Consider the following 121,861-nt stretch of genomic DNA (forward strand, 5'->3'; position numbering starts at 1 on the left):
AGGGGATCTACAGTTTAACGTAGAATCTGAACCACCTGTTGGTCCTGGCGACCCACCACATCGTTGAGAAGTGAAGGCTAGAACAAAAGTAGACTGAAAATTTCCTTGGTTCAGCCGGGTTTTGGTCCTTCACAGTCAACACTGGATCATCAGACTCGACTTGCCATCAATGAGTCTCTTCACCTGGATGTGGCATTTTCAAACAACATTGTGGACTCTCTTCCTCGTTGTTTCGCGTAATGAGTCTACTATCAAAGCTAGAGCGGTTTTACATGATATTAAAGTGATGTCTCCTAGGTGCGACTAATGATTTGTTCGGAATGCTTTTGCATACGTATTACCTTAGCAGCAAGTGTTGCCTGGGTATGTATTCCAGTCATCTATTAGTCCTTCTCCTTCTTCCCCCACTCTGTGTCCATCTCCATCTCCTCCTTTCTTTGTCTATCCCCTCCTACCCCATTCTCCTGTCCATATCCTCCTACCCCCCCCCCCCCCTCTGGCTATTCATCGCCTCCTCCCACCCTATCTGTATCCATCTACTCTTCCTCCCTCTCCGTCTGCCCACCTCCTCCTCTCGTCTCTCTCTATAGGCAACTCCCACATCCTGAAATGACGCTTACATCCACAATATATCTTTCCACTCCGTAGCTAATATGTGTACCAAATTGGACTGAAATCGTTCCAAGGGTTAAGGTGAGCTTTTTTTAAAAAAAATGGCTCTGAGCACTATGGGACTTAAAATCTCAGGTCATCAGTCCCCTAGAACTTAGAACTACTTAAACCTAACTAACCTAAGGACATCACACACATTCATGCCCGAGGCAGGATTCGAACCTGCGACCGTAGCGGTCGCGCGGCTCCAGACTGTAGCGCCTAGAACCGCTCGGTAACTCCGGCCGGTGTGAGCTTTTTACCCCAGGCTTAGTCCGCGTGTGCACATGTCAGATATAGTTCAGATGGCTTTAAAATATTTCACGCGTATTTGTGCACAAATTTCACCTGTACCTCCAGCGAATCGCGCCCTGCAGTTTCATTTTCACTAACCTCAGTATATCTCCAGAACTATACATATATATTTTGTCGGTACATTCAGCGGCATATATAAATACTGTATGCGAAATTTGTTGCGAACAGAGTTGGTAGTAAAGAAGTAATAAATTCAAACGGCATGCATGGTATGGCAGTTTTCACGAGTTTCAGTGTTTATGACGTCATATCTCCTGAACTATGTTTTGTATAGTGATATAATTTTGCTGGTGTATTCAGCGGTGTATGTGAATGCTGTCTACAAAAGTGTTGTGAATAGAGCTAGTAACAGTATATTAAAACGTCGTTCTTCATGCGGCAGTTTTACTGCGTGAACAGCAAAAATGTAGTAAGCGATCACTTTTTCCTTTCATCACTATGTTGGGGGTTATCACTGAGAAGAACTTTGGCAAACGTTTGAAACTTTGCGTAATGTTCCTTGGAAGTCTCTAAGTACTCTCAGTCTCAAATGTTGGACAAGTAAAGTACGGTTATTTGTGCGTCGTGGGCTTCACTGTTTTCTCTTCCGTATCCTCCACAATCAACCGCACTATTAGGTATATGGTTCCTATCTCACAGCGATTCTTTTGAGACGATGAATAATATGTTTAGGAGATGTGGAAAATACGTACAAACATGCAATGAAGCGCCAAAGAAATTCGTATAGGTATGCGAATTCAAATACAGAGGTACGTAAACAGGCAGAATACGGAGCTGCGGTCGTCAACGGCTGTATAAGACAACAAGTGTCAGGAGCAGTTGTTAGATCGGTTACTGCTGCTACAATGATAGGTTATCAAGATTTAAGTGAGTTTGAACCTGGTGTTACAGTCGGCGCACGAGCGATGGGACACAGCATCTCCGAGGTAGCGACGAAGTGGGGATTTTCCCGTACGACCACTTCACGAGTGTACCGTGAATGTTAGGAATCCGGCAAAACATCAAACCTCAGACATCGCTGCGGCCGGCCGAAGTGGCCGTGCGGTTCTGGGCGCTGCAGTCCGGAACCGCGAGACCGCTACGGTCGCAGGTTCGAATCCTGCCTCGGGCATGGATGTGTGTGATGTCCTTAGGTTAGTTAGGTTTAACTAGTTCTAAGTTCTAGGGGACTAATGACCTAAGCAGTTGAGTCCCATAGTACTCAGAGCCATTTGAACATCGCTGCGGCTGGAAAAAGATCCTGCAAGACCGGGACCAAAGATTACTGAAGAAAATCGTTCAACGTGACAAAAGTGCAAGCCTTCCACAAATTGCTGCAGATTTCAGTGGTGGGCCATCAACAAGTGTCAACGTGCGAACCATTCAACGAAACATCATCGATATGGGCTTTCGGAGCCGAAGGCCCACTTGTGTACCCATGATGACTGCACGACACAAAGCTTTACACATCGCCTGGGCCCGTCAACCCAGACGTTGGACTGTTGATGACCGGAAACATGTTGTGTCGTCGAACGAGTCTCGTTTCAAATTGCACCGAGCGGATGAACGTTTAAGGGTATGGAGACAACCTCATGAATCAATGGACCCTGCACGTCATCAGCGGACTGTTCAAGCTGGTGGAGACACTGAAATGGTGTGGAGCGTGTGCAGTTGGAGTGATGTTGGACCCCTGATACGTCTAGACACGACTCTGACAGGTGACACGTACGTAAGCATCCTGCCTGATCGCCTGCATCCATTCATGTGCATTTTGCATTCCGACGGACTTGGGCAGTTCTAGCAGGACAATGCGACACCAGACACGTCCAGAATTGCTACAGAGTGGCTTTAGGAACACTCTTATTGGTTTAAACACTTCTGCTGTCCACCAAACTCCCCAGACATGAACGTTACTGAGCACATCTGGGATGCCTTGCAACGTGCTGTTCAGGAGAGATCTTTGCCCCCTCGTACTCTTACGGATATATGTACAGCACTTTTCAGACATTAGTCGAGTCCATGCCACGTCGTGCTGCGGTACTTCTCCGTGCTGGCGGGGGCCCTATTCGATATTAGGGGTACGAATTTCTTTAGTTCATCAGTGTATGTGCTTCCACAGCATAGAGTATATTTATTACTTTGTGACAAAGAGAATGCGGTCTATACCATTTTAAGTTGATTAATTGACTCCTCATAATTAATAATCCTTGTGGCATAACACGTGCTTCGACATATGGCATAGGACAGCACATGTCATAGTATTTGTTCTCCGCTCTTTCCAAAACTGTACATACCTGATCCCCGCCTTGGCATAATTTAACACTGCCACTGGAAATATTTTGAAAATATTTACTTTCTGGGCTTGAAAATGTAATAATACTTCCAGATAACGCACTTTTACAATAATCCACAGACACATATAAACTTCAGTAGACTTCTTTCTCTGGATGACACGCTGTGGCCTAGTGGTTCTAGGTGCTTGAGTCCTAAGATATTGTTGTCGTGCTTCGCAGCGCACGGATTAACTAGTGGCAGTTTTGAAGCCAGTGTAGGAGCCCGCCTGCTGTGGTGCGTACGTGTGTTGGGCGAGAGGTCGTCGCCGAGCTGCCGTACTGCTGTGTCCGCCAGCAGCGACACAGGATTTGGTATTGAGTTGATATTTTTATAATTTGCAGCGCGCTTGTTAATTTAAAGAAAAGGGTTTGTGTATGTGCGTAGTAGCAGACGTTAATTTTGATAATGATAGGAGTTGAATTCTTAAGGGAAACCATTGTTAGATTAAGTATTGATTTTTGTCATTGATTTCTTTTGTATTTGTCAGGGAATTGTTTCACTATGTATTTAATTGAGAAGTATTTCAGTCTGTCTCAAGAGTTTGATTAATTTGTAATATTGCTTTAATGCCACTGGAGGCAGATTTACATACGAAACGATTATTCAAAGAGCTTCTAGAGTTTTGTTAATTGAATGAGAAAGAATCGCTTTCAGAATATAGTTTTCTAAAAAATCGAGTTTATATTTGACCAAACCCTTTCTCTTTAATTATATGTTGTTGTAGTAAGCAGAAGCAGCCGCAGCAACAGCAGGAGCCGCCATACAGAACATGCATTGCACTCAGCATGAATAATAGGTTTTTTTATGTTTTTGTTAAATAATGGAACGCAGCAGATCAAGCAGTGGCAGCAGAAAGACCAAGTAAGTTATTTGTTGCGCACAGGACCAATTTAAAAAAAATAAATAAAGGTTAGGCGATCTCTGTAATAGTAAAGTTAACAAGAGTACAAGCACGAGATTGTCAGTAGAAAACAAGAGATAAGAAGAAAGAGCTCGCGACTTTCAGTGGATGTGTGTGATGTCTTTAGGCTAGTTAGGTTTAAGTAATTCTACGTCAAGGGGACAGTTGACCTCAGATGTTACGTCCCATAGTGCTTAGAGCCATCTGAACCATTTTCTAAAACGCACAGTGTCACTGTCCGTCCGCGGCCTTTAGCCATATGACTCCATCTGTTTCCTCGTCAGCTCCTATGATAATACTGTAGATAACAGGAGACAGTGCACTAGTCAGAAGCTCCGATTTTCGCTCCAGTCTACCGGATCCAATAACTAACAGTGGCTCTGTGGAATGACCGAACCCCTCTTGTTGGCCTCGACAGAGCGACTTTTACTCGTTCGCTCTTAACGATAGTAGCGGAGATAGCCTGACGGGGCGCACTAGTCGCAACTCTGACATATTCGCCGGGTAACCAGATCCTTTGATCAACTCTAGCTTGTCCAGTGCGCATCAGCCAATAAGTAATAAACTACGAGGTAGTTAAAAACCAGCGTTACATCAGCGATCGATGAAAATTTTAACGTTAATCCGTATAAATGACGAATGTGCTTCAGTGGATGATGATCAACTTTCGTTTAGTCTTATACCGCAAACATAAAGCAGACTGAAAAGAACTGACACGCTTGGCATAGCAGTAAAAATAATTCGTCGCGGGGATTTATCTCCACGTCTTGGATGCAGGAAGCAGGATGCGGGCAAGTGTCAGGCAGGAACTGTGGCCTGCGTTTTCGCTTCTGTCAGCGTCTGTCAGTATGCAGGAACGACATGACGACCACAGCACGCACTAGGCCGCCACTGCTGCTGCTGCTGCTTCTCTCAGCTCTCGCCGCCACGCGGGGTACGTTAATTAACAAACTACCTAACATAGTGTCGTGAGATCACAGTTGCTGTCTGGAAATACGCTGACGGAAAAAAAATCTCGACACCAAGAAGGAGTTTTGCGACACGAATGAAAGTTGATAGGCGTGTTTCTACATCTGGAAAAAGGCGTCTATTAAAATTTCGAGCAAGTCGTATAAGAATGGCACTAGTAGAGCCACTATGAGGATGCAAGCCACGTTTGCTTTTTTACACGCTCTTAAGCTATTTGCTGTTGGACGTGGTGAGTTGATGTTAGTCAAGAATGCCTTTAAGGCGACAAAGATGCCATTATCAACACTTCACTGAGTTTGAAAGAGATCGTGTAATAGGACTACGAGAAGCTGGATGTTCCTTCTGTGATATTGCAGAAAGACTTGGCGGGAAAGTAGCTACTGTACATGATGGCTGGCAGCGATGATCAGGGGAACGTACAGTCACAAGACGACAGCCACGTGGCACTACCGAGAGGGAAGCCCACCGTGTTCTGTGTGTAGCTCTGTGGCGTCGTACTGCGTCTGCAGCAGCAATTTAAGCAGCAGTTAGCACCAAAGTGACGCAATGAACTGATACAGATCGATTACTCCAAGGACAGTAGCGTGCATCTCACTGACGCCAAACCACCGCCACTTAGGAGGGCAGGGTGGAGATCTGGTGTGTTTTCTGATGAAGGTTTGTTTTGCCTCTGTGTCAATGATGGCCTTGTGTTGGTTAGCAGGATGCCACTTGAGGGCTTTCAAACACCCTGTCTGCCCCTGTCTGCGTGTTAGGCAGACTGGACCGCCACCTGAAGTTAAGGTCTGAGGTGCGATTTCGTATGGCAGCAGAAACGCTCTCGTAATTGACCCACGCATCATGACCTCATATTTGTACGTCACTCTGGTGATTCCATCCGTTGTGTTGTCATTCATGAACAGATTTCAAGAACTGTTTTCCTACAGGACAACACTCACCCAAATACCGCTGTTGTAAACCAAACGTGCTCTACAGGGTGTTAACATGTTGCCTTGGCCTGCTCGATCACCAGATCCGTCACCAATCGAGCACGTGTGGGAAATCATCAGATGTATCAATCAGTATCGTTCACAACCAGCATTAACTGCCCCTGTATTGACCGACCAAGTGCACCATAAATGGAACTCCATGCTTCAAACTGACATCCGAGGCCTGTAAGATACAAAGTATACACGTTTTCATGCTTTCATTCAACATTCTGGCGGTTACATCAGTTATTAATGCACTAGCATTTCACATTTTCAGTGGCTTACCTCACGCTTGCATGAAACTGTGATATTGCAATGTTAGTTAGGGAAATATATTCTCGAGATTTCATTACTCTACATTAATTATTTTTAGGTGTTGCGATTTTTTGGTCGTCTGTGTAATTTAACACTTTTGCGCCATTATTCTTCGAGTCGCTCGTAATCTTTTCAGCTCTACATGCCAGGGCTTAATTTCGGCCGGAACGGCGTTCTGGCACCGATCAATCCTTTCCTTTTTTTTTTTTTTTTGAGCTTGTAGGAACAAGTCGGTAACGGAGATTTAAAGCAGTACACGTGTATTAAATTCAAACGTAACTATAATTTGCCCCTATGCCGGCACTGCGAACGTGACCGTGGGTGACCAACGGGATGCAACGGGCAGGGACGTGATAAAAAGTAATGTGTAACTAATGTAGCTAATTAAATATTTCAGTCAGAGAGTTAAAGTCTCCAGAAAAGTCTTGGTGAGCTTTTCTAAAACCTAGGAGTACACGTGTACACCCGAAAATTCCGCTTCACACAACAGCTACAGTGCAACTCTTTGAATGTAGCGGCTGGCAGCAGTTGAAAATATGACGTCATAGTCACGAAGACTGCCGACTTGTGGGGATATTTATCGAGCAGAACAAGGAAGCAAAGTGACCGTACTCCGCGATACGGGGAAAGACGGTAGCGACTGTTCTTTATATTAAGTTTTGTGTTTTTATTATTTGGATTATAAGAAATTATGTTATAAAAACCTGAATTTCAGAACAAAATTTTGTAAAAAATTATTTCTCATTGTAAATTTTATCACAAGTTTTCAAAACTCGAAACTTATGATTTTTATGGCTGCGTTGCGAATGGGTGGGGGTGGGGGGTGGGGGGGTGGGGATAGTTGATGAGGTTCGTTCCGACTATTAAAATTTCGTAAAAGCAATAATGGAAGCCTCATTAACATGTAGCTTCCTTTGTCGTCTACTCTTTCCTGCATTTCTCATTATTTATCTGTCCTCTTAACTTGAATATTCTTCGGCAGCACTATGTGAAAAGTGATCCCTGTTTTCTCTCCTACGGTTTTGCAGCAGAGCTAAGGTTTCAGGGCACCTCTTCCTCATATCAATACCAGTACCTAATAAAAGTAGATATCTTTTCGCGTAAAAAGTTTCTTCGCCTGCGACAGTCTGCTTTTGACATCTTTCTTCTATCCTTCAATTTTTTTTTCTTTATTGTGATTTCATTCCCCTGCCCCATATGGGCAGGGGAGGGCTGGCAGCAGCACAATCCGCCGCTCTTCAGCCGAGTGACATGACAACTAAAACAAGAATAAAATAATATATACATAAGGAGGTAAAAAAGGGGAACATAAAACAGAGTAAGGGTAGAAAATGGAGGTAAAAATACACTGACATGTAGACGTTCATGGGGGACAGTTAAAAAAGTCACCAGAAAGTTAAAAAACACAGTTGGCGATTCTTAAAACACAGAGAAGACACTGGATGCGCATGCACAGGTTAAAAGTTGGCCACAGTATTAAAAACACTCCGAAACAACACACTTAAAACCCACTTGGAGCACACACGACGAAGAATAAAACTACCAGGTGAGACCTGCCGAGGGAAAGGTCAGAGAGGATGGAAAAGGAGGGGAGAGCATGGGGCAGCTGGGGAAGCGGCGGGATGAAGAGAGGAGGGGCAACCGTGGGTTCACGAAGAGGCAGAAGACACATGGGGCGGGAGAGGAAAAGGGAAGACAGGGCAGGAGGGAGCGCAGAGACACTGAAAGAAGACACAAGAGATGGAGGGGGAGTAGGAGGGGAAATCCGCTCAGAAGGAGGGAGGGGGATCTATCCTTCAATCATCCTCACTTCCTATATAGGGGAATACCATGACTTCTTCCCTCAGTGTGTCATTCCTAACGTTGAAGTTAAACAAGCCAAGTTATCCTTGCTACTAGTTTCCATTGTCTTTGTCTTCGCTTTTTTACCCTCAACACATATTCTGTGCATAGTGTTTTAATGTTTGCTATTTGTTCTTGCCAACAAGTCTTAGTTACTTTCTGCCAGGTCTACACTATCTCATCTAAAATATACGGATACCTATGTAAAGCAGAATTGACCACTAGATGCCACTAGTGGCAGACTCGCCAGTGTAAAAGGAGGCGGGGAGCGCTGTGTTGTCAATAGCAGCAGAATGAGTCGTTCAGAAGGACACAGTTAAAAAACGTGGACTACTCCCTGGATGTCACATGACTAACAATCCATGCGAGACATGATCTGAATAAACAAGACCGCTGCGACTGTTACAATTCTTTATTGGAGAACAAAATAGAAACAGAAAATGTAGCGTGTCCATTGGAGACATTTCAACCCTTCTAAAGACGCCCAAATCGACTGTTGGTGTTGTGACCGTGAAATGGAAACGTGAAAGAACAAACGCAGCTAAGCCAAGGCCGACCTTAAATACTGACGGACGGGAACCGTTGAACAATCAGGAGGGTGGTTGTAAGAAATCACATGAAATCAGTGGAAGCAATCACTCCTAAGTTGCAAAGTGCTTTCAGCAGTCCAGCTAGCACAGTGCTTGTGCACAGGGAGCTAAACAGGAAGGGGTACAATGATCGAGCAGTTCCTCATAGGCAACACATTTCTGTGCCCAATGGTAAGTGACGCTCGAGATGGTGTAAAGAAAGACACCACTGGACAATGGATAACTGGAAACGAATGATCTGCAGTGATCCATCACGGTATTTCCTGAGGGAATCCGATGGAAGGGTTCGGGTTTGATGACTGGTTGGAGGGCGTTGCTTGCCGTTCTGCTTGCAAGTACCAAAAATATCTGGAACTGAGCTGCGGAACACAGGCGTGTTTACGGGCTTAGTTCCAATTTTTTTTCTTTATTGAGTTTCGATTCCCCCACCCCAAGGGGGCAGGCTCGCAGCAGATTAGTATGCCGCTCTTCAGCCTACAGAATTTGTTTTAAAAAAATGGCTCTGAGCACTATGGGACATAACACATATGGTCATCAGTCCCCTAGAACTTAGAACTACTTAAACCTAACTAACCTAAGGACAGCACACAACACCCAGTCATCACGAGGCAGAGAAGAATTTGTTTTAAAAAGAGGAAGATAATAAATAATAAAACAGGCGATAAAATCGGAGACTTAAATGGTAACATGGTGGAAAAAATCTTGGAACTTAAAACATAGAAACAAAGGGATAATGACGCTAATAAAATACATATGAAGCAGACAGGTAAAATAATAGACAATCAAAAAAACACGGCGACAGTCTGGTTTCTGATCACGACATAAAATTCACACCCAGCGACAGCATGATTTCTGTTCGCAATACTTTGGAAAGACGAACAACACTGAACATTCACTTGAACTGCACTGAAAAGTTTGCAAATATGGACATACCACAGCCGAGAGCAGGTGGGGGGGAACCTGGACAGATGATGGGAAAATAAAAAGGGGGTAAGGAGAGGAAAAACGAAGGGGGGGAAGGGGGGGGGGGGAAAGGAGCCGATGGAGGTCGAGGACCTATAAGAGGGGGGGGGGGGTGCTGGGCAGACGCGACAGGGAGCTAGTAGGTCCAATCAGCAGTTACGGTATAAATTACGACAGAATGCACATCATACAGACGTTTATGTACAAACACAGTTGTTACGTTATTTATTTATGAATTTTGCACACACAAGACTCCGCCAAGATACTTAACGGCCGGCCTACATGCAACTATCAGTCTGCGCAGATATCTGCGCGTGAAACAAATCTCTGCAAATGTGTGTCCACACGCCACAGTTTCAGTCTACTGTTGGTTAGATTGGATTAGATTAGATTAATACTAGTTCCATGGATCATGAATACGATATTTCGTAATGATGTGGAACGAGTCGAATTTTCCAATACATGACATAATTAGGTTAATTTAACAGCATACTTAAGTTAACATAACAACTTTATTTTTTTGTGTTTTTTTGTTTTCCTTTATTTTTTATTAATTTTTTTTCTTAATTTATATCTAAAAATTCCTCTATGGAGTAGAAGGAGCTGTCATTCAGAAATTCTTTTAATTTCTTCTTAAATACTTGTTGGTTATCTGTCAGACTTTTGATACTATTTGGTAAGTGACCAAAGACTTCAGTGCCAGTGTAATTCACTCCTTCCTGTGCCAAAGTTAGATTTAATCTTGAATAGTGAAGATCATCCTTTCTCCTAGTATTGTAGTTATGCACACTGTTATTACTTTTGAATTGGGTTTGGTTGTTAATAACAAATTTCATAAGAGAGTATATATACTGAGAAGCTACTGTGAATATCCCTAGATCCTTAAATAAATGTCTGCAGGATGATCTTGGGTGGACTCCAGCTATTATTCTGATTACACGCTTTTGTACAATATATACTTTATTCCTCAGTGATGAATTACCCCAAAATATGATGCCATATGAAAGCAATGAGTGAAAATAGGCGTAGTAAGCTAATTTACTAAGATGTTTATCACCAAAATTTGCAATGACCCTTATTGCATAAGTAGCTGAACTCAAACGTTTCAGCAGATCATCAATGTGTTTCTTCCAATTTAATCTCTCATCAATGGACACACCTAAAAATTTGGAATATTCTACCTTAGCTATATGCTTCTGATTAAGGTCTATATTTATTAATGGCATCATACCATTCACTGTACGGAACTGTATGTACTGTGTCTTATCAAAATTCAGTGAGAGTCCATTTACAAGGAACCACTTAGTAATTTTCTGAAAGACAGTATTGACAATTTCATCAGTTAATTCTTGATTGTCAGGTGTGATTACTATACTTGTATCATCAGCAAAGAGAACTAACTTTGCCTCTTCATGAATATAGAATGGCAAGTCATTAATATATAATAAGAACAACAAAGGACCCAAGACTGACCCTTGTGGAACCCCATTCTTGATAGTTCCCCAGTTTGAGGAATGTGCTGATCTTTGCATGTTACGAGAACTACATATTTCAACTCTCTGCACTCTTCCAGTTAGGTACGAATTAAACCATTTGTGCACTGTCCCACTCATGCCACAATACTTGAGCTTGTCTAGCAGAATTTCATGATTTACACAATCAAAGGCCTTTGAGAGATCACAAAAAATTCCAATGGGTGGTGTTCGGTTATTCAGATCAATCAAAATTTGACTGGTGAAAGCATATATGGCATTTTCTGTTGAAAAACTTTTCTGGAAGCCAAACTGACATTTTGTTAGTACTTCATTTTTACAGATATATGAAGCTACTCCTGAATACATTACTTTCTCAAAAATTTTGGATAAAGCTGTTAGAAGGGAGATTGGACAGTAATTGTTGACATCAGATCTATCCCCCTTTTTATGCAAAGGTATAACAATAGCATATTTCAGTCTATCAGGGAAAATGCCCTGTTCCAGAGAGCTATTACACAGGTGGCTGAGGATTTTACTTATCTGTTGAGAACAAGCTTTTAGTATTTTGCTGGAAATGCCATCAATTCTATGTGAGTTTTTGCTTTTAAGCAAGTTTATTATTTTCCTAATTTCAGAGGGAGAAGTGGGTGAGATTTCAATTGTATCAAATTGCATAGGTATGGCCTCTTCCATTAACAGCCTAGCATCTTCTAATGAACACCTGGATCCTACTATATCCACAACATTTAGAAAATGATTATTAAAAATATTTTCAACTTCTGACTTTTTGTTCGTAAAGTTTTCATTCAATTTGATGGTAATACTGTCTTCCTCTGCTCTTGGTTGACCTGTTTCTCTTTTAATAATATTCCAAATTGTTTTAATTTTATTGTCAGAGTTGCTGATTTCAGACATGATACACATACTCCTGGATTTTTTAATAACTTTTCTTAATATAACACAGTAGTTTTTATGATTTTTGATAGTTTCTGGATCACTACTCTTTCTTGCTGTCAGATACATTTCCCTTTTCCGGTTACAAGATATTTTTATACCCTTAGTAAGCCATGGTTTGTTACAAGGTTTCTTATGAGTATATTTAACTATTTTCTTGGGGAAGCAGTTTTCAAATGCATTTACAAAAATGTCATGAAATAAATTATATTTTAAATTGGCATCAGGTTCACGGTACACCTCATCCCAGTCTAACTGCTGTAGGCTTTCCCTGAAATTTGCAACTGTTAAATCGTTGACTGAACGTACTACTTTGGAGGACTGTTTAGTATTGCTGAATGGAGCTATGTCATATATTGTAACTAGCTGTGCACCATGATCAGAAAGACCATTCTCAACAGGCTGAGCATTTATCTGGTTAAACTTATCTTGGTCTATAAAGAAGTTATCTATCAGTGAGCTGCTATCCTTTACCACCTGAGTAGGAAAATCAATAACGGGTGTCAAATTGAAAGAACCAAGTAATACTTCAAGGTCATTTTTCCTATTACCCTCTTTCAGAGAATCTACATTGAAGTCCCCACAAATAATAATTTGCTTCCCCCTGTCTGACAGATAGCACAACAAGGAGTCCAATTTTTTCAGAAATAGATGAAAATTTCCTGATGGGGACCTATATACAGTTACAATTATAAATGTGCCTTTATTTAATTTAACCTCACAGGCACATGCTTCTATATGTTTCTCTACACAAAACTTTTTTGTTTCTATACTTTTTGCACAATGATAACTTTTGACATATATGGCAACTCCTCCTTTCTCCATATTTTCTCTCATTACATGTGCAGAGAGCTTATATCCACTTACATTTACCTTATCCATATCAGTAACAACGTGATGCTCAGACAGGCATAGTATATCTATTTCATTCTCAGCTTCTAAATCTTCTAAACAAACCAGAAGCTCATCTACTTTATTCTTTAAACTCCCAATATTTTGATGAAATATACTTACATTATTTTTAATTATACTTTTATGAGAACCTTTCCTTATTCTAACATTTGCAGTACTCTCCTGTCTGAGTTTCTCATTGTGCTTAGGGCTAGTTCCTATACCAGTGGTCACATGGTGTTCAGAGAGGCAGATTATGTCAACTGGGTTGGGTGACTTTAATTCATCAATGCAATTACCTAGGACTGAGATACAACTTGGTGGAGATAAAATTTCTGGTGATTGGTGAAAATTTATAATTGATAGCTGTGATTGGTGATCCAGTGTGCTAGAATTGTGCTGTTTAATTGGTCCGCTATCTTTCGGTCTGGGAAAGAACTTCCAGCGGCAAGCGGCTACAATCTCTCAAAGGACATTGTTGTTGAAGGATCACTTGGTGTTGAGCATTTTCACAAAATAGTAACAGAAAAAGTGAAACTTTATATATGTTTGGAAAATAGAATCGCCAAGGCCACAACTACAATGCGCTTATTTGCTTAAAAAGTGCAAAACATCCACTCTCATGCCCACAGGCTCCCATAGGTGGCCGGGGTCGGGAGGGGGGAGGGGGCGATTAGGAGGGAGTACATGCGCCCCCCTGTGCGTTGGTATCTCTATATATTGAGTGGGATAACCATCAATTCTCTGGGATGTAATAAGTTTTATGTCTTATCTACAAAATTTAGTATTTATCGGTTGAAATGTCTCGAAAATGAGCAACACATTTCTAGCAATTTTAGAGCCTTGCCCTCGTCTACCCCCTGCCCCCCCCCCCCCCCTCCCCCCACCTCCGTCACGCGGAAAAATTTCTCCGGACGCCTATGCACGCAGTTTTTTGTGGACCTCGTACCACACCGTACGTCAGTGCCGTCACGGAGACCAGCCCCGAGTTAATAGAGTGCTCTATAATTCTTGCTGACAAACGCAACAATTAGTAGGATATGTGCAAGACCCACCCACGGCTCACAAAGAGTCGTACGTGGCAGAATGTGTATGCCTTATCCAGTATGTGCGCCACCATTTACGGGACTTGTGTTGTCAGCCTGCACTCTAAATTGTAGAGGCCTCTTATTATAGAAGATACTCCCACTCAGCCCTTTGTGTTCCATTTCTCATACGTATACTTTACTACTGACGGTCATAACTATGTTAACTTCCCGTCAGATGACTGTATAGTAGGCCGAGTATCAAACACAGGACTTTATTAGTGCTCTACTGACTGAGCTACACAAGTCCAACTCATAGTACGGGTTGTTCAAAAAGTCTCTCCGGAGTGCCGTATGATTGTTAGCCGCGTGTGCTGTAAGTCACAGTGAATATACCGAAATGAAACTCAGTGACATACAAGATTTTAATGTATTGAATATTCGTTTTTACTTACAAATTTTCACATTAAATGTTAAACATGTCCTGCCCCCCCCCCCCCCCCCCTGTTGTTGAATACACAATTCAATTTGTCTAATCATGTTTCCAATCACAAGCTGTAACAAATGGTTCAAATGGCTCTGAGCACTATGGGACTTAACATCTGAGGTCATCAGTCCCCTAGACTTATAACTACTTAAACCTAACTAACCTAAGGACATCACACACATCCATGCCCGAGGCAGGATTCGAACCTGCGACCGTAGCAGTCGCGTGGTTCCGGACTGAAGCGCCTAGAACCGCTCGGCCACCGCAGCCGGCACAAGCTGTAACATTTCTTCTGTAATGGAAGCAGTGAAAGTGGATATTGCAGTTTTCAATTCATCGATGGTTTTGGACGGTTTTTATAGACAGCTGCTTTCGCTGCATGCCAGAAGAAAAAGTCAGGTGGTGTTAGGTTAGGCGATCGTGGAGGCCAAAGAACCTGTGAAATTATGCGATCACCAAAAACATTAGCAAGCAGTGACGTTGAAACGCGAGTTGTATGCGCGGTTGCAGCATCTTATTGAAAATAACCGTTCAGTATTTCACTTAACACAAGTTCTCTTGTGTATGGGTACAGAATATCACTGCAGTATCGTTGTGCGTTTATTACTTTCGTTGAAAAACATGGGACCCACAATCCGACGTCTAGAAATTGCAATCCAAACTCCTATTTTCACAGAATGAAGCGGTTCCTCATGAATACACAATGCATTTGCAGTACTCCACATAAAAGAACTTTGCGAGTTCATGTACCTGTATAAATAAACCACACCTCATCAGTGAAAAATGTTTCATTAAGAATATTCCTTCCATTCTGTTGAACGAAGTTTTTGAACCATTGACAATAATGCAGTCTCTTGCCATGATCAGTATTTTTCATTTCTTGCACGACTGTCACTTTGTATGGGAAAAGTTCTAATGTTTTCCTTACAGCTGCGTGGGCCCTTCCGACACTAAAATCGATTTCCTGGGCGAGTTTTCTTACTGACTTGTTCGGACTCATGGACATTTTATGAGAAATATCGAGTAGTTCATCCTCAGACAACTTAATGTTCACGTCAACACGTAACGACACACACTGTCGATATTACTGACGCTGGCAGAGATAAATGAAACAATGGAATGTTGGGATAGTCCACTTGAAGGGAAGTAACCCAGGCAGGCGAACAGTCATACGGCACTCGTGGCTAACAATCATACGGCACTGCGGAGAGACTTTTGGAAGATCCTGTTACGTCCAAACAGCTTCACTTCAGGCAGTGGCTCATTTCCTATCTTCCAAACTTCACAGTCCTCCTGCGAAACTTGCAATACTAGCACTCATGGAAGATATGATATTGCTTAGACATGGCTTAGCCAGAATGACTAATTCACTCTGCAGCGGAGTGTGTGCTGATGTAAAAGACAGAAGTCCCAAGTTTGAGTCTCGGTACGCAATACGGTTTTCATCTGCCAGGAAACTTCACATCAGCACACACTTCGCTGCAGAGTGAAAAAGTTGTTCTGTGTCTCAGAACATTTCTCATAATTGTTCCATTACTAGTTATTAAACAAAGAAAATGTTTGCAATACTTAAAAAAGTAGCTTTCACGCCAAACTGAAAAAAATATTGATTGTTACATAGTATTTTAAAATTATATTTAAACGGTTTCGACTGACCGTTGAGGCCTGGGATGGCCTAATTGGTTTCAATTCCGGTTGAATTGCGTCACTGCATTTCGTTTGAACACACTTGTTAATTCAAATATTTTCGTATCAGTTCACTGTGGGAATTTTTGACTTGAGATGAATGCTGTATTTGTCACCGTTGCATTGTTAGCCTCCCCACACACAACGATCTATCTTGTGCGCATCACTTCTGCGCTGCCTGATCGTAGTGCGTGGACGTGAGATTTGCACAGGTAAGAGGTGTGCCAACCTGGAAGTTGGGGTAGGACTTTTGAGCTAAACTGACATCTGCGCAGACAAATCGTAGTGTGTGGATGGGAGATCGCTGCAGACTGGCGCGCGAAACTTGTTCGAGTCAGCTATTTGTTCAGTCTGGTATTCCTCTCCTATGGCTACACAGTGAATTCTAAAACTCTTGATATGTGTTAATGCTTTAGAGAGTTCGCTGCTTAATTCATTGAAATGTGCAGTAGTAAAACATCTTAGTGGGAAGTAAAGTGATCTAGATGAGGAGTCAGCTGCTTCTAATTTTTAAATAGAGAAGACAGCCACAGCTACCCCATATCAAACAGGGAAACTTTAATTAGTTGCGGAATTAACCAAAATTGTTAATTCTACCTGCTTTGAGCTTAGAAATGTTTCCCATTACGTTGACCTGCTATAAACTTTTGTGACAATGTAGACAAAATAAAACTATTTATCTTACAGAAGAGTGCAGTCATTATAATGTGTTAAGATAATCAAGAAACAACTTTTAACAGGGTCTTAGGGACATAGGGATTCTTACACCCGTGCGTCCACATACTGCCTGATGGGATGTGTGGTTTATAAGAAGAATGAATTAAAGATTGACTGTTCAGTTCACGATTGCAATATTAAAAGTAAAACTTTTCATATAGGCTATCAGTCCTATCTAGAATTCAGACTAAAGCCTTGTAGCCTGGTGCAAAAGTTTATAACAGAATGGTGTTAGACTTCAAGGAGGGAACAGAAAATACCCATATTCTTTGAAACTAAGTAAAAGATGTCTCATCAGTCAATCATGTAATTTATTCGAATACACTACCGGCCATTAAAATTGCTACACCACGAAGATGACGTGCTACAAACGCGAAATTTAACCGACAGGAAGAAGATGCTGTGTTATGCAAATTATTAGCTTTTCAGAGCATTCACACAAGGTTGGCGCGGGTGGCGACAACTACAACGTGCTGACATGAGGAAAGTTTCCAACCGATTTCTCATACACCAACAGCAGTTCACTGGCGTTGCCTGGTGAAACGTTGTGATCCCTCGGGTAAGGAGGAGAAATGCGTACCATCACGTTTCAGACTTTGATAAAGGTCAGATTGTAGCCTATCGCGATTGCGGTTTATCGTATCGCGACATTGCTGCTCGCGCTGGTCGAGATCCAGTGACTGGAATCGGTGGGTTCATGAGGGTAATACGGAACGTCGTGCTGGATCCCAACGGCCTCGTATCACTAGCAGTCGAGATGACAGGCATCTTATCCGCATGGCTGTAACGGATCATACAGCCACGTCTCGATCCCTGAGTCAACAGATGGGGACATTTGCAAGACAACAACCATCTGCACGAACAGTTCGACGATGTTTGCACCAGCATGGACTATCAGCTCGGAGATCATGGCTGTGGTTACCCTTGACGCTGCATCACAGATAGGAGCGCCTGCGATGGTGTACTCAACGACCAACCTGGGTGCACGAATGGCAAAACGTCATTTTTTCGGCTTAATACAGGTTCTGTTTACAGCATCATGATGGTCGCATCTGTGTTTGGCGACATCGCGGTGAACGCACATTGGAAGCGTGTATTCGTCATCGCGATACTGGCGTATCACCCGGCGTGATGGTACGGGGTGCCATTGGTTACACGTCTCGGTCACCTCTTGTTCGCATTGACGGCACTTTGAACAGTGGACGTTACATTTCAGATGTGTTACGACCCGTGGCTCTACCCTTCATTCGATCCCTGCGAAACCCTACATTTCAGCAGGATAATGCACAATATCATGTTGAAGGTCCTGTACGGGCCTTTCTGGATACAGAAAATGTTCGACTGCTGCCCTGGACAGCACATTCTCCAAATCTTCACCAACTGGAAACGCCTGGTCAATGGTGGTCGAGCAACTCGCTCGTCACAATACTCCAGTCTCTACTCTTGATGAACTGTGGTATTGTGTTCAAGCTGGATGGGCAGTTGTACCTGTACACGCCATCCAAGCTCTGTTTGACTCAATGCCCAGGCGTATCAAGGCCGTTATTACGGCCAGAGGTGGTTGTTCTGGGTACTGATTTCTCAGTATCTATGCACCCAAATTGCGTGAAAATGTAATCACATGTCAGTTCTAGTATAATATATTTGTCCAATGAATATCCGCTTATCATCTGCATTTCTTCTAGCTGTAGCAATTTTAATGGCCAGTAATGTATATGGCGTTCAAATCATGTTTAAAAATGTAAAAATATTATGTGTAATTTGTCACGATTAATATGTTACATAAGCAAGATTCCTTACTTTCTTTGATTAACTCCTTCTACATGATGATTTATATAGATTCGCATGTTATTTTGCTCAATGCTTGCTTGGACACTGCTGGAAAAAATTCTAAATCTTTGCCACTTCTGCTTGTTGCTGTCAGCCATCCAGTGGTGAAATTACTCTCATACAATGATTTTGCTTGTTGTGTGATGAGTTGCAAGCGTCAGTGAATATTTATCGGTCTCCATGTCCATCTGCAAACAATTTCGCTAGTCTTCGGGTTCGCCGTGTAACTCACGTGGTACTGTCTAAGGGAAAAAAAGGCGATGCACAACGAGTGAATTATTTGAATGGGACGGAAATATCGTTATGTACATATACAGACAAACAAATGATTACGGTTTTAGAAAGATTGGACGATTTATTCAGCAGAAATAGCTTCACAGATTGAGGAAGTCCATAATGCGCTGTTCTTCCGCTCGCCCGTAAGCAAGCCGTTATAATGCTTAGAATTGATGGATAATGTTGTTGGACGTCCGGCTATGCGATATAGTGCCAAATTCTGTCTCATTGGCACATTACATCGTCAAAATCCCGAGCTGGTTGGAGGGTCCTGCCCATTACACTCCAAGCGGTTTCAGTAGGGGAGAGAGCCGCTGACCTTGCTGGCCAAGGTAGGGTTTGGCAAGCACAAAGACAAGCAGTAGAAATTTGCGCCGTGTGCGGACGCCCATTATCTTGTTGAAAAGTAAGCCAAGGGTGGCTTGAAATAAAGGGCAACAAATCTGGGCGTAGAATATCGTCGACGTACCGTTGCGCTATGAAGGTGCCGCGGATGACAACCGAAGGAGTCTTACATGACCGATCATCTATCCTGGTTGTAGGGCCGTATAGCGGAAGACAGTCGGCCTGGTATCCCACCGTTATCTGGGGCGTCTCCAGACACATCTTCGATGATCATCGGAGCTCAGATCGAAGAGAGACTCATCACTGAAGACAATTCTACCCAGTCAATGAGATTTCAGGCCGAATGTGTCCGACTCCACTGCAATCGGGCTTGTTGGTTGTTGGTGTAAAGGGTCAATTGCAATGGGCGTAAGGGACGCCGTGAGCTCAGGCCCCTTTCTTTGAGCCGCCAGTTCATGGTCTTTGTGGTCACTGAAGCACCAGTTGCTCGACAAATCGATGATAATGATGAATCCGGGGCTCACTATTACTCTGTCCTCATGTGCTGTTGCCTATCTAAGTCGGCCTCTTCCTTCATGACGCTGTGTTCGGCCATGGTTCACATCGTCGAATAGTGACATCCCTCCTGTTCAAATGTCAAGCGATTCGCCAATTGCTCCAACCAGCATCTTGGAGCCCAGCTACAATCCTCTCTCAAATGTTGACATCTGTGTACATGGTGGCAGCCAGTCAAGGAATATTTTAGGGAATTGGTTTAAAAAATTTATTTCAAAGGCCCAGTCAAATCTTTACAAGTGTTCTCCCCGAGTAACTTGCGCCGTGCCTACGTGACACAAGTCGTTTGTCTTCCAAAACCGAGGCAGTTCTGTCCAGTTAAAGCTGCAGACAAGAGACCCCTTGAGCCCTCTGCTCAAACCGCTAGCGAATTCACGCCATTGGTTTTAGCCAATGGCGTGCGCTGGGTACCGATCACGTGTGTGGACGCTGGAGTGTTCTTTCTTGTAATCCACACCTCGAGCAGAACAGACGTCTTTTTGGAAGGCAGAGCCTCTGGCTCTGCCTTTCACGACCGGCCGCCAACGTAAGTTAACATGAACCGCTTCCCCTTCCGTTGCCGTTTCAATTAATGTTCGACCTCCTAGACTGGTCTAAACCTGGTAACTTGCGACCCTTGGCGCGACCCTTTTACACCGTACACTGAAGTACATCCTCTTTATTGTACCTCATTTTCTGTTTTGTCATTTAACGGCGGCCCTGAATACCCACTCTCTGATCCTGACCGCTCGACCTCCTGTACACTGCCGCCACGAGGCATAGGCAACAACCGCCTCGCCCCTTTCCCAAACCATGTATACATTTACAATTGGTGTCAGAAGTGCCCGTATACTCTACAATTGGTGTCAGAAATGGGATATACGATTTACATCTACATCTGCTTATGGTGTTCACGCGCCCGTCTACGACGCACATTTACTGTCCATCTGATTTCACGGACGGCAATTCGCAAAGATTTTATGTTCTGGTATCGACACGTCCCCCGTTTAGTGTCCCTGTCAGCTACGTGGTGAAATTGTGGCGCAGCGTCATGCATTCATCCATCGGCTGCCAAAGTTTAGAATTTTGCATTTTCCGTCGATACCTGTCTGAATATCAATTTCTGACCAATTTGCATAGCTCCTTCGTCGTGTGTTTTTTCTTCTCAGGGTGTACAAGGGCTTTCCTCCAATTGTACATACCTCTCGTACATAAGACTCTTCATATAACACCAACGAGGAGAGGTGTTAAGCAGTCATATTTAGGAACCTTGTCTTCCAAGCGCTTTGTCTGTCCCAGCCTATCTACATTCCATGATTATGGAGTTGAGGAAATCTCGGAACAGAACTGCAGAATGTGTTGGCGTGTCATCATAATGAAATACTATTTCTTCTTCGGTGTGCAGAGGAACATCTCACACGATCGGTGTAATGTGACTGCATGTATCCGTGTGTCCTGTCTGCAGTACTAGACCACCAAAGCTAACGACTGAAGGGCAAGCGACGATCGAATCTGTAAGGGAACTTGTAAACATAGGACATTTTGAGCCTACCACACAGGAAAACTAAGAAATGTAAATAACAGCGGGATAGGTAAACACCTGTGGCGGCTTTGTATCAAACACGGCCAAGGCCCATTTCCACACATATATCTTCCTACGTAAAACTTCAACCAGAAAGTTACCTCTACATCCTCTGGAAGAGTAAATATACATTTTCTGACAAAAAAAGTAAATCATCCAAAAGGGAAGGAGAAAAATGAAATGAAACTTCACAGGTGAAGAGGGCAAGCGGTGTTATTTCAGTGATTACAATGCCGATTAAAATTTACAAAGACCATGGTAGTATGAGGCCACTTATCAGTATGACGTTGCGCCCTCTCTGGCTTGGTTGCATGCAGTGATTGGGTTCCGAAGCCTTTGTATCTTATCCTGAGCGCAGCTGGCCCACAACTGTTGTAAATGGTCTTTGATATACCGGATACTGGCACTGGGACGGAAGTGACGTCGAAAATTGTCCCACACAAGTTCTGTCTGGGATGGATCTGGTGATCTTCCTGGCTATTGGACTAGCTCAGTACGTAGCAGACAGTTCACAGAGATACGTTCCAAGTGTGGAAGAGCATTGTCCTATTGAAAAATGGCACCACGATACCATAGCACGATCCTGTATCACACGAGGAACCAGGATGTCGGTGACGTACTGTCGTGCAGTCAGCATTCCCTCAGCCACCACCAGCGCCGACCTGAAGTCATACCCGATGGCTCCCCACACCACGAAGCCAGGAGTAACACCTGTGTGCCTCTCCAAAACATTGGAAGAATGGGACGTCTCCGCAGGTTGCCGTCATATGCGCCGACGATGGTCATCCAGGATAGTGAGGAATTGCACAGTGAAGATTTGCTGAATGTAATGCTACGCTATTCATCGACAGTCCATGCTTCCCAGTCACGGCGTCACTCCACGCAGTCATTTGCGTTGTGGTGTTAACGGCAGCCTACGTTTGGTGCGGTAATTTCCTAGTCCGATTGTTGCTAGTTAGTGACCAACAGTGTGGGATGACACAGAACGTTGCAGTGATTCCACTACTTGTTTTCGGATGGTAGATGTGAAGGGACTACGATGTGCTTGGTGCACACTACGGCGGCAGTCAGACGTGGTCACTGGAAATTGACACGAGTAGGGCTGCCCCCATGTTCCCATGCAGACCTACATCGAGCTTCCGTCACATTCGAAAGCTCCAGAAAATCCGGATAATGCCAAATTCGACCCCCTCCCCTCCTCCATCTAAATGAAACCTCCCACAATGAGACTCATGATGGGAGAATATTCGCGGGAGTTTCAGCTATCCAATTTGTGCAAAAAATTGAGTGAACAAAAAAGAATCCTCGTGCTGTGAGAAGACACTGCCCTGTTGATCTAGTTTCTTTGAATACATTTCCCTCTAGACAGCAAGTTACGCTTGTCTATTTGTCTATCCTAGGTCGTTATGGATGTCTTCGAACGCTACCTGCATCCCTCTAGAGCAGGAGTAATTAACCTTCTTTTACATATCGGCCAATTTTGTATTTCTGTTAGTAGCAAAATTTTCTAAGCACCCACCGATTCCACGGTAATGGCGATTTGTGAAGTGAGGAAGTAACTTTACTTCACAAAAGTTCTACGTTTACACAGAGCATCCAACGTACAGTCCTGACTTAGCTCCAATTGATTTCGACGTTTCTTGTTAGGTGAAGAAGCATGCTTGTGTGAATAATACTTGTCGTCGGAGGACGAGGTTGTGAAGGCGATGCAAAAATGGATAGGCAACGAAGGCGCAAAGCTTCTTCCACGACGGACTTATGAAGCATGCGATTTGTGGTGGAAGGTGCGTCTAGTGCCACCATCTCTTCTCTTCTTCCATTCGGGAGTGGCTCGTGAGAAACCGATGAACCTCCATATTAGCTCAAATTTCTCTCATTTTCTCTTTGTGATCACTTCGCGAGACGTTTGTGGGAGTAAAGTAATATATTTCCCGACACTTCTCGTAATGTACTCTCACAACATCAACAGTAAAGCTGTTTGTGATGTGCAAAGCCTCTGTTTTAGAGTCTCTCTCCACAACGTTCTCGCTCTGACCAAACTATGCCGTGACGAAACACGCCGTTCATTGTTGGAGATTCTCTATTTCTTTCAATCCTACGTCGTAAGCGTCACAGACTGATCCGCAGTAGTCAAGAGTCGGTGGAAATATCGATTTGTGAACCATTTCCTACGTTCATGAATTTCATTCACTTACGATTCTTCCTCAGAATCAACCTGTGTATACTTTTCCGATACTAGCTTAATCTCATTTTTTGTGTTTTAATTGGTTCCGCATGATTATTGTTAGGTATTTTACTTTAGAAACTGTTTGTAGCAATTTTTTATCAAAAGTATAATCCAGCAGCAGTTGAATTCTTCTCCTGTTTATCCGCAATACGTTTTATATAAAAAACAGTACCGACCCTGTCACATTTCCTTGCGATATTTATAAAGTTACGAGGGCTTGCCGAAAAGTAATGCCCCAGAAGTTTTTATCTGAAAACTCTTAAATCTCCCTAAGTAAACAAACTGTAGACTCGAAGAATAACTGTGTATAATGTTAATAACATTATACACAGTTATTTTTTAAGTTTACATATGTATTTCTCAACAAAATCATTCTGGCGACGAACACACTTCTTCCAACGAGAGATCAGTTTGTTGATACCGTCACATTTACATCTACATCAATATTGCACAGTCTACCTTATGGCGCGTGGTGGAACATACCCCGTATGAGTACTAGTTATTTCCGTTCCTGTTCCAGTCGCAAACAGAACAAAGGAAAAACGACGGTCTGTTTGCTTCCGTGTAAACCGTAGTTTCTCGTATCCTATCTTCATGGTCCTTACGCGCAATGTTCGTTGTAGGCAACAGAATCGTTCTGTAGTCAGTCTCAAATACCGGTTCTCTAAATTTTCTGAGTTGTGTTCCTCGAAAGAAAAACGTCGCTTTCCCTCGGGGATTCCCATTTTAATTCCCGAAGTGTGTCCGGAATACTTATGTGTTGTTCGAATCTACAAGTAACAAATCTAGCAGCCCACCTCTGAATTGCTTCGATGTCTTCCTTTAATCCGACCTAATATGCATACCATAACACTCGAACAGCACTCAAGAATACAGGGGATAGGCAAAATAATGTGAACACCTGTACTTACTTGGGAAAGGTTTATTAATAAGGGGTTGGACCCCCATTTGCCCGTAATACAGCTGTGGCTCTTCTTGGAATACTGGCATATAATAATTGTATAGTGTTCACTTATGCCACTCTTCAATCATAACTTCTTCTAACTCCTGTAGTGACAAGGGGGACGGAAATCTGCTCCAGATTCTGCGCTTCAATACCGCCCACAATGGTTCGATGATGTTAAAGTTCGGAGCTGTGTTGTCCAGGAAAGACGCTGCAGTTCAGTTCCATGCCCCTCATACCACGATTGTACTGCTCTGGTTGTGTGAATGTGTGCATTATCGTTCTGAAATATGGCATCATTGTTGGGGAACAACTTTTGAATCATGGGGTGCACCTAATCACCTAAAATGTTCTCATAATCGTTGGTTGTAAAACGACCTTTGAGAGAAATGATGGGACCAGCAGAATACCACTATATGGCTGCCCACACCATCACACTCCCACCTCTATGCTTAACCGTTGGAATAAGGCAGTCAGGATTGTAGGCTTCTTTTGGCGTTCTCCATACGGAAACCCGGCCCGATGTTGCAAATAACGTAAACGTTGACTTGTCGGACCATATGACGTGTTTCCACTGATCAGCCGACCAGGATTTGTACCCCCTTACACCATGTTTTAAGCTTCTTTGCGTTGGTTGTCGTCACTAATGGTTTCGGTATAGTAGCTTTATGGCGTTCTCGGGGACAGTGTCGATAGATACGGGGGTCTCTAAGACAGCTATTGAGCTCTGCACTCACCTTAGCCACCGTAGTTTTGTGTTTTGACACAATACGACGATCTCCGTCATAGAGTTTTGATTTTTCCCAGTATTACGTTTACACGATAATGTCTTTCCATGTTTTGTGTAGGCTGTCATGGCTGTTGAAACAACTGCTCTTGAAACATTCAATAAGTTGGCTGTCTTGGTTACTGATGCTGCAGGTAATTTGAAATTCTGTTAGGTCTTTCATTGCACGTCGACCTCGGCCTCTGCATGCAAATATGAAGTCTGCACTACCCGCAAACAGCCTACACTGATTCCTAGTGCGTACTGAACACACACAGTCAAGCACGACACGTGCCTTTCGTGCGTTATTGGCCGTCAAACATAGCCATCCCATTACTATCACTGTTCACATTATTTTGCCTATCCCCTGTAGGTCGCCCTAACGTCCTACATGCGGTCTCCTTTACAGATGAACCACACTTTCCTACAATTCTCCCAATAAACCTAAGTCGACCACTCGTCTTTGCTACCACAGTCCTCACATACTCGTTGCATTTCATATCGCTTGGCAACATTACGCCCAGATATATTTAAACGGCGTGATTGTGTCAAACAGAACACTAATGCTGTATCCGAACATTACGGGTTTGTTTTTACTACTCATCCGCAGTAACTCACATTTTTCTACATTTAGAGCTAGCTGCCATCCACTACACCAACTAGCAATTTTCTGTAAGTCATTTTGTATCCTTCTACAATCACGCAACTCCGACACCTTACGGTACACCACAGCAACGTCAGCGAACAATCGCAGATTACTGCCCACCCTGTCCACCAACTCATTTACGTATCTAGAGAATAATAGCGATCCTATCACACTTCCCTGGAGCGCTCCTGGCAATACCCATGCCTGTGATGAGCACTAGTAGTCGAGGACAACATACTGGGTTCTATACCTTGAGAAGTCTTCGAGCCACTCACGTGCCTGTGGACCTAGTCTATATGCTCGTACCTGCCTGAACAGACTGCAATGGGTCGCCGTGTCCAATACTTTCCTGAAATCTAGGAATATGGAATCTGCCTCTTTCCTATCGTCAATAGTTCGCAGTAAATCATATGAGAAAAGCGCAAACTGAATTTCGCGCGAGCGATGCTTAACCATCCTGATTCTTGGGTAAAAGCTTCTCGGTCTCAAGAAAATTTATTATATTCGAAATGATAATACGTCCAAGGATTCTGCAGCAACCCTAAGTTAGGGATACTGATCTGTAATTTGGCGGGTCTGTTCTTTCACCCTTCGCTTTTTTCCAGTCGCTTGGTACTTTGCGCTGTATGGTGGAACCGAGATAAATACAAGCTAAGCAAGGGGCCCATACCTTAGAACACCCGTCGAAAATCCGAAGTGGGAATCCATTCGGACCTGGTGATTTATTTGTTTTCAACTACTTCACTCCTTTGGCAACGCCAGAGATGCTTATTATTACTATGTAGTCCATACGGGAGGTCAAACAACGGTACATGTGTTCGGTTCTCCTGCGTCAACGATTTCACGAATGCAAAATTTACAACTTCGGCTTTCGTTTTCCTGTCTTCAGCTGCCACACCGAACTAATCAACAAGTGACTGGATAGAAGCCTTAGGCCCAATGAGCTATTTTATATAAGATCAGAATTTTCTCGGGTTCTCTGCATAGGCACCGACTATAGGTGTGATCGGTCGCTGAAGCAAATCCCAAAATATGAGTCGGTGTGCACAGCACGCCTCTTTGAAAACTGTAATATCGTATTATCTTCCCGTTACGTTACTGTTCTGTAAGTTTTCGTAGTACCCAACCTGCACTATAAAGGTTTGATTCTTGACCATAAATAAAATCGACTCACTCATCGCATTTGTAGACGGCTGGCTTTTGTAATACACCACCGTAAAAAGGTTATCTTAAAACAAACGGCTAACTGAATTCGTAGGAATTAAAATCCATGTTGACATGTAGGTGCAGTGACCGTTTTGTAAAGTCCGAATAATGAGGGAATGACTCTTATTAAGTCCATAAGTAAACTGAAGGTGGTAACCTTTAATTATTATTGTTGTACAAAATAACTAGAAATAGAGCCGGTTGGGTACGACACAGTGAAAACTTTTACACTACGAAGTACGAATTTAATTAGCGGTTTCTTTTAAGATAACTTTTTGATACAACAACATACGTTACCAGTGAGCCGACATAACCTGCTGCAAAAGTTCCCCATCCCTTCTAACTAAAACTTTCAGTAAATGGGCAGTACTTATAACAACTTGGTGAAGTTCTTTGTGCTTTAATTGTTATCTCTGCAACAATTACGAAAGGCAACAGACAGCGTTTTCTCTTGTGAAATCAATTTGAATATGGTGTAACTTCTATTAAATTTGAATTTCCAAACTTCAGAAATTGAACGAACAACGAAGTAGTCAGAACGTGTAGACCGTTAGACGTTAGTTTGTGATCTGTTTGACCTGTGTTACGTCCGCTTGGCATTATATTATGTCTTCATATCTTGTTAAAAAGGATACGTATGTAGCGAAATACGAAGCGACTTTGACTGATAATCGTGATGGTGATATCGAATCAACAGCTTGTATTTTTGATAATTCCGCGAAAAATGATACCGGTACTGAAAGTGGCAGACGCAGAGGCAGGACTTTCCAAAAACATTGCGTAAAAACGTATTTCATATATTGTCAGATGGTACGAATTATTCTATGAAAAAAGAAGTAGATTTTCTGTCATCAGCTAGTGATTCCACAGCTAAACAAATGCAGGCCGCTATTGTTTGTTTAAGAAAAAATTTTGCTTCAAAATTGTTCTTGGTTTGCCAAGGATTGTACCCGAACTGAAACTATGGCTTAATTAGATTAGTTAGAAGTGCATGTCTAATGACATTAATTAATGGAATTATAACCTTGATAAATATGTCTCTTCAGATAAATTTCATTCAACAAGCGAAAGAAAACGAGTTATTTGCATTAATGTTGGACGAGACATCCGATATATCAATTAGGGAGCTGTTGTCTGTTTTGTTTTCGTAATGTAGACCAGAATTTTGATGTTCATGAGTTGTTTTGTGTTTTCTATGAGCTCCCATTAACTGATTCAGATACCCTGTTTAAATCTGTGAAGGATATATTATTACGATATTCTGTTTCTGTGAACAATTGTCGTGGGCAGTGCTGTGACGGCGTAACAAACGTCAGCGTTTCTCTAAAAGGGTTCAGCCGCGGATAAAAAATTGAACCGAGGGCTGTTTACATTCATTGCTTGGCTCATTTCTTAAATTTTGTTATTCAAGACTGAACAAAAATTCCTGTATCAAGAGATATTCTGTCAGTTCTCAACGATTTGATTTCATTTATTCGTGGTTCACACAAGAGGCTAGGAAAATTCTGATATCTTCAAGAGTTGCTTTCAGATTCTCATGAATTTGAAGCAGGTCAGGTTTTAAGATCGTTCTGTCCAACAAGATGGTGCGTACGTGTTGTATCTCTGTTGTACATAGATAATAATTATGAAGTTCTTTTGCAGTTTCTTAATGATACGCAAGATGAAAGAATGATGCTTGTGCAAAAGCCGAAGGATTTCTAAAATGTCTCCAAAAATTTAAAACTTTGTTTTATATCAAGAGGCTAAGTTTTGTATTCTAAAGAATAGATGAAATTAACACAGTACTTCAAAAAGTGTCAATGAACTTCCTCCTTGCTTGCAGTTCTGTAGATTTTTTTTTCTTCAATAAAAGGAGTCAGAAAGACAGACACGTTTTCATCACTTTGGGAACATGCTAAAGAAAAGTGTGTTACATTGCAATTAAGTCTCCCCACGCCCTGGAAATGAATCCATAGACATCCCAGTCTATACTTAGACGGGAAAGTGCCCTCCAACTAATAACGCGTGAGCTGGGCATCTAAGCCCTTCTGACATAGACATTCTTTGAATGGCTCTAGAACTGTCACAGCAAAATCGGTTGACCGGTAAAAACATCCAACGATTAACTTGATTTCACCTAGGCCTGTTATACGCGACCAGGTTACTTCGCAGTCTCACGCAACTTCGACCTCAATAGAGACAATGCTTTTGCCAACTGCAATGAACACCCCCCCCCCCCCTCCTATGACCTCTAATCTGTCATTGCGATACATTTGTGACTCACTAAATATCTCAGAGCTTTCCATTTTGGCGCTCAGCCGGCTCTCGGCCCCGAGAATAATTTGAGCGCGATAACTTTCCTGGAGGGCACAAAATTCAGGAACTTTGTTACTTCGACAGTTACTGATAAAATTTTGATGTCGAAACGTCTTTGCTCTGAATGCGATCTGACTTCCCTTGCCGTGAATCGACTGGCGAGTGTTCATCAGATTACCTGTAACTGCCGCCTCACCTAAAAAACCCTCCTGTGCATTCTGCAAGAACTGTGCTATCGAAGTAGCTGCTTTCTTTGTTTAGTGTACCCCTGATCTGTCACGGGGAGCCCTATAAAACCCAACCGATATCTCACGTCTAGAAATCTGCAGCCAAGACCGTCACAGAGTCGACGAATCCTTTAGTTGATACTAGTGTTGCGAGACGTCCGTCTTTTTGGGACGTCCAGTATTTCCGGCATAATTTTAAAAATGTCCCTCTGGAACAGGCTCTATCACTTATTTCAACATTGTTCCGTTATTACTGCCAAATCTTTTGCGCTGCAGCTGTCAAGTACCTATTATCTACGCACTTACCGCAAGAAGATAAGACTAGCTCGGTTATCAGTCTATGACAGTTCCGGACGGGGCCGATATTCACCGCTGTCCACGCTTCGCACAGCGCCACATGTCTCTGTTTGCCTATGTCTGTTTCACATTCTCCTATTTGTTCGTCCTTCTTACTTCCTTTCTACAATTTCGCAGTAACAGTTTCGTTCGTTTGCTAACTCGTTTAAATGCTATGTCAACACGTGTATTGGAACGATTTTTTAATTCCATTGTATTTTAAGACTTCGTTTCGTTTTGCGAGAACTGCTGACTGTTGAACGTGTAACGTTTGTGATTTATTTCTAAAACCATAAACAAAATAAGTAATGCAAGTGACAACGGCCCAGGTAATTGATCTAGAAATGGTGGAATACTTTCTGAGAATGCCAGGTCTGCTAAGTACATCCGAACTGAGACTAACAAGGAATCTTTTGAGTGCGAGGTCGCAAGTTCAGTCTTTAGTAAGGCTCATTTGAAAGTGTTGAGTTAGTAATTATGACAGAAGAAATATTAACTGGTATTTATTCAACATGTTCAGACAGAAAATGAGGGTCCGGGAGATGCAGAGGTCAACCTTTTATGGGAAGTATGTATCACACTTCACAAAATGGACATCGCAGACATTCAAGAAATGGTCAGAACAAACCATTAGCTTACACCATGAACCTGAATGAAACATTGCGCGCCCCAGTGATCACGAAGTTCACACCATCAAGATTGGGGGCTAACTCCCAACGTTCAGCTAGATGTCCACTCGTAAAAAATGCTTGCGTCTAAAATCGTATTGGTGTAACGAGGTGATGAGAACTGACAGAATGTGATGGCTTGCAACAGAATGCGAAAGAGTCTGTCGTGGAGCTTATCGTGAAATTGGCTGTCCTTTAACGCGTAGCTGCAGAAAGCGCGATAATATATTTTATAGGCAAGGAAATAAACAAACATCCAGCGGCTGAATTTGTTAAGTGGTTCCAGGTGGTGTGAATTGCAATGTAACACACTTTTCAAGAGGGATAGCTTGCTCTGAAGGAGAACGATTTTTATACGCAGACCAGGAATCAAACAAACGAAAGTTATTTTGACCAGCTATTGACCAAAGTCAGCGTTCATACTATAGTTTTAGTTCTCTTACGCGCATTTTCCCACTCTTGCTTGCTTTGACTTAAATATTTCCCACTGCTCTCGCAAGTTCACGAACACGAGAAAGATCGTATGGGGCAGAGCACCTCCAACTTCTCTCAGCATAATAAACAACTTTCCAGCCAATTTACCATCCAGGTTAATAGCCGGCGAAATTGTATAAGAATGCGTTAAGGCATTGATGTTAGGTGGTCTTGATACAACTCTCTTGGTACCTCTAATTTCCATGGTTCTTTTCATTTGCATTTGTTCTTCAAATCCCGATTGGTGGGAATTTAAAATAAATTTCTTTTTGAACGATGGGATAAGTTTGTTTCTCTCATTTACGAGCTGATTCCGTAGTTTTCAGTTCTTCGTTATGTTGACGCTTTGTTTGAAATTTCGTTATCTTACGTCTTCCACTTCTGTAACACTGTGTGAAGTTGTGCAAGCATCCACTGATTGCCTTGAAATCACTGTAATCTAGGTTGCACGCAGTTTGATGTGATTTAATAGGTTACTATCATGCTCATCCTTGAAACGAGCAAACGCCAGTATTTGTAACTAGTGCGTCTTGTCTTCCCGTGAATATCTGTAGCTCTTCTTATCCACTAGACGGTCTTATTTCTGCGGACTTATTCGAAATCTGTTCATAACTTTTTTTTTTACTATGCTGCGGATGATCTTCCATGTACGTTATTATGTTTAGTACCCGCTCCTTGGATAACGATTGTGTCTTACTGCGTTTCGCTGGAGACGAGATTTGTGGCTCCTTGTCCGACAAGGATGGTAAACTGCATAGCTCTACTAACTTTTCAGTATCGCTTATACTTGTTAAGTAGTTATGTCATCACTGTACTCCTCAAGTACGTCGTCTGCTCAGTTGAGTGTAACGACACCACACATTCCAATGACTCATCTTGCAGAAACGCTCACATTTCATCTGCCACTTGTTTCTCACCCTGCGAAATTCCTTGAGTTACTTTCTAACGAACTTCGGTAACAACTGTTGCAGACATAATGCAGTGCTTGCTTTGTTTATCGTTGCCATTGCTCTGCTTTGTATCAAAGCTACACTCCTGGAAATGGAAAAAAGAACACATTGACACCGGTGTGTCAGACCCACCATACTTGCTCCGGACACTGCGAGAGGGCTGTACAAGCAATGATCACACGCACGGCACAGCGGACACACCAGGAACCGCGGTGTTGGCCGTCGAATGGCGCTAGCTGCGCAGCATTTGTGCACCGCCGCCGTCAGTGTCAGCCAGTTTGCCGTGGCATACGGAGCTCCATCGCAGTCTTTAACACTGGTAGCATGCCGCGACAGCGTGGACGTGAACCGTATGTGCAGTTGACGGACTTTGAGCGAGGGCGTATAGTGGGCATGCGGGAGGCCGGGTGGACGTACCACCGAATTGCTCAACACGTGGCGCGTGAGGTCTCCACAGTACATCGATGTTGTCGCCAGTGGTCGGCGGAAGGTGCACGTGCCCGTCGACCTGGGACCGGACCGCAGCGACGCACGGATGCACGCCAAGACCGTAGGATCCTACGCAGTGCCGTAGGGGACCGCACCGCCACTTCCCAGCAAATTAGGGACACTGTTGCTCCTGGGGTATCGGCGAGGACCATTCGCAACCGTCTCCATGAAGCTGGGCTATGGTCCCGCACACCGTTAGGCCGTCTTCCGCTCACGCCCCAACATCGTGCAGCCCGCCTCCAGTGGTGTCGCGACAGGCGTGAATGGAGGGACGAATGGAGACGTGTCGTCTTCAGCGATGAGAGTCCCTTCTGCCTTGGTGCCAAGGGTGGTCGTATGCGTGTTTGGCGCCGTGCAGGTGAGCGCCACAATCAGGACTGCATACGACCGAGGCACACAGGGCCAACACCCGGCATCATGGTGTGGGGAGCGATCTCCTACACTGGCCGTACACCACTGGTGATCGTCGAGGTGACACTGAATAGTGCACGGTACATCCAAACCGTCATCGAACCCATCGTTCTACCATTCCTAGACCGGCAAGGGAACTTGCTGTTCCAACAGGACAATGCACGTCCGCATGTATCCCGTGCCACCCAACGTGCTCTAGAAGGTGTAAGTCAACTACCCTGGCCAGCAAGATCTCCGGATCTGTCCCCCATTGAGCATGTTTGGGACTGGATGAAGCGTCGTCTCACGCGGTCTGCACGTCCAGCACGAACGCTGGTCCAACTGAGGCGCCAGGTGGAAATGGCATGGCAAGCCGTTCCACAGGACTACATCCAGCATCTCTACGATCGTCTCCATGGGAGAATAGCAGCCTGCATTGCTGCGAAAGGTGGATATACACTGTACTAGTGCCGACATTGTGCATGCTCTGTTGCCTGTGTCTATGTGCCTGTGGTTCTGTCAGTGTGATCATGTGATGTATCTGACCCCAGGAATGTTTCAATAAAGTTTCCCCTTCCTGGGACAATGAATAATTCACGGTGTTCTTATTTCAATTTCCAGGAGTGTATTAGCACTGTTGTGAATTACTCGCCGACTAAGCAGTTTAACTACATTCTGTAGCCTCATGCTGTGCTCTCAGTGGTATACCTCCAGTCCTTTCCCCTGATGGATTTAGCAAAAAATAGTGTGGTTGCATGGCAGAAAGTACGTGGGGCGTCGAATGCCCAACATCAATGGCCTTTTGCGACCTTGCACTGAAGGTCTTCCATCTGAGTGGTGTGGTTGGACCCTAGTGAAATACATTCTTTGAATAACGTTTTTTCACAGGAACGAAGCGAAATACAACTTCTGAGAATAATTTCTACACAATTTGAGGACAGCAAACAGCAGGGGAGATTCACAACTATACAGTCCGACGAGCCTGGGAGGTCGTAGGCAGTCAACTGGAGAGCAGTAAGGTGTCACATCGACACGATCCAAAGAGGCGATGAGTCCGTGGGTAGTCTCAATGAATATTACGAAGCGGTGCTCTAGGAGCAGCTGCTGAAACCATACCGTCGGACGTGGCTCAGGACGAGCGCGATACCTTGGCGTGCAGCAGCAGCGGTAGGCCGAGTCTGTTGCGGTGACGCTTAGCAGATACTTGACTTGAGGCGGCTGTTGGTTACTCCGAGCTCGCGGCGTAACTGGCCCTCCTTAGACGGAGCTCCGACCCGAGTACACGCCTGAATAACGATGCATGCATGGTATCACGTGAGCACGTGACCGCGCAGGCTGTGTGCTGCGACTTGCACGTCACGTAGTGGGGAGACTGGCGCCTCTTACATTTACAACCTCCTAGGTGAGCAAGGGGCCATACGTGGCCCGCGAAACATACACCAAAGTGTGGTGGCCGAAACATGCAAGGGGCAGTCCGGCAGAAACCACAAGGGTAACAAATACGTTGGTTCTCGAAGTACAGGACCTCCCAATAGTTTCTACTTTTAGTGAAATGACGAAACGATTTAGAATTGTACATTATGGTACTAGTTCTTCGAGAGTAGAACCTGTATGACAACAGCCTGTGGATTTTTACCATTTGTTGCACAGTGCCTGGTTTTCTGTTGAAGGTGAGAAGCCGCTGGTGAGCCCTGAGTGCCTTCAGTGCATATGCTTGGCCCAAGGCTGCGATATGGAAAAGGTGTGCACGGAAGCAGCGATAAGTTGCGGCCCCTTCCAGATCTCGAGGCCCTTCTGGCTGGACGGACACCAGCCTGTCATCCCGGGTGATCTACATACAGATTTGTGGGGTACGTATTACTTATTTTCTCTGGAATGGCCCAACATAGAACGGAAAAAAGGATAGGAGACGTAGAAGGGCGAACCCAGACTGAGCACATATTTTTCTCTAAGAAATTACACATTTACTTCAAAATACGCCAACAATCAGAACATGATATACGATAATGAACAGCAAGTTTCTCTTACGTAGGCAGTATTTAAGACAAGAGAAATATCAATGTATACAACAAGCTTCAACTACACAAGCAAATTTAAAACGGAGAAACAGTAATTGAAATGAAACTTCCTGGCAGATTAAAACTGTGTGCCCGATCGAGACTCGAACTCGGGACCTTTGCCTTTCGCGGGCAAGTGCTCCACCATCTGAGCTACCGAAGCACGACTCACGCCCGGTCCTCACAACTTTACTTCTGCCAGTATCTCGTCTCCTACCTTTCCAAACTTTACAGAAGCCCTCCTGCGAACCTCGGGCACACAGTTTTAATCAGCCAGGAAGTTTCGTATCAGCGTACACTCCGCTGCAGAGTGAAAATCTCATTCTGGAAACATCCCCCAGGCTGTGGCTGATCCGTGTCTCCGCAGTATCCTTTCTTTCAGGAGTGCTAGTTCTGCAAGGTTCGCAGGAGAGCTTCTGTAAAGTTTGAAAGGTAGGAGACGAGATGCTGGCAGAAGTAAAGTTGTGAGGACCGGACGTGAGTCGTGCTTCGGTAGCTCAGATGAATTGACGAGCTGCGTTAGCGTAATGGTTAAAATGTTCTTTGGAGCGCATTCCATAATCCGCCCCGCAGCTGGATTATCGATGACATGAGAAGATAACCATAGCACCTCTTCCCAGTTCCTTTTTTTTATGAGATTGAACAAACAGAAACAACACAGCAACGAGAAAGTCATCGAAAAATTCGCAGCGGGCTATAGTATGGAGCATCCTTTGTGGTAACGGGACGACTTCCTATTATTCTGTTTATGTAGTCGAAGAGGAACGGCCTTCCTTTTATCCATTTGTATAAAAATAAAATAAAATAAAAATAAAAAAAACCAGGAAAACAAACCTTCCAAAATCCTTTTTCCTTTTTTTCATTTTTGTTAAAAAAAGTGGCTAGGATAGCTGGCTATTAAAAAAATGCCCGTTTGTGTTACGTACGCATTTTGTTATTTTAATTAGTGCAGAAAAAAAAGATGGTAGAGCACTTGCCCGCGAAAGGCAAAGGTCTCGATTTCGAGTCTCGGTCTGGCACACAGTTTTAATCCACCCGGAAGTTTCATATCAGCGCACACTCCGCTGCAGAGTGAAAATCTCATTCTGGAAGTAAGTGAAATAACTGAAATTATCACAACATGGTTTTTTGTTGCTAGGTGGGGTCGCGTCTGAGATATGAAGGTCAACTTTGTTTTTTTTTAAACGGGTTGCTATAATTTGGTAATCATTTTCTGATAGCGGCTATCGAGACGAAACCTATGATTTTTAACAGTAAGGTCTTTGAAGGTCGGCGAAGGTCACGAAGGTGGCATGAACGTCCATTTGCACAAGGTGTTCGAAGTGATGACCATTGGCGTCAGTGCAGTGCTGCAAACTTCTTATCATGGATTGAGTGGTATTCCTTATCACATCGGCACTTATCGAAGCACATGATCTGACAGTTCTCTCTCGCAAATCTTCAGTTGCAGTTGGAACGTCTTCATGAACAATGTCTTCTACGAATTCGCACAAGAAAAAATCCAGAGGCGTCAAGTCTGGCGAACGAGCCGGCCACTAGACATCTCCTCCGCGTCCAATCCAACGATTAGGAAAATGTCTCTGCAACACATTCCCAGCCATGAGAGAAAAATGTACTAGACACCAGTCGTGTTGATACAACATTCTGTTCCATGTTCAAATGGTTCAATTGGCTCTGAGCACTATGGGACTTAACATCTATGGTCATCAGTCCCCTAGAACTTAGAACTACTTAAACCTAACTAACCTAAGGACAGCACACAACACCCAGCCATCACGAGGCAGAGAAAATCCCTGACCCCGCCGGGAATCTAACCCGGGAACCCGGGCGTGGGAAGCGAGAACGCTACCGCACGGCCACGAGATGCGGGCTGTTCCATGTTCCTAAAGGTATTTCTTCCAATAACAGGCCTAATGTTTCTTGCAGGAATGTGGTGTACTTCCTACCATTAAGATTTCCTTCGATGAAATAGTGGCCTTTAATTCTGTCCTCCAGAATCCCATATCACACATTCATCGACCACGGTTCTTTGTGTGCAACTTGCCGCAGCCAACATGGATTTTCAGTTGCCCAATAACGCATGTTATGCAAATTAACATTTCCATCGTTCGTGAATGTAGCCTCGTCAGTAAATAAAATGAAATTAATAAATGTGTCATCCCTCTGAATCTGAAGTTGAGCCCATCGGCAGAATTCAATGCGACGCAAACAATTCATACCAGTTAATTCTTGGTGGAGACTGATAGGTAAGGATGATATTTATGGCGGTGCAGAACGCGAACAACACTACTCTGGCTCATGCCAGATTCCCTTGCAATTTGACACGAACTAACACAAGGATCTTGAACCACAGTGGCAGGATTACCAATTTCCGTTTCCTGGTTGATAACTTTCCTTTGCTGGATATGTTTCCGATGCGTTAAAGATCCAGTTGTTCTAAATTTATGATACACATATTTAAATGTACGACGTGTAGGATGAGTAAGTTGAGGATATCTTTCAGCGAATAAGTCTCTAGCTCTCATTGAATTTCGTTGACATTCTCCGTAAATGAGAAGCATATCGACTTGTTTTTCGAAGGAATACATCACTCACATTCGGTTGATTCGACGATACTAGTCTTACCGTTCCCATTAGTGTCGTATTGCGAAACAGTCGAATGGTGTTTACTTGTCGATGGCACGTTAGACGGATACGCCATATTCGGCGAATATTTACTATTTGCACGACATACGAGAGAGAGTTGTTAGAGCATGTGCTTCGGTATGTGCCAAAGTGATACGGAATACCACTCAGTCCATGATAAGAAGATTGCAGCATTGCACTGATACCAATGGTCATCACTTAGAACACCTCGTACAAATGGACGTTCATGCCACGTTTTTGACCTTCGTTGACCTTCAAAGACCTTGCTGTTACACATCATTGGATTCGACTCGATAGCCGCTATCAGAAAATAAGTACCAAACCATAGCGTCCGATTTAAAAGAAAACAAAGTTGACCTTCATATCTCTCAAGCGACTCTACCTAGCTACAAGAAACCAACGTCATACAATGCCCCCCGTTGTCCCATGCAACATTTGTCCCACAAACTTTTTGGCTACTATCATACTTCTGGAGTTATTCTAGGTGGCAATAGTTAGTGACTCACCCTGTATATAAAATGGGGGATCTGGTACACTTACGTATTTTCCTTTATTTTTTTCTAAAATGCCCGTGTAACTACTATATTTCATACTAGCTACCAAATATTTTAAAAGACTTAATTGATCTTTAAAACTTAACCTGAACAACGTATTCAAAATTTTTTAAAAAAATGTGCATTAAAATATGTGCAAAATCATTGAATTGATGTATATTTTTCAAAAACCATCAAAAATATGCCCGAACAAAATATTTACAACTAACGAACTTAAAAATGTATTGTAGCTACATATTTCTAAAAAATCTTCAAGTAGATGAACCTGTATAAAATAGCTGGGAAGAAAAAGTACGTCTAAAATCTATCAGTTTCTCAATATCGCACTTGTTTTCTAAAATGAGACAAATATAAGTTACTCTTAAATTAGCTATCATGTTAACATATTGAAGTTCGTATTTTGATTTTTCACTTTTTTTCTTTCAATCCTTCGTGTGGAAATGAAATATTTTCTTCTGTATCAATCGTCTTGATAGCACCTTAACTCAAAAATTGTAAATGTTTGTTTCACACTGAAATATTATATCCATAATCCAAAATATGATTTGCTTTCTTAAGGTAAATTTGTACTGCCAACATTCAAGTTGGTAGCTTCATACTATTTTTTAAGTCATGTTCATTTGTTTTACAAACTCATATGTTATTTAACTTAGTGGACAGTTCCTTGTTCTTACTGGGCGCTCTTTATAGAGGACTTATTTTTTAGTTTTACATTCACTTTTATTTTTCTCAACATACAAAATGAAGAATAATTTTATTCATTTATTTACTTAAAATTTTACAGTAAATATCCTACATTGTGAATTATAAGAGAAGTTTTGTTTCTCATACATAATTATTTAAAATAATGTATTAGATATCTTATTATTGAAAAGAACACATAGTTTAATAGTCATTTTGTGGGTTGCTAAAACACTCTTCCTATCAGTTATAAATTTAAATACACTCCTGGAAATTGAAATAAGAACACCGTGAATTCATTGTCCCAGGAAGGGGAAACTTTATTGACACATTCCTGGGGTCAGATACATCACATGATCACAATGACAGAACCACAGGCACATAGACACAGGCAACAGAGCATGCACAATGTCGGCACTAGTACAGTGTATATCCACCTTTCGCAGCAATGCAGGCTGCTATTCTCCCATGGAGACGATCGTAGAGATGCTGGATGTAGTCCTGTGGAACGGCTTGCCATGCCATTTCCACCTGGCGCCTCAGTTGGACCAGCGTTCGTGCTGGACGTGCAGACCGCGTGAGACGACGCTTCATCCAGTCCCAAACATGCTCAATGGGGGACAGATCCGGAGATCTTGCTGGCCAGGGTAGTTGACTTACACCTTCTAGAGCACGTTGGGTGGCACGGGATACATGCGGACGTGCATTGTCCTGTTGGAACAGACAGTTCCCTTGCCGGTCTAGGAATGGTAGAACGATGGCTTCGATGACGGTTTGGATGTACCGTGCACTATTCAGTGTCCCCTCGACGATCACCAGTGGTGTACGGCCAGTGTAGGAGATCGCTCCACACACCATGATGCCGGGTGTTGGCCCTGTGTGCCTCGGTCGTATGCAGTCCTGATTGTGGCGCTCACCTGCACGGCGCCAAACACGCATACGACCATCATTGGCACCAAGGCAGAAGCGACTCTCATCGCTAAAGACGACACGTCTCCATTCGTCCCTCCATTCACGCCTGTCGCGACACCACTGGAGGCGGGCTGCACGATGTTGGGGCGTGAGCGGAAGACGGCCTAACGGTGTGCGGGACCGTAGCCCAGCTTCATGGAGACGGTTGCGAATGGTCCTCGCCGATACCCCAGGAGCAACAGTGTCCCTAATTTGCTGGGAAGTGGCGGTGCGGTCCCCTACGGCACTGCGTAGGATCCTACGGTCTTGGCGAGCATCCGTGCGTCGCTGCGGTCCGGTCCCAGGTCGACGGGCACGTGCACCTTCCGCCGACCACTGGCGACAACATCGATGTACTGTGGAGACCTCACGCCCCACGTGTTGAGCAATTCGGCGGTACGTCCACCCGGCCTCCCGCATGCCCACTATACGCCCTCGCTCAAAGTCCGTCAACTGCACATACGGGTCACGTCCACGCTGTCGCGGCATGCTACCAGTGTTAAAGACTGCGATGGAGCTCCGTATGCCACGGCAAACTGGCTGACACTGACGGCGGCGGTGCACAAATGCTGCGCAGCTAGCGCCATTCGACGGCCAACACCGCGGTTCCTGGTGTGTCCGCTGTGCCGTGCGTGTGATCATTGCTTGTACAGCCCTCTCGCAGTGTCCGGAGCAAGTATGGTGGGTCTGACACACCGGTGTCAATGTGTTCTTTTTTCCATTTCCAGGAGTGTATTATAATTAGTGATAAAATGCACATGAACCTGGCTTCTCAATTCTCTGATGCATTTAAAATCTTGAAACAAGTCGTAAGAGATACTTCTAATATGTTTGTCGTTTACCAATAGCACTCAATAGAGATAAATTAACAACTGGTAGAGTATCGTTTCAAGACAATATTGGATTGATGGATGACATGCATGACCTGTACATAAAAGTTGGTGCTTGTGGTTTGCTGGGATGTTTCCTTTGAAATGTCATGACTGACTTCCTTCCCCATCCTTTCGTAATCCCATGAGACTGATGACCTTGCTGTTTGGTCTCCCCCAAAACAACCCAACCCAATCCAACCCTTGTGGGTTATCAAATTATATAAGTACATTACTCAATTCAGATTCAGTGTGTTCTGACAAAATTCCCTGCAGAATTAAGTGTAGTAAACGTGATAAAACAAAATTTTGATAAAAGAATTTATTGACTACTACAGTCCAAAAGTAAGCAGACTCAAATAGACATCCAATAATTAATTGCATAAACAGAAGAAATGAGAAGAATTTGTCAAAATGCATACACAAATAAGAACTGAATTTGTTTGGAGGAATGTTAGATATTTAATCGAAAAATTTATGGTTATTGATGGAGAATGAAGAGATATAAATAAAAATAGCCTGAATGAAAAGGTGAGAATAACTAAAATTTTAACAATCAGTTTCAGTGAATTCATTATCAGTAATCTTAACAGTGATCCATATTTGATTACATTCTTAAATAAGTTACCATACATACTTTGGAAATCAAAGAAATGTGACAAATAATTATTTAATTACATGGTCAATAAACTTGATTTTGAATGCTTATTTCTGGTTATAATTACTGTGGCCTCAGAACTAAATTAGAAGAAAAATTATGCTAAGAAAGTAAATGATATAATATTTCACAGAGTCATCATAAAGATATGGAACATAATCATAAAGCAGATAACATGTTATAAGTTAAAACAGCAGGAAGACTGTACAGCACATATGTTTCAGATGGAAAAAAATAGTAGTTACAGCTGTAAGAAGAATTATGGAGAAAGGATATTAGGAATGGTTATTGAAGTGGAGGATAAATGTTTGGATGGCTGATGCTAACTATATTTTGCATCTTTTATAAATTAATACATTTACAAGGGGAGGCCGCCAATTGTGAAATTCAGATTCGATTCATACTGCGCATAATAAAAGCTCATGGCCAGAGGTATAGTGTGGCAAAGCACCAAGATGCACTTCTCAGCCGTTGTTGAGAAAATCGACAGTTAAAAGAAACCGTTGCGGTGACATACTCTCTACGATTACTAATTTTCTACACCGTAGTGGTGCAGCGGTAAGCGGTCGGATTCGTAATCCGAAGGTCGCCGGATCGATTCTCGCTCCATGCTACCTTTTTTTTAGTATTTGTTTTTTGTAATTAATATATATATATATATATATATATATATATATATATACATATATATAATTCCCATCAAAAAGTTGCAACAATTATGCATATAATAAGTTGTTGAAAGTCGTTTGTCGTGGAAAAACTGGCGACTTCGAACATCATTATGTTTTCCGCAAACAAAGTTGTATTTCACAAATGTTATTAATTATCTTCATAATGTTAACCACGTATAGTTAACGGAAGACGTAGAAACGATATTCCGAAACGAATACGTACAGCGTAAGTCAAACGTTCGAATTAGAATAGAGACCCCACGAACACAAACTTGCTGTGGCAGGTATGAAATATAAACTCCGTTACTCGCTCGTTACACTTGAAGGACAGATGTTGAATGGGCCGAAACGAGCCGCCGCATAACAGCGTAGTTGCCTGCTAACTTCGAAAGAAGGTAGATGCGGTCCCTAGCGCAACTTATAACATCGTCGAAAATCAGTGCGGACGGGAGAGCTATGGTACACCCTGTTAAACAAACGGAAAAATGGAGGCGGTACAATTGGAGAGCGATCCGCCTTCACCAACATGCATAAGCAATTCATTAATTGTTTATATATATATATATATATATATATATATATATATATATATATATATTTGAATTACAAAAAACTAATAATAAAAAAAATTGCATAGCGCGAGATTCGAACCAGCGACCTTCGAATTACGAACCCGAGCGCTCACTTTTTTTTTTTTTTTTTTTAGTCATAACATTCCACAGTAGTACATATTTTTCAACTGACATTTAAAAGTAATAAAACAAAGGTTCCTTGGCATTTTAGAAAAAAAAAAATTCAAGTCTAAACCAGATAGTGATGTTCGTCACTTGATCGTATTTGTTTTTCAAAGATCAAATTGTCTCTCGTTCCTTCATGTTCTGAATCGCATCATCGAAAATGGAGTTCACATGACTGCTCTTCTGAGGAAGTTGGCGTATGTATCATAATAATTATTCATGCGTAGTAGCTTGTGATGCTGGTCGGAAATGTACGTCCAAAAATCTCCTTCGTTCCTTTCTTTACTGGACAGCAGGTAAAATACCGCGTGTCCCTTCAACCAGTTGACGGCATTTTTCTTCCAGGTGGGGTATAGCTCCTCTTCCGGGTATAAAAGTCATGCTGGCGTTATCAAATACGGCGGTTTTCTCTGCATAGTTGCTAATTTTTTTCTGATTGACAACCATATATTATTCGCATTTCCACAGACAAATTGATGTTCATCTGTATCAATCAGGTTGCAAGTGGTACACAAAGGGGAATCAGCCAGGTGAATGGAATGTAGTATGGAGTTCGTTGGAAATTTCCTATTCACAAAGTAGTACCACAATGACCGCACTTTTGTTGGTAAATACGGGTGGTGTATGTTCCTCCAGATATCATGCCAAGAGTGACCGACGTATTTTTGTTCTATGATGTTCTTGGTCTGAAAGTTCATTAAGTTTTGGTATATTTTCTTGACTTTGATGACATCTTTCTCGGGCGTTCCCAGTCCAATGTAGCTATATTCTACGAAGAAATGTTTTAGGTGGTAAAGTTCATTTGGGATGTGGTGAACGTCTATTGGGGCGTCCTGGCTGGCCGGCGCTATTTCGTTTAACAAGAATGCGGTGACACTGTCGACTGACCGCTTCCACAGTTTATATGTTTTACAGACGTACAATGCTTGTGCTTTGTTGTACACGTCTGTGAGATTCAATCCACCATTCTCAGTCGGTAGAGTCAATGTTTGGTACTTGACTTTGAAGATGTGGCCGCGGCTGACGAAATGGCCAAAAGCAGCCAAAATCCTGTTCGCCACTTGCCTCGGCATTGGCAGGGCTTGAGCCACGTAATTTAATTTAGAGGACAAATAGATGTTGACGAGAGCCACTCTTTGTATCTCATCAAGAGTACGGAGATTGTGCTGACGTATACAGGCACGGATGGTGTTGAGGATTCTTCTGTAATTAACTGCGATGGTCTGCCGAATATTCCTTGTGTACTCCACTCCAAGACATGTCATGGTGACAATTTCCTTTATTGGCCCATGAATGGGAACTCCTAATCCGCTTCCAATATTCATTATGCCAGACTTATTTCTGTTCAGTTTCGCACCAGATACTTGTTCATAATTGTTTATTATGTCGAGTGCTTTCTCTATCTCGTCGTTGTCTTTGACAATAAATGCAACGTCATCGGCATATGCTCTGCAGACAATCCTACGGCCGCGTGTAGTGAATCCTTGTAGGTTGTGGCTCAGGCGAAAAAGCAATGGCTCGATTGCTATTGCAAAGAGTGACATAGACATCGGGCACCCTTGTCGCACCGAACGTTTCATTACAATGGGTCTACTGGGCTGACCGTTTACCATAACTATCGATGTTGACTTCTGCAGAAGATTTATAATAATGTTGATAAAACCTTGCGGGAAGTTCATGGCACGCATGGTGTGAAAAAGATAAGCATGATCGACTCTATCGAATGCTTTCTCAAAGTCCAATGATACGATGGCGCATTTTATTTTACAGACTGCGGCAATGGAAATAATATCTCTGTAGTCGCACAGTGTTTGGTAAATTGATCTGTCTTTTCCTACGCTCGATTGATATGATCCAGTGACTGTGTTCAATACTGATTTTAATCTTTCGTTTATGATGCGGGCAAATATTTTATAGTCCGAATTTAGGAGAGTGATAGGCCTAAAATTTGTTACAGATTTTCCTGCAGAATGCTTCGGGATTAGAACAATGGTTCCTTCTAGGAAGTCGCGTGGGACGCCATTGGCGGGATTCATTAATTCGTTACAGATACACGCTAATTTGGGAATCAACTGCCTTCTGAACATTTGATAGAACTCGCCCGGTATTCCGTCAGGCCCAGGAGACTTATTTTTCGGGCTTCGTGTTATAGCGTCTGCGACTTCTTCTGTAATTTCAGTTAACAAGTTGTTTGCTTCTACCGGGTCGAGCCCGCGTGTGAATCCCGTCATGATGTCATTGTCCACCGGGATATCCATTGTCGTTTTGCCTAATAACTCTGCGAAGTACTTGTGAATTTCGTTCTTGATGTCACTTTGCTGCGTCAGTAACCTGCCGTCAGAAGATCTTAGTTCGGTTATTATTTTCCTGCGTTGCCCCTTCCTCTCATTAATCACATGATATATAGATGTTTGCTCTCCTTTTACAGCATCGTGAAGTCCTGCTCTTACTTGATGACCTTCCAGCTGTTTCCGCTTCAGTCCGAGAAGTTTAGCCTGAATCCGTTTTATTTCCACGTAGTTGGCGATTACCGACTCATCAGATTGATATAGGTCACGAAGAACTTGGAAGTAATATTCTATCGTCCGTTTTTGCCAAACACTTTTCTCGCGGGAGTAATTCATCAGCGATTTTCTTATCGCGGGTTTCACACATTTCATCCACCATGCCAGTGCCGAGGTATATGAAGTGAATTTGTTCTCGCACGCGTTCCATACGTTATTGAATATTTCGTGGTATTCAGGGTCTTTTAGATGTTCCACGTTCAACTTCCACAAGCCTCGTCCCCTGTACGTTTCTTGCCGTTTTAACTTCATGGTACATATGTATGCATCGTGATCCGAAAAGATAGTGGGCCATAACTCTGTCTGGAGAACGTGCGTTTCCAGGTCGACTGTTACATAGATCCTGTCGATGCGACTAGCGGAATGATTCGTAATATGAATGAAACCCGGCAATGCACCGTTCTTGAGCTCCCAGGTGTCAATTAAGCGGAGTTCTGTAATTACGGCTCCGAGTTCTGCACAGTTATTAAAATGCGGCGTCTGGTCTTTTGGAGACAGCACACAATTATAATCACCTCCAAAAATGATATGCTCGTAGCGGCCACCGAAAAGGGGAACTATATCATCTTTATAAAATTCAGCTCTTCGCCTCCTGTTCCCGGTGCCAGATGGTGCATAAATATTTATAAAACGCGTATTGTTAATGGTGACAGCTAGACCTCTGGCGTTTACCAGTTTCTCGACATCTTTGATGATAATTCCTTCTTTGGCGAGTGTCGCAGTTCCGAGGTCACTGTCGCTCCCTGGATTTACGACTGCATTGTAACCTGTGATGGCATCCAGTCTAATATCTGTTACTTCTTGTAACATAATAACATCAATATCAGCGGCGTAGAGCATGTCTTGCAAGTTCTTAAGGTTTAATTCGCTACGGATCTTGTTTAGATTCAAAGTCCCGATTCTATAAGCTTGTAACGAATTCATGATTAATTAAGTAAGTATACAAGTCGTTATTACCCACTGTCGACAAAGCCTAAGGTTTTCCATGTTATGGCCGAGGCGATGTCTCGTCCCTCATTTGCTTGTCTTTCTGCACTGGAATCTTTCCTCCTGGTAGGTGTGACACTTCCTTCATTTCCTCATCTGCGGGAAATTCTTCAATGTCATCTGCCCAATTTTTCGTATCACTGCGTTGAAACAACTCTATCTCTGACCCACGTTGAGATGGAGTTCTGTTCTCTGTTTCTTTACTTGTGGACCGTTTCGTTTCGCCATCCTGTTGCGTCTGCGTTTTCACTTTTCGAAACTCGTCTTTTCCCGCTGTATGCGGGGTCTGTGGGTCTACGTCAAAATTGACGGATGTCATACCGCTGATTTTGCGACCAATTTGTTGTGCCTTTTCACGCACTGATTGTACCTTTTGAGGAGCGTCAAGTGGAGCTATCCTCCGTTTGTTATGCTTTTTGGGAAGAGATCCGGATTTCTGTCGCTCTTCAGTCTCGGAAGCCGTGCTGGGATCTTGTGCAGCATCCTCGTTCTCGTCTCTCTGTACATCTTGCTCAATAGTTCCGTCATTTTTGGAAAGACATCCTGCTTCTGTGATGGGCGCCGCTTCAGGCGACGGAACGACAGTCGTTACTTCAGTAGAGCTAGTGGTCACTGACAAGTTTTGGTCGTCGTCTTTTCTGTCGCCACTGCTCTCCAAAGCGAAACTCGATGTCGTAGCAGTGTGGCCACGGGTGGCCGTAGCATATGTCACTGGTAAGGTCGTCATCGTCATGGGAGGGACTACTTCCCCCGCCGGTACCTGCGTCACTCTCCTCTGTATACATTCTGAACGTACGTGTCCAGTCTGTCCACAGCCGGAGCAAGTACGCGGCTGTCCATCATACATCTCTATAACCGCATACGTAAACATACGAGGGAATATGCTGCTGAAGATCTATTTTTATTTGCCTGACACCATTTAAAACTGGAAACGTTTGAAAGGTGGTCCACTTTTCCGCAACATTACTAATGACCTTCCCATATGCTTTGAGGACGCAATTAATTTGTTCCGTAGTTATTTCAAAGGGAAGTTCAAAAATACGGACTGTTCTTATCCCGAAACCTGCATGATCTACTTTGACATCACCGACGTTTCCATCACAGTGATTAAATTTAAAAGATCCTCCACATCCTTCAATAATCCTATCACAGCATTTAGCATTCACCATCTTTACATAAAGTGTGCTACTCACAATCGATAAGTGGATCCCAATTATATCAGTGGAACTGAGCTTTACTACATCGCGCAAGAACTGTTCTACTTCGAATGCTTTAGGTCGTGCAAAGCGTTCATCGAACGTGAACTTCAAAGTATCTTTGCGAAGCGGTTGCATCATATTCGTGTTCGATTCATTTTCAAATATACAATTGGCGTGTAAGCCGCAAGAGCGCCCACTTACTTGTCAGCACGCGGCCGGCCGCAGCGAGCACGTAGACAAGGCCCGTCCGCACAACTAGCCCACCGAAGCACGACTTGGCGCTGCTCAGCGACTCGTTGACACCGAAAAAGCACACGGCAACACTAATTTGTAGGTGAACACACACAAAATTATCTGTATTTTTCAATATTTCTCGAGAACCACACGAAAACTGATGGTTGTTGACGTTGCTAACTTGAAGGACAGATGTTGAATGGGCCGAAACGAGCCGCCGCATAACGGCGTAGTTGCCTGCTAACTTCGAAAGAAGGTAGATGCGCTCCCTAGCGCAACTTATAACATCGTCGAAAATCAGTGCGGACGGGAGACCTTTGGTACACCCTGTTAAACAAAGAGAAAAATGGAAGCGGTACAATTGGAGAGCGATCCGCCTTCACCAACATGCATAAGCAATTCATTAATAGTTTTTATATATATATATATATATATATATATATATATATATATATATATATATATATTTGAATTACAAAAAACTAATAATTAAAAAAAATTGCATGGCGCGAGATTCGATCCGGCGACCTTCGATTTACTAACCCGAGCGCTTACCGCTGCGCCACGACGCTGTACAAAAATTATTAGTCGTAGAGAGTATTTCACCGCAACGGTTTCTTTTAACTGTCGATTTTCTCGACAACGCCTGAGAAGTGCATCTTGGTGCTCTGCCACATTACACCTCTAGCCATGAGCTTTTATTATGCGCAGTATGAATCGAATCTGAATTTCACAATTGGCGGCCTCCCCTTGTTAGTATTAAATATAATATTACTCCTACCGGAAGAAATAAACCAAAATCTATAAAGATAGGCGCAGTGGAAATGGAATTTAGCAGCAACATAGGCTGTGAAGTGGACATGACTGGCCATTGTGAAGTCAAAGCTATAATACAGCTGTGATTATTCACAATACTGCTATCAGACACAGTCACTAAAACGTTAAGAAAATTGTTCCACAGAAATTATTTTAAACCAGCACAATAATTACAAGAAAAATCAAATTGATTCAGAATAAATAACAATAATATCCAAAACAAAAGGACAAAAAATATAAAGTAAGTAATTTAGCATTACCAATAGTTCGTTATCAGTCAAACTGCATCATCCTTCAACATATTTCGCAAAATCTCACAATTCATAATTGTGGCTCAATCATACGAGAAATCCTCAGTGACAGAATAAGTCAACAAGTTAACACTAAAATTCTAACATAAGAGCCCTAAGATAATATCGTACTAAAATTATGTAGAAAAAACCACATCGCACATCACAATGCTGAGCCAGACTGTTACGCTAATTGAAAACCTTTGTCCTCGCACACACACGCCATCCAGAACTATGCGTATTACCAGATAGTAAGCTTACAAGAAGCCCGTAGCTCAGTTGCACATCAATCCGGAAAGGTATTGTGATACCAAATCCAAAACGTAGCAAATTAAGAAATGTTTTAAAAGTATCAATAAGAATCTGCTCAAAGGCCTTCCCACAAACAAGCTGGAATGAGACAAAACAAGTTAGGCTAGGTCACTGTATAACTGTAGTAGTCGGAGTCGGACGCGATAAAGAAACATTGGCCGACGGGCCGAGGGCGTCGACGGCGAGTCACCGAAAACCACGGGAAGACAGCAGTCGTGACGGACGAAAACGAAGACAACACGACGGACAACTATAGAGAGTAAACCAAATCGAGAGCCTGCATGTAATAATGTCAGAAACCAAACAACGCTGAGTACAGTGAACAATACGAGACCGCAGTCGGGACACGACTAATATCTGTTTTTTTTTCTTTTTTTGTGTCCTAGGTGGGGGTCAGGGCCACCACTGGATCTCGGTCTTACTGTCTTGATATAAGTGTAAAATTTTTCTATCCTACGATGACATCAATCCAATGACATCATTTGAGTGAACGTTGGTGTGGCATTGGGACTTGAAGTCGTGTACCACGCTCTGATAGTGGAAGTTCTAGGTGGCAAGTAATAGGGAACACAACTACATAGGTATTGATATTGGTGGTCGCATTATGGACGTCACATATCGAGTGGTCGTATCAAGCCTGACACTTTATTAGTGGGCGTAACAGGGCTGTCGTTAGCCATGGTTCGAATCTGATTTCTCGAGTATGATAAGAGGGATAGGGTGGTGGTGCCAATGCCGGGAAGTCGTGGTGCCAGTGTGGTGTAAGCCAGTGACCGTGTCACGCGAGGCATCCACTTTGAGGCCAGGGCCCCTGCGCTGCGAGCTTAATAGCGTGGCCACTGGCGCCGATAGGCTGGCGCAAAGGGCGTAGCTCGCGCACATAGTTGAGGCAGCGCAGCAGCGCTCGCAAATATTAGGAGCGCAGCCTAGCGACCGTCGTCTAGGTCCATGCACTATAGCGGACTTTCGAATTCGTCGAACCGGGAAACCTGAATAATAATAATATTGCGCTTGCAGCCGCCAGTCTGTGAATGGAGAGCAATAAGGCTCACAGTTTCAAAATACACCTAGCATGAAAATGAACAAAGTCACCGTGGCACGCCACGGAATCCACAACAAGTATCAAGGACTGTTAACTGAACACTCCAAGCCCTGAAAGCTCCGTTGAGCAGTCTTCTGTAGAGAGCATACAGCACTAGTTGCAGTTCACGCAGTCCTCCCAGGGAGCAGTAAAACACTGTGTGGGCCAATCTTCGTGTGTCTGGCGCCGCTCTCTCGGTGTCGACAGCCGCCGAGTGCCACTCTGCAGGCCCTCATCTCCAGACTAGGCTGTGCTACAGCTGCCCAATAAACTCCAATACATACTTCTCAGAAACAAACAACATTAAACGGGCTGTCTCCATGCGCTTGGCGCAGCACTCCATGTGACAGTAGCTAGCTGCAAGCTCTCCAACCTTCGGCCTTTGTCCTGCTCGTAGCAATCCTCCAGGAACAGACCGGCAGGGAACCTGAACGAGCTCGAGCCAGCGTGCCACTGGAGCATTCACGCTGCTATCCCTGTGTTGCTGGCCAGCAGCCGCCCATCTTCTTCCAAGGAGTTGATTTCAAACTCTAATCCGTCCGCTGCCCGACACAAGGCTCCTTAACGCTGTCCCCGTTGCCCGCTCGACAACGCCGGTAATGCTTTGTTCGACAGCTTTGATGCTCTGCGCGCCCTCTACCGCCGTGGGAGGCTACGACGCCAACTGCTGAGTGGTGCGCGACTGCAAATGCGTCGCGTAATCGCAGAAGAAGATAAAACACTCAAAGGCTGACTTAAAGACATATGATTTCCTCGGTAACTATTTAAGGCATGAAACTTCACGGCAGAATAAATCTGTGTGCCGAACCGCGGACTCGAACTAGAGACTTTTGCCTTTCGTAGGCATGTGCTCTACCGACTGATCTACCCAGGCTCAGCTCATAACCCGTCCTCACAGCCTTAATTCTTCCAGTACCTCGTCTCCTGCCTTCAACCTTCACAGAAGCTCTCCTGCGAAACTTGCAAGACTGCTGGCGGAAGTAGAGCTGTGAGGACTGGTCGTGAGTCGTGCTTGTGTAGTTCAGTCAGTAGAGCACTTTCCCGCGAAAGGCAAAGGTCCTGAATTCGATTCTCGTTCTGGAACACAGTTTTAATCTGCCAGGAAGTTTCAGCACACACTCTGCTGCAGAGTGAAAATTTCATTCTGGGAACATGCCCCAAACTGCGCAAAACCGTGTCTCTGCAGAATCCTTTTTTCCAGGAATGATAGTCTCGTAAGTTTCACAACCTAGCATCTGTGAAGTTTGGAAGGTAGGAGACGAGGTACTGGTAAAATGGAAATGAGCGTTTGGCGTCATTGGCCGGGAGGCCTCTTGCGGGGCAGGTCCGGCCGCCTTGGTGCAGGTCATATTACATTCGACGCCACATTGGGCGACCTGCGCGCCGAATGGGGATGAAATGATGAAGACAACACAACACCCAGTCCCTGAGCGGGGAAAATCTCCGACCAAGCCGGGAATCGAACCCGGGCCCCTAGAACGGCAGTCCGTCACGTTGACCGCTCAGCTATCGCGGCGGAAGAGGTACTGGTGGAAGCAAGCCTGTGAGGGTGGGTTGTGAGTTGTATGTGGGTAACTCAGTCGGTTCGGCGTCTGCGTCCTAAATGTATGTGCACTGTCTTGCTCCAGTCGACATTGCAAACGACACACCTTCTTTGCTAGCAAGGTAACGCCGCTTTTTAAGGGTCCATGGGATGATCTGGTCCTCGGTGGGACTTCAAGTCCATGCAAGGACCCCTCAGCTCCACACAAGGACCCACTGATCAACTCCTACGACAATCCCCATGTGCGGCCCCCTGTCAGCTTATTGACACATGAACGAAGATTCTCAGAACCCGCGCAGGTTTTCAGGTTTCACATAATATACAGTGCACTCTTCCAGTCACCTTAACCATACCTATCTAACAAGCTCCGTTGATGACGTCACTCGATATGCCAAAGTGTGTTCCCAGACTTCATCCGAACATGGGGTCTACATCTGCGATGTCGGTGTCGCCCGCCAACGGGTGTGGCAGAGTCGTGGCCTGTGGAAATTAAACGTTGCCCACCTGACTGCCGTTGACTGCTGACAGATAATTGAGGAGGACGCATGGACCCTATGTCATCGACACCGCCTCACCTACACATCCGCCCTATCCTGGTGGCTAAGCTGTGTGAAACTGGCTCTGCACAGGCCAGTGATATGGCAACGACGTCAAGGCTTAGCATGTGAGGACATTATTGTCTGTTACACGATTCTACATGATTGCACGTCGGTGGCGTTCTCTCCCACCTGTCAGGTGCTAGTGCATCAAGCTAAAGCAGGGATCACTCCACTGCTCCGATGATGCTTGGAAGAGACCATTGTTAGGTCCCACACCAGTGACTGTATGCTTCACAAAACGCTGTCAATGTACCTCCTCCTTACAGAATGGAGGCGGCGTCATCGAGCTCTCATGCGCAACCTTACCCATGCAGAAGGATGACGACATATATATATATTTCGAAGAAGCAATGAAGGAAATAAAACAAAGGTTCAAGGGCGGAATTAAAATTCGTGATATTAGGATATGAATGACAAGATTCGTTGATGACATTGCTATCCTCGGTGAAAGAACGGAGGTGAGCACTCCGCTGAGTACAGAACATGGAATAGGAGTAAATCGAAGAAAGACAGAAGTAATGAGAGAAAGAAGAAATAAGAATTGTGAGGAACTTAATATCAGGATTGGTGATAACGAAGTACATGAAAGAATTCCACTGACTAGGTAGCAAAATAACCCATGGCGGATGGAGCAGAAGAACATAAAAAGCAGACAATCACTGGCAAAAAGGACATTCCAGGCCAAGAGAAGTCAACTAGTATCAAAAATATACACAGGCCTCAACTGGAAGAAGAACTTTCTGAGAATGTACGCCTGGTGCACAGGATTTTATAGTAGTGAAACTTGAACTGTGGGAAAACCGGAACAGATGAGAATCGAAGCATTTGAGGTATGGTGCTGCAGACGAGTTTTGAAAGTTAGGTAGACTGATAAGGTAAGGAATTATGAGGTTCTGCGCAGAATCGTAGAGGAAAGAAGTATGTGGAAAACACTGACACGGAGAAGGAACAAAATGATAAGACATCTCCTAAGACATCAGGGAATGTCTTCCATGGTACTAGAGGGAGCTGTAGAGGGCAGAAATTGTAGAGGAAGACAGAGATTGGAACCCATACAGCAAATAATTGGGGACGTAGACTGCAAGTGCTACACTGAGATGAAGAAGTTGGCACAGGAGAGGAATTCGTGGCGGGTCGCAAACCAGTCAGTAGACTGATGACTCAAAAAAAGATAACATGAATTTGCTTTAAGTCTTAAAAACACATAAGACAACCCACTCCGGTTTCGTGAAGTAAAGTTTTACGTTCCAGCAAAATAGTGGTAAATTAATTAAAATTTTAAAGCCCTTACTTAGTTCGCCTGATAAGGCTCATAAATTTCAGTAGATTAAACACACACAGCATTGTAATTTCTGCTCCACTGAGACGTTCCAAACATCAGTTTAACTAGAAGGGCTAGAGATACAGACCATAACCAATACCACATTATATATATAAGGTGAAGACACTAACCAACTTTAATTTAATTTACATCTGGAAAATATCTCAGTACTTTGAAATCTCTCTTCCATAATTTTCTTGAAAGTACTACACCAAGCCCAATCAGTTTAACAGATAAGTTTGTCCTTGGAGAATAGCACCAATAACCTAGACTTCGGGCACCGCAGCATCACAAACATCAGTTGCAAGTAAAGTAGACCCAAGCTACCCAAAAAAAAAAAAAAAAAAAAAAAAAAAAAAAAAAAAAAAAAAAAAAAAAAAAAAAAAAACCTCTAAAGACAATAGCTACAGTTTCTTCCAAGCAGCAAGCGTGATACAGATCAAAACCCAAGAATTCAACTCGTTCATACGGCAAACTATCCTTTCAGCTGTGTGTGGAAAACAGCCACACATAATTGAAACCTGGGTGGTAGGTACTCAGAGAACGCACAGGATAAGATTAGGATTGTGGATGGGGCCGTAAATAGTTACTGTGAGTTCCACAATCAAACACACAACTTTATTTTTCTAAGAACCACTTTTTTACACATTGCTTTAAAAGACCGCAATTAGACAATACGGCTAAAGGCCTAGTTAAAGGAAACAAGGAAACTTGAAATGCTTTCTGGGCTGAAGGCCCAAAACCTCACCAAAAACAAGAACGGCTGAAGGCCTGACTTAGAAATCAAAAGGAACTAAAAATAGGTCAATTTTTTTGAAAAAAAACATGCAATTGAAAACAATTAGAGGCTGAAGGCATACACTACACGTCTGAAGGACAACTATAATTAAAACACATTAATAAACAGCTTTTCTAACCAAGAAAGTTCTTTTTAAACTTACAACAGAACGGTCAATAGCCTAATTAAAGAAATATTAACTTATTACAACGGCTGAAGGCCTGAACAACAAGTCAGACAAACAATTTAAAATAAAGCCCTTCCTTCATATAAAATTTTTCCTTTAAAGAATACACACGGCTGAAGACCTTATTAAAAGGGGTTCACATAAATTCTCGACTGAAGGCCACGCATAACACACCGAACACCTAACGGCTTAGGGCCTGGATTACAAACAATTTCAGATAGAACAAATTTTAAGGAAATTTTTTTAAAAATAAAATCAATGTTCAAAATTTTAATGTAACATGGCTGAAGGCCTTTATGTAAAATTTAAAAGAACTGAATTAATACATGGCCGAAGGCCTCACACAATACTTCAAACTATAATGAAAATCACAATCTAAAACAAACAGAACAAGTGGTACTCAGAAGTATTCCAAGGATTTATCTGAGAAGGTAGCTCAAACGTAAGGTGAGGTGAGACAGGCAGCCAAGAGTTGAAGTTAAATAATCAGATGGCAACCCAAACTAGGGACAGCTAAGGACCGATCAACAATTTAGCCAATTCCCTTCCGTCCAGCCAACGGCACAACAAGGGAAAAAATATCGGCCGAGGACGAGGATACGAACAGCACTATGCCTTCAGAAATTGGCTCCTAAAAACAGCCAAGGGAACAATAAGCACTCTAACCAAAATATGAACCGAACGACTTAAAAGGCTGTCAACAACATGCCGTGCCAGACAGCATCAACATGACGAGGAAAGGCACACTACCAGGAAACTACGCTAACGACAAGGGCAGGTAACTTGGGTGTTAACGGCCACAGGGCAGAAAATACGGCTGGTGCACTTCACTGGCAAGTAACAGTCAGTTTAATAATTAATCACAATATAGGAAGACGGCTGCAAGATTTCGCCGACTCCAACACATCATACGTTCCTGCTACCCCGAACGGCCCAGGGAGCAACAACAGGTTAACTGATCACTCAACTTCAGTGTCCAGATTCGGTGGGCAACGAACTTTGTCGTTCTCACAGCTAGAGCCCCATGATCCGACAGCGCGTGCACACCGCAAGCGGTCCCGGCCTGACCTTGGGCCGCGGAGACTTGCTCACTGCTCCCCCAACCGACTGACTGCCTGCAGCACGCACACAGCATTAAAACAGCTGCTCAGTCAAAACCACACAGACTACACACGGTTCCGCAAAAACACTTCCACAAACAACTCTAACAATACTAAAGCCAGTGAATCTGGAACAACAAGGATGAATCGCAAGTCGACACACACAGAGAACCCAGAAGCGGTCGGCGACCAAATACACGCCGTCCAATGAGACGACCGACCGAACGAGCAACCAACGTCGTCCCCACTCAAGTCATGAGTGCCGAAAATGGTCGGGCGAGTCATGGCTGTCCGGACCTCACTGCTGCTCCGTCCCAACTGAACTGCCGACACATGACTACCCGGAAATACTAGCGGTCGCTCCAAAGATAGTATGACAGTGCTTTATCGATAAGCGCTGCTGCTGCTGCCACTCACAGGCAGGCAAGGCAGCAACTTAGTGACGCCAGTAAATCGAATAAGAAACGAGACGGGAGTGCCACTAAGACAAGATGTCAAGCAATAACGTCACGAACACGAGCCGCACAAGGCTCAATCATTATAAAACACAAACGAGAACAACTTGATTTTAATAAATAGATTAATATTTTTACCTATCTGGTCTTACCCCTTGTACAGTAGTGTTCTGGAGCTGCCCTGGGGCTGAAGCAATACATCCACTGCTTCACGGCTGGTACGTTTCACACGACTACAGGGTCCAAACCCAGCCCACTCCTGCATAGTCTCCCGTGAAGACCAGTGTTACATCGACTCCACGTGTAAATTCCTACAAAAGAAAAAGTCCAGTTAACAATATGCCAATTAAGGGTACCCTGACTGCTGCGGGGCCAGCTTCTAGGCATAAAAATTTGCTAAGGTGAGAGCAACCCTGGACAACGTCAATTAGGGATGAAATGTGGACAACATCTTTCGTTAACTGGTAATCTCAAAAGTGGTTCAAATGGCTCTGAGCACTATGGGACTTAACATCTGTGGTCATCAGTCCCCTAGAACTTAGAACTACTTAAACCTAACTAACCTAAGGACATCACACACATCCATGGCCGAGGCAGGATTCGAACCTGCGACCGTAGCAACTGGTAATCTCAAGCCGTCCACATGGCACATATTAACCATGGCACATATTAACGCAACTGTCTTAACTAAACCCCCGAACATTAAAGAACAAGGTTCACTCCCTCAGCAGACGCGCATGGCACCAGATAATTCTATCAAATGATCCGACACTTTAACAGTCAAAACCCGCCACTAATTAAACGAGCAGTCTGGCCACCAGAAAATGGAGTTCAAACACCAACTCGGTCAAAGCCGGTCGCGTTGTATCTCTGCCAGATAGCAACATTTCCACCGAGTAGCCCATCAGTCGAGTATACTCTGCTCCCCTCAGGTGTCTCCTTCGCAACTGTCACAGTGATGGCCGTCCACACAGTTCTCGATCAGCGCCCTCTCTGCTTCACTCCGAGACCTCCTAGAGAGCCCATCTCAGCGATCTGCACTGCTTAAAAGCCCACCGATGTTGTACCTCTTCAGGACCGAGCGAATACTCTTTGGGCCCATGATACACTCGCAGCAAAATCGATATTGGCGTAACAGTTTTTTGTTTAGTTGCTTTCGCTTGGCTTTTACAGTTATACCAGATTGTAGATATTAACTCAAATGAAGAGCTTGGTGGAAGAAAGGAAGGTTATTGTTTAGATCAGTAGAGACAGAGAAAAAGCTCGAACTGGGGAAGTGTGGTGAAGGTCGTTTCATATTCAGAGGAACCATTCCGGCTCCGGAGCTAAGCAATTGTTTCTCTTCTTCTAATACTGTTTCAGTTCTAGTTTAATGTTAAGCAAGTGGTTACTACGCTCTGTACTACTTTTCGTCTTTGTTTTGTTTACCCTCGATCTATTTACTGTGCTAAGCCTACTGTTCTTTCCATTCCACCCGCCTTTCCTGCATCAGCCCAGATATGCTACGTCCTCTGTGAACCTTCCTATCAGTATTTTTTTTTCTTTTTTTGCCCTTCCAAAACTGTCTTCACTTCATTCATTTACTTCTTCGATATACAACAGTAGAAAAAAATGGTCAGAAGCTACAGTACTGCCTTCGAGCCTTCTATTCACGGAATAAAAACCCACTCAGGTAGCCTTGCATGTTAACGTGGCTGCTTCTGGAATGGGGAGGTATGCTGGTCCAGATGGAACCCCCCCCCCCCTCCACCTCCTCGGCGGATTAACAGACGAGGGGTCGTCGTGCAGGCCATCTTGGGTGTGGTTGTAAGGTGGTTTCCTTCATCCCTTTAGGCGAATACCGGGTTCGATCCGTGTTCTGCGTCAGATACAACTTACACAAACATTTAGAAAACTTTCTCACACTTGTACACAGAACTTACTCTGAACGCAGACAGATTGTGTATACTACTTCTGTCCTGGGGGGTGAATAGGAGACTGATTACCTCAGCTGTTTGGTCTCCTTAAAGACTTACTCAGTTGCAGCAGCAACATTGGATAAAATGTTATCTGAAAGGGGCATATTTCGAAACACAACTGCATTTCTGACCAGAAATTCACAGTCTTTCCCTGCTGCACCGAGAACCTTTTTCCGTTACTGCGTAATTAGAGGACGAGCAGTTTTATATTAATCCAGACAGATATCTTTTGATGCTCTTCCACGTCCATGGATGTCTGGCCTTCGAGGGGGAGTGGGGGGAGAGGGTGACGGTACTGTTTAACGAAAATGGCTGAGCACTATGGGACTTAACTGCTGAGGTCATCAGTCCCCTAGAACTTAGAACTACTTAAACCTAACTAACCTAAGGACATCACACACATCCATGCCCGAGGGAGGATTCAAACATGTGACCGTAGCGGTCGCGCGGTTCCAGACTTAAGCGCCTGGAACTGCTCGGCCACACCGGCCGGCCCAAGTGCTAGTGACTCTGTATCACAGGATTCGCTCTGTAGTTTTCCCTGCTGTAGTTAAAATATTTATGTAGGACCGAGCTTAATATGGTAACTCATATAATAATATGAGTGAAAGCTGCACTCACCACAAAAGAAAAAAAAACAGTCATCGGTTTTCTTCTTCTTCTTCTTCTTCTTTGCCTTTTTGTTTGTTTTTTGTTTCTTTCGTTTATTGTTTTCCTTTAATACTTCGAAGTCTTCTCACATACTTCAGTGCTATGAATTACAGGTCACTTCCGATTACCTGATAACGAAATCCTCATACTCTGCTCTCTCCGCACTTGTTCGTAAATTTCTTCCTTAAATTTCTGTTTTGTTTGAGATGTCAATTGTCATTTTTGTTTTTACAGCATTTGAAAGATGTGCTGATGATCCATTTTGTTCTGCTCAGGCCGTAGAAGCTTACATGACGAGATACCAAAAGGTAGGTGGTGTCTTAATTTGTAAGATTCGTTAATGTTGATATAATCATAACACGTGCCTAAGTCTTTTGACAGGGTTCAAGTCCCGGTCCATCACACAGTCGTAATCTACCAGGAAGTTTCATATGAGCCCACACGCCGCTGCAAAGAGAAAATTTCGTTTTTGACATTCTTGTTAAAAATTTAAAATAGTGTCGACTAATAAACAGCAGCTTCATGGCTTTTATCTTGCCTGCATGATAGAAAGCAGAATGCATCTATTCCACGTTGATGACACAATATCAGGCAGTCAAAATCTGAAGCATTCAAACATATGACCTAGCTCACATGCCTTAGCTTTCAGCCTGTCTGCACATTACCACGACACCACATTGAGTGGCTGGAGGGGCAAGAGGGGGAACTGCGAACGCACGATATTTAGATGGCTACGCAGTCACACTGCATACGATTTTGTTTTGTATTTTGTATTTCTCACCAACACAGATCACAAGCGGTCTCGGACACAGCTCGAACACAGGTGTAAGACTGGCAGCGTCCTCAAAACGTTAAGAAAACCACTACTGTAATTCTTTCAAGGCCACAACAAATTCTTCAAACTCTCCGTTTTATTTAACGCCAGTTGGTTGGGGAACTGGACTGCGTTTGCCAGAATTTGTTCCTTGTAGAGTACTGTTTCCTTTTTAAATGCATCTCCATCAAATCAGAAATAAGTTGCTTCTCACTCTGCAATATCCTACTGTGGGCAGCGTGCAGTCAAGTCCACTTAAAATGCGAGGTTTGCAATCCATCCCGGATGTTCTAATTTTCGTTTCAGGACTCCTTTTTCCTTCATAAATTCAACAATAGCGAATTATTAGCCGAAAAATTGTTCCAGGTATGCCCCTTAACTTCATGACCGTACTTTGCAGCAGTATATAGTCTCCATACTCTCCATTCAGTTCCCTCGACAACTGTTGCAACAGACTGGAATAATGCGTGCGAGTTTATAAATTTTACTACTCGTACCACCAATTTCTTCATGTGCTCCATGCTTGCAAATTTAGCACAAAGTGCTTCTTGATGTACAGAACAACGAATCCCATCTGATGATTGTAATCTTTTCAGCATTCATTCTCAACTAAATAGGTCAGGAGCCCACTACACGAAGGAGGCGGCTACACGGGTAGCAGGGGCTATGTAGCGTGCACTGCGCGGTTTTTTAAGGTTAGAGGGGTCTCGGGGACACATAAAAATGGTTTCAGTCTCAAAGCGCACAGGTCGGACACAATAAGGACGCAGATCCGAGAAACATCGATATAACAGTTGCAAATTGTCGTAGTTCCACCGCTAATAGAAAGCACTGCTGCTCAAATAGCTATGGGCACCGAAAGCTGGCTAAAGTCGGACGTAAGTTCAGTCGAAATTTTTCGGAGGACATAATGGTGTTCAGAAAGGATAGGTTAAATACAGTAGCGAAATTGAAGTGCATACTTCTTGTGAGTTATTATGGGTAGAGGTCATTCTTGATAACCGGAATAAGATAATAATTGGATCTTTTTACCGATCTCCTAACTCAGATGATACAATTGCTGAAATATTCAAAGAAAACTTGAGTCTAACTTCAAACATGTACTCGAGTCACACAGTTATTCTTGGTGGTGACTTCAATTTACCCTCGATATGTTCGTGAAAATACATGTTTAAATCCTTAGCCACGCATAAAAATCTTTCCTAAATGTGCTAAACGCATTCTCTGAAAATTATTTTGAGCAATTAGTTCTTGAACAAGTTGAATTCTTAGCAACAAATAATCCTGAGCTAATAACGAGCATCAAACCGATACAGGGATTAGTGAACACAAGCTTTACTAGCGAAACTGAATACTGTAACTTCCGAATCCTCCAAAAATGAACGAAAACTATACCTACAAAAAAAAAAAAAAACAAAAAAAAAACAGATAAAAATTAACTTGACGCCTTCCTGACAGACCATTTTCGTTCCCTCCAAATTAACAATGTAAATGTAGAACAGATGTGGCCTGAAATCAAAGAAATAATATCGACAGCAATTGAGAGATTTATACCAAATAAATTAATAAACGACGGAGCTGACCCACTTGGTACACAAAACTGGTCAGAACACTGTTGCAGAAACAACTAAAAAAGCATGCCAAATTTTTAAAAAAATGTTCAAATGTATGTGAATCTTATAGGACTTAACTGCAAGGTCATCAGTCCCTAAGCTTACACACTACTTAACTTAAATTATCCTAAGGACAAACACACATACCCATGCCCGAGGGAGGACTCGAACCTCCGCCGGGATCAGCCGCACAGTCCGTGACTGCAGCGCCTGAGACCGCGCGGCTGATCCCGCGCGGTGCCAAATTATAACGAACGCAAATTCCCCAAGATTAGTGACCTTTTGCAGAAGCTCGAAATTTAGCGCGGACTTCAATGCGACGAGGTTCTAATAGTTTCCACAACGAAACTTTGTCTCAAAACCTGGCAAAAAATTTAAAGAGATTCTGGTCATATGTAAAATACGCTAGTGGCAAGAAACAGTCAATGACTTCTCTGCGCGATAGCAATGGAAATACTACGGATGACAGCGCTGCCAAAGCATAGTTACTAATCACAGCTTTCCGAAATTTCTTTGGCAAAGAAGACGAAGTAAATATTCCACAATTCGAATCAGGAACAGCTACCAACATGAGTAACTTAGAGGTAGATATCCCCGAAGTAGTGAAGCAACTTAAATCATTTAACAAAAGTAAGTCTTCCGGTCCAGACGGTATACCAATTATGTTCCTTTCAGAGTATGCTGATGCAATAGCTCCATACTTAACAACCATACCGTACCCAAAGACTGGAAAGTTGATCAGATCACACCACCATTTAAGAAAGGTAGTAGGAGAAGTCCTCTAAATTACAGGCCCATATCATTAACGTCGATATTCAGCAGGATTTAGGAACATACACTGAACCGCCAAAGGTTATGGTATAGGCAAGCGCATTCAAATACACAGATATGTAAACAGCCAGAATACGGTGCTGCGGTCGGCAACGCCTTTATAATACAACAAGCGCCTGGTGCAGTTATTAGATCGGTTACTGCTGCTACAATGGCAGGTTATCAAGATGTAAGTGAGTTTGAATGTGGTGTTATAGTCGAGGCATAGGCGATGGGACACAGCATCTCCGAGGTAGCGATGAAGTGGGGATTTTCCCGTACAACCATTTCACAAGTGTACCGTGAATATCAGGAATCCGGTAAAACATCAAATTTCCGATATCGCTGCGGCTGGAAAAAGACCCTCCAAGAACTGGACCGACGACGACTGAAGAGAGTCGTTCAACGTGTTAGAAGTGCAACCCTGCCGCAAATTGCTGCAGATTTCATTGCTGGGCCATCAATAAGTGTCAGAGTGCGAACCATTCAACGATACATCATCGATATGGGAGTTCGGAGCCGAAGGCCCACTCTTGTACTCTTGTTGACCGCACGACACAAAGCTTTACGGCTGGCCTGGGCCCGTGAACACCGACATTGAACTGTTGATGATTGGAAATATATTGCCTGGACGGACGAGTCTCGTTTCAAATTTTATGTAGCGGATGGAGTGAGTCCGTGGACCCTGCATGTCAGCAGGGGACTGTTCGAGCTGGAAGAGGATCTGTAATGGTGTGGGGCGTGTGCAGTTGGAGTGACATCTAGATACGACTCTGACAGGTGACACGTAGGTAAGCACCCTGTCTGATCACCTACATCCATTCATGTCCACTGTGCATTCCGACGGACTTGGGCAATTCCAGCAGGACACTCTTCTGAGTTTACACACTTCCGCTGGACACCAAACTCCCTAGACATGGACATTATTGAGCTTGTCTGGGATGCCTTGCAACGTGCTGTTCAGAAGAGATCTCGACCGTCTCGTAGTCTTACGGATTTACCGACAGCCATGAAGTGTTCATGGTGTCAGTTCCCTCCAGCGCTACTTCGGACAATATTCGAGTCCATGTCACGTCTTGTTGCGTGCTCGCGGGGGCTCTACGCGGTACTGGGCAGGTGTAATAGTTTCCTTGGCTCTTCAGTGTATATTGTGTTCGAATATTATGAATTACCTCGAAGAGAACGGTCTATTGAGACCCAGTCGACTCAGTTTTCGAAAACATCGTTCTTGTGAAACACAACTAGCTCTTTACCCACACGAAGTGTTGAGTGCAGTTGACAAGGGATTTGAAATTGATTCCGTATTTCTAGATTTCCAAAAGGCTTTTAACACTGCACCTCACAAGCGCATTACAGTCAAATTGCGTGCTTATGGAACATCGTCTCAATTATGTGACTGGTTTCGTTTCCTGTCAGAGAGATCACAGTTCGTAGTAACTGACCGAAAGACATCGAGTAAGAAATGATTTCTGGTGTTCACAAAGGTAGTGCTGCAGTTCTTCCGCTGTTCCTTATCTATGTAAACGAGACAATCTGAGCACCCTCTTAGGTTGTCTGCAGATGATGCTGTCGTTTATCGTGTAGTGGAGTTATCAGAGGATCAAAACAAATTGCAAAACGATTTAGAAAAGATATCTGTATGGCCCGAAAATTGGCAATTGACGTTGAGTAATGAAAAGTCTGAAGTCATCCACATGAGTGCTAAATGGAATCGTTTAAAAGTCGGTTACACGATAAATCAGTCAATTCTAAAGGCCGCAAATTCAATAAAATAGCTAGGAATTACAATTACGAGCAACTTAAACTGGAAAGAACTCTCGGAAAAGCTTGCATGGAAGGCGACTCAAAGATTGCGTTTTGTTGGGAGAACACATAGAAGATTCAACAGGTCTACGAAAGAGACTGCCTCGGTACGCTTGTCTGTCCTCTTTTGAAGTACTGCTGCGCAATGTGGAATCCTCACCAGACAGGATCAACGAAGCACATCGAGGAAGTTCAAAGAAGAGCAGCACGTTTTGCATTATCGAGAAATAGTTGAGAGAGTGTCATGCTACTCAATTTGGGGCGGACATCATTACAACAAAGGCGTTTTTCGTTGCAGCGGGATCTTCTCGTGGAATTTTAATCATCACTTTCTCCTCTGAACGCGAAAATATTTTGTTGACGCTGATCTACGAAAGGAGAAACGATCATCATAACGAAATAAGAGAAATCAGTGCTCGCAATGAAAGATATAGGTGTTCGTTCGAGACTGGAATAATAGATTATTATTGCCTCTTCCAGACACTTAAGTGTGATTTGCAGAGTACCCATGTAGTTGTATATCTTTTAATTGCTTCTAAATCTCGTTGTAACGTCGTTTCATAGCAAATTTGCAGTACCAGCCGATTGCGCGACTATATAATAGATATTGAAAATTATAACCCCTTTCTTCCGTCATTCCTACTCAGTTTTAAGGGCTTGTGTTGATTGATCGCTGGACCGCAAACAGCCACTTAACCTGTGAACGTCCTTCACACCACTAAGAAGTAGCGAAGGGTAAAAGCGCGGATACCGCCATTTTGCCGAACGGAAAACAGTTGTGCCAACCGAAAATTCCACACCGCAATGCTAATATGAATAGTCGCGCTGTACTGGGTATTTTCGAGAAGGACCGAGCAAAGCCGAGAAGGCCGACCCTCAGCCCGCTTGTCCGGCTCACGTGCATGCTGGCCATGGTCTAGAGCATCTTTCAGAGACCTCTTCAAAAAAGCTTTATTCTGACAACTGATTCACGATACATACTGACTTTTGAATGCGTAGATTAGTCCTTGCAGAAAGTATCGTTAATTTTCAGCCGAAAATATCTCTTCAGTTCTTTGATTGACAAAAGTATAGTTAATAAATAATGTCAAAGGTTCTCGTATATTGCTGCGACATTTGGTAACTTCCTGTGGCAAGAACAACGCAAATTGTGGAACAGGCACACAGAAAGTTCTCATACAAATCAAGCCTTATGGAAACATGGTGATCAGATTCTGCATTCTCTTGCCTCACGATCGAGACTTATCGGTATGTTGCAACCAACGCACTTCATTTAGACAAAGGAGCTCCTTGAAAGCTTTATAATGTCATCATTTCACTTAGGAATTAATTCGGTCATACTACACATGTCGTTTGTGAACCACGGAAAAGTAGCGATAGCTTAATAAATATTGGGTTACATGAAAAATGGTACATAACATTTCGATTCCTTTCAACATTATTCGTAAATAGTTTGATATTTCGTACACGTTGATTAGTCATCATATATGTACAGCATGGACCGAAATGGGCACACTCGGACCTCCGGCGCGATTCCATGCATACTAAAAGTACAGAAAAGTTTGTAGCAAAATGTTATCCCGTACGTGTCTGAAGACACGCAGTTTGGCGTTACTGTAGTAACAAGTACGATAGGTATCTTCATTCAGTGCTGTGAAGCAGTACTGTATAGTTGGCGCAGTGGCTAGAGATTTGCATTAGAATACTTGAGTTCGAGTGTTCAATTCTGGATCTACATAGGTGTAATTTTTTTACTATTTTTGATATACCCAATAACGCTATAGTATGCACTGCTTATTAAACGATACCAACCCAAAAGCTATAACATTTTTAACATTGAACGTAACAGTTATTGTCAGATACGTCAGCGATGTTCATGAAAAGTTAAAAATAAATTAACTTTCATAGAACAGAAATAACTACAATACTTATCAATGTGCAGATGTTAAAATTATGTACCACATTCAGTAAGAACAGCCAGCTTGGAAATTTTAAATACACTATCAGTGACAGCATGTACTTTCACAAAGCGCATATAGTCTTCAGAGCAGATGCTCAAAGCGACCTCCTTGTAAATCCAAACATTTCGCAACTCGCTGGACCATGCTTCTCTGAATTCTTCGCAACATAGCTCAATCCACAGTTACAAGAGCACCATATACACTCGCAACCAGATCTTCCACATGCATCTGTGTAGCAGAATAAACGCCTTCGTTCAAGTGTTCCACAGGAAGAAATGCGGAGGACTTAAGTGAGGCGAAAGCGTAGGCCATAAAATAGAACCTCCATTTCCTGGTAATGGCTCTGCTTAGGTGCTATCGCACATTTCTTTCAAAGTGCACCATCGTCACAGTCTAACATAACAGGACATCAGATGAGTGCGAATACTAACGCTTATATTGATCTGTAACATAGTTTTTAAACAGGGAGCGTATGTACGAGGTGCATTCAAGTTCTAAGGCCTCCGATTTTTTTTTCTTCGGTCTGGAAAGAGATAGAAACATGCGCATTGTTTTAAAATGAGGCCGCGTTCATTGTCAATACGTCCCAGAGATGGCAGCACCGTACGGCAGATGGAGTTTTACCGCCAGCGGCGAGAATGAGAACTTTTTTAAATACTTAAAATGGCGACGTTTTCCTTACTTGAACAGCGTGCAATCATTCGTTTTCTGAATTTGCGTGGTGTGAAACCAACTGAAATTCATCGACAGTTGAAGGAGACATGTGGTGATGGAGTTATGGGTGTGTCGAAAGTGCGTTCATGGGTGCAACAGTTTAATGAAGGCAGAACATCGTGTGACAACAAACCGAAACAACCTCGGGCTCGCACAAGCCGGTCTGACGACATGATCGAGAAAGTTGAGAGAATTGTTTTGGGGGATCGCTGAATGACTGTTGAACAGATCGCCTCCAGAGTTCGCATTCCTGTGGGTTCTGTGCACACAATCCTGCATGACGACCTGAAAATGCGAAAAGTGTCATCCAGGTGGGTGCCACGAATGCTGACGGACGACCACATGGCTGCCCGTGTGGCATGTTGCCAAGCAATGTTGATGTGCAACGACAACATGGTTGGCTCAAATGGCTCTGAGCACTATGGGACTTAACTTCTGAGGTCATCAGTCCCTTAGAACTTAGAACTACTTAAACCTAACTAACTTAAGGACATCACACACATCCATGCCCGAGGCAGGATTCGAACCTGCGACCGTAGCAGTCGCGCGGTTCCAGACTGTAGCGCCTAGAACCGCTCGGCCACTCCGGCCGGCCAACAACAACATGAATGGGACTTTCTTTTCGTCGGTTGTGACAATGGATGAGACATGGATGCCATTTTTCAATCCAGAAACAAAGCGCCAGTCAGCTCAATGGAAGCACACAGATTCACCGCCACCAAAAAAATTTCGGGTAACTGCCAGTGCTGAAAAAATGATGGTGTCCATGTTATGGGACAGCGAGGGCGTAATCCTTACCCATTGCGTTCCAAAGGGCACTACGGTAACAGGTGCATCCTACGAAAATGTTTTGAAGAACAAATTCCTTCCTGCACTGCAACAAAAACGTCAGGGAAGGGCTGCGTGTGTGCTGTTTCACCAAGACAATGCACCCGCACATCGAGCTAACGTTACGCAACAGTTTCTTCGTGATAACAACTTTGAAGTGATTCCTCATGCTCCCTACTCACCTGACCCGGCTCCTAGTGACTTTTGGCTTTTTCCAACAATGAAAGACACTCTCCGTGGCCGCACATTCACCAGTCGTGCTGCTATTGCCTCAGCGATTTTCCAGTGGTCAAAACAGACTCCTAAAGAAGCCTTCGCCGCTGCCATGGAATCATGGCGTCAGCTTTGTGAAAAATGTGTACGTCTGCAAGGCGATTACGTCGAGAAGTAAAGCCAGTTTAATCGATTTCGGGTGAGTAGTTAATTAGAAAAAAAAATCGGAGGCCTTAGAACTTGAATGCACCTCGTATTGCCATAACATCGACAATAACCAATAAAACGACATCACATTTTGATTCTTGACTTGCCTAAGGTCTCTCAGAGGTATGAAACGGTACATTACGGAAAAGTTTATTAACGATTCTATTGTAAAGTTCATGTAGTCATTGAAGAATATCGTTTTCCTATAACAACAAAAAATTTCTCTTAAACACCAGAAAACCTCGCCTCTCGCAGAAAGATGTCTTACATCTACCCAATAACGCCAGTTTTTGTTCGTTACGCTTACAGGAAAATCAGCGAACGTGCAACGTAAGAAACATGTATAGAACGTAATGTTTACGTTATTTAGCGTACCAAATAAGTCACAACAACTGTAGCTAAAGAGAAAAACACTAAAAAAGACCTATAACAAAACCTCAAAAGGAAGAAAAGTGTTTCCAACCGTAGAAGGTAGCATTTCTACAATTGTCGCTTTATCTGAGACAAAACGGCAAGAATCTTAAGCTTATTCGCTTTTGAAATAAAAATAATTATATCATAAAAGTATTCGTGTGTTAGAAAGCCGATGTCATCTGTTGAGTGACAGAGACCGCCGACAGTTGAAGAGGGTCGTAATGTGTAATAGGCAGACATCTATCAAGACCATCACACAGGAATTCCAAACTGCATCACTGCTATGACAGTTACACTCCATAAAAATTTATATGTCAAGGAAATTGCATATCATAATAAGAAAAGAAACATAAACCATGTGATCAAAAGTATCCGGAGACCTGGTTGAAAAGGACTTACAAGTTTGCGGCGCCCTCCATCGGTAATACTGGAACTCAATATGGTTTTGACCCACCCTTAGCCTTGATGACAGCTTCCACTCTAGTAGGTATACGTTCTATCAAGTGCTGGAAGATTTCTTGGGGAATGGCAGGCCATTCTTCACGGAGTCCTGCACTAACGAGAGGTATCGATGTCGGTCGGTGACGCCTGGCACGAAGTCGGCGTTCCAAAACATCCCAAAGGTGTTCTAAAGTATTCAGGTCAGCACTCTGTGCAGGCCAATCTATTACAGTGGTATTATTGTTGTGTAACCACTCCGCATCGGCCGGAGCGGCCGAGCGGTTCTAGGCGCGTCAGTCTGAAACCGCTCGACCGCTACGGTCGCAGGTTCGAATTCTGCCTCGGGCATGGATGTGTGTGGTGTCCTTAGGTTAGTTAGGTTTAAGTAGTTCTAAGTTCTAGGGGACTGATGACCTCAGACGTTAAGTCCCATAGTGCTCCACTCCGCCACAGTCTGTGCATTATGAACAGGTGCTCTATCGTGTTGGAAGGTACAATCGCCATCCCAGAATTGCTCTTCAGCAGTGGGAAGCAATAAGGTGCTTAAAACATCAATGTAAGCCTGTTCTGTGATAGTGCCACTCAAAACACCAAGGGTTGCAAGCCCCCTGCATGAAAATCACGACCACACCATAACACCACCGCCTCCGAAAATATGTTGGCACTACACACGCTGGCAGATGACGTTTACCGGGCATTCGCCATACCCACACCCTGCCATCGGATCGCCACATTGTGTACCGTGATTCGTCACTCCACAAACGTTTTTCCACTGTTCAATCGTCCATTGTTCACGCTCCTTACACCAAGCGAGGCGTCGTTTGGCATTTACCGGCTTATGATCAGCCGCTTGACCAGGAAATCAAGTTTTCTCACCTCCCACCTAACTGTCATAGTACTTGCAGTGGATCCTGATGCAGTTTGGAATTCCTGTGTGATGGTCTGGATAGATGTCTGCCTATTACACATTACGACCCTCTTCAACTATCGGTGGTCTCTGTCAGCCAACAGACGAGATAGGTCTGTACACTTTTGTGCTGAATGTGTCCCTTCACGTTTCCACTTCACTATCACATCGGAAACAGTGAATCTAGGGATGTCTAGGAGTGTGGAAATATCGCGTACCGCCTTATGACACAAGTGATACCCAATCACCTGACCACGTTCGTGAGTTCCGCTGAGTGCCCCATTCTGCTCTCTCACGATGTCTAACGATCACTGAGGTCGCTGATATGGAGTACCTGGAAGTAGGTGGCAGCACAATGACCATAATATCAAACACGTATGTTTTTGGGGGTGCCCGAATACTTTTGATCACATATTGAATGCTTCTCCTGCCTAAAATATGTGTTTATAGCCTGTTGCTGTCAGCAAAGTAAGAGGCGGTTACGCACATATTCGAAAATATTTCTTCATAAATAAGTTGATTTTTTTCACTGAATCAGTGAGATTCGGCTGTTTCTATGTTTATTTCGCGGTATTCATGTCTCTTGTTAATTTATTAATGCCTAGAACGCCAATATATAACAATTACTTCGTTACTTAAATAGAAATGTGATTAAAAACAAATGCATCCTTACTATGCATGTGAATGTCTGCTTCCTCACCACTTGGAGCGCTCCTGCCGCTCGAGTCGTCAAACGTAATAGCTTTCGCACCAGAGAAGGTCGCGACTGTAGGTGTTAATTAAGCTGTATCATCATGGTGGAGCCACAACCTCTGCCGAACGTGAAGAGAAATTTCTTCTAGTTCTTCAGGCAGATTGTTTGAGAGAAAGGCATGACATCTTTGCTCAGTTAACTGGTGCGGCAACATGTGGACACCCAAGACATTGTCTCTCAATATTCCCGCCTGTAAGTTGATGCCAACGCGAGTCTGATATCCACGATCGCGGGAAACGATCGGGCTAACTTCCCATTAACTGTGGACAATTTGTATATTGGAGACGCCCTCACTTGTGCATGCAGCTTCATCAGACAGTATTACAATTTTTATGGTGTCAACAATGGTTTTTTGTTGTTGTTGCAACCACTCCCAAACCGCAGGATGTAGATGTTGCGTTAATGAATAATGAAACGCGTACAGCCCACAGCCCTTCATAGAGCAACACGTCAACGACCTCCTGTTGCGAGACATGCCCTGCTACTTCACGTTTACTCCGCAGAGGGTCGTGTTGCGTAGCATCTGGAATGGCTAATCCGTCAGCCAGAGTGCGGCTAGTTCGTGTACTAGTTAGTGTGCTTCCTCTACTCAATGATGGTCTCGATCAGGATACTGGCAGCATATTCAAGAGCAGCAACTATATTCCTGTTATCACTTGCACCAAGGACCGAAACCAAGTCGATGTACATATTCTACACTACTGGCCATTAAAATTGCTACACCAAGAAGAAATGCAGATGATAAACGGGTATTCATTGGACAATATATTATACTAGAACTGACATGTGATTACATTTACACGCAATTTGGGTGCATAGATCCTGAGAAATCAGTACCTAGAATACCTACCTCTGGCCGTAATAACGGCCTTGATACGCCTGGGCATTGAGTCAAACAGAGCTTGGATGGCGCGTACAGGTACAGCTGCCCATGCAGCTTCAACACGATACCACAGTTCATCAAGAGTAGTGACTGGCGTATTGTGACGAGCCAGTTGCTCGGCCACCATTGACCTGACGTTTTCAGTTGGTGAGAGATTTGGAGAATGTGCTGGCCAGGGCAGCAGTCGAACATTTTCTGTATCCAGAAAGGCCCATACAGGACCTGCAACATGCGGTCGTGCATCATCCTGCTGAAATGTAAGGTTTCGCAGAGATCGAATGAAGGGTAGAGCCACTGGTCGTAATACATCTGAAATGTAACGTCCACTGTTCAAAGTGCCGTCAGTGCGAACAAGAGGTGGCCCAGACGTGTAACCAATGGCACCCCATACCATCACGCTGGGTGATACGCCAGCATGGCGATGACGAATACACTCTTCCAATGTGCGTTCACCGCGATGTGGCCAACACGGATGCGACCATCATGATGCTGTAAACAGAACCTGGATTCATCCGAAAAATGACGTTTTGTCATTCGTGCACCCAGGTTCGTCGTTGAATACACCATCGCAGGCGCTCCTGTCTGTGATGCAGCGTCAAGGGTAACCGCAGCCATGGTCTCCGAGCTGATAGTCCATGATGGTGCAAACGTCGTCGAACTGTTCGTGCAGATGGTTGTTGTCTTGCGAAGGTCCCCATCTGTTGACTCAGGGATCGAGACGTGGCTGCACGATCCGTTACAGTCATGCGGATAAGATGCCTGTCATCTCGACTGCTAGTAATACGAGGCCGTTGGGATCCAGCACGGCGTTCCGTATTACCCTCCTGAACGCACAGATTCCATATTCTGCTAACAGTCATTTGGATCTCGACCAACGCGAGCAGCAATGTCGCGATACGATAAACCGCAATCGCGATAGGCAACAATCCGACCTTTATCAAAGTCGGAAACGTGATGGTGCGCATTTCTCCTCCTTACACGAGTCATCATAACAACGTTTCACCAGGCAACGCCGGTCAACTGTTGTTTGTGTATGAGAAATCGGTTGGAAACTTTCCTGATGTCAGCACGTTGTAGGTGTCGCCACCGTCGCCAACCTAGTGTGAATGCTCTGAAAAGCTGTCGGTTAAATTTCACGTCTGTAGCACGTCAACTTCGTGGTGTAGCAATTTTAATGGCCAGTGGTGTACTTATGTGTATGTTATATTACCGCCTCCACTGTTTACCGAGAAACTCACGAAGAAAGTATGATATGTGTGCTGATGTACAGTAGAATATGTTAACTGCGCGTTAGTTTGCTCTCCACTATCGTATACCCTACCAGGGGAAAATCGCATGTAAACGCGTCGTTCGTCGAAGCAGGCCGTCGTTCCTAACGCGCCTAAACCTTGTTGCAGGTTTTTATGGACGGGTCCTTACATATGGATTTATGGAGATCAATTCTGAGTTTTTCCAACTAGACTTCAAGTAGTAGCTCATTCTTTGACAATGTCAACGATATAAAGCTTTTCATAATAGAAACACAGTTTTTGTCCTGCCTTAATCAATCGAACTTCTTTTCTTTTGCTTATGCCTTTATCCCACAGTTTGAACAGGGTCGGCATGGCTACAATCGGATTTGGGATGGTTAATTTGAAGGGGTGACCGGAAGCCATTCCTGCCACCACCCTGTACCCCCAGGGATGGTATCAGTGTACCCCAGGCGTCTGTGTCTAGTGTAAATCATGAAATAGTGCGAACGTGTTTCAAATGTCTGCGAGTCGTGTAAATGAGGCGGGACGTGGGGAACATCCCGGTATTCACCTAGTGGGATGTGGAAAACCGCCTAAAAACCACATCCAGGCTGGCCGGCACATGAGCCTTCGTCGTTAATCCACCAGATGTATTCGATCTGGGACTGGCGCGCCTACCTGAGTCGGCTAACCTAGCGGGTTTTAATCAGTCGAACTTCCCATTTGTGAAAGGCGTAAGATTCAAACTACGCCGTTTTCCCAGGGGTAAAAGACAAGATCTTACCACGTATCGATCAATGTAGACAATATTAATGGACTTAAAGCTGAAACGCGTAATTAGTTGTTACATGATGATGATAGTGATTACAGTAGCAGAGTTTGGCAGTTACCTGGGAATCGGTATGCTAGCTCTACTGGTTGTGTAATGTCCTATGGAACTGTAATGAACATGAAAGGGGTAAACGTTGGTACTAATTGTTAGAACAAGTGGCATGGGAGAGTGTACTGGAAACTGGGTTGATGAAGTAACGCGAAAGAATGCACTTGGACAATGTGGCTTTCCGATTCGTATTGTTGCAGGGGAACTACCTGGAACAAAAGAAGAAGGTATGGGCGAAGAAAGAGAGGGATTTTTTTAGTTTAGGGGGCAGGGGTTAACTGAAGGAAAGAGAAGCAATGGAGGGGTATGGCGCGTGGAAAATAACAGAGGAAGCTTTGAAACGCAAAATTCATTTATAAATTGGAATATTAAAAATATTTCGCTTTCCAGTATTAACATTAGGTAATTGGAAGTGTTTCGTATAAGACCTGGTGTACTTTGTCTGTAACGATGATGAAGCCAGATATCAAATCTCCCAGTCTAAGATTATAAAATAAATGATATACCTAGATACGGAATCGAACCGTCAAACTCTACTATGCTAACACGAAGTTCTAACCACTGCAGATATTTTCGATAGTGAAGTATTAATTAACAACGAATGCGCAAATGCCACTAAATTTGTCCTTGTGTTGTTTTATCAAAGAGCAGAAGTCCTCGTAGAAGTTAAGTAAAAACCTCCGTCTCTATTTCTAAGACCACTTACTAATTTAATCGTGACGTCTTCATTAATAACACTTTCCGTGTAACTGGAGATGCACACAAAAATCTCTGTGTCTTTACCTTCCGTCGGCTGACCGATAGCAAGGCAACATTCTGCAGTTGCAGATTTGCTCGGCTGTTGTAACCATGTGTGACGCTTATGCTCTACAAACGGGTCCACCATGATCCCGGTGGCCTGCCCCAAGTATACTTGCCACAGCTGCTGTGGTACGGTAGACACTTGACGTACCCAAACAAACATCATCCTTCACAGACCCCCAAGGATCCTAATCTTATATGGTGGTCGAAAAATACACTACACTCCGTGATTCTTCAGAATACGACCAATCTTGGAAATGCTTCCTGAATACGGCAAAAAATATTGTAGACTAAACCACCAGCTCGTTATTCTCATCATTCACCCAATTAACGGTTGGTCGATAGCGCAACATGCTGGCAAAAGATGACTGAAGTGGGCTAACTCAGCTGACAAACTCTCAGGATGTGCAACAAGTGTCCGACGCAGTTGTTAGATCCGTTTCTGCTGCTAAAATGGTAGGTTATCAACATTTGAGTTAGTTTGAACGGCATGTTGTCGTCGGCGCATGGGCGATGGGGCACAGCGTCTCCGAGGTAGTGTGACAAATGTGTGTGAACTCTTATGGTCATCAGTCCCTAAGCTTACACACTGCTTAACCTAAATTATCCTAAGGACAAACACACACACCCATGCCCGAGGGAGGACTCGAACCTCCGCCGGGACCAGCCGCACAGTAAATGACTGCAGGGCCCTAGTCTGCTCGGCTAATTCCGCGCGGCCCGAGGAAATGGTGAGTTGGGGATGTTTTTGTACGACCATTTCACGAGAGTACCGTGAATATCAGGAATCCGATAAAACAACAAATTTCCGACATTGCAGGGGCCGGAAAAATATCCTGCAAATACGGTACCAACGATGACGTGACAGAAGTGTAACCTTTCCGCAAATTGCTGCTGATTTCAGTGCTGGGCCATCAATAAGTGTCAGCGTGCGAACCATTCAACGAAACATCATCGATATGGGCTATCGGAGACAATGGCCTACTTGTGTGCCCTTAATGACCGCATGACACAAAGTTTTACGTCTTGCCTGGGCCCGTAAACACCGACATTGGAACATTGATGACCGGAAACATGCTGCTTGGTCGGACGAGTCTTATTTCAAATTCTGTCAATCGGATGTACATGTACGGATATGGAGACAACACCATAAACCCTGCATGTAAGCAGGGGACTGTTCAAGCTGGTGGAAGCTCTGTAATGGTGCGGGGCGTGTGCAATTGGAGCGATACGGGAACCCTGATGCGTCTAGATACGACTCTAACAGATGGCACGTACTTAAGCATCCTGTCTGATCAGCTGCGTCCATTCGTGTCCATTGTGCATTCCAGCAGGACAATACGACTCCCCACACGTCCAGAATTGCTACAGAGCGGTTCCAGGAACACTCTTCTGTGTTTAAACGCTTCCGCTGACCACAAAACTCCCCAGACAAGAATATTATTGAGCAAATCATGGGTGCTTTGCAACACGCTGTTCACAGGAGATCTCCACCTTCCCCCCCCCCCCCCCCGTACTCTTACGGATTTATGGACTTATGGACAGCCCTGCAGGATTCATGGTGTCAGTTCCCTCCAGCACTACTTCAGACCTTCAGACATTAGTCGAGTCCATGCTACGTCGTGTTGCGGCACATCTGCGTGCTTGCGGGGTCCCACACGGTATTAGGCAAGTGTACCAGTTCTTTGGCTCTTCGGTATATGTGTAAACGATCTTCCATCTAATTTATAACAAACAGGATTAGATTTTTTCGGATAACACCAGTATCGTTGTCAGTCCAAGCGTACGTAACAGTGTCATTGAATGGTTTTCCGCGAATAATCTCACTCTCAGACTTAAAAAGATACAGCATATTCATTTCCGCACATTTAGCGCTACTACACCAGTGATATTTGTAATACACGGCGAGGAAATAATAAACAGGGAGGAAACTCCAAAATTTTCGGGTGTCCATATCGGTGTGAATTTAAACTGGAAAAATTCCATTCTGGAACTCCTAAAAAATTTAGTTCAGCCACGTTTGCACTTAAAATCATTGCATATCTTGAGGAAAGACAAATCAGTTATATTTTGCACATTTTCATTGAATAATGTCCTATGGAGTAATATTCTGGGGTAACTCATCTTTAAGAAAGAAAGCCATCATTGCTCAAAAACGTGCTGTAAGAATAAAATGTGGCGATCAGCCACGCTCGTCTTGTAGACTTCCGCTTAAGAAGTTGGGCATTCCGACTGTAGCTTCACTGTATTATTCCCTCACGAAGTTTATTGTAAATAACCCACTGCAGTTCAAAAGGAAAAATGATGTACATAATTAAAGTATCAGAAGAAAAAATGACATTCGTTACTGTAAGTTATGGTTGTCTTTAGCACAAAAAGGGGTGCAAAATGCTGAAACTAAAATATTTTATCCCTTACCTGGTGATATAAAATGTCTGATAGAAAGTAAAGTAATATTTAGAAACAAACTGAAGAAGTTGCTCCTTGACCACTCTCTTCTTTACGTAGAAGAGTTTCTGTCATTATAATGTTTAAAATGTAACGGGTAGGAATTACTAAGTCACATCCATACGTTATTGATAATAATAATAACAGAAAAGAAAAACTTCTAAATTACCAGCATTTAGCCACATTTACAAATTAATTTGCGATGTGAATGGAAAAGACTTGTTCCGGATCATTACGATTTCTCGTAGAAACGATCCATCGAAACATGAAACTAACTAACTATCGAAATATCGGCGGTTTTCGGGGACGTTACTCGGCTGCATTTCCGTAAGTTATTTGAACATTCGATATCCTGGGAGAAGCTGAAATTTCACAAATATTTCCGTTTTCTACAAAGAATGTGAAAACCACAGATATAATATCAAGACGAAAAAAATGGTTCAAATGGCTCTGAGCACTATGGGACTTAATATCTGAGGTCATCAGTTCCCTGGAACTTAGAACTACTTAAACCTAACTAACCTAAGGATATCACACACATCCATGCCCGAGGCCGGATTCGAACCTGCGACCGTAGCGGTCGCGCGAACAGATGTCCCCCTTCCCTATTCCACTCGCGAATGGCGCGTGGGAATTACAATTGTCGGTATTCCTCAAATTTTCTCGTCATTCGTGAGATGTATATGGGGGGGGGGGGGGGGGGGAACCAATATGTTGTCCGACTCTTTCTGGAACGTGCTCTCTCCAAATTTCAATAGTAAACCTCTCCGTGATGCCTCTTTTGTAGCGTCTGCCACTGGTATTTGTCGATCGTTTCTGTAACGCTCTCGCGCTGACTAATCGATCTGGTGACGAAACTCACAACTCTTTGTTGGATCTCCTCTGTCTCTTCTATCAATCCTACCTCGTAAGAATACCAGATTGATGAACAACAGTCAAGGATCTGCCGCACAAGCGCCTTGTAAGGCACTTCCTTAGTGAATGAGTTAAATTTCCTTAAGATTCTTTCTATGAATATCAGCCTGGCATCTGCTTTTCCTTCTATTTGTGTCATACAGTCATTCCACTTAAGCTCGCTCTGGATAGTCCGTTATAGATATTTTTTGGATACGACTGAATTGGGCAATTACTTGAAAATTGTGTTCACAGACATATCTAAAATCAATGTTTTCGGTTCTGTAAGAAGTAACATCAGCACTGTAATGAAATAACATCTCTGAATGTTAAGTCATTTAGTTATACTGCACGTAAATAAAATGTACGCCTTTGACTTCCTTTCCATATCCCAGAGACACCGTGTCGTACGTGGACAGATTTAGTGTAATGCCACGGAGACTTTTGTAATAGACCAGTGATACTATTGCACGAAGTGCAAAATATAGACCGTTCGTAAAATGAAAAGAACTGATGGTGTACATTGCTATGAATGTCTACAAGAATCACGATTATGTGTTAGGATGGAACGCAGTCACGGTTACCTACTCTTCTCGAACACTGTGTACCCTCTTGTCCATCTGTCCACACCTATAGGACCTACTCAAATATTCAGTGTTCCCCTGCTTCCACTGCACACATTGTTGCCCATAAATACGAACCTTTTTCAGGGGAGGGGGATCTTGTTCCCAGATTGGGAGCCATTCGGACTGCTTACTGGCACCACATGCCAAGATCCGCCGACAGAAAGCCAAAGGGTCTATGCTGTTATTTATCTGGCACTGGTCCTAAATGAAAGTGAGGAGAGTACTTTCTAGATAGTTGTTTTCCATTTCTCCGTCAACTGTCACTGCTTTCCTAGACTTAGTGTTTCCGACTAGTAAACTTGGATTTCGCACTGTTGGGAATTGTTTTTGCAATGTCTGTGTTTACTTCCTAGGTTTTATTTTGGTTGTTTTCAGCATTTTATCATTTACCTTTGATGTTGCACGAATATTGGTATAATGACACGTATTTTTTTTATTTTGTCAGGACTGCGACAGTGACGGGCAAGTGGACTGTATGGACTTCATGTTAATACATCTGTATGGACCTGGAGGATGTGATGGCGATAAAACGCAGGGGCCAATCGCTATATTCATCTCCTGCTGGGACTCGTACAAAAAACAGTCGTCAAATATCACTAGTCAAGCACTGCCCAATTAGCAGTGACTATATTATATTTCTCTTATGTAGCATTGGTGCAATGAACAAATATTTAACATTAATTACATGTACACAAAAAAGTAAAATATATTGACCCTATCATAACGCAAAGAAAGCTCACAACCACACAGATGAAAAATTGGGAGTTGACGAAGTACTTATTCTAACGTAATGGCTCGCCTGTTAATATGAGGGGTGTTCAATGGGTAATGCAACACTTTTTCTTCTCAGCCAACTTCGGTTGAAAAAATACAGAATCCGTTGTGGAACATCGTGGAATATTCCCGCTACAACCCCTGCAGTTTCATGAAGTTCCGATAGGTGGCGGCATTATACGTAGACTCCAAACTGGCGTCTGTTATGGAGGTACGTTCTAAGTAGAGGGCTGTCATTGAGTTTTTTTGGGCGGAAAACCAGAGCATCGCACATGTTCATAGGCTCTTGCATTATGTCTACAGAGTCCTGGCAGCGAATAAAAGCATGGTGAGTCGTTGGCAGACATGTCTGTCATCATCGCAACTAGGTCGCGCATACCTGTACGATCAGCCGCGTGCCGGCCGACCGCACACAGCTGTGACTCTTGCAATATCGGAACGTGCGGACACTCTCATTCGAGGTGATCGATGAATCACAATCAAACACAGCACTGCGCAACTGAACATCTGCACACCCGCGAGGAAGTCACGAAACTTCATTGGACTGTTCTTCATCATCCACCCTACACTTCGGATCTCGCACCTTTCGACTTTTATCTCTTTGGCCCAATGAAGTATGCAATCCGTGGGAAGCAGTATGTCGATGATGGGGTGGTTATTGATGCTGCAAGACGATGGCTCCGATGTCGACCAGTAGTGTGGTACTATGTGGGCACATAGACCCCCCAATAAGGTAGGGTAGCCCGCCCGGTTAGCCGTACCGTCTAACGCACGGCTTTCCGGGCGGGAAGGAGCGCCTGGTCCCCTACACGAATCCGCACGGCGGACTTGTGTCGAGGACCGGTAAGCCGGCCAGTCTATGGAGGGTTTTTAGGCGGTTTCCCATCTGCCACGGCGAATGCGGGCTGGTTCCCCTTATTCCACCTCAGCTACATTATGTTGGCAATTGCTGCGCAAACAAGTTCTCCACATACGCGTACACCACCATTACCCTACCACGCAAACATGGGGGTTACACTCGTCTGGTGTGAGACGTTCCCTGGGGGGTTCCACCGGGGGCCGAACCGCACAATAACCCTGGGTTCGGTGTGGGGCGGTGAAGGGGTGAAGTGGACTGCGGTAGTCATCATGGGGTTGTGGACCACTGCGGCTGTGGCGGGGACGGAGCCTCTCCGTCGTTTCTAGGCCCCCAGTTAACATACAATACAAAACAATGCAAGGTGGGTAAGGCCGTTCCATTGAACTTAGATTATGTTGAAAAATAGGGTTTTGTAGCCAGAAGATTGGGGAATAATGTGATGTAATGGAATTCTAAACAAAACCTACTTGCTTTCAGAAAAACGTGTTGCATTACTTATTGCACGGTCCTCATGTAATGAACTGATGTCTATACTACTTTGCTCGACTTGCATTGAACCGGTATCATTATACCTAAATGAATAAGATAAACACTTTTTATTCTGCTCTTTCCTTCTATTCATCCATTTTTACGCGTTAACGATTTCGATGTCATACATGTTGAGGGTTCTTTCATAGTTGTGTTTGAAGTCGATAGCTTGTAAAGCTGAAAACAATAAACACAACTGAGGCCACAAAGAAAAAGAAAAAATTAGGACAATAAAAATATTTATTTTCCTCCATCACATTCTTATTAACTGAAGTCCGCATCATCTTCCTTCACTAAGCAAGGTGCAAGATAACACGAGTCCTCGAGCTCTATCTGTAGCTTGCTAAGCACGTCGTATGACTCGTAACCAGACTGAAACGACAGGAACTGAAGCACCAGACTGTAAAAGCTCTCATTCATTATTTACAGCTGTCATTTACAATACAGGTTTCAGCAAGAATAACAGTTAAGAAGACAGAAACAAGACATAAGAGAATCACTCACAAATGTGCATTCGAACCAGCATCTTGACACCACTATCACACTAAACAAGAATATACTACAATATTCTTGTCTGGTCTACAGTTCTACAAGAATATTATTAACTAATACATAGGGAAAGTTTTTGCAGTCACAAAAAGAATGTACTACGCTCAATAGAATAGTTTTTCCGTAATCACTTATCAGAGTGATTATGAAAGTGAGTGCTAGTTTTCAAGAAAGTGTCCAGCAGCAGTTGTGCCGTGGAAGAGAGAAAATAGATAATTTGTTACTCTCAGTGACAAAAAAGTAATTTTAATAAAGTGTACTATGCTTTTCCCGGTAATAATGAATAGTGGGGTTATAACAGTAATATTGGTCACGAATTTAGAAAACAATGACATTTTCTGACAATTTCGAAAGTCATAGTTCCGAAAAGTTCGTTTTAAGCGACAGAAGTGGCCACGGTTACATCTGAACAGAAGTCAGTATAATCATCACGGTTTCCCGTCTGCAGCGAAGAGGTGATATTGCTGGACCTGTCCTGCATCTCACATGAAAGGAGGTACTTATTTATTCTCCATATTGCATTGGATCTGGATGCAATTTACAATGTTGGGCCTTCCATAAAATGTACGAAGGTCGTTCAATAAATAACGCAACACTTTTTTTTCCTGAAAGCAGGTTGTTTTTATTCAGAATTCCAATACGCCATATTGTTCCCCAATCATTTGGCTACAAAACCTTATTTTTTCAGCACGACCTCTGTTCAATGCGACGGCTTTACGCCACCTAACTGGGAGAGTCTGTATGCCCGCACAGTACTATTATACTGATCGACATCGGAGCCAACGTCTTGCTGCATGAATAACCTTCCCATTATCCACGTATTGCTTCCCGCGGACTGCATCCTTCATTGGGCCAAACAGATGGATGCCAAAAGGTGCGAGAACCCACCGCGCATGCACCTTTGAGTACCCCAGCTGGTGGATGAATGTGTCAGCAACCCATTTGCACGAGTTACTGTGTGAAGCGAAGAACTAGAGAAAGTTATCTATAAAAGACATGACCATATTCTTGCAGTAGAATCTTAAGTCCTTTTGATGCAGACTGTAGGCCAAGAAAATGTGTTCAACGTTTAGACTCGCTTGATTAGGGAAACTAGAAGACGCAGATATAATAGCGTCCATATATTCTTCCGCAGATGATATCACAGGCAGCCACAGACATGCAGTAACAGACTGACACTACCGCATACAGTACCATCGGCGATATTGAAGCCAGCACTTCAGGCTAGTAATGCAGCGACAAGCGCGAAGGACGCTTAAAAATCAGTTTATATACTGAGATAAAGAAATGGGGATAAACTGATACAACTCGTTACCTTTAGAGTTTTGACAAAATGGTTATTACATGCGTCGTGTTTGGTTGTAATTTCTGGTACAGCAGACGGATGATACAAGGAAAGGAACATGTCACAATGAAGAATAACTAGAAACATCTTACGTATTTTTGCTTATATGCTGTATGTAATCCTAAATAATTACATTACAGTTTGTCTTATCGGAAATACTGGCAATGATTAAATAGTTTATGTACATTTTAGGATGTTACATAAATCTATTATTAACAGACGTAGCTTAATGATATGCCTTTAACCAGTTCTTATCGACTTTGGCTCTTCTTCGAGTAGTATGCTCCTCATGAAAGTGCTCCTATAAGTAGAACGTGCTATTTGTCGCTGAGAACAAGTTCTTTATTCATTTGAATAGTCTGCTTTAAAAGCATGCACATGCAACTCCACGTTCTTCTCATAACAGGATGCTACAATGTATGATTCAACTAGTATACAAATATTTGCTCAACTGCAGGACTTTATTAGACAACCTTGTAAAGGCACAACGTCATTTTGTCTCAGAAAATCTTGGTAGTACAATATAGAAACTTGCTGACGCCGGCATCTTACTTCACCAAACTCAGACTTCAGTAAAAGATGCATCTTTGCCAGTCTAGCGATGTATGTCTGTGCAGCCAACCGGTATCGTTTGTTTATCACAGATGTAACTCAGAGCAGTAGTTTTCCGAACATAGTGGGGCAGAGCTCTCTGCCTAACTAACAACAAAATATAAAAAAAACACTGAATACAACCCGTTTGCAGAGAATAGTTCCCAGATTATGTAGTGATTGAAAATTACTGGATGTAATCAGGATTAAAACCAAGTTTTCAATGTCTATAATTGTCGCAGACATATTAGATGCCTACTACATTTATCATTTTCCCCTTCTTATTGATCCAAAATTCAAAAGACATTGATAACGACACTCAATTGAAAGTGAAAGAGGGTGTATCATGTATTGAAGCAGTTGAGACAGTAAATTGTTTTCATATTTCCAGTACATTTTATGAAATTTTAAAAAAAGAATCCAGATTTAACCAAACTCTATGTCATGCCACAAGACAATAAACCTGATGTTAAGCATTACATGAAATGTATTCGCAGTTGCGAATTTGGGTAAGTATCAACTGTATAAGGGAATGGCGACAGTGAAAATTTGTACCGGACCGGGACTCAAATCCGGATTTCTCGTTTATCACGAGCAGCTGCCTTGCCATTAGGCTATCCGAGCACACTTCACAGCCAGACCCACACTTCCACATGATACTGTAGTGCCTGTGTCGTTCAGAAGTACGATTCATCCCCCCAGTAGGTACATCGCATTGTACATCCGAACAAAAGAGGCACTGCAATATCGTATGATGTTAAGCATTACGTCTCAATATCTAACAGCCCTTCATTTTTGTGCAAGCCACGTGGATTAGACCCACAGGAATTAAAAAATGAGAAGGTAGAATTACAATACTTGTTAGACCATTTCTTTCAACTGCATAAATCGCAGTAGGCCCATCTCCTACATATGGTTATAAAACCAGATCGTTTTTAGGAGTGGAGGAGGATGGTAAGAATTAGATGAGTGCAGAGAGTGACTAATAAAGAGATGCTGGAAAGAACAGAGTAGAATTATTGTAAGTTATAAGGAAAAGAAAGAAGAGTTAGCTTAGTCACATGTTGAGACGAGACTGCTGAATGCATTGGAAGGAAAGAGAAGACACAAGAATCGTGGATGAAACTAAAGGAAGTGGAAGCTTCTTGGAAATGTAGAGAACAGCTTCAGACAGAAGGACTTGGAGATCAACCTTGTGAAGCTCTGCCTTCAGCGTGAACACACAACAGTAATAATACGATTGTTTACTTGTTCGTGGAAATTATTGTCGTGTAAATGATCGCACGCTGACATATCTCTGTTCATTTTGTTTACTTAATCCTTCGTGCCAAAAAACACTGTCTTAAAAAGCTTGTTATGAAACTCCGTTCCCGTGGAAGATAACCAAATATCTATAATAATAACTCAGTTTGGCCTATATGAATTTCATTTCCTGCTTTTTCGGATTACGGAATGCACCTAGCACTTTTCAGTGATTTTCAACGAAGCACTTCGAGGACTATATTACTGTTTTCCCTCCATATACAGCGTTCTAACTCCATCTGGTTCAGAAAGGGAACACTTGGGACAATTTTCCGTTGTTTTGCGAATATACCGTCGGAGAATTAATCTTCAAAGGTCTATGTTTAGTACTCCGAAAATTTCTTTGCTGGGATATGTCATTCCATCAGATGGCACCAAGATGCACTTGAAAAGAGCAAAAGGTAATGTAAAAGCGGATCCTCCAGAAACTGCAAAAATTACTAACATTGATCAGTGCCATCATTTTCTCAGTGCCATCATTTTCTTTTGTCATTATTTGGAGTACACTGCACGAAACTAAACTCTTCTACACGATAATCCGAAAGCAAGTACAAATAGTGGCAAAAGGAAAATCGACAGAGCGCCACCAGCAACATAACTGTTTGAAGAAGGTAAGTAAAATCTGTAACTGTCAGTACTACTAACTTACAGAAATGTGAAGAATGAACTTGTGTTATATGTGGAATAGTCCCACACAAATAGGATTCAGTTTGGAAGTCTATTGTTTATTCATTTATTTTGAAAGAAATTTTCTCTTTCCAATAGGAATTACTCACCTTAGTACAGGAACTTCTCAGTATTTATTTAGCGATTAAATATTTAAATTATCTGCTCGAAGTAAGAATATTTTATAGCTACACGGACCACGACTCCTTAAATATAGCGTGAGCGTACTACATGACTGCAGCATTGTTTCTTACCTGAAGTACATTTTCGTGCGTTATATGTCTGGCATAGCTATTCATCTGTGTAGAGATGACAGACTGCGACGAAAATGCTATCTCAAAGAAATAGCGCTTCATTGAGGAAGCATATTTACTCCTAGTTGATGAAAATACTGGAGTGACTTAATTGATAACAGTCGTCCACATACTCAAAACAATTTAGGATTCCAGTTTTGGAGCATGGTTAAGTTATGGCATGTCAAGATATTAGGTCGTCAGCCAAGACCACATCTTTCAAACTTGTCTTACACTGTTGCTGATATTTGCATTATGGGTATTAGGTCGTGATCCATGGCATAATTCCCTGCCTAACATTTCGTCTTCTGACGCTGGAGACATCGTCAGATGGAAATAGCCATTGCAACAGCTTTTATATACAAGGTGGTTACAAAAAGTCTGGAAAGCTTGTAAAGATGTTGCAAGGTATGCTGTACTGAGAAATAACTGTTAAGAAAAAATTCGATATTTTGCGCTGTTTCTCAGTTAATTAGCATTTAAGTTAGTCAATCAGGCCGTTGCGCACTCAGATTCAAGCGGATCGCCAGATTCAGTTAGATACGACATTGCAGGGGCTGTATTATTCTGGTTACGATGCAAAGTTCCTTTGGATATGCATGCTTGCATGCGTGCTTCGCATCGTAATCGGAAAAACACAGGCGCTGCAGTATCGTATTTATCTGCCGATACCGGGCAAGCGACTTTCAAGTACAACGTCTGACCTGTACGGGAATGTACATAACGGATGTACGAGTACAGGTCGTAGACGCGTAGTTGACGGCATATGGAAGACTGGGTCGGGCCGTGAATCGTGCACGGGCAGCTGAATGGTAAAGTGACTGCACGCGGTAAGTGGGAAATCGGGGTTCGAATCCCCGTCTGACACAAATTTTCATTGTCGTCCTTCCACTCTACCGCTGATGGTAGTCCTCACTCGAAATTGCGAATTCTTTTGAAGAGATACAGTTAGTGTCAGCTGTTCTCGTAGCATAGATGAAAGCGCACCGTACTGCTCAGCCTGTGGCTCGAATTCGATCCTTACTACCGTCCCATATCCAGTTCTTGTATCGCTTTCTTGTTCGGTTTTACGAAACCAAACGAACAACACGTTAGGCGACACTGTCTCTGGCAGGCCGTTTGAATTTGTGTGCGCAACGGCCTGCCTGACTGGCTAACTTCAACGAAAATTTACTCGGAAGCGGCTCAACATATCTAATTTTTTTCTGAACAATTCTCAGCACAATCTACCCTGCAACACCCTTACAAGCTTTTCCGACTGTTTCTGACCACCCCATACACACAGGTCAGCTTGCTGTTGTGAGCTTGTTCGAGTCTGTAGCAGCCTCCTACGCCGTTAAAGCTTCTAATGATGTCTCCAGCACTGAAAGACGAAACGTGAATCTGAGATTTATGCCTTTGACCAGGGCCGAATGCCCATAAGGCAAATATCACCCGTATCACAATTACTGGCCGTCAAAGCTTGCCTTCTGTACTGTCTTGCCAAACTTGAAAGAAGTGTAATTACGCACTATGGCATATATAGAACGCCAAATTAATAATTACAAGGCGTTCTAGAAATTCTATTGGAAAATTGCCAGTTGCTAATGAAAATTTTTCGGGCGGTACATGCTGGCGTAGCTGTTTCTCTATTAGACTCCGGCGGATTCGCTGTTTTGCATGTACTGAACGTAATGTACAGATAAACCATCACAGGTCGCTGTGTGCACTACAGGACATGCTTGCGTTTACTGTCCCTGTACTGAAGGTTTCTCCACCTGAACAGAAGTTGTGTCCCTTTGAAGTTTCGAAGCAGAGGTGGTAGCAGTAATACGTCGTCAGTGTAAAGCTCCCGTCACTATAAAAATTTATTTATGAGGAACTATGTTAGACCCACTTAAGTGGTTTGTTGTAAATGATAGCTTGACTCATATAGTTTATGGACACACTTCCACACGTGATCCGTTTGCTGTCCATAGAATGTCTCAGTTACTCTCCTCGTAATAGGAAACACATCCTAATGTTCTGTAAAATTATATTTATTTGGTCATGAAGCGGCTTTCAGCTTCTTATGGCGTCTGCCGGTGAAATACTCTATGTCATCTTTGTATCTTCTATGCAGATAACATCTATGTATTTGTATTGTAGTGAACTGAGGACCTAGAAACGACGGAGAGGCTTCGTCCCCGCCGTGTGCGGTTCTCTACGGATCCATCCAAGAACTTATGAACAAATGAACCCGAACGTGGCGGATCACAATCTTGTCGAAATACTATCACGGTTGAAATTCTTGTACCTGAAGTACAACCCCTAAAGTTCCAACTTGTCCTGGAAAACTGTTCTCGTTATGGTAGTAGGCCCAGTAATAAAGAACGTTTCAGTATTTTTGCTATGCGTTAAGCCACACCACACATTCAAAAACATGGTTCAAATGGCTCGGAGCACTAAGGGACTTAACATCTATGGTCATCAGTCCCCTAGAACTTAGAACTACACTCCTGGAAATGGAAAAAAGAACACATTGACACCGGTGTGTCAGACCCACCATACTTGCTCCGGACACTGCGAGAGGGCTGTACAAGCAATGATCACACGCACGGCACAGCGGACACACCAGGAACCGCGGTGTTGGCCGTCGAATGGCGCTAGCTGCGCAGCATTTGTGCACCGCCGCCGTCAGTGTCAGCCAGTTTGCCGTGGCATACGGAGCTCCATCGCAGTCTTTAACACTGGTAGCATGCCGCGACAGCGTGGACGTGAACCGTATGTGCAGTTGACGGACTGTGAGCGAGGGCGTATAGTGGGCATGCGGGAGGCCGGGTGGACGTACCGCCGAATTGCTCAACACGTGGGGCGTGAGGTCTCCACAGTACATCGATGTTGTCGCCAGTGGTCGGCGGAAGGTGCACGTGCCCGTCGACCTGGGACCGGACCGCAGCGACGCACGGATGCACGCCAAGACCATAGGATCCTACGCAGTGCCGTAGGGGACCGCACAGCCACTTCCCAGCAAATTAGGGACACTGTTGCTCCTGGGGTATCGGCGAGGACCATTCGCAACCGTCTCCATGAAGCTGGGCTACGGTCCCGCACACCGTTAGGCCGTCTTCCGCTCACGCCCCAACATCGTGCAGCCCGCCTCCAGTGGTGTCGCGACAGGCATGAATGGAGGGACGAATGGAGACGTGTCGTCTTCAGCGATGAGAGTCGCTTCTGCCTTGGTGCCAATGATGGTCGTATGCGTGTTTGGCGCCGTGCAGGTGAGCGCCACAATCAGGACTGCATACGACCGAGGCACACAGGGCCAACACCCGGCATCATGGTGTGGGGAGCGATCTCCTACACTGGCCGTACACCACTGGTGATCGTCGAGGGGACACTGAATAGTGCACGGTACATCCAAACCGTCATCGAACCCATCGTTCTACCATTCCTAGACCGGCAAGGGCACTTGCTGTTCCAACAGGACAATGCACGTCCGCATGTATCCCGTGCCACCCAACGTGCTCTAGAAGGTGTAAATCAACTACCCTGGCCAGCAAGATCTCCGGATCTGTCCCCCATTGAGCATGTTTGGGACTGGATGAAGCGTCGTCTCACGCGGTCTGCACGACCAGCACGAACGCTGGTCCAACTGAGGCGCCAGGTGGAAATGGCATGGCAAGCCGTTCCACAGGACTACATCCAGCATCTCTACGATCGTCTCCATGGGAGAATAGCAGCCTGCATTGCTGCGAAAGGTGGATATACACTGTACTAGTGCCGACATTTTGCATGCTCTGTTGCCTGTGTCTATGTGCCTGTGGTTCTGTCAGTGTGATCATGTGATGTATCTGACCCCAGGAATGTGTCAATAAAGTTTCCCCTTCCTGGGACAATGAATTTACGGTGTTCTTATTTCAATTTCCAGGAGTGTACTTAAACCTAACTAACCTAAGGACATCACACAACACCCAGTCATTACGAGGCAGAGAAAATCCCTGACCTCGCCGGGAATCGAACCCGGGACCCGGGCGCGACCACACATTCGTTTTCAGACTGTCCCTTATCTGCTGTACCACGATACGTGGGTTCTCCGACCCCTATATCAAAACACTATGGCTGCTTACTTTATCGGAGATATGTAAAGTCGTCTCATCACAAAAACAAATTTTATATTGTCTGCACCGATTCGTTCGATCATGTTCATACATAAATTCTGCACGTCAGGGCCCATCACTGGCTCCAAAGTTTGCAGGAGTTGCACGTTGTATGCATCGAAATGCATCCGTTTGTGCAAAACCTTCATCACAGTGCCCTGAGGTACGCATTTTTCTCTGGAAAGACGACGTCTCGGCTTCCGTGGAATGCGCTGAAATGCTACACATGCGGAATCAACTGTGTCGTCATTCACTCCAGGTCCACCACTTCTGGCCTTATCGTCAAGACTACCAATCTCTTTCAACTTTTCATGTCATCCTTTGATGCTCTTCACATCTGACGGAACTCGAACATAGACACTGTCGCTGAACTGTAGTAGGCGACTATGTTCCATGAAACCAATAAACACATGCGATCTCTCCTGCATAAGATGTCGTTGTGACAGCAGCGCTCCTAAATTGTGTTACTTGTAACCAGAGAGTAATAAGATAGAGAGAGAGAGAGAGAGAGAGAGAGAAAACAGAAATCAGATGCTGTCAGAACACATGTAGAAATTTATCAATAAAAATAGCAAGAGTTAAACTACCATTTGCAACAAATCACACAGCTGTATCTAGCATAGTTCCTTGTAATCAGGGGAATACTTCATGCTCACCCTGTGTTTTTTAAATCTTGAATTAGCAGATTTGGAACGCCGGAACAGATAGTGACAAATCAAACCGAAATTTAAGTCTAATATGTTCTGAGCCTTATAAAGCTTTTTGGCTCCGACTAACAAGAACTGCTACGTAACACTAACGGAAAAATCGAATGGTTATACCGTACACTGAAGAGTGCCATACAACCCATGCTGCAACGAATGACCAGCGATTCTACTTAGCTTCCTTATTTCTTCTGAAGTAAAAGCAGCTATGTACTAGCGAAAATATTGTGTAGGTCTACAGTGTTCTCAGGAACCTAAAATTGCAATGGACTTTGACCCTCCAACTTTTGTTACCGAATGGAATAAAAGCATGATTTCGGAAACGTGCAGATTAGCCCCACAGGAAAAAAGAAGCTCTTTTCGTTCACAACAGTCTTTGAAGCACAAATGATTTGATTGTCAAAACTGGCAAGGTAAAGAGCGATCTCACACAGTCATAGCATATAAAGGTCCTTATGAAGTGATTCCACGTTTACTGAAATTTTCCATCATAAATATTAAAGAAAAACCACCTATTTTGTTGGACAAAAAGTTCCTGGTAAACATGCTGCGTCAAGTTCGGATAATATATCAAGCTTTCAATGAGGAAGACTTCTCGTAGATTACCGCTAATGCAGGTGATGGTGCTGCTGTCGACGTTAGATAGAATGAGCAAACATTATCTATGCATATGTTTGTGCCATTTTAGTGATACCACCATGACGTGATCCAGCCAATTAGATGCCATCGCTTGGGCATAGAAGTGGGAGCCTCGTCAGTTTCACGATAGTCAGACGTAGTTTCTGATGACGATAATCGAGGTAGCCAGCGAAATAGTGGAATTTTATTCGAATCTGTTGGGGCAAGTTCACTGGAAACCTTTTATCCAATGACTCTGACGCAGCCTATTTCCTTACAGATGGAAGTGCGCATGAGCATGGGATCAGCTTGGAAGCCATATAAGCGATTCTCATGATATATAGCAGTTCGTGGGTAACACTCATCTCACAAGACTTTCTGTAAACGTGAAATCTTGATGTCACACGCAGTATCGACAATCGATGCGGCAGGCACCATTTTCATTTTGGTATATTTAGATAGTTGTATTATAGCTTGCAGTACGCTGCTTCAGAGCAACGACTTATTGAAAATTTACCACACACACATCCCATTACCATTAAATGTCAGTTATTAACGCATCTACGATATAAGCCTTCAAGAAATACGTTAATAACCAAGACAGGAGATTAAAATGGTGTCGCTGTGTGGATAATGTCCACGGTTCATGAAGTCTAAGGCTGTGGGTTGGCATCGTACTATATCCTTTTTTTATTTCATCTTAGCGTTGTTAACACTTTCTGGGACTTTCTTACGAATGTAATACATGCATGTTCTGCAGTACTCGATGTTATTTACAATTCCGACTGATTAGAGAATGAAGGATGATATAAATATTTGGTGATTTTCGAGGATGTGGTTAGGCAGGAGCCTAAGAGGGTAACTTAAATTGCTGCAAGTGAAACGAAGAGCAATAAAATTAACATTCTTCTTCCTCACAAATTTTTGGCTCTTTATTTCCGAATACGTATCTATTTCCGAGTGTGCGGTTAGGAGGGAAACTAAGGGGACAGTTTAAATTCATCGAAACGAAACAGGGAGCAATAACATTCATTTTCTCCTTTGTCACAAATTCGATGGCAATTCCTGCGGCTGTTGATATTGCACGTGACGTTAAAAGGATGTTACATTTGCAGGAAGTATTGTGAGATGAGTGTTACTCTCGATGCGTGTGTTGCACAGCACTTTGATGACTCAAAAGTACTCTATAGTCAATGTTTTCGTTTGCTAGAGCAGCCTTATCTTTGATGAGTAGTGCAAGGCATGTACACTGATTAGCCAGAACATTATGACCACCTCCGCCGTACTGTCGATATAAACCCGTCCAGGCGATAGCAGCGTCACCTGGTGAGGAATGACTGCTAGTCAGACACACGCACGGTGCATGTAGAATCAGTGATCGTGCTGTCCGTGAGTAGAAGGGGAAGGCGCGCTGTCTGTCTTGACTTTGACCGATTGTGACGGCTCGGCGGCTCGGCACGAGCACTTCGGAAACTGTACTGCTTGTCGGGTGTTCGAGGAGTGCTGTGGTGAGTGCCTTAAACACGTGGCGAAACAAAGGAGAAACCACGTCCAGACGTCGTGGCATTGGGCAGCCAACCCCTCAGTACGGATATCGGACGTCGTAGGCTGGCAGACTGGTAAAACAGGATTGGCGGCGAACTGTGGTGGAACTAACATCAGACTTTAATGCTGGACAGAGTAAAAGTGTTTCTGAACACACAGTGCACCGAACACTCCTAACGATGGGCCTCCGCAGCCGACGACCCATTCATGTGCCAATGTCAACATCACAACATCGGCGACTGCGACTGAAATGAGCATTTGATCATTGGCATTGGACGTTGGAGCAGTGGAAGAACATTGCATGGTCTGATGACTCCCGATACCCTCTTTATCATCCCGATGGGAGGACGCGGATCCGTCGTTTCGAGGGGAACCGTACCTTGACACTTGTACTGTAGGACAGAGACAAGTTGGCGGCGGCTCCTTCATGCTCTGGGGAACAGTCATGTTGGTATCCAGGGCTGGAGTTCGTGCAAGGCACAATGATAGCGAAGGAGTATCGTACAGTGCTTGCAGACCACGTACACATTTCATGACGGCAGTTGCATCTTTCAACAGGACAATGCGCCATGCCAAAAGGCCAGGAGTATGATGGACTTGTTCGCGGAACACAGTAGCGAGTTCCAGTTGATGTGCTGGTTCCCCAACTCACCCGATATGTGCCCGATCGAACGCATCTGGGATGTGATTGAGCGTGGCATCAGAGCTAAAATGCCCCCTCCCTGGAAGTTTCGGGAATAAGGTGAGTTGTGTGTGCAGATGCAGCTACCTACCAAGGCCTCATTGCTTCCATGCCACGACGCGTCGCCAGTGTTATCCGTGTCAAATGTGGACAAACCGGCTATTAGGTAGGTGGGTTATGACGTTTCAGCTGATCAGTGTATATAGACAGTATTTTGAACGTGAGGTCTAGCTGGTCAATTGTATTGTTTGTCGCCGAGTTTCGAGTTCGATAGGGCAGCCTGGGGGGCAAACAAAGCACTTAATTTCCGTCTGAAACAATGATCGTTGCCCTGCTAGCGCCGGCTTTTAAAGGATAAACATTTGTCTTGTAACATTGAGATGGGCATTTTAAAGCTATGTAGTCTAGAATTTTTGGTGAGACCGTTGCTCGCTCGTACTGCATCGGCGTAATTCTATGTTACATGATTTTTCAGTTTCATTTACAGGACGTGCTTTTCAATTGTGAATTCCCTTGAACCGTAACAGCTCTTTGTTCGATTCATATCTTTGGTAGAATACGTGAAGATCAATATCTATTTTTCACAGGATCATCTGAGCATCTTGGTCGCTTTGCACATTAATTTCCCACTCTTTAAGTAATAGTAAGGCAATTATCACGAATGTGGAGTTATTTTTAAGTCCTTTATAAAAGTGTGATTCAGTACAGCGACATGGCTCGTAAGCGGACGTTTTGTGTCTTATTCATGGGATTTTGTGTCTTACTTATGAACAATAAAAGTTTAAATTCTATACCTTCACGAATTCTTTTTCTACAAAATAATTTTTTAATCTTATAGTGTTTAATTTTCATTAGCACATATGCTCAATCATGTTTTGTTTACGAAACATGGTTGTTCAGGTGCAATCTATTTGAAACATTTGTTGATCTGCCCTCAGCAGAGACAGCATTTCCAGAAACTGCCTTCAGAAGCAATGTTATTTGCCTGTTTCTAGGTAATTTTCAGCAGATTAAGGTAAGTGCGAGTTGCAGTGATCTTCAAGACACTACCTCAAATTTCACTAAAAGTAGTTAGATTGTGTTGTTACTCATGCACAGATCGAATTTGTTGCAAAAGGGTATAGTTTCAGAACATAAAAACCAGAGACATAATATACTACATTGTTAAATTTGAGGAATACTTCTCTCGAGATCTTGAAAGAGAAGGTAAATTACTGAATAAAAACTGAGGACTGCAGTTAACAAAGGTAAGGGGTAGGCGAAGAGAAATTTTCATGCAGAAACATAGAGCAATTCCAAAGCAGGAAGAAGGAAAGTATATTTAACAAACACTTCCACGGACAGCAAAGCAAGTTCTATTGAACTTAAAATGTCATGAAAATGCAAGAAAATAAATCCTTTAAGGCATCTGGATTTTACAGACCTTACATAAGCTTGATCCATAACGACAGGACGATACAATATGAGATACTCAGAAAAAAAATAATTATATTATATGAACAAAAGGCAATTGCAGTTAATCTCATGTACCGAAAACTAACAATCTACCAGTATATGGACTGGCATGAACAAACAAGTTAAAGTGAAACGCATTTTGGAGACGAAGCAAGCAGATGGTTAATGATACCGTAAAACTCCCATTTAGCAAGAGAACAGCGAGCTTCAGCGCAGAAAGTGATAAGGCCAGAACAATACATTAATCCTTTTAACATCAATAAGGCCGGGACCAAGGGTAAGTGTCTGCATGTCATTAACAGGGCTAACCTGCGACCCAGTAAGAAAATTAAAAATGTATCCACCTCTAGCGAGACAGTGATTGGATGAAGCCATACTTGGCAATGTAGACGCAACTCGCTGTTGAGATTCCCATTATATAAAAGCACTTCGAGACCTTAAGACTCTATCTATCTCTCTCTCTCTCGTCTCGCGGCAGACTGCACAAGTGTGTGGAAATAATCGAAGGCATTGTGAGTTTGCTTTCTGCAAAGTGAGAACGATACGCTTCATGTAACATGGCGACAAACAGCAAAGCGGTAGTTAATTATTCCTGCAGGAATTTTTGCGAGCAAAGAAATTGTGCACGTCGATCCAACCCATAGCGAGTGTGCAATAGCCATTATTTCGACTAGGAAAAGATTAACATGCTACAGAATGCAGGAAAGTTGCGACTGAGAGAATTCAGTCAAGGCCAGAGTAGGGAATTAGTGTTTCAGATCCAGCTCATGGATAACGCCGTTGCAGATGCCACTTGGTAAAGTACCATCGCACATTAGGCCGCAGTAAATGTTGAGTCTAGATTTTGCTCACTCCAACTTGCTTACGCTTTGACCATTGAATATCAAAAGCTAGGATACTAACCTACCCTCACATTGAGTACATGAGAGTTTTTCATTGGTTCAAAAAGTAAATTTATTCTCCACCAACTCAGTGCATTGATCAGCTACGACAACGAGGATTTAAATGAGCTGATGAGGATTTTTCATAATCATTCTTTCCTGTTATAAAAGATTTTCATGTATAGAGATAACGATTTTAATCATCGTCATTTCAATATGTCCAAGACGTAAATATTTTGTTACTGAGTGTCAAAGGTAATTGAACATGATTGTTGTTTATCACTTGACCCCTGAAAGCAACAGTTGATAAACTATATGTAGAATAAAAAATGGAATAGCTGTTTTGCCTTTCTAGGATAGACCCCAAACTTTCACTTTTATTAATTCATGCATTCTAGGTATGTGACAGCAGCATTTCTAATGCTTTTTATTATGATTTGCACCTGATACTAGCTGCCTTACAGAAGCAAGTTCATATTTATTTAGGACGTCTGTTTGACACGTCTGTTTGACAACCTGGGCTTGAGAAGACAGTTCAGATATTTCGTCCATTTGCGCGCTAAGTGGTAAGTTAAGTTTGCGCAAATTAGTACACTCACTGTGCAGATACAAAGGTCGGATGTACGACAGTCAAAAAATCAATTCTTGTGAAGTTTTTTGGCCTGTATTGTAATTTTGAACTTGAAATTTCTTTAAACTATACTGCTGGAGGTAAAAATCATGAAACTGTAAATTCGAACTTATAATTTACGTCAAAGCCACACAGTAAAAAAGTTGGCCGAGGAAAGTACAGTTCATGTTCAAAAGAACGACTATATTGGAATTTCTAGTCTAGGGATGGAAACAAAGTAATTGTATCACCCTGAATTTTTTTTACCCATGGTTATATACATCATTTCAAAGACACGAGAAAGGCAAACATGCACTTATAAACTGGTAGAATTTCATCTTGCACCAGTATGGCATGAATTTGCTGATAATAGCCGAAATTTTAAAACAAAGGATTTCAGTTAATCGAAGGGTGGACTTCAGCAAATCAGCATTTGTGAGGCCAATACCTGCTGATTTCAGAATAATAAGGTCTCTGCGTAGTTATAGTAAAATTTATTTTTGTCAATTAGCCACAAATATTTTTGAAAAACGTTTGTGACATTTTAGCTCAATTTCAACATGCACTTCCACAATAGTATAATGTGGATATAACCTTATCTATTTTGGGAGATAATTCATACATTCTCCGAGAATTGACTTTTGAGGTTAAAATGAACAGGCGAGATAGCAATAATATGTGTTTATTTATCGGTTTCGGCTTATGTTAAAGCCATCTTCAGAATTTTTGGCCCCTGTGGCTGCCGCTGGCAGCTCCTCGGTTTTCTCGTGATACCACGATCGTACGATTTGAGTGTACCATCGTGATATCACGAGAAAACCGAGGAGCTGACAGCAGCAGCCATAGGGGCCACAAAATTCTGAAGATGGCGTTAACATAAGCTGACACCGATAATTAAAGAAATATTATTTCGATCTCTACTGTTCATTTTAACCTAAATATGGCATCAGCTCGCTGCTCTCCATAGACAATTTTTTCTAAATTTATGATTGACGTTTCACTCTGCAGCAGGGTTTACGGTGTTCTGAAGCTTCCTAACTAATTAAAAGGTTACACTTTCTGATCAGAATTATCGGAAGAGTCCTATCTAGTGCGGAACTGACCACTAGACATGACGAGAGGCGGACCCGGCATAATAAAGAGGGAGGTGGAAAGTTTTGTGTTCTAGCAGAGAATCAGTAACACCGGAATGGGTCGATCAGGAGACCTCAATCACTTTGAACATGGACTAGTCTTGAGACGTAATTTGAGTAAAAAATCAATTGGGGACATTGCAACCCTTCTCAGGCTGCCCACATTGACTGTTGGTGATGTGAATGTAAAGTGAAAACGCGACGGAACAACCACGGCTAAATCAAGACCAGGCAGACCCCATATACAGAGACCGTAGACAATTGCAGTGAATGGTTGTAAAAAATCGCATGAAATCAGCGGAAGAGTGCTACTAACAGTCTAGCTAGCACAATGACTATACCTGAGGAGTGCTATGCAGTACAATGGTCGAGCTGCTTCTCATGAACCACAATTTTCTGTACACAGCGCTAAGCGACGCTAGAGGTGGCGTAAAGAGCGAAACCACTGGACAACAGATGACTGGAAAAAGTGGTTTGGAGCGATGAATCACTCTATACCCTATAGCAATTCGATGTAAGAGTTTGGATTCGCAAATGCCTGGAGAAGTTACATGCCATCATGAAAAGTGAATTACTAAGGAGGTGATTGGTTCGTTGGCTGGTAGATTGAAGTTCATGAGGAGGTGGTCCTATAGTATAGGGATTTTTTTGTGGTGAGGGGGTGGTGCCACGTGGTGCCATTGTTGTACTTTAAGACTATGCAAAGTGATGAAGAATATGGAGACAGCATACAGCAGTGTGTACCGCGTACAGTAAAGGAACAGTTTGGATATGCATGAATATCAAGAGCTCAGATGGAAACCCAGTTCTAAGCAAAGAAGGGAAAGCAGAAAGGTGGAAGGAGTATACAGAGGGTATATACAGGGGCAATGGTCTTAAGGACAATATTATGGAAACGGAAGAGGAGGTAGATGAAGGTGAAATGGGAGATATGATACTGCGTGAAGAGTTTGACAGAGCACTGAAAGACATGAGTCGAAACAAGGCCCCAGCAGTAGACAACATTCCATTAGGACTACTGACAGCCTTGGGAGAGCCATTCCTGACAAAACTCTACCATCAGGTGAGCAAGATGTATGAGACAGGCGAAATTCCCTCAGACTTCAAGAAGAGTATAATAATTCCAATCCCAAAGAAAGAGGGACCGATGGCCCTAGTAGTCCGGTCCCTTTAATCCCACAAACCAACCAACCAACCCAAAGAAAGCAGGTGTTGACAGATGTGAAAATTAACAAACTATCTGTTTAATAAGTCACAGCTACAAAATACTAACGCGAATTCTTTACAGACGAATGGAAAAACTGGTAGAAGCCGACCTCGGGGAAGAGCAGTTTGGATTCCGTAGAAATGTTGGAACACGTGAGGCAATACTGACCCTACGACTTATCTTAGAAGAAACATTAAGGAAAGGCAAACCTACGTTTCTAGCATTTGTAGACTTAGACAAAGCTTTTGACAATGTTGACTGGAATACTCTCTTTCAAATTCTGAAGGTGGCAGGGGTAAAATACAGGGAGCGAAAGACTATTTACAATTTGTACAGAAATCAGATGGCAGTTACAAGAGTCGAGGGGTATGAAAGGGAAGCAGTGGTTGGGAAGGGAGTGAGACAGGGTTGTAGCCTCTCTCTGTATATTGAGCAAGCAATAAAGGAAACAAAAGAAAAGTTCGGAGTAGGTATTAAAATCCATGGAGAAGAAATAAAAACTTTGAGAGACAGCAAAGGACTTGGAAGAGCAGTTGAACGGAATGGACAGGGTTTTGAAAGGAGGGTATAGGATGAACATCAACAAAAGCAAAACGAGGGTAATGGAATGTAGTCGAATGAAGTCGGTTGATGCTGAGGGAATTAGATTAGGAAATGAGACACTTAAAGTAGTAAAGGAGTTTTGCTATTTGGGGAGCAAAATAACTGATGATGGTCGAAGTAGAGAGTATATTAAATGTAGACTGGCAATGGCAAGGAAAGCGTTTCTGAAGAAGAGAAATTTGTTAACATCCAGTATTGATTTAAGTGTCAGGAAGTCGTTTTTGAAAGTATTTGTATGGAGTGTAGCCATGTATGGAAGTGAAACATGGGCGATAAGTAGTTTAGACAAGAAGAGAATAGAAGCTTTCGAAATGTGGTGCTACAGAAGAATGCTGAAGATTAGATGGGTAGATCACATAACTAATGAGGAGGTAGTGAATAGAATTGGCGAGAAGAGGAGTTTGTGGTACAACTTGACTAGAAGAAGGGATCGGTTGGTAGGGATCACCAATTTAGTACTGGAGGGCAGCGTGGAGGGTAAAAATCGTAGAGGGAGACCAAGAGATGGATACACTAAGCAGATTCAGAAGGATGTAGGCTGCAGTAGGTACTGGAAGCTGAAGAAGCTTGCACAGGATAGAGTAACATGGAGAGCTGCATCAAACCAGTCTCAGGACTGAAGACCACAACAATAACAATTACAAAAATAAGCAGCATGATACGAATTCTGATCCAGTAATTGGGTATTGTAGATTATGAAATTGTATCAAATGCTTACATAGAAGATAACAGCAGCCAGCCACTTTTTATATAAACCGTGCCGTTACCAGTTTCAAACAGACAGGGTCATCTTCAAACGTTTTATATTAGCTTTCGCCTGTTGTTTCCCAAACTGACAAAATTTCCTTGGGGTTGTGGTGCCCTAGAACCAAAACAAGATGTGAGACGTATTTTTAACTGTAATCGTGCCTCACAACAGTTTTAAGTGATGTAATTTCGTCAGTTGGGGAAACAAAATGCGAAAGCTAATGTAAAACGTGAACTAGCCGTCTGAAGATGCACTTGTCAGTTCGAAACCGGTAACGGCGCTGTTTATATAAATAAATAGCATTGTAAGAAGTGGCTAGTTGCTGTTATCTTCTATGTAAGAGTCAACCTATAGTTTGTACACAGTCACGTGCTCAAAATGTCAGTTTTTGACAAAATAGCACGTACGAAATGATCCAGAACATTTTGAAAGCTTTGTTTTTCCAGAACATAACTGAATATGCCGCTTGCTCTTCAGAACGTTTCTTAGATTTTATTTACTGTGGCACTGTTGGAGGTTACTAATAAACATTTTACATACAGAATGTTTACAGTGTTGCGTGGGAACAAATAGCAGTTAAGCAGACTTCATTCGCTGAATAAGCTCCAGATATTGCTATTTCTATGATTTTTCCTCTTTAGTCAACACGTGTTCAATAACCACGCCGTCATCACATCTAACCTCGTGTGAAGGCCCCAGGGCCTCGAACTGCCATGGATTTTTCCTTGCAAGGAGGACAGGAATGGGGTGCACTCAGCCTTCTAATGCCAACTGAGGAGCTGCTTGAAAATTATTGGTTACCAGGTATAAGTTGACAAAATCTGGGAGGGTGCTGTGCTGACCCTGCATCCACATGACAGCACATGGAGCCGGCCGCGGTGGCCGAGCGGTTCTAGGCGCTTCAGTCAGGAACCGCGTGACTGCTACGGTCGCATGTTCGAATCCTGCCTCGGGCATGGATGTGTGTAATGTCCTTAGGTTAGTTAGGTTTAAGTAGTTCTAAGTTCTATGGGACTGATGACGTCAGGTGTTAAGTCCCATAGTGCTCAGAGCCACAGCACATGGCAGAGTATGACACGGCCACGCGTCGACATAACGTGGTCTGTCTCCAGGGCGTGATTACGGAGTTTTGGTACCACTTATTACCTGAAGATGGTCCTGCATATTGACTGATATCACTTGTTTTAATGTTTAAGTGACAGTCAAGTGAAAGTGAGACAGATGAAAAAAAGTAAGTTCAAATGGTTCAAATGGCTCTGAGCACTATGGGACTTAACTTCTGAGGTCATCAGTCCCCTAGAACTTAGAACTACTTAAACCTAACTAACCTAAGGACATCACACACATCCATGCCCGAGCCAGGATTCGAACCTGCCACCGTAGCGGTCACGCGGTTCCAGACTGCAGCGCCTAGAACCGCTCGGCCACTCCGGCCGGCAAAAAAAGTAAGTAAACTGTTTATTGTCTCAAAAGTAACTGTTATATCTCTTTATCCCACTCTGAGACAACCTGGTCAATGTTGTTGTTGTTGTGGTCTTCAGTCCTGAGACTGGTTTGATGCAGCTCTCCATGCTACTCTACCCTGTACAAAATTCTTCATCTCCCAGTACCTACTGCAGTCTACATCCTTCTGAATATGCTTAGTGTATTCATCTCTTGGTCTTCCTCTACGATTTTTACCCTCCACACTGCCCTCCAGTACTAAATTGGTGATCCCTCGATGTCTCAGAACATGCCCTACCAACCTATCCCTTCTTGTAGTCAAGTTGTGCCACAAGCTCCTCTTCTCCCCAATTCTATTCGATACTTCCTCATTAGTTATGTAATCTACCCATCTAATCTTCAGCATTCTTCTGTAGCACCACATTTCGAAAGCTTCTATTCTCTTCTTGTCTAAACTACGTATCGCCCATGTTTCTCTTCCATACATGGCTACACTCCATACAAATACTTTCAGAAACGACTTCCTGACACTTAAATCAATACTGGATGTTAACAAATTTCTCTTCTTCAGAAACGCTTTCCTTGCCATTGCCAGTCTACATTTTATATCCTCTCTACTTCGACCATCATCAGTTATTTTGCTCCCCAAATAGCAAAATTCATTTACTACTTCAAGTGTCTCATTTCCTAATCTAATTCCCTCAGCATCACCCGACTTCATTCGACTACATTCCATTACTCTCGTTTTGCTTCTGTTGATGTTCATCTTATATCCTCCTTTCGAGACCCTGTCCATTCCGTTCAACTGCTCTTCCAAGTCCTTTGCAGTCTCTGACAGAATTACAATGTCATCGGCGAACCTCAAAGTTTTTATTTCTTCTCCATGGATTTTAATACCTACTTCGAACTTTTCTTTTGTTTCCTTTACTGCTTGCTCAATATACAGATTGAATAGCATCAGAGAGAGGCTACAACCCTGTCTCACTCCCTTCCCAACCACTGCTTCCCTTCCATACCCCTCGACTCTTATAACTGCCATCTGATTTCTGTACAAATTGTAAATAGCCTTTCGCTCCCTGTATTTCACCCCTGCCAACTTCAGAATTTAAACGAGAGTATTCCAGTCAACATTGTCAAAAGCTTTCTCTAAGTCTACAAATGCTAGAAACGTAGGTTTGTGTTTCCTTAATATTTCTTCTAAGATGAGTCGTAGGGTCAGTATTGCCTCACGTGTTTCAACATTTCTACGGAATCCAAACTGATCTTCCCCGAGGTCGGCTTCTACCAGTTTTTCCATTCGTCTGTAAAGAATTCGCGTTAGTATTTTGCAGCTGTATCTTATTAAACAGATAGTTCGGTAATTTTCACATCTGTCAACACCTGCTTTCTTTGGGATTGGAATTATTATACTCTTCTTGAAGTCTGAGGGAGTTTTGCCTGTCTCATACATCTTGCTCACCAGATGGTGGAGTTTTGTCAGGACTGGCTCTCCCATGGCTGTCAGTAGTTCTAATGGAATGTTGTCTACTGCTGGGACCTTGTTTCGACTCATGTCTTTCAGTGCTCTGTCAAACTCTGCACGCAGTATCATATCTCCCAATTAACCTTCTTCTACATCCTCTTCCATTTCCATAATTTTCCTCAAGTACAGCGCCCTTGTATAGAACCCTATATACTTCTTCCACCGCATTCGGGAGGACGACGGTTCAATCCCGCGTCCGGCCATCCTGATTTAGGTTTTCCGTGATTTCCCTAAATCACTCCAGGCAAATGCCGGAATGGTTCCTTTGAAATGCACGGCCGACTTCCTTCTCCGTCCCTCCCTAATCCGATGAGACCGATGACCTCGCTGTCTGGTCTCTTCCCCCAAACCAACCAACCAACTCCTTCCACCTTTCTGCTTTCCCTTCTTTGCTTAGAACTGGGTTTCCATCAAAGCTCTTGATATTCATGCAAGCTGGTCAATACCTTCCCAAAAAAATGTTTGCGGTTGCCCACAAAACTGGGATTGTAGCCAGGAGTTCACCTCTTTGTCTGAAGCAAACCAACTGCCAAGAACGTCCTTCTTCAGGGGCCCAAAAATATTTAAATCCCATAGGGAGAGATCGGGACTGCATGGAGGATGTATAAAGGCTTCCCAGCAAAACTTCTGCAGTGCAGTCGAAACAACCTCGGTAACCTCTGGGCCTGTTCGACTTCGAGTGAAGAGGTGCATGACTGGTTATAATCATGGTTCCATAGGTAATCGCAAACATTTTTCCATGAAGGTGTTGTCCATCGTGTCTCACAGTGGGGCAAACGTGTTAACAGTTGTGGCAATTAATTTTGGACTGGTAAGTAGTTAACTTAATTCTTCCACGTCTCGTTTCCATTTCACTGCCACTTGTAGATCTAAGCACACCTTGAGCCATGACAGTGACATTTCATACCCTGCCCACGCACATTACGGACTGTAATATTACAAAATTATGTAAGTTTACTTAAAGGATAGATTATTTTACATTAGGCTACCAAATACGCAGCGGAAAGTATCCAGTTCATTGATTCAATCAGAATCTAAGTAGGATTCTTGGTTTGAATTCTATGCAGTTTTGAAGGCAGCGAAAAAGTGGAACTCATGGTTGGCCAAGGCGGCCTTGTTTGCTATTGTTCCGAGAAGCGCAAGGAGAAACGGCCAGACTAGCAGCAGTGACAGTGGCATGGGTGGAAGTTGCACCACGTGGAAGTTCCAATGCGGCTTTTCGTTCCTTCTAGAAGGATGGTGTGTAAATAAAATTCCAGCGAAAAGGAAAATAAGACGCAGTTTGGATGAAGGAATAAGCCTTGGTTCTAAAGTGATGGGCTCGTCGTAATCCCCGAAGTGGGAGACACACAAAGCACTGTGTCAGTAATTCTACGTTTTAAAGATAAATACACAGTAAAATTCTCAAAATAGCTGATCCGAGTAAACATAAGAGTTCATAAAAGTTTGTACTAACAAAACTAATTTGGGTGAGTGACCTAAGAAAACTGGCTAATCTGATGTCACATGTGGGAAATATTTGACATATAGGGGTAGCTGTGCCTTGTTTGGAGAAATCTTCATATGGGTTGAAAAAGAGCAGTGTCGTCTGTAACTATCGAAACTCAGTGACGCAGTAAGCTGAAGGAGTAGTTTAATTAATGTCGCCCTGTCAAATATATAAAATAGGGTAGGGAGAGATCTTGAATGTTAAAAAAAATGTTTTATTTTCTACGGCGACAATAACCATATTCTTGACGTGGCTAGATAATAATGAAGACAGTTACATCCCGCCACTGCGCCATTATTCGCCACTGTCATACTAACTATCTCACTGTGCGACTTTCCCGGTGTTTTGTGATAATCGCAAATGGCCTTATGGTCGCGGTAGAATGGATAAACGTAATAGAAATGGAGACTCCTTTGTTAAACTGTACCAAGCACCATTTCTATATTCTTACTGTTAATGAGTAAAATTCTATGTGGCACAATATTTTAACAGGCTTCGTTGAATGTGTGTGATTAATGCTCTTCAAGGATACTATCATTTTTTTTACGTAGCAACACACTGATTGGGTAACGGTTCGAAAGTTGAAAAACGAAAGCTGTCCTCAACCTGTAAGTTACTTTGAGCACCACAGTGCTTTATTAGAGAGGGTCCTGTTAGAGGTGTTATGGCCTTCAGTTCCTCCACTTCTGAACTGACTTTTCCCACCAGTTCTTGGGACACCTCTAGATTAATGTGCATTCCGTGGTTCGGTGTAATTTTCATTGCCCACAAATCATTTTCAGAGGTGAAAGAAGCGGTAGGTGACAGGAATAAGAATTGATAGGCTGACAGTGGATTCAGCGGCCCAGCTCTTATGATCTGTAGTTTAACAGTATGCACTTAGCCACTGACCCCTAACTCTTTTTATTTCACAACTGGCGTATCTGGTAAAATAACGTCTCCCCTGACTCAGCAACGCATCATCTGCACTTCACGAGCATTATAAACAATTTCTATGCTGGGCGACTACCAACAGGTGACATGTATAAAAAGACATAGGCAGTTGCACGCTAAGAGCGCCATACGCGGCTGATGATACGCTAGAGATGTCTCGGTTCTCATGAATGCGTTGTACTTCTAATTTAAAACTGTGCTCATTTATTCTTCAGTCTGAGTTTCACATATTTTAATGCATAACATATTCGATCTCTCTGGGTCATTTTCGGATCTAAAACAAAGTAAAACTAAATACATATGTACTATTATTTTACATTAAATATACTGTACAGATACGACAGGTTGCTGAACACTAGTTTCACTTTGATTTAGATCTGAAGATGATCTTGAGAGATCGAAACATGTCAAGTATTAAAAAAATGTGCAGCCGAGACTGAAGAATAAATGAAAATTGTTAGATATCAATATGGGTGCTGTTTCCTCGCGAGGAATATTTTGGCTGCAGTATGCATTTCTTTTGCTTCTTGAGAACAAAGCTCTAGATCAGGCCAAACAGCATTGATTGATAGTGTTGTGGATGTCCTCCTGTGGGATATCGTGCCAAATTCTGTCCAATTAGCGAGTTGGACCGTCAAAATCCCGAGATTGTTGGAGAGCACTGCCCATGATGCTCCAAACGTTCTCTATTTGGGTGAGTTTCAGTGACATTTCCGACAAAGGTAGGATTTGGCGAGCACGAAGACAAGCAGCAGAAACCCTCGCCGTGTGCAGGCGGGATTATCCGGCCTAAATGTAAGCTCAGAATGGCTTGCCATGAAGGGCAACAAAACGGGCTGTTGAATATAGTCGATGGACCGCTGTGCCGCGGATGACAACCAAAAGGGTCCTGGCATGAAATGAAACGGAACCCCAGGCAATCATTCCTGAATGTCAGGCCACTTGGAGGGCGAGAGCAAGCTTGGTATCCTACCATTGTCCCAGGCGTTTCCAGATACATATTTGCTGGTCAAATGGTCTCAGTTCGAAGCGGGACATATCAATGAAGACAATTGTACTCCAGTCAATGAGATTCCAGGCCGAAGACGACTGTCTCCGGTTTTGGGCGGCTAACTGGTGTGGTAACGACTGCCAGTGTTGGTTGCGAGATGAAGGCAGAGATCACCATCTGTAGCACCGTCGACAGGATCGACTGCAGACCTTAGGTACAGAGCTGAGTGGAGGGTCTAAATCAGCGCCTCAAACCGTTCTGGGACCGCGTAGGTTGCAGATTTTTCGACTTGCTCCTTAAGTAAGTGGGGTTTTCGATTCTGCTTAAATAGTTCAGGGGCCCACTACGCACAGCTAGTGGTTTCACGGGTAACAGTGGCACTGTGGAATGCAATTGGCGGTTTTTAGGTTAGAGGGTCTCGGGAAGATACAGAAAGGGTTTCAGTCTCAGAGGGTGCATGATGAACAAATGAAGAGGGTAGACAGAGCAATAGTCAATATTGTAGCTTTCAGTTGTTTTAGCTGTGAAGGGAAAGAACCAGAGCTCCAAGCGCTAATAGAAACCAGTGAACCTCAAATCGTTACAGTGCATGGGGGCTTAATTAAATATGATTGAAAATATTTTTAGTTTTTAGTAGCTGAATGTCCGATTACGCTGTTTCGTAATCGGTTGGCCCTGACTAGTATTATTACGCTATCTGACTGCAAAGAACAACAACAAGAATGAAATGAAAATTTTCGTTAACACAATTAATTAATTAAGTCCCCAGCAACTATAAAACCTACTAAACCAAAGCACAAGTATAACTGTTCTGTGTGTGGAAGTATGACTCAACGCACATCTGGCACGGTTCTTCTTCAACAAGACAAGAATTTTTAAATACCAATTTTACTGACGTGATAAAAGAAAGTTACAAATACTATAATTGCGTAAGGAAAGCAGAATTAAACTCTAATACAAGAACACACGCCAGATGCTTTGTTGACTGAACCTGTAATAACGCATTATTTAGGACACTGAAATAATGAGAAAAAAAGGAAACGGAGTTTACCTCATTTATATTGATGAAAATCACTCTAATCCGTACATTATATCTCACACCGACTCTCTACTATCACATCTCAACCAGAACTCTCCAATATCACATCTCGGCAAGCACTGCCTACTAGCACATCTCAACAAACACTCTCTGCTACAACATCTCAGCACAGACTACTCCGAGTCCTCGACAGGCACTGACTACTACGAGCTCTCTCCAAGCACTGACTTCTGCGAGTTCTTAACAGGCACTGACTGCTACGAGTTCTTAACAGGCACTGACTTCTACGAGCTCTCGACAAGCACTGTGGAGGCAGCTTAATAATACTCTTTGGCGCAATCTCTGGCGCAGTGGCACAGTGTAGCCACCTTTCATATGCCCCTCCTCCAGAGGCCAGAATTTGATGGTATTTTTGCCAGCATTGGTGGTGAAAATACCACCAAATTCGTCCAGAAAAATACAGACAAAAATAAAAGATAATATTAATACCTAAATATCACATAATTATTTAAAATTTTGGCTTTGCACTGACCTTTCAATAACCTAATATATAAAATACAATAGGCAATACAAATTCTTTTCATACATGTGGCTTTACATAATAGTTTACACAATACATAAAAAATCAGTTTTTACAAATGTTTACATAAAATAGTTTTAATTATTCAAAAAAAAAGCAAATAGTTGATAATTCCAGCCCAGCAATGGTCAACAGGTGCAAACACCAACAAGTGACATCATTTCAGCAGAAGCAGTCCATAAGTTGCACCCAGCAATGTTGAGCAGGTGCAGACACCAACAAGTGACATCATTTCAGTAGAAGCAGTCCATCAGTTGCACCCAGCAAGGTTGAGCAGGTGCAGACACCAACAAGTGACATCATTTCAGTAGAAGCAGTCCATCAGTTGCACCCAGCAATGTTGAGCAGGTGCAGACACCAACAAGTGACATCATTTCAGTAGAAGCAGTCCATCAGTTGCACCCAGCAATGTTGAGCAGGTGCAGACACCAACAAGTGACATCATTTCAGTAGAAGCAGTTCCATCTGTGGCACCCAGTAAAGTTGAAGAGGTACACACAGCAACAAGTCACATTAGTTCAGTAGAAGCAATCCATCAGTTGCACCCAGCAATGTTGAGCAGGTGCAGACACCAACAAGTGACATCATTTCAGTAGAAGCAGTTCCATCTGTGGCACCCAGTAAAGTTGAAGAGGTACACACAGCAACAAGTCACATTAGTTCAGTAGAAGCAGTCCATCAGTGGCACCCAGCAATGTTGAGTAGGTGCAGACACCGGCAAGTGACATCATTTCAGTAGAAGCAGTTCCATCTGTGGCACCCAGTAAAGTTGAAGAGGTACACACAGCAACAAGTCACATTAGTTCAGTAGAAGCAGTCCATCAGTGGCACCCAGCAATGTTGAGTAGGTGCAGACACCGGCAAGTGACATCATTTCAGTAGAAGCAGTCCATCAGTTGCACCCAGCAATGTTGAGTAGGTGCAGACACCGGCAAGTGACATCATTTCCATAGAAGTAGCTTCATCTGTGCACCCAGTAATGTTGAGCAGGTGCAGACACCAACAAGTGACTTCATTTCCATACAAGTAGTCCATCAGTTGCACCTAGCAATGACGAGCAGGTCCAGAGAGCAGTCCATGATATTCACTATCACTGATCACACTGTTCATCAGAGTATATAAGCACAAATTAAACATGTCCTAGTGACACCAATCATGTAGAAAAAGTACAAGTAACAGTCCATAATATTCACTATCCCTGATCACACTGTTCATCAGCAGAAATTAATCATTCCTAAGTGTCACACATTATGTTGAAAAAGTGCAGGTAACAGTTCATAATATTTACCCTCACTAATCAGACAGTTCAGGCATGAACAATAGTTTGAATGCACATACAAATGCTTTTACACTAAACATACAAATCATAACAAACACACAAATGATGTCAGATAATTTTCATATTAACTATTACAAATACTCAAATATCAGTAAACCTATAATATTTATGGGTGTCAGTGCAAGCCACTACAAACAAGTAAAATAATATTTACGAGATAGGTGGGTAGGATTAGGAAAGAAAAACACACAAAACACACTTATTCATCTTTCACCCACATTAAGTACTACTGTGTAATTGAATGGTGTTAACTGTGTAAATGTAATTCTGTCAAAATCTGATGTTCATCATGTGTATCAAGTAGTAGTGGCAGCAATGTATAACAGTCAATAATAGTTAGGTCAACGTCATAGTCATCATGTCAAGACCAATGTTTGCCAAGCCAGATCAAATGTACTGTTGTTGAACAACTGTCAGTGAGCCAAGATATGCAAATACTTCCTCTCTTCAAAAAAAATATATACTGCTTAGTGATTTAACAAAGTGTGTGTATAGACTATCTTCCTTCTACTTTAGTGTTCTAGTCTGCTATCTTCATCCTCCTTGTTCCATAAGACCAACAAAAAAAATATGCATCTCACTTACTTTACCTCTTATCCACCAAAACTCCAATAATCATCAACTTCACACAATCTCAATAATACCTCAATAATACCTCTTCAATACGTCGATACATATAAACCTTATTATCAGTATCATTTACCTTACCTCTTGTCCACCAAAACTCCAATAATCATCAACTTCACACAATCTCAATATTACCTCAATAATACCTCTTCAATACATCAATACATATAAACCTTATTACCAATATCATTTCACTTCCATAACAACTCTTTCCTTTAGTCAGTCTCCTCGAACAAGTACAGATAAAATCCTAGTGCAAACTTCAGTTCATCATCCCATACAATCTGAAGACACATTGTCAACACACAACCTCTGTGTAATCCATCTGATCCAAATCTTCTGCTCATTATGAATTATAAACAAAGAAATGCATACATGATCTCTAACAGACTTAGTTCGAATAACTCTCAGTAATTAAGTACGATTACGGAATGTGAATGATCACAATATTTCACAGTGTGTACACCACTTCAAGAATTATGGCAGAAGCAAACATGTGGAGTATTTCTTGTATCAAGTGTCACTTCCTATTTCAATTGCTCACGAAAAATGCAGTGTAATAACTGTTAATGGTCTAAACCTAGTAATGCTATGTCATATCGTTAGCTTCCTTCCTATTAGCATACATTTATACAGCTTCCATAAAACCTCCAGCTCATGTGACTTCAACGAAGTTCTTTGTACCAATGTCGTTCGTCGAATTATAGCAGTTCATTTTCTTATCTTAAAAATGTAAGGCACTGACCGTAAGCAAAACAAGCAATAGCGAGTAAATATACCAGTAGAGAACACAATGTCAACAAGTGGATGCAGCACAATCCTTACAACGAGGCTCTGCCAAGCGAACAATCTATAATTAATCCAATAGCGTGACCTAAACTCTATGTTCATACACAGTATATCAGCATTTCTATATACCAAATTAAAGAGTAGTTATGACAACAACAGATATGTATAAATATGCAATCCATACGCAAAGCAGTAAACATGTCATTAGAATCATATCAGCATAAGCAAATAAATGTTCATATGTCATCTTAATAAGTAAATATGAAGGCGCAAGCAGATAAATCACAAAGTATAACTTACATACATATCAGCACAACTAATCAGGTGACAATTATAATTTAAATAAATAAGCACAGCAGGCACATAATAAAAAAATATGACATCAGTGAAAAAGCAGTGCAGCCAAGCGATGCATAATATATACAAATAACAATCCTGTTCATTAATAATCATTGTCAAAATCAGTTAACGTACGCAAGGACGTCGCTTCACAAGTAAATTCATAGAACATGAAAGTAGCACAAAGTATGAATCACGTAATCGCGAGCAGCAAGTTACGTCTAAAGTACGTACCTAAGTGGAAACATGTTACCTGAAAAATAAACTCAATTAATAGTTACCCTTTTTAGTTTATTAGTTTCTTCTTCGAAATTACATTCTTCCTGAAAATTTCTCGATAGCAAGTCCTCTTAACGTCGGAGACACACAGAATTTACCTGAAGTTCTTAAATATTTTATACAACCGTATCCTGGAAAATACTGAATGTTAATAACATAATTCATCAAGTCACTATAGCTTTATACTGAATTTAGTCGGAGAAATTAAACTGTGCCGGCCGAAGTGGCCGTGCGGTTAAAGGCGCTGCAGTCTGGAACCGCAAGACCGCTACGGTCGCAGGTTCGAATCCTGCCTCGGGCATGGATGTTTGTGATGTCCTTAGGTTAGTTAGGTTTAACTAGTTCTAAGTTCTAGGGGACTAATGACCTCAGCAGTTGAGTCCCATAGTGCTCAGAGCCATTTGAACCAAATTAAACTGTGTATTTGTTTACGGCTGTCAGTGCATTCGCACTGAGCGCTCGATCAGCTGTAGGCGCGTGACGTAGGAAGCAATTGTTCGCGGTCAATGACTGCCTTGTGCGGCGCGCAGACTTGACTGTTGCTTTGAGTATGTGCCGCCGCCAAAACACAGCGCGGTATCCTTGTACTCTCCGCATGTTTACACGTAGCTGTTAGTTTCTCTAAAGTATGTCATTCTACAAAATTTTTTTTAAAAAGTATATCATTCCACAAAAATTTTTACGTTAGATATATGATGTATTCCCTTAGAGCGTCGTGATTTAAGAGTTTCTACTTCAACAGTGTTATCATGAATAATTTTGCGAATTCTATATGGACCGTTATAAAGCAGAAAAAAATTGCGACACAAGCCTTTTCCTTTGTGCGACAAACGATGAGACTTAATTAACACTTTTTGACCAACTGACAAGATTTTTGAACGACCAGGACGCTTAGCTGATTTCTCTCTTCTAGCAGCCGCAGATGCAATATTTTGCAGAGCCAGGTTGACAACTTCAGAATGCCGCAGTTTCCGTGAAGGCGGAAAAGGAACTATTTCAGATATGCGATTTGTCGGTGCTTTATTTTTTAATACCAGTATAGGCGGTAAAGAAGTTGAGTCATTAGAGAGTTCATTCAGAATGTTTTGAAAAATATGAAGATACTGATTCCACGTTCTGTGATTCTGATGACAATAAAGACGACACAATTTATTGATTTCCTTCATCCATCTCTCTGAAGCGTTAGATTGAGGGTGAAAAAGTGAAATGAAAATTGGTTTAATTTTACGACGCCGTAGAGTACGAAGCCAAATTTTAGAGCGAAACTGTGATCCATTATCTGATATAACCTTATCAACATGACCAACTTCTTTAAGAAAATGTTTGATGAAAGCGTTAGATACTGAACGAGCTGTTTCTTTGCGTAAAGGTGTAAAACACACATATTTTGATGTCAACTCCACTGCTACGAAAATGTACGCAAAACCATTAGTAGAACGAACCACTGGACCGAACAAATCGACTGCAGCCATCTCCTTTAATTTCGCTGGAATGATAGGAAACAACGGTGCTCTGTGAGAAACTGTTGGCGGCTTAGCCTTTTGACATAATTTGCATTTGGCCAGAACAGATCGAATACGTTTTTCCATATTACTGAAGTAGCAATTTTCCCGTAATTTACGAAAGCATTTACTGGGACCAAAGTGTGCATAACTGAAATGCGTATACCAAATCAGCTTATTAACCCACTCATCAGGAATACAAACTAACCAAAGTTGTCGACCGATTTTCGTTTAAAAAGAACTTTCCCGATAGTTCGCAAAAACGAGGTGTGGCCAAATTGTCCAGTCTAACAAAGCGTCTAAGAAAATTACAGATACCAAGGAAGCTACGAACATCACGTTTCGTGGTAGGAACAGCATAGTTACGAATAGCGTCTAATTTTTCTGGATCAGGAAGAATACCTTCTGTAGAAATAATGTGACCGAGAAATTTCACCTGAGAACGACCAAATTCAGATTTTTCTAAGTTCACTGTAATGCCAACTCTTGCAAAGATACGTAACAATGAATCCAAAATTTTGTTGTGCTCACTCCAAGAATGTTTAGCAATAAGAATATCGTCAACATATGAAGTAATATTGTCACGAAGATAAACAGGTAAAATTTCGTTTAAGCTACGAATGAATGCTGCAGAAGATACAGTAAGTCCAAATGGTAATTTACGAAATCACTTTTGGGTAAATTAGTCAAATCCGGTTATTGTTTACTTACTCTCTAGATAGATTGATAGTTGAAGAGTTGGTTTGACAGATGCAAAGAATAGTGAAAGAGTAGGCAGCGGTGCAGAAAACTAAAAGAGAAATAGCACCACTACAGCTCGGGGCCCTATGCTCGCTACGGCACATATTCACTTAGAGTAGTGAATCCCCTGAGGACGTAATTTCCGAAATCACTTTTGGGTACAATTAGTCATATCAGGTTATTATTTACTTACTCACTAGATAGATTGATAGTCGAAGAGTTGGTTTGACAGATGCAAAGAATAGTAAAAGAGTAGGCAGCGGTACAGAAAACTAAAAGAGAAATAGCACCACTACAGCTCGGGGCCCTATGCTCGCTACGGCACATATTCACTTAGAGTAGTGAATCCCCTGAGGACTTTAATAGCCGCACATAATTTCTAGTTTGTGACTTAATGGCCAATTTGGTGGGAGTGCGTACATAAATTGATCTAACCATGCACATGGATGTATGTCATTCTTAGAATTACGGAAGATCTTAAATTTCTGGGCAGTCAAAAAGTGTTTATAGTCAAAGTTTTCGCCTCGTGGCGACAAAGACCTACCGCGTCTGTCCCAGTCCCAATGACGATTATTGTCAAGTTCGCGCGCCTGGCGCTCTCTTGTTGCATCCCGTAAATGAAACAAATTATTTTCTTCAAACCTTTCTGGTATCTGTGAGTCTAAATTTCCGTTGCCGTCCTTTCCTACGATTTCGCCTTCAATTTGTTTGACTTGCTTTTTTAATACCTCAAATTCCCTTTTCACGCGTTCATTAAATTTTCCCTGATTTTCAACATGCTTATTTATGTTCTGATACTCTACGGTTTCTGAAAATGGTAATGGAGCTGTATCATCCGAATCTCTGTCCCCATGTAAATTAAGATTTGTCAATTTATCTGAAATCTCCTCAACTCTTTCCGATAAGTCACCTATTTGTTCTTTCTGTTTATTTACGTCTTCCGTAAGTGTCGCGACTCGGGTTTCAGTATTGACACATTTGGTAGCTAGCTGTTCATATTGTTGTGTTAGGTTATTGAATCTGTCATTTGGTACGGATTCCTCGATTCTCTCAAATATTTCTTCCTTATCGTGTGCGCGTTGTAAATTTAACTCTGAAAATTTCTGTACTATCACGCGATCTCTTTCCTCCTGTTCTCTATCCTGTTCCCTTTGTCTAATCTCTACTGCAACTAATCTATTATTATGAGAATTCAAAATCGGTTGTACTTCTTCTCTGATTTCTTTCTTTAACTCATCTTTCATATTTTTGAAACATGTCCCTATTCGTGAGTCTAACCGTGTTTCCAAAGTTCCCATCTCTGTTTTTAATTCAGATCCAAACCGTGTTTCCATTGTTCCCATATCAGTTTTTAATTCAGATCGTAAAGTCCCTATCTCTGTTTTAAATTCAGATCCTAACCGTGTTTCCATTGTCCCCATCTCAGTTCTAATTGTTCCTATTTGTGATCCCAAATTTAATATAGCACTCATCAACTGCTCCATATTAAATGGTTCAGAATTCTTTTTGCCCCTAACATTTCCCGCAAAACTAACTTCCTTCTGCATAGCCATAAGGCTATCTGTGTTCGATACTATTCCAGAATCTTCTGTCGTTAATCTCGGATTCTGTGAATTTTCTGATTGAGAAAAATTTTGAAATGGTTCCGGACTGTCTTCCCGACTTATTAAATTGTTTTCAACTCCATTATTCATCATACTGTTGTCCTGTGTTGGCAAGTTCGCCATGTCAACAATTTCGTCATTCTCACTATTCATCATTTTTGCCTTTTTCATTGATCGCGTAATCATTTACAAAACATAAAAAAATTCGTCACTGTACGAAAATTACACACAATGACTCTTTATCTCCAACAATACCATTCACATGAAATGTTTCCCTCAAACACGATTAACAAACAATTGACATAATTGCACTAGATTGTCAAACGCGTAAACAAGACAACAAATCAAATTCTGAGAAAAAATACCATTAGAAGAATGACAATTACCAAATCTACACATGCAAAATAGACTACAATTACTAACTACAAATTACTACAACAATACTACCGTCTACTATTTTTACAATCAGAAGAATCCAAGGGACGATCCTGGTAGGGTCGCCACGTGCATGGGGGCTTAATTAAATATGATTGAAAATATTTTTAGTTTTTAGTAGCTGTATGTCCGATTACGCTGTTTCGTAATCGGTTGGCCCTGACTAGTATTATTACGCTATCTGACTGCAAAGAACAACAACAAGAATGAAATGAAAATTTTCGTTAACACAATTAATTAATTAAGTCCCCAGCAACTATAAAACCTACTAAACCAAAGCACAAGTATAACTGTTCTGTGTGTGGAAGTATGACTCAACGCACATCTGGCACGGTTCTTCTTCAACAAGACAAGAATTTTTAAATACCAATTTTACTGACGTGATAAAAGAAAGTTACAAATACTATAATTGCGTAAGGAAAGCAGAATTAAACTCTAATACAAGAACACACGCCAGATGCTTTGTTGACTGAACCTGTAATAACGCATTATTTAGGACACTGAAATAATGAGAAAAAAAGGAAACGGAGTTTACCTCATTTATATTGATGAAAATCACTCTAATCCTTACATTATATCTCACACCGACTCTCTACTATCACATCTCAACCAGAACTTTCCAATATCACATCTCGGCAAGCACTGCCTACTAGCACATCTCAACAAACACTCTCTGCTACAACATCTCAGCACAGACTACTCCGAGTCCTCGATAGGCACTGACTACTACGAGCTCTCTCCAAGCACTGACTTCTACGAGTTCTTAACAGGCACTGACTTCTACGAGCTCTCGACAAGCACTGTGGAGGCGGCTTAATAATACTCTTTGGCGCAATCTCTGGCGCAGTGGCTCAGTGTAGCCACCTTTCAACAGGTACCGACAGCTGGCTAAAACTGAAGGTAAGTTCAGCTGAAATATTGTCAAAGGACCTAATAGTGTTCAAAAGGAGAGGGTAAATACAGTTGGCGGTGGGGTATTTGTTGCTGTCAGTAGTGTATCTTGTAGCGAAATGAAGTAGATAGTTCCTGTGAATTAGTGTTGGTAGAGGTCATTCTTGACAACCGAAATGAAATAATAATTGGTTATTTTACCAACCCCTGACTCAGATGATTCAATTGCTAAACGGTTCCAAGAAAAGTATGTGTTCAAGTAGGTACGCCAGTCATGTAATTATAGTTCGTGGTGACATTAATCTGCACTCGATATGTTAGCGAAAACACATGTGTAAAGCGAATGATAGGTCCAAAACATCGTTAGAAGTAGTATTAATTGCTTTCTCCGAAAATTATTTCGAGCAATTAGTTCAGAAGGCCACTCTAATTGTAAGTGGTTGCGAAAACATACTCAATCTAGTAGCAATAAATAATCCTGAGAAAATAGGGAGTATCATGACTGATACAGGGATTAGCGGTCACCAGATTTTTGTAGCGAGACCGATCACCAACATTCAAACCCACCAAAAATAAACATAAAATATTTGTATTTAAGAAAAGCAGATAAAAATTCGCTCGACACCTTCTAAGAGGCAGTCTCTAGTTCAAAAAAATGGTTCAAACGGCTCTGAGCACTATGGGACTTAACTTCTGAGGCCATCAGACCCCTAGAACTTAGAGCTACTTAAACCTAACTAACCTAAGGACATCACAAACATCCATGCCCGAGGCAGGATTCGAACCTGCGACTGTAATGGTCGCGCGGTTCCAGACTGTAGCGCCTAGAACCGCTCGACCACACCGGCTGGCAGTCTCTAGTTCTTCTCAACCATACAGTTGTAGACCATATGTGGCTTAAATTCAAAAAACAGAAAATTGAAAGAGTTATACCGAATAAATTAATAAAAGATGGTACTAATCCCCCATGGTACACAAAACAGGCCCGAACACCGCGAACACCGTTGCAATCAACCGAAAAAGCATACCAAATTTAAAAGAACACAATACCTCCAAGACTGGCGATTTTTTTACTGAAGCTCGAAACTTACCTGGCACATCAATGCGAGATGCTTTTAATACCTTCCACAACAAAATTCTAAGTCGAAGTCCGACAGAAAATCCAAAGAGATTCTGGTCGTATGTAAAGTACACCAACGGTAAGAAACAATCAATACATTCACTGTATGATGGCAATGGTAATATAACCGATGAAAGCTTCACTAACATCAAGTTAATAAACACACTGTTTCGAAATTCACTCACCAAAGAAAACGAAGTAAATGTTCCACAATTAGAATCAACAACAGCATGAGTAACTTAGGATTCTGGAAAATGTACTGTGTTCGAACACTGTGAATTACTTCGAAGCAACGATCTATCGTCACATAGCACGGATTCAGAAAATATTGTTCTTGTGAAACGCAACTAGCTCTTTATTCGCACAAGTAATGAGTGCTATTGACAGGGAATCAAAATTGATTCCGTATTTCCAGATTTCCAGAAGGCTTTTGACACTGTTCTTCGCAAAAGACTTCAGATTGCGTGCCTATGGAGTATCGCTTCAGTTGCTCAACTGGATTCGTGATTTCCTGTCAGAAAGGTCACAGTACGTAGTAATCGACGGAAAATCATAGAGTAAAACGGAAATAATATATAACACTCCCTAAGGAAGTGGGTCAGGCTATTGCCGTTCCTTAACTGTATAAAATATTTGGGAAACAATCTGAGCAGCGCTCTTAGATTGTTTACAGATAACGCTTTCATTTACCATCCAGTAAAGGCATCAGAAGATCAAAACCATTTCCAAAATGAATCAGATACGATATGTATGAGGGTTGGAACTTTAATAGAGGCTCGTACAGAATAGACACGTGTTTCAAAGTTTTACTGACCTTCAAGGTAGTCACCAGCACTGTGTATAGCCCGTTGTCAGCGATGTAGAAGTCGTAGGATACTCCTAGCAGTGCCAGTTGTGTTGACAGTTCGAGAGGCTCTGTCTATTGCCCGACGAATTTGTAGCAGTTCTGAAGCGAATGCCGTGAAGTGTTTCCTCCAGTTTAAAAATCGAGTTGAACTAACGAGGGCTTAAGTCAGGGGAGTACAGTAGGTGGTATAGCACTTAGCAGCCTTATCAGTCATACAAATCAGTAACAGCTAGCACTGTACGTGCTTGAGCATTGTCCTGCAAAATGATGGTCAGGTCCTGCAGAAAGTGTCATCACTACTGTCTCTATGCTGGTCGTAGGTTGTGTTCCAAAAACGAACTGCATAGATACACCGTTGGGTGGCATGCGGAGTATAAATGTAGATGTAGACTTCACATCGCTGAGAACGGGTTATACACAATGCTTTGAAGGTCAGTAAAACTTTGAAACCCGTGTCTATTTTGTACAAGCTGTAAATAAATAGTTGCCACTATTGAAGTTCCAACCCACGTATATGGTGCGAAAAGTAGCAACTGTCTCTGAATAAGGAAAAATGGAAGGTCATCCAGATGAAAACAAAAATAAATTCGTTAAGTTTTAGTTACACGATAAGTCACACATATTTTAAGGCTGTCAATTCAAATAATTGCCTAGGAATTACTATAACGACCAACTTAGATTAGAACGATCACATAGATAATGTTGTGGGGAATGCTAACCAAAGATTGCACCTTATCAGCAGAACACTTATAAGATGCAACAGTTTTACTAAAGAGACTCTTACACTACACTTGCCCGTACTCTGTCTACAGTATTACTGTGCCATGTGGGACCCTTACCAGGTAATATTGATGGAAGACATCGAAAAAATTCAAAGAAGGACAGCTCGTTTTCTGTTATCACGAACTAGGGGAGAGAGTGTCACGCATATGATAAGCGAATTGGGGTGGCAATCATTAAAACAAAGACGTTTTTCGTTGCGGCGCGATCTTGCCACGAAATTTCAATCACCAACTTTCTCTTCAGAGCGTGAAGATATTTTGTTGGCGCCCGTCTACACACTGAGGAATGATCATCATAATAAAATAAGAGGAATCAGAGCTCGTACAGAAAGATTTCAGTGCTCATTTTTCCTACGCGCAGTTCGAGACGCGAATGATAGAGAAAGAATCTGAAGGTGGTTCGAATAGCCTTCTGCGAGGCATTACTGTGTGAATTGCAGAGTATTCATGTAGAAGCAGAAGTCAAGAAAAGGCTAAATGCGAAAGCATTTGAACACATTTTACAGCTTTGTGTATTGCGCAAACATGACAATGCAACCCACCATAAAGCAGTATCTGTGTGGCAATGGTTTGTGGGCAATAAGATTCTTGAATGGACTGGCTTGCCCAGAATCGCGACTTGAATCCAGTGGAACACCTTTGGGATGAGATAGATCGTCGACTTCGCTCCAGACTGCAGAGTCCAACATCCCTATCTTCTCTGGTTTCGGCTCTTGAGAAAGAGTGGGTTGCCATTCTTACACAGCCAGTATCATTTAAAATGTCGCCAGCATAGTTCAAGCTATCAGAAACGCCAATGGTATATGTCCACTAAAAGGTGTCCGTATAGCTTTCATCAGATAATGTGCGTGTATGTTGGACACAGATTGAGTATCTTCCATTTACCGTGTTACCCTCGTACACCAAAAGACCAATTTATTTTATTGCACAAAGCCTACATGGTATTATAAGACGTTGTTACCAGTATTGATTTTACAATGAATCATTTTTAAATTTTCTTGAGAACAGATACAGTCGCTCATCTGTAATCAGCGTTCTTCTTCTTTCTTCCTTCGTTTCACCCTCTTTGGGGTACGCTGGATCAAATGGTTCAAATGGCTCTGAGCACTATGGGACTTAACTTCTGAGGTCATCAGTCCCCTAAGACTTATAACTACTTAAACCTAACTAACCGAAGGACATCACACACATCCATTCCCGAGGCAGGATTCGAACCTGCGACAGTAGCGTTCGCGCGGTTCCAGACTGTAGCGCCTAGAACCGCTCGGCCACCCCGGCCGGTTACGCTGGATCAATCATTACTTTGTGCGTTGTTTTCTCCTTAGAGCTCAGTATTTCTTCATTCTTTCTGATCTTCTTTTGCTCTCTTCTTCCGAGATGAAGGGTTTGGACTTTTGTGTAGATTCGTCGTGGAACCTTATGTTTTAATCTTTAGTAATTAATTTGGCTGTTCGATCGATAAGTAAATTTTCTGAAATCTTTAATTCTGCTATGTCTTTCTCAGTTTCTTTAAACCATTTGGGTTTCGTTTTGCGGTTACAGAAAAAGTCAAAGATTTGTTTAGTTAATCTGTTGGAATTCATTCTGAGAAGATGACCATAAAAATGTATTCTCCTTTTTCGCATAGTACCTGAAAGTTTTTCAGTTTTCTTGTAGAGAGTTTCATTTTTGATGTATGTAATCTTATTGTCTTGAAATTTTGGTCCTATGGTTTTTCTTAAAATTTTCCTTTCCTTTAGCTCAAGTTTCTCCATTTGGGCTTTGAAATTCATGTGTAGTGTTTCTGCCGCATACAGTGCTTCTGACTTAATCGCCGTCTTGTAATGTGTAATTTTGGACCCCCATGAAAGGGAATTTTTGTTGTATGTATTTTTTGTTAGTTGGAAGGTAATTCAAGTTGATTTTTTCTGGATTCCATTGCTTTGCTTTCTTCAGCATTCCAACTAATCCATTCTCCGAGATATTTGAATTCTTTTACTGTTTCAATCTTTTGTTCTTGAACTTTGAGGTATTTGCACGAGCGCTTGATGTTTGTCAGTATCTTAGTTTTTTGAAAGGAGATGGGAAGACTTATTTTAGCTGCTTGTTTCTTTAGTTCAAGGATTTACTCCCGCGCTTCTTCCATTGTTTCAGCAAACAGGGCCATATCATCTGCAAAAGCAATGCAATTTACTTTAAGGTTCTTCTTTTTGCAACCCTATCTTAAACCACTCTTAATATTTGTGTTCCATTCTCTGACTACTTTCACAAGCTCACAATTGAACAGCAACGGTGAGAGCCCATTCCCCTGTCGCACTCCCGTTTTTATTTCAAAGGGTTCCGATAATTCGCCCATAAACTTAACTTTCGAAAATGTATTTGTAAGGGTCGCTTTTATAATATTAGTTGTTTTCTTATCCAAACCCATTTGTGCCAAAACTGATAATAGAGATTCTCTATTAAATTGCACCATATGCTTTCTTGAAATCAATGAAGGTGATTACGTATTACTTTGCCCTTGAATTTTGGTATGCCATGATGTTTTTGAGGTTTATGGCTCAAATGGCTCTAAGTACTATGGGACTTAATATCTGAGGTCATCAGTCCCCTAAACTTAGAACTACTTAAACCCAACTAACCTAAGGACATCACACACATCCATGCCCGAGGCAGGATTCGAACCTGCGACCGTAGCAGCAGCGCGGTTCCTGACTGAAGCGCCTACAACCGCTCCGCCACAGCGGCCGGCTTTTGAGGTTTAGTATTTGTTCCGAACATGATCTAACTTTTCTAAAACCTCCCTGGTATTCCCAAATTTGCAGGTCCAATCGCAGCCCTGCCCTGTTCAAAAGGACTTTAGAAAGAATCTTTTATGTTATATCCAGCAGTGATATTCCTCTGTAATTGTTCAGGTCCGTCTTCAAACCTTTCTTGTGAATAGGGTGGATCAGAGCTGTTCTCCATTATGTGGGGACCTCTTCTTCTTTC

General features: G+C 42.7%; 1 protein-coding gene across 1 annotated transcript; it reads left to right on the forward strand.

Annotated features, from left to right (window-relative positions):
- Positions 1 to 5,033: 5,033 nt before the first annotated feature.
- On the forward strand, positions 5,034 to 79,115 carry LOC124595564 (invertebrate-type lysozyme 2-like). The gene is made up of 4 exons (XM_047134348.1): positions 5,034 to 5,114; positions 34,920 to 35,099; positions 59,383 to 59,456; positions 78,837 to 79,115. The coding sequence occupies exons 1-4, from the start codon at positions 5,042 to 5,044 to the stop codon at positions 79,008 to 79,010; spliced, it is 501 nt and encodes a 166-aa protein (XP_046990304.1). The 5' UTR covers positions 5,034 to 5,041; the 3' UTR covers positions 79,011 to 79,115.
- Positions 79,116 to 121,861: the final 42,746 nt, after the last annotated feature.

Source organism: Schistocerca americana, chromosome 2 (assembly GCF_021461395.2).
Source record: "Schistocerca americana isolate TAMUIC-IGC-003095 chromosome 2, iqSchAmer2.1, whole genome shotgun sequence".
Classification (NCBI taxonomy): Eukaryota; Metazoa; Arthropoda; class Insecta; order Orthoptera; family Acrididae; genus Schistocerca; species Schistocerca americana.

Bases quoted from the DNA above. Each gene is read 5' to 3' on its own strand.
- LOC124595564 (XM_047134348.1), top strand. From the start codon at position 5,042: ATGACGACCACAGCACGCACTAGGCCGCCACTGCTGCTGCTGCTGCTT. The intron at 5,115-34,919 runs GTACGTTAATTA...TTTCTGTTGAAG, and splicing joins AGCTCTCGCCGCCACGCGGG to GTGAGAAGCCGCTGGTGAGC. The intron at 59,457-78,836 runs GTAGGTGGTGTC...TTATTTTGTCAG, and splicing joins ACATGACGAGATACCAAAAG to GACTGCGACAGTGACGGGCA.